Source organism: Callorhinus ursinus, unplaced genomic scaffold (genome assembly GCF_003265705.2).
Source record: "Callorhinus ursinus isolate GAN/ISIS: 27379988/994484 unplaced genomic scaffold, GSC_fseal_2.0 scaffold1, whole genome shotgun sequence".
Classification (NCBI taxonomy): Eukaryota; Metazoa; Chordata; class Mammalia; order Carnivora; family Otariidae; genus Callorhinus; species Callorhinus ursinus.
This window is the reverse complement of record NW_027397063.1, coordinates 2949111-3093289: the sequence shown is the minus strand read 5'-3', so window position 1 is coordinate 3093289 and position 144179 is coordinate 2949111. Positions and strand designations below refer to the sequence as shown.

General features: G+C 46.3%; 1 protein-coding gene across 2 annotated transcripts; it reads right to left on the bottom strand.

Annotated features, from left to right (window-relative positions):
- Positions 1-26903: 26903 nt before the first annotated feature.
- On the bottom strand, positions 26904-124708 carry RCAN1 (regulator of calcineurin 1). 2 transcript variants are annotated; one of them, XM_025871802.2, is made up of 4 exons: positions 124311-124708; positions 34770-34943; positions 31564-31723; positions 26904-28680 (listed from the first exon to the last, which is right to left on the bottom strand). In XM_025871802.2, exons 1-4 carry the CDS (start codon positions 124551-124553, stop codon positions 28508-28510), a joined length of 750 nt encoding a protein of 249 aa, XP_025727587.1. In that variant the 5' UTR covers positions 124554-124708; the 3' UTR covers positions 26904-28507. The 2 variants fall into 2 exon arrangements, with proteins under 2 accessions (XP_025727587.1, XP_025727595.1); XM_025871810.2 differs by lacking the exon at positions 124311-124708 and adding an exon at positions 37596-37779.
- Positions 124709-144179: the final 19471 nt, after the last annotated feature.

The following is a 144179-nucleotide window of genomic DNA, read 5'->3' as shown; positions in this document are numbered from 1 at the left end:
GTTCCTCTGGGCAAGCCCAACAGGCAAACAACCAAGATGACAGACAGGAACCAAGTTACTTGAAGTCAGGAGCTGAGTGGGAGTCCTGAAAGAAAGAAATCATGGAAAGAAACTATAGCCTGGAGACCACGGTTCTACAACAATGAGGGTCTGGGAATGTGGAGCTGGCGACCCAGCTGCCTACCAAAAACTGAGCCTAGTTACATACTGGCCTCCAGACTGCATGGTTGTCCCCAGGATCACTATGGGACAAAAACCCCACACTACTGTTACCAAAGCTAGGATGCCCCCAAACTGCTGTTATCTAGTCCAGGATGACATTTCGGGGTCCAGGTGGAAGCTGTCACAAAATGTTGGTCAGGCAAGGGCGGGCTGGGTGAGGTGGATCCAGGTGAAAATGAAAATGAGTTATGAAAAGAAGCCAAAAAACAAAACCCACTTGAAATGAGCCTAAGATTAAAATTCTAACACATGTGAAGAAATCTAATATTAAGGACAGTCAAAAGTGCCCAAATCATTTTATGAAGTTAGAACACTCTGATACCAAACTGCATGAAATAGGACATAAAAGGAAAATCACCCGTCCGCATCAACCCTGAAAACTATTGCAGAGACTCTAGGTAAAAATATTAGCAAACCAAATTCAACAACTCTCAAATCAACATTATAGCAGAACAAATACAATAATAAGTTTATCCCAGGAATACCAGGTTGGTTTAACGTGGTGTAATATAAGAAATTCAATGTCTATAAGTAATATAGTAGTAGTAATAATATTAATATTATGATGTAGTGAGTAATTTTATATTACAACTTGACTGGGCCACAGGGTGCCCAGATATTTGGTCAAACATTATTCTGGGTGTTTCTGTGAAGGTGTTTTCAGATGAGATTCACATTGACATCTACAGACTGAGTAGAGCAGATTGCATCGGTGTAAGTGGGCCTTACCCAATCAGGTGAAGACCTGACTAGAACAAAAGTCTGACTCTCTCTCAAGTAAGAGAGAATTTCCCTGCCTGAGAGCCTTTGAAATGGGACATAGGTTCTTCCTCGTTCTCAAGCAGCCTGCCGGCCCTTAGACCAAAACCGGGACGTCAGCTCTGCAGATTTTCTATTTGTCAGTCTCCATAATCAAGTGATCCAATTCCTTAAAATACATATTTTCATAATCTCCTATTTGTCCTGTTTCTCTGGAGAGAAATGCAGTTGGTAGTGTTACCAAATGTACTTAAGTGATTCATTTTAAAGGAGAAAAACCAAATAAGCATTCATTTCTTTATTTAGTCAACATTTACATATTGAACACCTCTTCTGTGTGTGCAGACACTGCTTTAGACACAGTGAGAGAGGGATCAACAAAGCGGACAAAAATCTCTTTTCTGATGGAACTTATGATCAATTTGGTGGGGAGAGGGGGAGGACCCCGTGGTCAACAAAATAAATAACAGTCCTAATATGTTAAAAATATAGAAGTGCTGGGCGCCTGGGTGGCTCAGTTGGTTAAGCGACTGCCTTCGGCTCAGGTCATGATCCTGGAGTCCCGGGATCGAGTCCCACATCGGGCTCCCTGCTCGGCGGGGAGTCTGCTTCTCCCTCTGCCCCTCTTCCCTCTCATGCTCTCTATCTCTCATTCTCTCTCTCTCAAATAAATAAATAAAATCTTTTAAAAAAAAATATAGAAGTGCTATGGCAAAAATCAAGCAGAGAAGGGGGATAGAGAGTGTTGGTCTGGGGTTGGGGGAGGTTGTAATTTTGAATAGGGTGGCAGGGGAAACTCTCACTGAACAAGTGAGATTTCAGTGAAGGTCTTAAGGAAGCGAGGAGCAAGTAATTCAGGCACCTGGGAGGAGGCAGAGGAAGCTACAAATGCCAGGACCCTAGGATGGGAAAGGTCTGGTGGGAGGAGAAAGAAATCAGCTACTCTGGCTGAGAAGAGTGAACAGGAGGTGGAGGGAAGACAAAGGAAGTGCTCAAGAGGTGGGGGAGAGATCTTGTAGGTACTTTCATAAGCCCTCGTAAGGTGGGAAAAAAGTGATGGTGTTAAATAGGAATGACTTACATTTAATGTGCTCATGGTGGCTACCATGTTGAGAACTAGTTGAAGATGCTGAAGAAGGGGGACTAGTCAGAAGGCCAAACAGAAATGGTGTTGGTTCGGACCAAGAGGGTATCACAGGAAATGGTGTGAAGTGGTCGGAGTCTGGTTTACATTCCTGTGTATTTAAAGTCATGTTTATTAAGGTATAATTTATATTTGATAAAATTTATCTCTTTGATGTATAACATTTGAGGAATTTTGACAAATGTACAATCACATAGTCACAATCATAATAAAGATACGGAATCTTTCCTTCACTTCAAAATTTCCAATGTGCTCCTTTGTACTATCTGTCCTCCTAACCTTAGCCCCCAGTAACCACTAATCTGATTTCTGTCCATACAGTTTCACCTTTTCCAGAATGCTGTACAAATGGAATCATATAGTATGTAGCCTTTTACATTTAGCTTCCTTCGCTTGGCTTAAGGATTTGGAGGTTCATATGTGTTGTTTCAGGTACCAGTAGCTTGTTCCTAATATTGCTGGTTAGTATTTCATAATGGATGTGCCATGATATTTATCTGTCACTAGTTGATAGACATTAACATTACTTTAGGTCTTAACTTTACTTTAGGTTACTTTAAGGTTTAACTTAGGTGTTCTTATAAATAAAATTGATAAAAACATCCAATTACACATCTTTGTGTGGACTTATGTTTTCATTTTTTCCAGGTTAATACTTAGGACTAGTTGTAGTTGTATGTTTAAATTTATAAAGGGGCGCCTAGGTGGCTCAGTTGGTTAAGCGTCTGCCTTCAGCTCAGTTCATGATCCCAGGGTCCTGGAATCGAGCCCCACATCAGGCTTCCTGCTCAGCGGGGAGCCCACTTCTCCCCCTCCCTGCCCCCTGCTCGTGTTCTCCCTCTCTCCTTCTCTCTCAAATAAATAAATAAAATCTTAAAAATAATAAAATAAAAACAAAAGGGAATATAAAATGTTTTATCATACTGGTAGAAAACAGAGGGGAAAATTCTTTAAGAAAAAAAAAGCTGTTAAAAGAAAAACAAAGCTGGAGGTATCACAATTCCAGAGTTGAAGTTATATTACAAAACAGTAGTAATTCAAACAGCATGGTACGCATAAAAATAGACACATAGATCAATGGAATATAGTAAAAAAAACAGAAATAAACACACAATTATATGGTCAACTAATCTTTGACAAAGAAGACAAGAATATACAATGGGAAAAAGACAGTCTCTTTAACCAATAGTGTTGGGAAAACGGACAGCAACATGCAAAAGAATGAAACTGGACCACTTTTTTACACCACACACAAAAATAAACTCAAAATGCATCAAAGACATAACTAAATGTGAGACCTGAAAGCATAAAAAATCCTAAAAGAGGGCATAGGTAGTAATTTCTCTGACATCAGCTGTAGCAACCTTTTTCTAGATATGTCTCCTGAGGCAAGGGAAATAAAAGCAAATATAAACTATTGGGACTATATCAAAATAAAAATTTTCTGCACAATAAAAGAAACAATCAATAAAACTCAAAGGCAACCTACTGAATGGGAGAAGATGTTTGCAAATGATATATCTGATAAAGGGTTAGTATCCAAAATATACAAAGAACTGTTACAACCAACACCAAAAAACCGAATAATCTGATTTAAAAATAGGCAGAAGACATGAACAGACATGACATGAACAGACATTTCTCCAAAGAAGGCCTACAGATGTCCAGCAGACACATGCAAAGATGCTCAACATCATTGATCATCAGGGAAATGCAAATCAAAACTACAATGAGATATCACCTCACACTTACCAGAATGGCTAAAATCAACAATACAAAAAACAATAGGTGTAGATGCAGATGTGGAGGAAAAAGAAACCTCATGCCCTATTGGTGGGAATGCAAACTGGTGCAGCCACTGTGGAAAACTGTATGGAGGTTCCTCAAAAAATTAAAAATAGAACTACCCTATGGTCCATTAATCATACTACTGGGTATTTACCCAAAGAATGTGAAAGCACTAAATCAAAGGGATACATGCACCCCGATGATTATTGCAGCATTATCTCCAATAGCCAAACTATGGAAATAGCCCAAGTGTCCATCGATAGATGAATAGATAAAGAAGATATATATACACACACACACACACACACACACACACACACAGTGGACTCTTATTCAGCTATAAAAAAGAATGAAATCTTGACATTTGCAACAATATGGATGGAGTTCGAGTATAATGTTAAGTGAAATAAGTCAGAGAAAGACAAATACCATATAATTTCACTCATATGTGGAATTTAAGAAACAAAACAAATGAGCAAGGGAAAAAAAAAAAGAGAAACAGACTTTTTTTTTTTTTTAAAGATTTTATTTATTTATTTGAGAGACAGAGAGAATGAGAGAGAAAGCACATGAGACAGGGGGAGGGTCAGAGGGAGAAGCAGACTCCCTGCTGAGCAGGGAGCCCGATGCGGGACTCAATCCTGGAACTCCAGGATCATGACCTGAGCCGAAGGCAGTCGCTTAACCAACTGAGCCACTCAGGCGCCCGAGAAACAGACTCTTAACTACAGAGAATAAACTGATGGTCACCAGAGGGGAGGTGGCCGGAAGGATGGGTGAAATAGATGATGGGGATGAAGGAGTACACTTATCACGATGAAAAATAAATTCAATAAATAAATAAGGAAAAAAGAAAAAAGCTGTTAAACAGAAGTGAAAAAAAGAATATAGTAGAAATATATCTAACTATAGCAATAATAATTTCTTAAACAGGATACGTACACACTGAAAGACTAAGATTGTCCCACTGAATAACAAAATTAAATCTAACTCTATGCTGCTTACAAAATACTCATCTAAAATAAAACCAAATGTGGGGCGCCTGGGTGGCTTAGTTGGTTGGCCATCTGCTTTCAGCTCAGGTCATGGTCCTGAGTCCTGGGATTGAGGCCCACATCAGGCTCCCGGCTCAGAGGGGACTCTGCTTCTCCTTCTCCCTTTACCACTCCTACTGCTTGCGCTCTCTCTCTTGTTAAATAAATAAAATCTTTTAAAAAAATAAAATAAAACCAAATCAAAAAGTTGAAAACTAAATAATGAAAAAATATATTCAGTAAATACTAAACCACAGAAATCTAAGGTATCGATATCAACGTACAAAAAAAGTAAAAATTCAGGATATTAGTAGGATATCAAGTTCACATAATTTTTTAAATTTTTTTTAAATTTTATTTATTTATTTGACAGAGACACAGCGAGAGAGGAAACACAAGCAGAGGGTGTGGGAGAGGGAGAAGCAGGCTCCCCGTGGAGCAGGGAGCCTGATGCGGGTCTCGATCCCAGGACCCCGGGACTACGACCTAAGCCTAAGACAGACGCTTAACGACTGAACCACCCAGGCTCCCCGAGGTCACATAATTTAATAAAATGAAGATATTAAAGTTATGGCTTTTTATGTGTGTAAACACACAGACTTAAAAAATACGAGGCAATACTGGTGGATTCACAAGAAATTGGGAGATCCATATGAAGAGGAATTGGGTTGTGGGAGAGGTTTAAAAACCTTCTCTCAGAAACTGGTGTATATTTTCCTCTCCAAAAACATGCTAAGGTTACTTTTAAACATGAAGGCATGAATTCCTTGAGGAAGGTCATGCTCTGCATATTTCAGGAATCTCTCCTGGGCTGCGAACTGGAAGGAGATTTTCATTTAAGCTACATTTCTTTTGCTTTTGTTTTCCTCATCAAAAAGATCACAGGAGGGGCACCTGGGTGGATCAGTTAAGCGTCTGCCTTCGGCTCAGGTCATGATCCCAGGGTCCTGGGATCGAGCCCCGCATCGAGCTCCCTGCTCCACGGGAAGCCTGCTTCTCCCTCTCCCACTCCCCCTGCTTGTTTTCCTGCTCTCACTCTCTCTCTCTCTCTCTCTCTGTCAAATAAATAAATAAAATCTTAAAAAAAAGAAAGAAAGAAAGAAAGAAAGAAGACCACAGGAGCCAACAGAGGATTCCCAGTGGTCAACACTGGAACTTCTGAGCTGCAAAATAAAGTAATATTGGATTATAACCCAAAGTATCAAGTAAATATCCACAAGTCCATATGGATATAAGTAAATGATGGGATAAATTTATAAATGAGGAAGAAGAGATTAAATCTCCCATGCAGAAATATTCCAAAGGATTGATGCAGCTACCGTACCTCTAAGGAGAGAGAGTCCAACTCCCCATTTTGGGAGTGACTTCCTTCTAAACTGTACAGTGTAGAAAGGGAGGGGAAAAGACTAACTTTGCATGGGAGAAACCTGACCAACTCCGCCTCCGGCGGCTGACCAAGGCCACCCAGTCATCAATCATGTTGACAGAATATACACATGCCACAATGTGCTGAAAATAGCACTTGACCTCTGTGCCTTCCTCCCAGTAACTTATAACGCGGTCTTTTATTTAATTAAAGATTTTATTTACTTATTTGAGAGAGAGAGAGCACAAGCAGGAAGAGGGGCAGAGGGAGAGGGAGAAGCAGGCTCCCCGCTGAGCAGCGAACCCTACATGGGACGCCATCCCAGGACCCCAGGATCATGACCTGAGCCCAAGGCAGACACTTCACCGACTGAGCCACCCAGGGGTGCCAAAAAGGAAAAAAAATTTAAATGAACCTACTACTGGCACACACGGAAAGACAGATGAATCTCTTTAATAGGGAGTTGAAAAAAAGAAGCCGGACAAGCTTATACTGTATGATTTCTCGCATATAGGATTCTTAAGCTGGCGACTTTGGCTTTAGAAGTTAAGAAAGTGTTTCTTTTGGGGAAAGAGCAGCAACCGATGATGTCATGGCAGGCGAGCCGATGACGTCACGTGAGGGGCTTTGGGAATGTAATTTCCGTTTTCTTTCTTGCGCCAGTCGGTGGTTCCAAGGACCTGTTCGCTTCCTGGCCGTTGGTTGAGCCGACACTCATCACCTGTGCGCTACATTGTGCAATCGGACAAAACTGAACGGTGGGAAGAAAGCAAAAACTCACGAGGAATGAATCAGAATGTGTGTCCGCATGGAGGAATACTAAAAAATGTTGATTTTTTAAAAGGTAACTTGCCAAGTCATACCTAAAATACACCAGTTTTTTTAAAAATTTACCGTTGGTAGAACAAACTAGGTCTCTGTTCCGTGAAAAGAGAGTTTTATTTAAAAAGACCTCCGAAGGCCAAAGGAGCCTTAAGGCAAAAGAAAAAGGCCACCAAATCCGGCTTGACGGGAAATGGTTTCTTAAGAGGATTTATGGACAGAAGCGTGTCTTGTACGTGGCCACAAGTCAAGGAGAGCTCCCCAGTCCCATAGGACCAGCTTTTATAACCCTAGGGGCTGGGAGTACAGCTGAGGGACCACCTTAGAGGGGAATGTTGGAAAATAGGTGTGTCATTGTCCTGTCCCCAGGGCAGATCAAGGATGTTATGCCCTGAAAGTGTACTTACAGATGTGGTTAAACAAAAGGAAAGAAGGTGGGGGGGAGGGGGGGGGGGGGGGGGGGGGGGGGGGGCTTGGGGGGTGCTGTGCGCCAGAATGTTTCAGATCACAGGCCAGTCAGCCGGCATGGCGGGTTTGTCCAAGATGACATTAGTCTGGTTCACACAATCTCACTTGCAGACTGAGAAAATTTAGTCTAACTATATAGAAACACACATGAGATTATAAACACCAAATTCATGATAGCAGTTACCTCTGCAGAGGGAGGAAGGGAAATAGAATCAAGGAAGAGGGGATAGAGGGTCTCGCTTCTACCTACAATATTTTATATATATATAAAAAATCTGAAGCACAAATTGCAAAATATTGTTATGATACAGCTGGGTTCAGCTACATGGGTAATCATATTATTCTCTATTTTTTTATAGTTTTGAAATATATACATATGTGCGTGTATGTATATATCTGTAAGAACATGTAATAGCCTAGGGGCGCCTGGGTGGCTCAGTCGGTCAAGCGTCTGCCTTCGGCTCAGGTCATGATCCCAGGGTCCTGGGATTGAGCCCCCCATCAGGCTCCCTGCTAAGTGGGGAGTCTGCTTCTCCCTCTCCTTCTGCTACTCCCCTGAACTTGTACATGCACACTCTCTCTCTCCCTCTGAAATAAATAAAAACCTTTTTTTATTTATTATAACAGCCTAGGAGAATTAACAACACTTATGATCAACACTTGGCCTCCATGTTGCTGAGGATGAATGGATCCATAGATTCTTGGCAATACAGAAACTGTTAGCTTATTTTTTAATAAGAGGAGTTCTAACTCAAAGACTAATGACCTTTGCATTTCACCAGCCCCTTGTTAGCATCATATCTTTCATGAAATGTAATTTCGAAGTTTTCTGGAAGACAAATTACATCTGCTGATAAGGCTCTTTAGAACCACTGAGAACAGTCAGATGCTGGAGGTCAATGAGCAATGAGAAACCAACCCAGTGGCTCATTCATTCACTCTGAAGCATGAACCGAGCACCCACATGGTCCATGTGAGACATGACAGAGCTTGAACGAGGCTGGCTGCAGAGGAGAGATAGAAGTAAATATCTCTGAGAAACATTTTGAGGCAGAGCTGTCCCAAGTCCCTGAACAGCGCTAAGTGATGTGGCTGAGCCCAAGCAGTGAGAAGAGGGATCAAGGAGGACAGCAAGAATTGACTTGAGTGACCATGTGGAGGCTGGGTCATTAACTGAGATGGGGACCAGGGGGAAATTTTTAAGAAATTTGTCTTTCAAAGGTGTGAAGTTGGGGATGCGGGCAACTGTATGTTGAATCTGAAGCCTGGAGAGGAGTCAGGCTAGAGACATAGACTTGGGTGTCATCAGCGTATTGATGGTACTTCGTGGCATGGGACTTGCTGAGACCTCCCCCCTCGGAGAAGAGAGGTCTGACGATCAAGTCTTGAGATGCTCCAGTGATTAGTTTAAAAGAGGAGCCAAATGAGATAAGCAAACGCTTTTTTTTTTTTTTCAATTTATTTGACAGAGAGAGAGAGAACAAGCATGGAGAGCCGTAGAGGGAGAAGGAGAAGCAGGCTCCCCACCGAGTAGGGAGGCTGACATGGGACTTGATCCCAGGACTCTGGGATCATGGCCGGAGCCAAAGGCAGACACCTAACCAACTGAATCACCCAGGTGCCCCAAGCAAAAGCTTTAGATTCAGAACTTGCGGTAGCAAGGGAGTTGGCCACCATCACTTGCATTTGGGCAGAGACTCAAAAGCAGGCAGAGAAGTGGGAAAACTTCGTAGCAGACCAAAGAGAAGACTTTAGGCGTGCCCTGATTGGACGTTGTTGGCTTAGGGAAATGGTAGGTGGGCTAGCTAGAAGTAGGGTGTCCTATGTGATTGGTTAGGGATGAACATTGGGTTTTCTCTTGTTGGTCCTAAAGTGGAAGCAGGTGCACAAATTCTGGAAGCTATCAGTTATTAGTCAAGTCCTGGCCGTTTGGGGCCAGGTGTTGCAGAAGTTACTGATTAATTTTCTGTACTGTGATCAGAGATCAGTCTGGCTTCCAGCAGGCTGGCTTCCTGGGAAGGCTGCTGCAGGCTGTGGGTCAGGGCTCTATCTCTAGAGATGATCTGGCCATTGTCCATTTGCATATTCAGTCTCCAGGAGAATAAAGCAGGAATGGAGACTAAGAAGGAACAGCTGGAGAGGTGGCAGGAAAGGCAAAAAAGAGTCTCGTCCTGGAAGTCAGGAAAATAACGTGTCTCAAACAGGAGGGGTTGGTTAACTCTGGCAAATGTCACTGTCATGTCTGATAAGCTGAGGGCCCAAATCAGGTCCAGTTTTCCCAGATGAGAAAGATACATGACCATCCTTCTTGCTGAATCCTCCAATGTGAGAAACGTTTTCTGGTGGCAGCAGTGGAAATGGGAACAAACAGGGTGAGCTAGCAAGAGCAGAGGGCACATTGCATCCCATCTGAGGCCTGCACAGCAAACACTGTCCCCTGCTGGGAAGGAGGGTTTCCAGCCCAGTGCTGGGTTCCATGATTGGTAGGATGACCACATCCCAGATTGCGATTAACCTGAAACCCATGCCCGGGCCTTGAACCACATACTAAAGGCCCAGATGTTCCATTTTAGGGAATTCTGTTATCAGGATGATTGGGAAATGGGTCATTTTCCTTCATAGACTGTTGAGAACAGGGGACAGAAAACTGAAGATGGCAAGCCCATCCCAGGAACTTTGAATCAGCCACAAGAACGTTAACCACGAGCAGAAATTGTTTGATACTTTTTATTATCATGAATTTGGTTTTTCTTGACTTAAGCAATAAAACCGTTATGAGAATTTGTAAAATCGACAGTAGATAAAAGGTGTCAGAGCCTTTCGCCCCGACCACAGCCTGGCTAGAGTGACCTTACGCTTGAATTCATCTTTGATGAGTGTTAGAAGCAGGTGCTTCTGCCCCTTCATGAGGGGACATTTGCTTCACTTCTGGGTGCGAACACTAACTCCCATTCTTCTGGAAACTGACTTCTTCAAGACTGCAGGAACCTGAGATCAGGGAAAAGTGGAAAAGGATGACCATGAGTGACAGTGAGCAAGGTCAAAGCTTTAATCCTTCTCAGGATCTGTAGCCCCTGCCTTGGCCTGGCCCAGATGGCCCACACCTGCGTCACCTGATGAGCTCCCTCTGCAGGCCTTGCCCCTTTCCTGTCCACAGGCTGCCACTGGAGGATCTTTCAAAAATCCCAAATCTCACTACCCCTTTCCCCTACAAGATCTCAAAGGCCTCTCCTTGCTCAAAGGCTCTGGTCTGGGCTCCCGAGTAATGCGCAAAATATCCCTCGGCATTCTTCCCCCTGCCAGTGGTTTTCACCCTTAGCTACCCTTCAGAATCTAGGGGAACTTTACCAACAGCCCAGTGGTTCTGGTTTGATCAGATGATGGGGGTGGGAGGAGTCCCAGGTACCTAGATTTTTAGTTCAGTGTCTCAGGACCTGGGGACACCTCCTTGAACCATTTGCAGATTCCGATTCCAGTGGCTTCGATAGAAGCAGGCTTTTTGTGGGTTCCAAGAGCACTCCACTGCAGCACACAGTAGATTTCAGACAGAGAGACGGGGGTGAGGGGTGGGAATGAGGGAAGGAAATGTGGGAGCTGCATCCCAGAGGGGCTTGTGAGAGCTCAGGAGGCCAGGTGCCAGGAATGGCCAAGGGTAGGGCTGTGGGCAGGGAAAGGAGGATGGGTCCCCTAGCAGTGGGCCTAGGACCACTCTCCCAGGCAGTGTCAGGGTAAATACAAGTCCAAAGAAAGAGGATTGTCCCTGGGGTCAAAGGGAAACAGAAGCCCCTCCCTCCCTTTACTTCGAGTATTTCCTTTAGCATTGTTTCTGTCTCTGAGATGCGGGCAAATCGTTCAAAAAAAAGAAAAAAAAAAGAATTAAGCCCCTTACCAGTTTTGCTTTTCAGGAATATCTTTCTCGGGGGGCTTTGGAGCCCCCTCTTTGAACCATGAATGTGGAGGTGAAAGGTACCCTGTCTGCCTGTTTCTCTGGGAGGTTAGCCTAGGTACCTGCTTCCGGTTGTAACTTCCTGCTTCTCGAAAAGGCCGGAGAGGACTAGTGTCCCTTAAAGTTAGGTGATTTGACTGCCTGCCAACTTCTGCTCTGGGCTGGATGAGCGAGGTGAGGTTTGGGGGGACGTGCCTCCAGAGTCAGCCATCCTGGTCCGGAGACTGGATTTCTGGCTGGCCACCGCCGGTTCCTGCTTTAGCAAAGGTGGGATCAAGCCTGTATAAATGCTGGGGAGGAGCTTCGCTGCTACGGAAGTTTGGCTGCCCAAGAAACACAAAGGGGCTGATCTGAGGAAGGTTCTGGAATCCCCAGTCGCATGGAAGGGGAGGTGAGGGACAAGTCACAGCAGGGAGTCGGACTGGGCAAGTCAAGGCCATCCGCTAGGATAAGTTACTGCCCAGAGAAAAACTGGGAAAAGGGGCCCTCACATTCTTCACCACTGAATCAGTCTGTTCCAGGCAGAAGATGAGGGCAACTCCCCAGGTAGAGCTTGTCCTGGAGGGAGATACTCAATTGTCTGAGAAAGAAAATGACTTCATCCTGTTGGTTTCAGGGTCTGCAAAATGCATCTCAGGCTCCTGAGGGCAGAGTGGGGGTAGATGCGAAGGTTTACAGTTTCTGGGTCTAACAGGCATGGTTGGTGAGCTGATGGGAATAGCACAGAACCAGCAGAGCTTAGGGGTGTAAGGTTTGGTAGACAGAGGAAAGCTCTAAGAACCCATGCCAGTGCCAGTGTCCCAGGAATAAACCCAAACCAAGAACCCACCCTGAGCCATGATCTCATCCCCGGCAGGCCCCCCACTCTGCAGCTGGGGTGTCTGTAGCTTCTGCAGGCTAAAGACAGTATCTGCTAACCCCTGGTCCAGGCACACCTCTCCAGAAACAATGAGCCCCATAATATCCCCAGGCCTCTGTAAGCCCTGAGGATCACTGGATCTCAAGGTAGGTAGCCTTTGAATGGGGTGTCCTCGCTAACCAGTGGTTGTGGACTGGGAACTCTCCAGCCTCGGGAAGGATAGGAATGTTGATGCCCTGGGAATTGGGGATATAGGCGCTGAACTCTATTTCTACAGGTATTGGCTGTTGTGCCAACCGTCTCAAATGCCTTTCCTTTTTTGAACCTTGTGCCAGAGTCCTTCCCGTCTGTCCAGAATCAACAGCAGCATCACCTTGTCGAAGGAACCTCTCTTGGGCCCCCTCAGGTGGAGGGCGCCTGGGTGGCTCAGTCGTTGAGCGTCTGCCTTCGGCTCAGGTCACGATCCCAGGGTCGTGGGAGGGAGCCCCGCATCAGACTCCCTGCATCAGGCTCCCCGCTCTGCGAGAAGCCTGCTTCTCCTTCCCCCACTCCTCCTCCTTCTCCCACAATCCCTCTCTCACTGTCTCTCTCTCTCTCTCTCTCTCTCTGGTCAAATAAATAAATAAAATCTTTAAAAAAAATAAAAAAAATTTAAAAGACTTTATTTATTTGAAAGCAAGAACACGAGCGGGGGGAGGGGTAGAAGGAGAAGCAGGCTCCCCACTGAGTAGGGAGCCTGACTGGGGGCTCAATCCTGGGGCTCCAGGATCATGACCTGAGCTGAAGGCAGATGCTTAACCAACTGAGCCACCCAGGCGCCCCAAGAGGAAAACCCTTACAAGGATTTTACACCACCCTGGAAGGAGCCCTGAACCCTTTCCCGCATGATTGGTAGATCACCTGATTGGGTGACAGGCACATGGAGGGTTAATGCAATTAAAACAGCCCATAAAACCCCCGAGATCTAAACACCAAATTGGCAACCCTCTCAGGTCCCCTCCCTCTCTGGGAGTTTTGAACTATCGCTCAATAAAATTGCTTTGCTGCCCACCACTCTTCGTCTGGTCTACCTCTTCATTCTTCCAAGCGTGGGCGCTAAGAGGAAAAGAAATCCTGTAACAAGAGCAGCCGGTCACAAAAGATCCCATAGTATATGATCCCCTTCACATGAGAGCCCAGGAAGGGGGAATCTAGAGAAGCAAAGTAGATTCCTGGTTGCTGAGGGCTGGGCTGGGGGGTGGGGAGGGATGGGGAACATGACACATAATAGCGAATGGGTTTGGGGTTTCTTGGTGAGGTGGGGAAAATGCCCCAAAATGGACGGTGGTACTGGTTTGCACACAGCTGTGAATACACCCAAACCGCTGAGTTGCACCCGCATCAAATGGGCGAATTGTATGTGATTGTATGTCAACAAGGCTGTCTAAGAAGAAACAAGCAAAATGAAACCAAAGGTCTTCTTTCCGTCTTTTTGACTTCTTGTGGAATCAGTGACGGAGGCACACTCTGTGGCCTGGGCGGTGTGGGGAAAGAGTGGCAGAGGTCGGTGGGGGAAAGTGTAAGCAGGCATCGCAGGAGGGAGGCTTGGGCTTCCAGAGTGATCAGGCTTCCCCAGGGCGGAGAGACCCCGCAGAACCCCTTGACATTAGGGTTGCACACAAATTTCTCCAAGCCTTAGCACAGTCCCTGGGAGCTGGGAGTGTGCCTGTCTCCCTGTTCTTGCTCTGACCATGTGTCCTGAGCGTCACCGAGTTATCACCATGCAGGTTTCTCCACCCCCCACTTCGCCACAAAAAGCACAGCCTAGTGAGCGCCAACATTCTCCCTGGCTACTCCAGCTCCAGGGAACTCAGACTAGGTCCCCGGAAAGGACCTGGCCTGGGGTGTCTGCCAATGTCACTGTCGCTTCTCAGGACCCACAGTTGCCACCTCGAAGTTGCTGGAAATTGCCATGGATGGAGCTGCTTTGTGAGACAGGACAGAGGATTCTGAAAAGGAAAATAGGGCGCCTGGGTGGCTCAGTTGGTTAAGCGTCTGCCTTCGGCTCAGGTCATGACCCCAGGGTCCTGGGATCGAGCCCCGCATCAGACTCCGGGCTCAGCAGAGAGTCTGCTTCTCCCTCTGCCCCTCATCCCGCTCATGCTTGATCTCTCTCTCAAATAAATAAATAAATAAATAAATAAATAAATAAATAAATACTCTTTTTAAAAAAAGAAAAAAGTTCTTAACTATAGCATTTTTTTTTAAAGAAGACATTGTTTAGCAGTGATTTCAACATATAATCTTTGTTAGTTGAGTTGTGCAAGCACTCGGATGTCAAAGGCCTTACATTAGGGGATTGTTTTGTTCTCGGGCCTGATAAGAAATTTCTCAGGAATGAGTTGTTACTGTGCATTCAGAACCAAGCAGCTGTACTGCTCCATGCTGTAGGTCAAGGTCAGTGACTCAGGAACGTCCTCTCTGCCTCAACTCTTTAAGCTGGACCCTAAAGATCCCAAAGGGACAATCTTTCAGGAAACTGTGAGGGGTCCAGACAATCATGTTTGAAATTCCCATCACTCAGTAGTTTCTTGCTTCCGCTAACTCCACTGGCCAGAAAGACGGGGCAGATATGGACACAGCCGGCACGGGGCGGGGGTGGGGAGCAGGAGAGCATGGAGATGAGAACCAGCTCCCCCTGGAAGCACCTGGGGAAAAGTCAGGCCTGAGTTTCCACGTCGGACATGTTGTCCCAGCTAAGAAAACACCCCCTGTGAAGTATTTTTGTCTCCCGCTTTCCCCGAGGTTCTACCACCCAACCTGCTCAGTAGTGTTGGGGGAGGATCCTTATCTTTATTGAGTTGAAGACAAAGGAGTCAAGTAGGGTTGGAGGCAATTCATCCAGCAAATATGACTATTTCATTCTAAGCATTCTGCAGGGTGCTGAGAAATCAGAGACACATAAACTGAAATAATTGGCAAGCTGGTCAGGGGATAGAAGGGAAGCCAACCCTGAGGTCTAGTCCAAGGTGGTCGGACCTGTGCTGGGGACACACAGCTCTGTTTCGGGGGACTCGCGGGCCTCAGACAAGTCTTCCCAAAGGGCATGATGCTTGAGAAGGGTCCCGGAGAATGACGAGAAGCTGGGAAGTCAGAGGAAATCGTTACGGGTGAAGACACGGAGGGGAGGCATGGTCTGAGCGGCGCAGATGCCCCACTGTGTCTTCAGTCTCTGTGGAGGCGAGAAAGAATTCCCAGGGTGGACGGATGTGCGTCAGGAGACTGAGTTTGGACTGACTATGAAGGTGAGGGGAAGTATGAAGATCAGATGTCCGCGTTAGAAAGTTCTCTCTGGCAGTAATGTGAGAGTAGATGGGGAGGCTTTGCTAATAATGAAGGGAGACCTGAGGAAGGCCTGGGTGAGTGAAGGGGGGAACAAGGAGACAGGACGCCTCCCACCGCACCCCCTTCAATCTCCAGGGGCAGGGCTCCCCATCGTTGAGTCGTGGAAACATGGAGGATGCCCAGTTGTGGAGCCCCTGGGAGTGGGCTGAGCAGCAGTGTTGTGATGAACAAGGGTCTGGGCTCCCAGGAGTGTTTCAAGACTTCCTACTGACGGCAGAGAAGCTCATCTCTAATGGCGACGGAAACGAACACACATCTGCGCGTCAGCCTTGAATATCCTTTTTGGGGATTAAAGGAGGGCCGAGGGGTGGAGTATCCCAGGACCTGCCTTGCCCCAGAGAAGACCTAAGTCAGTGACGATGAGGAAGCTTTGAGCAGGGCTTAATCCCCCTAATGCAAGGCCTTCCTCAAAACTCCACCACATCATGAGCCCTGTGAGAGGCGTGAGGGCCACCAGTGTCTCAGCAGCCTAAGCATGCAGCTGAAAAATTGTAAAGACACCCACTCTGGCTTTTAGAGTATCTGTCACCACTACCTGGAGTTACACTCCATCCTTCCTTGGAGTCATACAAACAGCCCAAGACGTTACCTCACGTCAAAGTTAGCTGATCTGTGTAACTCGTGTTCTCAGTGTTTCTGGAAGAACATCTGTGGAGGAACTCTCTCGAAAGCCTTCAGAATGCCCAAGCGTTGTGACAGAATATGTTTTTTAAGACAAGGAAATTGGCAAAGAGTGAGGAAGCAGCCATTAGACAGCGTTATAAAAAAATCCATGGAAGGGACTAAAAATGATAAAAAATGCAATACAACTAGAGGTCTTTCTTCATCCCTTTTTATTAATCTGTAAGTATATTCACCCAAGCGTTCTTCTCACACATAGAGAGAGTTGGATCATTTTCTTTTTTAAAGATTTTTTTCATTTATTTGAGAGAGAGAGAGAGAGAGCGAGCGCACAAGCAGGGGGAGTGGGAGAGGGAGAGAAGCAGGCTTCCTGCTGAGCAGGGAGCCCGGTGCGGAACTGGATCCCAAGACCCTGAGAGCATGACCTGAGCTGAAGGCAGATGCTCAACTGGCGCTCCAGTAGGAAAAGATTTAAGCCAGAGTTGTGATTATCTGTTGGAGTAACACATCACCCCAAAGGGGTGGCTGTCAACAACCACGACTGTATTTTCTCACAGTATGCTGTGGATCCACTGGCTTCAGCTGCTATTTCTCTGCTCCATGAGGTGGGCTGGGGCTGCAGCCCCTGGGGGCTCTGCTTTGCTAGAACATTCCACGGTGGCTTCTTTGCCGATATGTGGCCGATAACTTGGTGCTCCTTCCTGTGGCCTTTCCTTCCGTGGAGGCGTCTCATGCCCTGGCGCCTCTCCCTGTGGCCTCTCTCAACGGGAAGTAGTTGGACTCCTTCTGTGGCAGCTGGTTGCCCAGGCGACAGAAGCAGAAGCTGCCAGGGCTTCTTAGGCCCCAGAACAAGTATGGTGTCCCTCTGGCCATGTTCTATTGGTTAAATTGAGTCTCAGGGCCAACCCAGACTCACTGTGGGAGGACATGTCATCAGGACACACTCATGGGCAGATGTAGCTCCTTGGGGGCCGTCTTGGAACACTGGCGTGTGGTGTGGCAGTTAGGGCAATAGCTCTGGAGTCAGACAAATAGGGGCTGAAATTGTGTCTCGTCCACTTCCTGCTGTAGTAGGAAATACGACAATGTGGTGCCAGTCATAAAACCAGACTTAATATTATCTGCTGTCTTGATATCTGGAGGAATCGGAGGGCTGTGAATGGTCTAACGGCAGCTTCCCCTCCCCCACGCTGCTCCTGTGGAGAAGGTCCCCCAGCCAAACACCCCTTCTTGTCACCCAGAAGCTCAGTGCCCGCGGACCCCTGAGTAGTGGGTTCTAGTTCCCTCCCAGCTCGTGGAATTATTCAGACAAGCCCATCACACCCTCCCATGGGAACCGGGCCACCTCACCCTCTTGGTACTATGAAGCCTGCCTCTTTCACAACCCTGCCTGTTCACTCTGTTCCTGAGCATGACCCCAGTACCCCCTCCGGCTGTGAGTGTGTGAAACTAAAAACCTGCCGTTGGCCTCATTGGCCTGTGTTGGGTGTGGCGTGTTCACCATCCCCGTCACCGCTGGAGTGAAGAGGAGGTGATGACGAGAGATGACAGAAGCCAGGGTTGGAGTGCTTCCAGGAAGGGGAGCTAAGGAACGCAGGCAGCGTCTGGAAGCAGAAACATGCAAGGATATGGGTTCTCCCCAGAGCCTCCAGAAGGAACATGGACACCTTGATTTTAGGCTTCTGACGTCCAGAACTGGGAGAGATTCAATCTGCGTTGTTTCGAGGCACTAAGTTTGTGGTAAATGGTTAACCAGCAGCAACAGAAAACGAATACATCTTGTTGATCTTTTTCACAGCATGGCTCTCCTGAAATTATTTGTTTATATTTTGCCGTCTAGTTCCTCTGACTGAGCTCTGTGAGGCTGGGCGCCATGTTTGTCCTGCTCATCCCCTCTTCAGGGCCCGGCACATCTGGATGCTCAGTCGATACCTTCTGAATGAGCCCGGAATGCAATGTTGCAATATCGCAACAGCCCATGCATGGTGCCATTGTTCAAATAATCGCTGGAAGCCTGGTTTCTTACATCATAGTCTCTTTAATTTTGCGTATCTTACAAAAATGCTTTATACCGAGAGTATCGTACCTTTTCAATAAAAACAAAAATGAAACCCACCCAAATTCATAGCTATATCTTTTTGCAAAGTGTAAGAAAGAGTTTGCTAAAATATTTGTGTAAATATATTCATCAAAAAGGAGGCAGGAGGGTGCCTGGGTGGCTCAGTCAGTTGAGCGACTGCCCTCGGCTCCGGTCATGATCCTGGAGTCCCGGGATCGAGTCCCGCATCGGGCTCCCTGCTCAGCGGGGGGTCTGCTTCTCCCTCTGACCTCCCCTCTTTCATGCTCTCTCTCTCAAATAAATAAAAATAAAATCTTTAAAAAAAAAAGGAGGCAAGAGATCAGTGCTTAGATGGACATGGCCTGTGGCATGTCTTACAGGGATGGTTTGAGGACAGCTCGGGTCCATTTGGGGTTGATGGCTCCAGGGCACATAGCCTGCCCCCGAGGTGCTGGCCTTGGGCTGGCCTCATGGCCATGAGCAGTGCCCTGATGAAGAGGTCACATGCTCCCTCTGAGGTGACACCTTGTACCTCTATTGCTGCACAACTACCAATAACACACACACATTTACCCCCTCACAGTTTCTGCGGGTCACAAGTCCAGGTAGGGGTTGGCTGGGTCCTCTGCTTAGGGTCTCTCCTCAGGTGAGACCACCTTGCAATCAAGCTGTAGGCAGAGCTGGGGTCTTTCCTGAGCTCAGGGTCCTCTTCCAAACTCATTCAGTCGTTAGCAGAAGTCATTTCCGTGCAGGTTTTGGACCACGCTCCCCTTTTTCTTACTGGCTGCTGGCCAGGGACTGCTCTCAGCTTCGAGAAGCTGCCGCAGGTCCTTGTCACACGGCTCTCCTCTCATCACCTGGCAGCTCACCCCCTCCTGCAGCAGGAGAGCCTTGCTGAGGCTTCTTGTCCACTTTAAGGGCTCCCCTGATTAGGTCAGGCCCACCCAGGATAAATTTCCTTTTGATTAACTCAAAGTCCAGGAGTAGGGCACTGAGTTCTACCTGCAAAATCCCTTTTGCCACCTAAAGTAATATAACAATGGGGGATGATATCCCATCATAGCCACAGGACCTGTTCACCCGGAGCGGGGCTGGGAATCTTGGGGCCATCTTGACCATGCTGCCTACCACCACCCTTCCACCCAAACACCCCTTCATTCTCACAAAGCCCATCCTCTCCAACCCTGGGACACAGCCTCAGGGACTCTCTGGTGACTCTCTTCGGACCAGGGACACCCGTCTGCTGAGCCCTCTTACATTCTCCACCCAGCCCTGCAGGACCTTCCCAGGTCACCTCTCTCTGCCTCCCCTTCCAGCGCCCCCCCTCAGAACTTCTGTCCCCTCCTCCCACTTAGTTCTCCCCCCAGTCCTGAGTGTGTGCAGCTCAGTTCAGGCAGCAGGGGGCGCTGCTGGCTTGACTGGTCTGCAGGCGCAGGAGGCTGAAGCTCAGCCACAGATCCCAGGCCCATCCAAGCTCAGCTTCCTACATCCCCAGCGGTTCTCTCCTGTTGTCAGGACCCTGGCACTGGGAGGGGACGGGCCGTGCTTATGTCTGAGGCCTCCTCTCTCCCAGTCTGTGCCTCTACCAGGAATCTGTCCCTATGGCCTTGTACAGCTCCCCACCCCACCCACCCAAACCCTTGCTCCGAGCGACTTGGCTTCTATGCTGCAATTACCCAAGACTGAGCCCTGGGAGTGGGAATGTCCCCCAAACCTGAGCCCTGATGATGTAGGAAAGAATGTTAAGGGTCAAAGCCGACGGCCAAGAAAGAATTCTTGAGACGTCTTTGGTGCAAAAAGGTGGTTTTATTAAAGCCTGGGGACACGACCCACGGGCAGAAAGAGCTGCACCGGGGTCCTGAGGAGGGGCCCATTACATACTTCCAAGTTGGGAGGGGCTTAGGGAGAGCATAAGTCTCTAAGGAATTTTGGAAGCAAGGTTTCCGGGACCTTGAGGGGGCTAGCTATTGTTGGGAAAAGGTCATTTATTACCATCTAATAAAACCTGAGGCATGAGATCCTGCAGATGTATATCAGTGGGCTGTATGCTTGGGGGATGATGGCCAACATGTATCTTGGGGGTTTAGAGATAAAGGAAACTTCTAAAGGAATGTTTATATGATAAAGTAGACTTACAGGATCCTGGATTGGGGTGGGGAGTGGCTAGGAGTGGCTTTTGCCCTTAGCGAAGTATTAATATTGAGGCAGCTGAGTGTCCCTCTGCCTGTTTCGAGGACTTACCAATGTCCTCTTGCCTTTGTTTTCCACATCATTTAGGGCCCTCTGTGGGGCACTTGCTTCTGCTTCCCAGAGAACCACTGTCCTTGGAGCATCCCTGGAGTGTATCCCAGGCAAGATTCAGATGCCTTGCTCCCTGGGGAGGAAAGTTGCTTTCCAGAAAGTACTCTGAATTTTTTTTGGGGGGGGGGCGTAATTCATGATTTCCAAAGCTGGCTCAGTGGCCCGCCTGCTGCCTCGCTCATGGGGCATAACCAGGCTGGGGCAATAGGGGGTCATCTCATGCCCTGGATGGCTGGCACCACCGTCTAGGGTGTAATTTCCTCCCCGCGAAGAAATTCAGTCCTTTCCAGTATTTGAGGCCTCAGGCAAAGGCCTGGAATCAGCACCCATGCCTCTGTAGTATTTTCCTGGGAATGGCACAGAGGGCATTACCTTTGGCAAATGTGAGTCCAAGGGAGTGTGCTTGGCACAGTGGTGTCACTGGGCAGGGCCGAGCCAGGGAGAGTGTGTACATGAGGAGGTCGGTGACGAAGGACAAAGGGCAGGACAAAGGGCAGGACAGAGGGGGCCTCAGCACCCAGTAAGGATTCTAAATTCCATTCTAGATTGAAGGGTGTATGAGCTTCCTGCTGCTGCAGTAACAGAGCATCACACACTTGGGGGTTTAATACACGTTCATTCTCCTTCACTTCCAGAGGCCAGAGGGAGATGAGTTTCACAGGGCTGAAGTCAAGGTGTCTGCAAAGCCGTCCTCCCTCTGGAGGCTCAAGGGGACACTCTTTTTCCTTGCCTGTTCCAGCTTCACGAGCAGTGTTCCTTGCATCTCTGGGCTCAGGGCCCCTCCCTCCATCTTCAAAGCCAGGAGTGTAGCATCTCAGTCTTTTCTGTAGTCAAATCTCTCTGCTTCCTTCTTATAAGGACCCTTGTGTTGCACGTAGGGCCCGCCCGGATAACCCAGGAGACTCTCATCGCAAAGTGGGGAGTGAGAAAGAGGACATTCGGGGTGACCTCAGGGTTTCTAAGTTGAGCTGGGTGAATGCTGTCACCAGTCACGCGGGCAAGGGACACTGGAGGAGGGACCCAGGCCTAAGGGTGTTGTGTAGAAATAAAGATATTAAAAAAAAGAGAGAGAGAGAGTTTGGCTTTGGGCACATTTTGCCTGAATGAATGAAAAAGAACAAACCAAACCAACAAGCACAGGATAAAGTGAAGTCTGGCTCAGGAACCCACCTTCGGAGATGGGCAGGCAGCTCAGTCCACTTTGACTCCTCCCAGGTGATCTCCTATTTTCCCGAAGGTAAATGGCCCCTTGAGCTTCCTAGAAAATCAGCTTCCTTAGTTCCCAATGCCAGCAAAGGAGCCTGCAGCAAACCCAGGTTGGGGGTGAAGGTTATGAGCACGTTTTCCCAGATCACATCTGCTTCCTTGGTAGCATATCCCATTGATGCATTTGAGGATGTGCAATATGTTTATAAAAACAAGGTAATTGTGCCATATACAATTTAATCTACGTGATGTCCTCCATTGTGGATTATTTGGTCTGAGTGTAGTTTTTTGTTTGTTTTTAAAGTTATTTATTTATTTGAGAGAGGGAGAGCAAGAGCGTGTGTGCAAGAGGGGCAGGGTGGAGGGGCAGAAAGAATATCCCAAGCAGACTCCCTGCCGAGCATGGAGCCCAATTTAGGGCTCAATCTCACAACCCTGAGATCATGAACTGAGCTGAAATCAAGAGACGGAGACTTAACCGACTGAGCCACCCAGGTGCCCTATGATATGAGTGTGTTTTAAGAAAATTATCCATGCTCACTTACTAGTACCACCACAAAGTGAATTTTTTGCTCTTTCACAAAAGACTTGTTAAAAAGAACAAAAACTGGAACTATTTTTACTGTATAAAAATTGTGAATTTAACTCAATTAAAAGAGGATATTTGGCAACTGAGCCTGTAATAAAACCACAGGAAAAATACTAGAATTCAGAAGGCATAAATATGTGTATGTGATACAAGCCATTATTTGTAATGGTTATTGATGATCTTATGTGGCTTTTAAAAATTATTTCTCCAACATTCGTGGTGCTTAAATTTTTTTATTTCTAGGAGAAAAAGAATGATGCACATTTTGCATAATTTGCAAGAAAAGTGTTTTAGAAGCTTCAAAAATGAAACTGACCTTGCAGAAAAGTGGAGTTTTTCTTTCTTTTTCCAAGTTCCAAATGCATCACTGAAAATGCATTTCCTAGTCTGATATGTCGCTGCTGCCCAAGGTCTCATGAGAGTATGGGTTGACATTAAAGACACACTAAAGTCAATGCCATTTACCACTGATTAGATGTGGGTGTGTTTTATTCCTGATTTAGCAATGTGTTGGTTCTGAACATATAAAAACATTAATCCTATACATTAAACTTTAAGGAAGTAAGTAGGACCCAAGTTTATTTCTCAAATTAACAAATTGCCATGGACACACTGAGTTCTTCTAGAATTAGAATGTTCACACTCTAATTTGGGATGCTGTTTTGCCTTGCTGTATAATATTGTTTTAAGAATGTTATTAAATCAGGGGCACTTGGGTGGCTCAGTCGTTAATCGTCTGCCTTCGGCTCAGGTCATGGTCCCAGGGTCCTGGGATTGAGCCCTGCATCGGGCTCCCTGCTTGGCGGGAAGCCTGCTTCTCCCTCTCCCACTCCCCCTGCTTGTGTTCCTGCTCTCACTGTCTCTCTCTCTCTGTCAAATAAATAACATCTTAAAAAAAAAAAGAATATTTTTATATCATTATCACTCGGAAAAGATTTTTGCTAGGGATATGGAGAATGGGGCCTTCCCCCAACTGTTGTCCATTGAACGAGATTTGAACATTTTTTTTCCTTTATCCTGATTTTTTAAAAATTAAGTCAACTTTATTGAGGTGCACTTTACATATAACAAAATGCACCCACTGTAAGTGTGCAGTTGGATGAGTTTTCGGCAAATGCACGCTTGCCACCGCTACCGTGTTGCTCAGTCAAGGCACAGAGCATTTCCATCATCTGGAAAGTTCTTTCCTGCCCTTCCCACTCACCCTTTAGCTGAACACTCTGAGAAATGTAAAAGCAAAATTGTTCTTTTTCTCATCTTTTGCCCTACCCCAACAAAATTATGTCTCCTTTTCTCCCTCTTTTGTTCTTGTTGTTCCAGAAACCTGGCAATTCGTTGGATTAAAGCACTGAGCTGATTATTGGTTCTATTGACTAGGAGAGAATATGCCTCATTATTTTCCTATTCTTTCTCAATGACCTCTCACTCCTCCGCGTCTGAAATCCCCATCCATCCATCCACCCACCCATCCATCTGCCCACCCACCCATCCATCCATCCATCCATCCATCCATCCATCCATCCATCCACCCATCCATCCATCCACCCATCTATCCATCTACCCACTCATCCATCCACCCACCCATCCATCTAGTCATCCATCCATCCATCCATCCATCCACTCATCCAACTTGTGTTGAATATCTATTCTGAGGCACAGGTTCCCAGATATCCTGCCTCTACTTGACTTAGGTTCTAACAGGGAAGACAAACAATTTAACAGTTATGCTAAAAAGTCAATGCATATTCTAAAGGGAAAGTATGGCACACAATGGGAGACTCAGCAGGAGTGGCTGGGAATGATTCTCGGGGAAAGAGACATCAGTGATGCAGAACTGTAGGATAAGTATCAGTGAGTCAGTTAATTATGTCAGCAGTATTTATCGGTTGCCGCGGGCTGGGCCCAGTGGTAGCTGCCAGGGATTCAGAGGACAGACATGGGCCCTGCTCTCACGGGGTTCCTAGCATTATGGCGTTAGCCCAGGCCAGGCTGGGGCACTGTGATAGTGGTCTAGGCACAGAGGGCAGGTGTGATGGTGCACAGCAAAGAGACAATACAGTGAGTGAGTTAGAAACCCTGGAAATCCCACGTGACCAGAGCTTGAATGTCAGCCAGGAGGGAGTTCCCCCCAATGGTACTCTAGGCCAGAGCTGTGGCAGTGGTTAGAGCAATGGGTTGCCTCTCATTGGCCTTGGAGAACGGTCACTGAATCCCTAACTGGAGTCTTGAAAGACAAAGGAACGTTGAATGTAGACACCACAGTTCAATCACTTTCAAATCATTTCCTCCTGCCTTTCAGAACCACAGCCATGTTACCTTTCCTGAGCAGCAGAGAGGCAGTGCTGAAGAAAAGAAGGTATGGGAGGATACAATCCATCTACCTGATTGCCATGTAACTCCCCTGAGTCACAAGAATGGGAATTTCAGATGTGAATTAAAGATGGCCAAGTGTGGTGGCATCCTTGAAAAAAAAAAATCCCTATGTGTCTTTAGAATCAGAAGACCAGAGAATTTAGGGAAGAAAGAATACATTTCTTCTGTATGTTCTAACTTCTTCCTAAATAATTTTTAGATTATGTATCGTCTCCATCTGACTTGTTGACCTTTAGATGACTATTGCATGATAGGCATTTAATAGATTGAGGCAAATATTCCACAGGGTTCTGCAACCCTATGACATACATTTTAGAGTACGACATACCCTAGCTCGGATTCATTTTTGGGCCATAAACATGTCTGTACAGTACATTGAATCTGTTGCAATTTAACATTTGAGAAAATCTGTCTGTTTACTTTGTAGTGAATTCTGTACATTTCACTGAAAACTGAGGCTCTCTGAAAACCCACGTCTCCCATGGGCACTAATTCACACTGCATTCGCATTCTGGAAATATAAAATCCTAAATGCTTGCTGACTGCAAATCAGTCTTCCTAACCCAAGTATTAATAGCCGCATGAAATCTTAATACTTCTCCATCGATTACCACCCTTCACTTGGGTTTAGCATCCATTTCAGGGGGGGCCGGGATTCTTTTCTTGGATGACTCTATGCTGGTTCCCACCAGATCAGAAGTGTATTTATCAAAATCTATTTAAGGAATGCATTCAATCAATGGCAAAAGGGTATGTTTTGCTTGGTGCTGGCTGTTTTGTGTCTGTTGCTTCACATTTTAAAGAGCCCTTTGATGAGCAGGGCGGGACCAACAGACGCATGAGTCCTGAGCATGCTCATGATCTGGGGCCCTTGGTATCCACCAGCCTGGGAAGCAGCAAGTGCACGGTTTCGGGATTCCAGCTGAGGCTGCCACGGAACAACTCATCAGCCATTGTCCTCACGAGTGCAGATGTTCAGTGACTTGTGATTTCTACTCTAGGCTTTGTCATCTTCATGGGCAGTGGGACCATATCTGCATCTGCTTATAGTTTCCCAGGTGTACGAGGGGACCATCTGGAATTCTGAGTGAACTGACACCACGTTCTGATTTTATCCCAGGGTTATTGATGAGAAAGGATCCTGGGCCGGCACGCTGTGTCATCCACCCGTGCTCACCCGGTGGGCTCCTTGCTACTCAACGTGATGATAAAGGACAGCTTCCTCCCTTGCTAGGTGGGCAATTAGTGAATCTGCCCGATAATCCAATTTGCCCACCAGACTGAAAAGTGGATTTTCTGACAATGTTTAAACCTCAAACGTATATGGGTTTAAGATATGGAAATTCTCCTGGACGTGATGGGATGAGGCTCTTCACAGGAGAAAAAAAAGAAGAGCATGTGAATTTTCACGGAGGAATGCCTCATGTTAATCTTGATCGAGATTAATGTCATTTTCTCGAGTTCGGCGAAGAAACCCTGGCTTGTTTTGGCTTTTGTGGGCTGGCCGGGGCAGGAAGTTCACCACCTCGTGTCATCAGGGCTCCAGGGAAAAGGCTGCTTGAGATTCAAACAGAAGGTTCAGAGACAGACTTTTCTGAACATAACTGGCCTTTGTAATTCAGTATCTTTCGTGGACATCTTTTCTAACAGGAAAGACGACTCTTCAAATTAACAATCAAAAACATTGCTGTTTAGTGGAGCTGCTGGTTTTGTTGGTGAGTAGGCTTCTCGTCAGAGTATCATCTCCCTACACAAAGCAAATACTCAGACCCCCGATTTCAGTTTTATCTATTTTCCCCTTTGCTAAGTGGTGTCTGGTTAGTGTGGTTATCCCTCCGTGAACCAGAGCAAAGAATCAGGAGTTTCTAAACAGAAACTGGTGAAGCAATGTGTCCTTTTGAGACTGCTGCAGGATTCAAAGAGTTCACAGACCGGTCCATCAAAAATAAAAGGGCACAAAGATTAACCTTTCCGTAAAGAGCATATTGTGTTGATTTATTATAGACTGCAGTTAAAAAAAATATTTTGAGGTTAGCCTCTCCAGTTTAAAAGCACTTAACCAGGAACATTTGAACAGCTATGCAATGGTCTCTCCCTCACCTGCCCCCCACCTCACCAAGTACTGTAAACAGGGGTTTGAGAACATTCAATTTCTTGACATGAACAATCAAATGTATTTGCTTCTTAAAAGGAAACCACCTTCCAAACTTCCAAAGCATGCACTGTTACTTGTCATTAGGTATTTCAAAACGACCAATTTTGCTATGGTATTGTAAGGCCAAAATAGAATACCTCTTTACCAGACATACGCATTACAACTAGAAAAAAAAATTACAGACTAACCGAGTGTAACGATTCCATCAGGAATTAATGGGGAAGGCACTGCATCTCTTTCATTCCACCACACATGTACTATCCACTTCACATGCTTTGAGTTCAAGTCCTGTCCAACATTTAACAGCATTTTCTACAACATACAAGTCACAGGTAGGGGAATATTCAGACACTATTCTTCCACCGCCGTATTTTTCACCCAAGTGTACAATGGGTATGAATATATGCTATCAGCTTTATTTACAAGTTTATCGTGACGTTTTAGTGGGGTAAGAAAAAAAAAAATCAACTCTCTCAACCAACAGCTCCCCCAAAAGTTTTTTTGGGGGGGGCTATGATTCATGTGTATAAACCACCACGTAAAAGAAGGAAATGGAAACAATGTCTGACCCAAAAGACCCAAACTATAATTTCTCACCCACTAAAAGTTGGCAGTGAAACTGCTATTCTCTGAATTTTATAAAGCGAAACGCGACATAGGAATTTCAGATCGACTTCTTTTGCCAAAGCACAAGGTAGATGCGGCATCGGACAGGAGGCGGGCTGGACGTATTCCAGCCGGGATGCCCCGTGCGAGTGCTGTTGCAAAGACAGTCATGAATCTGCAAAGGTGACAGATGTTCCAAATGCTTTCCCGTCTTCCCAAAAGATGCAAAACAACAATGGCGTAACTCTATACACGAACAAAGGTTAGTTTGGAAATCAGTAATATACATGCACAAACATTAGAACATGAGGGGGAAAAAGAATGAGACACTACAAATCCCACATCTGCGTTGTTCTCGTTTTCACGTTTCTGCACCACTTTGTGGCTTCGCGGTGCCTCTTCCTCCCAGTAGAGAGAGCCTACCCCGCAGGCTGGTCAGCAACAGAAGGCTCTCCCCACACCCGGGGATGAAGCTGCCCTTGACAAACACAGAACCTACCAGAGAAGGACAATTAGGAAACACTATCGTGATCAGTTTGCATCGAGCTGGGCCCAAATGTCCTCGTGCGATCACCCGGAGCTCAGGGATTGGCCCAGGACATTCCCGGAAGCCAGGAACGCTGGCGGAGGCGGAGCATCAGAACTAGGGGGCGGAGCCCGGATTCCCTTCTGAGCAGGCGCGCTGGAATGTCTGCCCCGCCCATCACGGCTGCCACCTCCCAGGTCGTGAGCGGCCACTTCCCCAGTACAAGATGCCTCCCCGCGAGTGTGATTCGGAATTCTTCTGCCCCCCGGGGGCGCCAGTTCAGCTTAAGTGCAGGGGCGTGTACTCCGGCCTTCGGGTCTGGATGATTTTTGGTTTGGGTCTCTTCATTCGTTCCATCTCGTCGTCGTCTTCGTTCTCCTGGTCGCTCTCACACACGTGGACCACCACGCTGGGAGTGGTGTCAGTCGCGGCGTGCAATTCATACTTTTCCCCTAGAGAAGGAAGAGAAATGCAGGGTCACTCAGGCAAGAAGCATGGAGGGGTCTGCGCGGCCAAGCTTCTCTGGACGGTCAGCAGGGACAGAGGCACGCGGCCAGATACGCTCTGGATGGGTATTCTTTGATATACCTCTTTTTTGCTCTAGCAGAAAAACATTTATATATAAAAGTATATATATAAACACAAGAATAATATAAAAACATACACACACACATATATAATCACCATTATATATTATTCTGCTTTCAAACACTGAATCGGGGTGTATGGAAGGAGTTTATCGTATTTACTTATTTATTTATATGGGGGAGGGGCAGAGGGAGAGAGAGAATCCCAAGCAGGCTCTACACCCAGTGCGGAGCCCAACGCGGGGCTCAACCTCATGATCCTGAGATCATGACCTGGGCCAGAGTCAGACACCTACCAGACTGAGCCAGTCAGGTGTGTCCCAAGGAGTGCATTTTTAATTACACTTAACATGCTCACCAGGCCTCCTAAAATTCCCAGATGACTCCCGAGCACAGTGTGAGGAGTGTGCACTCAGAAGACGGTGCATGAATAAAACATGGTAGGAAGGGACATCGCCAGCCTCCCTCTCAAGGCTCTTGTGTGGAGGCAGCACACACCGGGGGCCCCACGAGAGGACTCAATTATGGCTGGTTTGAACCAGGGGCTCTCAAAACATGTTTGACCACAGCATCCCTTTGCTTTGGACAACTTGCACCCCCGGGAGCCAGGAGTGTCCTGCATTTCTAGGTCAGCCTGAGTCTGACCAGGTTCAGTCCAGTTCAGTTCAAGGCCCTCTGGTGCGGCAAGGGTGGGATGGATGAGTCTTCTAGAAGTAACTGAGAAGCAATCTGTGGCGCTGCTCTGGCTGCCTCTTCAGGGCTGAGGGAGGCGGTAGCCAAACGTGGGCTAGGAGCCCCACCATTCAGTACCCGGAGCCCGTGGGCGCATTCCTTCGCATCCCTGTGAACCTCCATCTCCTCTCCTCTGTAAAATGGGATCATGATGACCCTGACTTCACTGAGCCGATTACGTAAGTGCAAGCCAAGCTCTTAGGTCCTGGTGCCCGGGTCGCAGGCCCAGTAAGTGTCACCTAGTTTTACTAATGTTTACAAATAGAGCATGGACCATTACTGGTGGGAAGCTGGGTGCAGTAGAAAGCTAGGATTTAAACAGGTGGGGGGAGGGTTTGCGTCAGCTCGCTCCTCCCCTCCCCTCCAGGGGTACAGGGGTGGGTTTTCCTCCAAGTTCTGTGTGCTCTTCCTCAGCCCGGATTCCAGACCTTCCTGCCTCACACTACTCTGGGGACTCCTCGGAATCTGGAAGGCACTTTTCCTCATGAAAAAAGGTAGTTGTTGTTTCTCAATGTGGAATGTCGGGGAGGGAATGAAGGTGGAGGGTCACAAGATCACGCTGGTCAGGATCCTTATCTACCTACCAACTGGCCACAATGCAGCAAGCTTCCGCATAGGACCGTATTTGCAAAATCTTTGCAATCTTGTTGGCTGCAAAGCACAGCCAAATATGAATGTTGTTCCAGCTCACTGTGAGATAAACTAAGGGTGAATGGATTTTATTATGTCTAGTTTCTGAAAAGGCTTCTCAGATCAGCCTTCTGTAAAGGCGTGGTAGATTCTGGAGTGTGATGACCTGTCTTTAGCTGAACTTCTTGCCTCTAGAGCGGTTTGTCACCTCTCCCTGATGGAGGTCCCATTTCTTCTCTAGCATCCCCACAGACTCCACTCCTCAGCTCTGCTGATGCACCTGAGCCAGGAGCTGCGGGGAGGGGCGCCTGCTTCCTCAGACTGGCCATCCTGACCTTCACGCCACCATTACCAGTAAGTAATGTGATTCTTGCTCTCTCCCTCAGAGGGAATTTCCACTGGGGCGGTATGTTCAGAAATATAATCTTTTCAACATGAAACTGCTGAGGGTCCAAGAAATAAAACACTCCAGCCAAAGGAACATCATCAGATTGCTGGGCAAGGAGAAATGAGGAGCTGATAGTCTCAGCATTTATTATGGTTGCTCTATAGATAGAGCAGGAGGGTGGGCTCAAACCACTTCATGCCCCTCACTCAAACCCTAGCAGGTAGGACAGGAACCACCAACATTTTATTGTTTCCAGAAATCTTGTACTGGGCAATGCTTGTGGGCCAGGCACTTCTGAGGTGCTTTCTACACAATCCCCTCTACTGCTCATTAACTCCACTGGGTAATACCCATTGTATAGGGAAGAAGACTGAGGCCATAGTATCTGTTATCTCTCTCTGCATACTCACACGTTCCTCGCATCAGAGGACCGGAACCTCGTCTTTCTCTGCATTTTGAAAAGGTGTGAGCACCCCAATGGGGCCAAGAGGGGGCATGCATGACAGGGGCTCTTTCTTCACTATACTCTGTGGTTCTCTTCAACATTCAAAAGGGCAGGTGAGAATCGGATCAATGGGCGAAACCACCTTGACTAAAAATGAAGTTTCTCAAGTGTGGGATGGTCTGTTTTCCCTTTCCAAGTCCAATCGCTCATCCTGGGGTGACAGGCCTGGGGCCTGGGTCTGGAGCTGCCCACACAGGCTGTGCTTGGTGGCAGGAAGGATTTGCAAGATGCCGGCCGTGAGGGGTCATGGTGCTTGGTCCCCATGACTGGCTAAGGACAGAGGCAGGTGTGTACACTCCCAACAACTTGAGTTACAGACACAGATGAACGGAGATAGGAACAATTCACAGAACCCGCTCGCATCCACTGAAGGACAGCCGAAAGGGGCCACAAGGCTCTGGCCACTCCGAGGCAGGTGTGCATCTCGGTCTTGGCCCCCGAGTACAATTTCTCCCCATCTCTTTCCCTGCTCCCACCCCAGAGCACAGCTTACCTGGCCCCAGCTTGGAGATAGCATATAACAGATCGTAATTTATTACGGGAGTAGCATCTTCCACTTGTTTCCAACCAACTGGAGGCGAGGCGGGAGGAGAGATCAGAAACTGCTTGTCTGGATTTGGGGGAGCCAGGTGGGAACTTCCTATGTGTAAAGTCTGAGGAGAGAGAGAAAACACAGGTGATGTTTCTGGAGGAGAGAAGCCACGCGATCCAACGGCACTTAGTGAGCTCGCGGAGGACAGAGGACAAAGGACGAGCCCACGTCTGGGCAGCGGAACGCATGCTGTTCAAGGACAGCTCGCCATGCGGTCTGTTTGGAGAATGCGACAGGGTTATGGGGGACCCACAGGCGCAGGGACGGCAAGTAATTAATACTGACCCAGACTGATGGAAAATTAGTACCGTTCTAGTAGAAATGGGAAAAATAAAGCCCCTGTTGCTTGAGGCTAGAGGGATCTCAGCAACCATTTCTTCTGGGTCCTCATATCATAGAGGCATAGCAGAAGCTCCAAAAGGCCAAGCTACAGCTCTAAGATGACAGAGTTTCTCAGGGGCCAAAGCAGGGACGGGGCCCAGGACTCCTGCCTACCCAGTGGTACCCCGCAATTCCCTCACTCTGGGCTTCCAAATCACATGACAAAAGTGATGAAGGGAAAAAGGGTCCACCTTCAAGGAAGTTTAAAAAATAATATGAAACAATAACCCATGACGCTAGCGTGGGCTTAGAAGTCCTATCAGTGGCTACAGGGCCATCCAGAAAGGTGTTACGTCAATGTCTAACCAGTTTGGGTTTTCTTTGTATTTTAATTTTCACAATGAGTGCACATTCACTTTTGTAATCAGAAGAAAGCTGTGGGGGGCGCCCAGGTGGCTCAGTCATTAGGCATCCGCCTTCAGCTCAGGTCATGATCCCAGGGTCCTGGAATCGAGCCCTGCATCAGGCTCCCTGGCTCCCCGGGAAGCCTGCTTCTCCCTCTCCCACTCCCCCTGCTTGTGTTCCCTCTCCCGCTGTGTCTCTCTCTGTCAAAGAAATCAATAAAATCTTAAAAAAATAAATAAAAGAAAAGTAAATAAATAAAATCATCAGCTTAGAAAAAGAGAGAGAGAGAGAGAGAGAGAGAGAAGAAAGCTGTGGAAGGACTAAGTAATGATCCAGAACGTGATCAAACTCAGAAAGGAGTGTGCTCACAACTAAGGATCCAAGGTCAAAACCCGTGCCTCCCACAGGCCACGAGGGGGCGGGGCATCCCAGCTCTAATTTATGCTTGAGGGGCCAGTGAGCCCTTCTGCCCAGGTCAGGAAGCCTCTCTAATGTCTGCTCCTATACCGCTCTGGGGAGCTCAGAGCCCCAGTGTGGGCCAGCTAGAACCAGAAAGCAGCATCCAAGAAGTTCCTTCTCCTTCCCCTGCTAACCTGTTGGATCCCTGTTACATCATCATATAGAACTTTGTGAGCTGCCTTGAAAATGGGTCACCGATCATTGAAGGTTGGAGCGGGGGGGAGTGGGGAGAACTGGAAGGATGGTGAGCCAGGGAAAAAGCAAACCCATGCACAGCCCTTTGTGAGTGTCCTGGGGCCGGGACTCCTGCTACCAGGAGGATTTCTTAGTGTTTGCTACCAGTTTCCTTTCAAGCCGGGCCTGGCAGCCCCTGTGCCCATGTGCATGCCTGCATTTGCAGTCTGCAGGCGCTCCATCGCATGGAGCTCGGTGCTGCTAAGAAACTGCAGAGAGTGGGGACCCACTCAGGTCTGCTCTCCGCCTGGAGCACGTCATTAGCCCTAACCCCGAAGCAAATTCCTGGAAACCCTCTGCACAAACCTTCGAGTGCCAGAGTAGCCATGGCCACAACGTCGCACTCTACGGACCGCCTTCCTAAAGGAGCAGGAAAGGTTCTCCCAGAGTTCCTCAAACCAAGGTCAGGGGCCATTTCTGAGATCACTTGCTTTCAAATATATGCTGATGTTTTCTTAAAGGCGAGGCACGGAAAATTTAGAGTATGAACTTCGCCTTTCTCAAAACTTAAGAGTTTTAAATTTCTTTTTTTTTTTTTTAAGATTTTATTTATTTATTTGACAGAGAGCGAGAGCAGGAACACAAGCAGGGGGAGTGGGAGAGGGAGAAGCCGGCCTCCCGCCGAGCAGGGAGCCCCACGTGGGGCTCGATCCCAGGATGCTGGGATCATGACCTGAGCCGAAGGCAGACGCTTAACGACTGAGCCACCCAGGTGCCTCAGAGTTTTAAATCAACACATAAGGTACATATTGACTGGGAAGGTTGTCCATCATACCCTTGCTAAGTAAAAGAGAAGGCGAGAGTGACTCCATTGTTTTGTGCAAGAAAATGGACTCCTACTCTGTGTTTGTGTCTTTGTATATGTGAAGGGGAGAATGTGTAAGGATTCACACTAGATTTTCAAAGGTGGTTACATTAGGGGGAAGGCTTTGGAAAGAGAGTGGAGAAACCTATCTAATTAACTTTAGGGACTTTTGTGTTGTACTTGGATTGTTTCAGTTAACTTGTGTTGCTTTTGTCATTCAAATGACAAAATAAACATGCTTTAAAAAAGGGTGCAGATGCAGGAATGTTCCCGGAAGCATCATCTATGATAGTGAAAAATTGGAAAACAAGATAAATGTCTGAGAGTAAAGACTGGTTAAATATGTTTGAAATATCTATATGGCACAGTATTATGTGCCTGTTATAATGATATTTCTTTTTAATTTAAATTCAATTAGCCAACACATAGTACATTAATTTTGGCATTATTGAACACTAATTCATCAGTTGCGTATAACACCCAAACCATATAATTGTTTTTCTCTGATTGACTGATTTCACTCAGCATAATCCCCTCCAGTTCCAACCATGTTGATGAAAATGGTAAGTATTCATCCTTTCTGATGAATGAGTAATATTCATCCTTTCTGATAGCTAAGTAATATATATAATGATTTTTTTTAAAGATTTATTTATTTGACAGAGACACAGCGAGAGAGGGAACACAGGCAGAGGGACAGGGAGAGAGGCAGAGGGGGAAGCAGGCTCCCTGCTGAGCAGGGAGCCCGATGTGGGACTCGATCCCGGGACTCCAGGATCATGACCTGAGCGAAGGCAGTTGCTTAACCAACTGAGCCACCCCTATAAGCTACTTTTAAAAGGGGGGAGAGGGAGAAGCATGCGTATCAATGGATTCAACTCACCTGGGCAAAATATAATTTCATTTCCTTTCCGAGAAATTCAGTCTTATGCAGTTGGAGCCTGGCATCTGCCGCAGATAAGGGGTTGCTGAAGTTTATTCGGACTCGTTTGAAGCTCTTAAAATACTGAAAGGTGATATCCTTGTCATATGACCTAAAGAGGGATTCAAATTTGGCCTGAAAAGTAACAACAAAAATAAAAGGAGTTAGAACATATCTGCGTAGGAGTCTTGACAACTCCAATGCGTTTCTTCTTGAGGAAGTGAACTAGTATCATTTCGAGAACACCCAACTCCTTTCTTAGAGGGGACAGACAGCCACCCTCTGAAGATTTGCTCTTTCTGCCCTTTTAAGTCTAAGACAGGTGATTTTATTAAATTCACTGAATGAGCAGAACAAGTACCAATACTTAACCACCTCTTATAGTCACAGAAACAGTCTTTTTAAAGTGGAAAGGACAGTTCCTAACGTCCAACAACCTTCCCCAGCCCCGTGAACTCTGATCCTACTGCTCAGTTTTGGGTGTTGCTGTGTGCAGCAGATATTTCTTTAGGGCTTAACACCACTGGAGCTCATTTGGAAAAAAAATTTTTTTTATTGCACTGGGAAACAATGAAGTTAAAAGAAACCTTGCATTTCTTAGTGTAAAGGAAGAGGTTTAAGAAGAAATCCCCCTATTGTTTTCCCGCTTGGTCTGTTACTTTTTAACTCTTTGAAAAGAATACTGGTTTAAAAATTAATGTAGTGCAAATGGACCCATTTCTGCATGCTGGCTTTAATATATGTACATTTCTAGCTCTAGTGTTATAAATGCTAGTGAAAATTATGAAACAGCATGAGCTCTTAGAATGGAAATGCTTAAGTTCAAGGGTGTTATTAGGCTTCCAATCAGGAGGGAGCCTTTTGGGAAAAGCTCTTTGGAGAGCGCCCCCTGCTGGGCTGGGTCCAGGAGGGGGAGGGGCGTCAGCGAGAGGGTGTGGGGGGAACTGGGAAGCTACTGCAAGGCCTCAGGGTTCCAACCAGAGAGGGAGCTGACAGCCGAAACTTCCAGAAAGATTGTATGGACTTTGAGTAGTCGTGCTTTCCGAGTCTTTTTTTCCAGACTGAACACTGAGGACAGGTTGGGGAATTCTGTGTAAGGCAGAAAAGGGCTGGCTGAAGGTCCGGTGGGGGCGGCGTGCCTTCTATAAAGGGGATCCATGCAGAAGGGGAGGTGGGCGGGGCCCACCGAGCACCTCGGAAACCTATGGAAAGCACGGTTTCTGCAGAGGGGCGGCGAGAGGATGGTGTATAGGAGGGGAGAGCGTTTTCAAGACTCTTCGGCGCTAGACAGAGGAGAGGGAATGGGATGTCCGGGGCCAAGGCGCTCCACAGGCAGGACAGGACCTGTGTTCCAGCTCGTGGGGCCAGCGGTCAGCCTGCCACCACTGGGCAGGTTGTTAGGGGGGTAGGGGGGAGTGGGAACACTTCCTCTCTTTGAATTCCGTGGCTTTTCTTTAGTTTATGAACAGTTCTGAGGGGTTTTGCAGAGGCAAAGAATGAGAACAACGCACAGCAGATGCTTCGCGGAGGATTTTATCTGGCTGCGTGTGGTTTTTTTCCTCCACCTCTCTGGAGCATGAGGACGGGCAAGTTTCTGGCACAGCGTATGGGCATAAATTTGGAATTTTGCATGACCTCATCAATAGGCATTGTGACCAACTGCTTAGTTTTGACGTTATGATTCAGAATTTAGGGGGAGAGGACTTTGAGGAATATTTTTAGAATACAAGTCAGGGCTCAGGACCAGAACACAAGAGAAGGCACAATATCTGTTAAATCCATATGACTGTGATACCATTCTCCAATAAAATAAATAATCTTATTGGTTCTAATCATTGTTATCTGGTTATTACAGTTGTTGGATGGCATCTCTAATTAATTAAATACTGATTTTGATTCATATAAGACTAATACGAAATACATAGATTTTGTAGTACTTTCATACGTAAAATGTGCTGATACCTAGTTCAAAAAAAGACTAGTCCTGGCTCACAAGTATAATACGCAATTATGGAGTTACATTTGATTTAAAAAAAACAAAACAACAGTTTTTTCACAGGCTCCAATATGGCATTGAGTATAAAGCATATCACACGAATACCATCCCCAAAACAGAACACACAGAATTCATTCATATACAGTACTGTTCAAGATCAATTAGACAGCTGGGTAGCCAGTGATGGAAATCTTACATCTTAATCAAATGAAGAAAAGCACAGTAATTAAAATTACTAATTATACTAATTACCATCAATGAGAGCTGCTTCCCAGGAGGTACACTTATCCCCCACTTAAGTTATTTATCCAGTTTTATTACTTGCTATGGCCTCATTTTCCCTAGCTAAAGAAATCTGAAAACTTGAGGACGGGCCCTTGTAATTACTACAAACATACACACATCTTTACGATATTTATTTCCTAAGATAAAATTATTCTGGTCTCTAGATGTCCAAGTGAAAAGCTCCATTCACTGTCAGAAAAAGCTTCCCTCTAAAAGTTTACTACAACCTACACAGAACGAAAAATACCCTGTTAAAACCAGTTGCGTTTCCAGTTGATCAAGGGACCTGGATGTTTTCAAATATTGAAAGCTTCAAAAATTCCTTCACGGTTAAGTCCTCAGGCAATGGCTTTTGACTGATAAAGCTCCAAGTATTTTGGATTTATTCCAAAACCCCCAAGCCCACAAGACAGCCACATAACACCCTGCAAATATTTCAGTTCATAGTCCCAATTAACATAATGCTCTGAAAACTCTCAAAAATCACATTACATTAGAAGCCTTACCCTGGTTTCACTTTCGCTGAAGAGATCACTGTTTGCCACACAGGCAATCAGGGAGCTAAAACTGTAGTTAAAGTTTCTAAAGTGCATCTTGCTTTCTCACAGTGAGAGGACTAGCAGCTCAGGCAGTCAGAACCCAAGCGAGATTCCTTTGCAAGAGGCTGTAGGTCCTGTCTCCGGCCAGCCCTTTATAAAGCACTGAAGTCCAGCCCCCTGGGAAAAAAAAAAGCACAGCTTCCAGAGCATCCTGTTTGGACAGCAAATTCCTGAGTCAAGTCCTGCATGCTTTTAGACCGACGGAGACAGAGTGTAAGTTTCTACTGGAAAGAGGTGACGTCAACACCTTAGTCATTTTCCCTATGCTAATTAACTTTGCTTGGGGAGGATGGAAAAAACAGCCAAGGTTTGCCTTGCAGCTGCTTTATCAACGCCTCTTGCAGCATACTTTCCATTGGTAGCAATTCCATTCAGCCACTCAGACACCATGCTCCTAGGCTGAATGGGACGACCCTTCTTGAGCTGGAAAATGTTACCGAAGAAAAATGAGGAAGGTCTCTGCAGTAAACAGCAATTAGCCTCTAGGGGAGTTTCGAGCCTTTGGGAAACCTGGAAACCCAAGTCTTGACTCGTTGTTTGATCCCTGTAATTCCCTGAAAACCTCAAAGTTTCGTGTTGGGGTATTAGAGAAAACATTTTGAAATCTTTCTTGGTCAGTGAACTCTGTTTTTAAAGAAAAAAGTGGAATTCATTTTGAAATATGGCTTTTCCCCCCCCAATTGAACTTTACTGGATGAATGTCCCAATTCCCGCTTGTATTCCACAGTGGGAACGTGGGAAGAGATCCTCAAGCAATCCTGGGATTTTTCATTGGAAAACTTTATTAGTAGTAATTTCGGAACTAGGAATATGCAACCCTTTGATCATTTTCTAACGGCTACTGGATTCCGAAAAAGATACAAAAACATTTTAGAGAATCTCAGCTCTGAAGTTGAGAAAGGAAACATTGCGGGCAGTTGTCTTGCTTTGAGACACGTAGACAAAGTTTGTTGTTGTTGTTGTTGTTTTAATAGAAAAGGAAGAAGAAATGGAAAGAACATATGCTACGCTGAAAAGTTAGTTCAGCTGGCCACTTTTCCAGGTGCGATGTCTGGTGTGGAGAAGCTACTGGGATGGCAGGATGCTAGTTCTTTCCAAAGGCTGCAACTCCGAAATTCTAAGCACTTGACCAGCGTTGATCCCTATGGCAGCCTGGGTCCCAGGTCCTTCCCAGTCTCCCCAATTTCAGTGTCACCTAAAAGCACTCCAGTTACTTATAAAAGCATTCTCTAGTCTAGAGGCATACTGAGACACCTCCTCCGGAAGCTTCCAAAACTTAAACAGAACCCTGCCATTCACACGTAAAGATTAACTTCAAAGAATCATTAAAGCCAGCCAATAATAAAATGAATATATGCCACGGAGAAAAAACAAACCAGAGCATTTATCCCTCCAAAAAAGGAAAAGCAAAGCCTTCTTGGATGAATGAGCGTTGCTTCATTTCAATGCACGCTGCCTCGCTGCCAACTGTAGGGTTATATAAGAAACCAGTTATGGTGTTTGCTTTGCCAAACTACCCATCACCCCCAACCTGAAAAGATCTAAATGCATATATTCTACAAAAGTTTGGAACACTATGAATAGTACGGGTTTGCATCGAACACCACGGGCAGTGAGCCAGTGCTTGGTGTTGGGGAGTGTGCTTGGGTGTGCTGCATTTTCAGTGTGGTCAGCAGTGGGTCCGTGACACATGGCTTTTTAGTTTCTGGTGGCGGCAGTGTGGCCAGGGGAGGTGTTGCTGGAGGAAAGAAGGGGAGGGGGAGGGAGGAGACACAGAACAGCCTCCCCTCCTCTAGAGAGTCTGGGGACAGATCTGAGGTGCCCACCCCCGCAAGTTCCAACCCCTTTTCTTTTTCTCCTGGAGTCCACCTTAGCAAATAGAGTTAAAAGGTGATCGGAGGGGGAAGAAGAGGCTGATTTCACTGTCGTCTTCTTTTTTTAAAACTGTATTTATTTATTTTTTAAGATTTTATTTAATTATTTGACGGAGAGCACAGCAGGGGGAGCTGCAGAGGGAGAGGGAGAAGCAGGTTCCCCCCCTGAGCAGGAAGCCTGAGTCAGGACTCAATCCCAGGACCCTGGGATCATGACCTGAGCCAAAGGCAGACGCTTAACCGACTGAGCCACCCAGGCGGCCCCCCCCCCTCTCTTTTTTTAAATCATGACATAAAAGTTCCAGATCAGTTGTGTGGGCAGATCTGAAATATTTTTGTTCATCTGAGACAAGAGTACTGCTGCTCAACCAAATCTGCAGTTTTTGTTTCATTATATGGATGAAAACAACAACAAAAAAGGAATAGTGAGGTATCGGAGGATTGTTCATCTATCTGTCTTTGCTCATGGAAATAGATGACAAATAATTGATCTTTCACCAGGCTGCCCAAAATGCCTAATAAAAATGTGTAATCCTGTACCTGCCTTTGAATTGATTTCAAGCTCATTTGAATCCAGTTTTTTTTTTTTTTAAAGATTTTATTTATTTATTTGACAGAGAGAGACACAGCGAGAGAGGGAACACGAGCAGGGGGAGTGGGAGAGGGAGAAGCAGGGTCCCCGCCGAGCTGGGAGCCCGATGCGGGGCTGGTCCTGGGATCATGACCTGAGCTGAAGGCAGACGCTTAACAAGTGAGCCACCCAGGCGCCCCATATGAATCCAATTTTGAAACTGAGTGCTCCCATTGTTACATCAGGAAGAGGAGCTCAAAATGGTGGCCAACTGTAGGGAGGTTGAAAAGATAGCTCTGTGGCAAAACTCAACTGGGTCACAGAGTGACCGGGGCCTTGGACCAGGAGAAGGGCGCCCAGGGGCCACCAGCACAGGCTTCCTCAGCTTCTGGGTGAGTGGTGCTCCAGACTTGGCTGGCCAAGGGGACAGACAGCTGTCCCCGTACCCAGAGGTGACACTGCTACAAACTCATCTCAGGTTCCCTTCCTCTGCTAATATGACAGTTCTCCTTAGGAATGCCTGTTTTTCGACTGCACGTCTATTATACATGAACTTGGATTTCTAAACATCCTGTGCAAAAGACTTACGTTGTAAATAGCGATTTTCCCCCATAGAGGATAAAAATTGTTCCAAAACAAGTATTAAGAGAGTGGACTTTCCTACACGTATATCCCTCGTCATTTGGGAGACAAGTACATTTTTGATTCTTGTTTGCTAGTTGGATATAAGTGATTTGAAGACAGCAGTGCCTAATGTCTCATTAGAGCTCTTGAAAAGCATACTAAAACTCACACTTAAAATAGTAACACTGACACCAGAAGTTAAAGAAGAAATGAAATGCTTTAGTCAACTGAAAGCTTTAGATGTTTTGCATTTCCTCCATTCATACCATAAAAATCCTAAATGAATCTCTTTAACTTGCATTTGGTTCCTCTGGCTCCATGCAGTTAGAGCATATTTTCACCAAGAAATTTTCTATTTTCAGTGAGGAAAAACTGAGGTTTATGTTGAACGCCACCATTCCCATTACAGCATTCCTCAGGCGAAGTAAGGATGACCTCAGCTCGTCCTTATAAACCCCAAGGAGTTTACAACTATGCCAAGAATGTGCCACTGGGGAAACTTGCTACAAAGGATCAGAGAAGGAAACTGAGTTTGGGCTTTGATGTGCAAACCAAAGCAGAGCAAAGAATGAGGCAATCTGCAAAAGGCTGACCGGGGTGGGGGGGGGGGAATGACACACCTGATTCGATAAAAGGTGTCATTTAATATTTTTTTAAGATTTTTTACTTATTTGTCAGAGAGAGAGAGAGAGAGAGAGAAAGAGCGAGAGAGAACAAGCACAAGCAGGGGGAGCGGCAGGCAGAGGGAGAAGCGGGCTTCCCGCCGAGCAGGGAGCCCGACGACGACGCTGGACTCGATCCCAGGACCCCGGGATCATGACCTGAGCTGAAGGCAGACGCTTAACCGACTGAGCCACCCAGGCGCCCCTAAAAGGTGTCATTTTAAAAAAGCATTTATCTTGAATGCTAATGGAACTTGTGGTTGAGTCGAGTTTTTAGCTTCTGAGGTAATGGAATTGTTTTATTGTTACTTTATATTTGTAACCTTTTTCTCCATAATGTGGCGCTTTATTCTTCCAACCTGAGTTACTATGCAGTAGAACACAGGGGCTCACTCTCTTCATTATCATTTCCCAGTCTAAAAGATGTTATTAACTAAGGGACGTGTCCTTGTCCTCAGCTTGTAAACCGGGTTAATATCAAATTCAGATCCAACGATGTGATGTTGGCAGAGTGCCTAGCACAGCGCCTGAAATACAACTGGTGGTTGTTGTGTCTTAGCAGCATTTCAATTTCCTATTTCCCCTCTAAAGATGCTGAGGTTCAGAAGGGCACACTTTCTTAAGGAGAGCCAGGATTCACCCTGGTCTTTCGATTGCAGATTCCAGGCTTGTTCCATGGAACCACAGAACCATGCCCACCTAGCAGCAGTGCCTTATGGTATCCTAGCTCATTTCCCCATCTCTCTCAGTCCCTCTGACTGGGCCGTCCAGGGCATCTTGGATGTCTTCCTCTTCTAAGTGCCACACCTGCAGGTCCATGGAGAGTTCTGTGGATTCTCTGTACCACCCTCCACTTTGCACTCCCAGCGCACCACTTCAGGCAGCTTCTGCAATTGCAATACCTATTAACTGGCCTCGCTGTGGCCAATTTCTCATTGCTCCAATATGTACATAATTCCCACAACATAAAACTTCCCGAAGCTGGGCTTGATCACATTCCTCTCCCACTGGGAAAACTTCAGTGACTTCCCCTTGTTCCTTAGGTTGAAGATGAAGACTTTCACTTAGTATTCATCCCTGTACCCATCCAGGCATGCATGCATCCATCTACCCATTCATCCATCTACCTATCCATCCATGCATCCATGCATCCATCTGCCCATCCAGTTATGCATCCATGAATCCATCTGTCCGTCCATCCATCCATCCATCCATCCATCCATCCGCCCATCCATCCATCCATCCATCCATCCATCCATCCATCCATCCATCCTTTCACCCAAGGAGTTTTAGGTGTTGGGGATTCAAGGGTGAACAGACAAAACTCTCTGCCTTCATGGAACTTACATTCTAGACAGGAAGAAAAGAAAAAGAAGAGAAACAAAATAAATGGGTAAAATACCCAGTCTGTTTAGACAGTGCTATTTGCTGGGGAAAAGGCACAGAGCAGGGATAGGAAGACCTGGGAAAAGGAGATGTTGAGTGAGAGACTAGCCAGAGAAGGCATTCCTGAGAAGATGGCATGTGAATGCATCAGATTGGAAGGAAGTAGGGGAGTGAACTGTGGGATGTTGGGGAACAGCATTCCACTTTGGGAACAGAATACACAAAGGCACCAAAGCAGGAGATGCCCCTCCCAACTAAATGTCCTCTCCCTCCTTTAGCCCCGGAGACCCCCCCCGGGGTTCTCACCATGGTCTGCCTGGCCTCCTACTTCTGTTCTTATCTGGCACTCTCCGGACTGCAGTGAAAGCCACGTGGGGGCAACACCACTCACTCTTCCTGGAGATGCGGTTAAATGTTTGTGTCATTCAGAGACTGCCCCAGGGAGGGCCCATCTGAGGCAGGTTAAGAGCCAGAATTCACCAGGCATCCAAGGGCCATGGCCCTTGGTGTTCCTGACTGAAGGGTGCCCCGTGTCTTTGGTCTGAGCAAAGGCCATGCCCTTCCTTTTCATCCCAGGAGGTGGTGTAACATCGTTAAAGGCGCATGTGTGTGTTCGAAGCGTGCCAGTCTCATTCCCGGGCGTACCTTCTCTATTCTTGCTGTGTGGGAGCCCACGGGTCTCCCGGGCATGGGGGACTGAGTCATCAACTCCAGACTCAGAGGCCACACCCATGGGACACTACCAGAGGCCGCGGCAGCCATCTTGACAACCCTCTGCATGTGGGAAGAACATATTCAACTCAATATATTTTCACCTCTTTCAGTGCCTTTTTATGTCCTTTTTAAATGCCTACTTTTAGGGTATGTTTTATAAAGTGCCCAATGTAGAGTTGAAGTTGTGTCGAATTTACGAATAAAAATGCTTTTGCGGGCAGATGTACTCAAAACTCTTTTACCAATGAGATTCATGCTCAAAACCCATGGAGACCATTTGTCCAACAGGAATTGTGATTGAAGTCCCAATTTTCTTTGAGCTTTGTCCTAATGATCAAGTTAAGAAAGAGAGCAGGAAAAATGTTCTTCTTTTTGATCTCCAAAGGAATTTCCATTCTTGTTCTCTTTTAGGAATAATCAGGGAACTGGGCTCTGAGAGGCCAGATTTGGGCGCAGGAATTTATTGCTTTTAGCATTGCTTTATTACTGGTAAAATCTGCTCAGTCACAGGGAGGGGCCTCCATTTCAAAGAAAATGTAAAACAAAGCAGGTAACCTTTCTGCTGATGGGCTTCAAGGTCCTAACCAGAACCCCCCAGAACAAACAGGCAAGTGGTGGTTCTCTCAGGATGGGAGACGATGCCTAAAATAAGAATTCCAAATCTGAAATAAGAAAACCATCTTTTTTTTTTTTTTAAAGATTTTATTTATTTGACAGAGAGAGACACAGCAAGAGAGGGAACACAAGCAGGGGGAGTGGGAGAGGGAGAAGCAGGCTTCCCCCTGAGCAGGGAGCCCGATGCGGGGCTCGATCCCAGGACCCTGGGATCATGACCTGAGCCGAAGGCAGACACTTAGCGACTGAGCCACCCAGGCGCCCCAAGAAAACCATCTTAAATGAAGATCACCTTTATGTTTAATAAACATTAATCTTCTGGATCTGTAGGGTAACACAGAAGAAATGCTATTAATACTAACCTTCAGCCTGGCACACTTCTGATAATTTGAAAAATAGAAGAGCCTGATTCATACAAGACAGTGTACACATAATTTGTATTTCTGGGATAATCCAGAACTTTCAAGGACTTAAATAAATAATATGGGTGGGCTTATTAATGCCAGCGCCAAAAAGGATCGATACAGTCAGTGGTGAAGCTGCTAGGGACGCCTGGGTGGCTCAGTGGGTTAAGTGGCTGCCTTTGGCTCAGGTCATGATCTCAGGGTCCTGGGATCGAGCTCCCTCTCCCTCTGCCCCTCCCCCTGCTCACATTCTCTCTCTCTCTCTCTCTCAAATAAATAAATAAATAAAATCTTAAAACAAATGGTGAAGCTGCTAACCATGTATTTTAGCAGAAGGGCACGCATGCTCTGTTAAAGCTTATGGTGGAGATTTAAAAAAAAATTGGTATCATCAAAAAAAAGGAAAAGCAAAAAAAAAGAAAAGAGAAGAGAAGAAATAAAATGAAACAATCAGTTGATTAAGAAAAAGCAGGGAGGAAGAGCATGTTCAAATTTATACCTTAAAAAAGAGGTCAGGGTTCATACAGGATTTCATCTCGCTTGTTAAATTCCACAGGCACTCAAAATCCCATTAACTTTTGTTTCCTTATTACCTCACTCTTTCCTTAGTACATGAAGGTTAACCACCCCTCCGTAATTTCTTGGAAATGCACTGCTTACAGGGCTTAAAATGGAGAAACAGCCATAGGCAAATCAGAACTATCCTTAATGAATGACCTGCAGACCAGCAGACAGGGATTAAGGGAGGTAACGCTCATTTAGAGATGACTGGGGCCGAAGCCACCCTAATTAATCATCCCTCATTTGCTCTCTTTAGTCTGTTCCTTTCTAGACCCACCTTAGTTTAACCACTGATTTTAACTTCTGCCCAGGGGCCTTCCTCAGCAGGGGCGTGATCCTGAGGTGACAAATCCCCGGGGCAGGAAATGTACTGGGAGCGGGTTAGCCACAGTCCGCCCCTATGCTCCTCACTCCCCGGACCTGGTTCTCTCTCATTCCCGTGCGCAGCCTGCACTCATTCGTTCCCATCAAGTAAATCCCTTTCCCTCCAAAGCATGAGCTCCCCTTTCTTGTGTGAACACTGACCGAAGAGCCCTCATCCTTTCCGTGCCATGTTCCACGCTCATCTGGGAAGAACTGACGCGGCTGAACCCTGGCCAGGATGTGTGCTGCCGGGAGGTGGAGGCCAGGTGTCTTTCTAGTAGGTTCTCCCGGGGAACCTGGCCCTGGGCTGGGGCCCTGCAACAGCCTATGGATCCCTGGGGGAGGCGTCCAGCTATGTAAGGTCGGGGGAGGAGCGTGGAGCAAAATTGAAACCTCTGAGTCTGTAAAACCAAATAGAAAACACAGTTTTCGAGAACTTTCCTATGCAGTTTGTATCCACACCCACTTTAAAAACTCAGGAATCTGCTCGGAAATTGTTTTCTGCCAAATGCAGGAGAAAAAAGTGTGCCGTGCGTGTTTTCCTGCTCTTTGCATCTCCACCCCCAGGCCCTGTTTCCCCGTCTGTAGCTTTGAGAAGTTACCAACGGGGCCAGAGCACATGCTGTCCTTTTATACTTAACGCGGCCTTCTTCGCTGATTATTTACAAGTCTGATAATAAGTTGCAGGAGGAAGCATATCCTGTCTTCATGAGGATGACACAATGACTTCAAATATACTTAGGAAAAAAATAAACTATCCACACAGAGCAAACAACTTGGGATATTAACACTCGCCCTCAGAAAAGAGAACAACTGTGCCAACTTTGTTCGTTGGGGAGGTTTGGGTGTTGCTGCCAAGTGACGAGAACTTGGCCACACACCTCTGCACCATGGGCGTCTGGGAGGGAAGGGCTGTCTGTCCTCTTGGGTCTAGAACCAGTTTACTGGTTGTGAGTTGTCAGCTCCCCAACATTTAAGAAAGTTAGCTGTCAATATTGAAAAACTGGGAGGTTTCACATAGAAATAGAGTATCTGGCTTCTTGGGGGGTAAAGAAAGGAAGATGTAGCCATTCAGGGCCCAGAGGCCCACACGGCTATGGCTGACCTGGGAGGCTAAACCCTGTGCTCTCTAGACATAATTGTCCCCATCGCTCCGGACCCCAGACCCCAAAGGCATTCCAGCTCTCGGCCTCTGGCTTAATTTAGTAGTCAGCAAAAATAGATTATTAGTCCCTTGCTGTGAGCCAGACCCAGAGGGGTAGGGGGACGCGAGAAGCTGCTCACCACCCCCCGCCCCAGGGCTCACAATGTTCTCTGTCACATAATCCACTTCGAGTAATACACACAGAGAGCACGTCGTCACTCCTCACTTGGCGATTCTTTATTTTTTTCTGGCCCCTTCACTGGCACAACACATTTCCGTAAGTGACTCTTTGGACATTTGCCGAATGTTCTCTTCCACCCCTGAAATTATATGGTAATGCAAGCGAATGGTGGAGACATTAGGTTAGGGGTGACACAGATTCTGCTCAAACGTCTACAAACCACAGTTGGTTTCTTTGGAAATTGTTCGTAAGACGTGACTGGGTCATACCAGGGCGGCAGACAGCCCAGCTAAGAATTAGAACCTTAACGCACTTATAACACACTTACAGACGTCTACACAATGAGCTTGTGATTGACGGAGGCAGAAAGGTTTGGTCATGGGTGGCCTTAGCAGACGGGGTTAGAGATGACTGCAAAGTAGCCAGAGATGCACGTATTTTCAGAATGAGGCTTTTAAGATCATTCTTTAAAAGACCATTTAAGGGGCACCTGGGTGGCTCAGTTGACTAAGCGTCTACATTTGGCTCAGCTCATGATCTCAGGTTCCTGGGATGGAGCCCCGCCTCTGGGTCCCTGCACAGCAGGGAGTCTGCTTCTCCCTCTCCCTCTGCCCCCCCCCCCCCCCCCCCGCCTGGGTGCCGAATCTTAAAAAAAAAAAAAAGACCATTTAAGCTGCCTTTGTAAAAATCTAGGCTACAGTTTGATCAATCTTCTTATGTTGAAATAACTCTTAGGGAGATTGTGCCTGACTTCATCCTTTAAAGAAACCCTCCCCAAGAGTCTAAGCTGGCCTGGCTTTTCTATCCTGAAGGAGGTCACAGTGGTATTACTACCCTCTGTAGAGGTGAATTAGGTGGCATATACAGTAATCAACCACGGGTCTTCTGAGCCCCCACCCCCTGCAGCCCCTCAACCAATGAATAAATTCAATAGACACTGGCTGCTTCCGGACCCTGAGACAGATGTTCTGTGCAAGAGATTTATTTGGGGGGTGCTCCTGGGCTCAATACCCAAGAAAAAGAGGGTGGGGGTGGTAAGAGGAGAAAAGGAGACTGGGCAGAGGAAGACCAAGACTACAATGTTCCAGCGGAAGCTTTGCTGGTCCTGTGGGGTGTTCTGAAGATGGCCCGATCCTCACTGGAGCAGAAGGGCTGGGTGTTGATACCCCCACATTGGTCAGCTCTGGGACAGCAGCTACCTGGAGAAGAGGTGGGGAACTTAGGGAGGTGGCTCTCCTCAGCTGAAGTGATCTCCAAAGTGGGCAATCGCCAAGGGCAGCTGGGGGGCAAATCCTTTATTACTGAAGGGTCCTGGAGTGTGTTACTGTGTCCACCAACCAACCAACCAGCCAACCAACCAACCAACCACCCATCACTCCCAAGATCAAGGAACCAATAAGTTCTGAGGTCAAAGATTTGGACACTCAGTTAATCATCTGAAATAGCTCACAAATAGGACAGACTTTAAATTGGACACCATGAGAATACTACTGATTCCACTCCAGATCATTAGCTCACCTATCCACATTAAGGAACTTCAAAAAAAATATATGGTTAAAAAAAAGGCAGTAAGCTCAACAGTTTTATTTTTATTTTTTTTTTAAAGATTTTATTTATTTATTTGACAGAGAGAGAGACAGCGAGAGAGGGAACACAAACAGGGGGAGTGGGAGAGGGAGAAGCAGGCCTCCCGCGGAGCAGGGAGCCTGATGTGGGGCTCGATCCCAGGACCCTGGGACCATGACCTGAGCCGAAGGCAGATGCTTAACGACTAAGCCACCCAGGCGCCCCAACTCAACAGTTTTAGACTCTCAGCATTAATCATGTCAATTGAAAACTCAACAATTTTACTCCTAGGCATTTATTCTAAGGAAATCCACATAGGTGTGCGCAAAGATATGGATGCAAATGTATTCCCCCACAATGCTGCTTATGCAAATCACATACCAAAAGCAACCTCAACATCCAACCAGTGACCAGCTAATTAATATGCTGAATCCACTCCACTGACTATAGAGCCTCTCACAAGAAGGAGGTGAAAACTATCTCATGACACAATAAAGATGTTCACAACTTGCTGTTAAGAGAAAAAAGCAGGTTACAAAACAATGTTTATTGCTGTGATCCATTTTGGTGAAAAGAAAAAGTGTGCATGTTAGTATGAGGTGGCAATGTTTTCCTTTTTTGCCTATTTGGACTTAACTAGTATTTCCGTGGTGAACACTTATGACATTTGTAATAACCAAAGACTCCTCTTTCCCCTCCCCCCACTATCTCTTGTATATCAATGGTCACAGAAACCTTGGTTAACAGATAAGCTATTCAAGGTTAAACTTAGGGAGAGGAAATCTACCTTCTTTTTTTGCATAATGGTGTGGTATGTGGCTTTAATTTCTTTGCCCTGCGAGTATTTGATACACACAATTCCCAAACCTGGTGTTTATAACCCATGAATATTCTGGGGTGCCAACTGTTGAAAGAATCCCATCTCTTACCTACATATTTAAAAAAAAAACGGATTTCACTGGAAAATATTTTTTCTTTTCTTTAATTTTATTATGTTAATGTTAGTCACCACACAATACATCATTCATTTTTGATGCGGTGATCCACGATTCATTGTTTTCGTATAACACCCAGTGCTCCATGCAGTACGTGCCCTCCTTAACACCCATCACCAGGCTAACCCATCCCCCCACCCCCCTCCCCTCTAACATCCTCAGTTTGTTTCTCAGAGTTTCTACTCTCTCATGGTTCCTCTCCCCCTCCAATCCCCCGCCTTCATTTTTCGCTTCCTTCTCCTAATGTCCTCCCTGCTATTCCTTATGTTCCACAAATAAGTGAAACCATATGGTAATTGACTTTCTCTGCTTGACTTATTGCACTTAGCATCATCTCCTCCAGTGCCATCCATGTTGATGTAAAAGTTGGGTATTCATCCTTTCCGATGGCTGAATAATATTCCATTGTGTATATGGACCACATCTTCTTTATCTTTTGTTTTTCTTTGATAACCTCTTTCGCCAACCATTTTTATCTGGTGAAGTGGCCAGATATCAGCTGTGTTGACTGGGCCATTCTCGCTAGAGTCAAGGCCACGGACTGCCCGGGGACCGTCACGAGGCTGTCCTGCTCCACAGTGCTGAGCTCTGCACAAGCAGGAACAAGTCTCATGAGGTACATTCTGCAGGCTCCAGGGTGTGGCTGGCAGAACATATCTGATTCCGGAAAATCTCCTACCCAGGACTTGCAGACGACCCCCAGCACGCTGCCTGCTCTGAGCAGAACTCTCAAATTCTTTTTTGTCACTGCCATTCCTCACCTCTTCTCCTTCCTCATTTCTCTACTCTTCTTGCTGTCCCAGAGTCGCATTCCAGATCTCCGCCTTTCTCCTTGGGATGGCCCTGCCCTCCGCATCTCCCTTCTAGCAAGACTGGAATGTTACCTAATGAACTTGTTTGCCCATTACAGCATTAATGGTGAGGATAAGGCCTCCCAGAGCAGATGTATTTAAGCCGCAAATTATGAAGAGCAAAGTCTCATCCCCGAAGGAGCGAATGCACGGCTGAGAGGAAAGTTCCAGGCAGCAAATCAGTTACAGGGAAAACTGCCCTAGACAGGTGGGTTTTTCTGGGTCTGGGTTCTACCTACCTGGAGATGAAACGTGTATGTTTTGAGCACCTTTACTGAGCGGATTCTTATGTGGGCTGTCTGGGATTAAGAACAGACGTTCAAGTGTAAAGAAAAGCCATCCATTTGTGCATTTCATTCAACTATCATCTATGAATCCCCAGCCTCGTAGGACTTTGACCAGAGAACCCAGGCACACCATGCCCGGGCTTCTGACGACAGACCTGTCAGCTAATATAGCTGGGTGTTGTGTGAAGCCACGAAACTTGTGATAACTGATCAGGCAGTTACAGAATATATTTCCCGAATCAGAAGCTCTGTGTTTTTTTAAATTTTTTTTTTTAAGATTTTTATTTATTTGACAGAGAGAGTGAGAGAGGACAAGCAGGGCAAGTGGCAGGCAGAGGGAGAGGGAGAAGCAGGCTCCCCTGCTGAGCAGGGAGCCTGATGCGGGACTCGATCCCGGGACTCCAGGATCATGACCTGAGCCGAAGGCAGTCGCTTAACCAACTGAGCCACCCAGGCGCCCAAGGGAAAAAAAAATCTTTTGACCTGCCCTTCAGGTGTGAGATCAGACTGACCGGGACATTCGGCAAATGCCAGACAAGGGGGCCATGCAAAATTCCCCTTTCCCCCCTCAGCCTAAGGCTCAAGGGCAGCCCAGGCTAATTCTGATAAAGTAGCTGCAGAAGAAAAGTTCTAAGAGAAGCGGGGCGGGGAAGGTGGACCGCATGCCCTATTCCGAGAGGCTGTACCAGGGGGAGGTGGACCTGAGTCTCCAAAACCGTAAAGGTAGGACCTACTTCTTAGGGCATGGTGAGCCGTCAGAGAACCCACCTCGGGCTCAGCACAGGGCCTGGTCAGTAGTGGACACGCAGTTGGAGTGAACCGTGACCGTACTCCCTTTCCTCTCCCGCCCTCCATCCCACGCTTCAGCATTCCACTCACTTCTTCCAGCTTTTTCTGACTAGTGTTAGCATGGTCTATCCTTCTCTGCCCACTTACTTTTAATCTACATGTGTCCTTGTATTTATAGTCAATTTCTTGTTGATGACATTGTGGGAGAGCATTTTTTGATCGCCTATGACAATCGCAGTCTTTAATTGGTGCATTTAGATCACCGAACACTCAAAGTGATCTCATGTAGTTTGATTCATGGCTACCATGTTGGTTATAGTTTCTGACTGTTTTTTAAATCCCTGCCTGTTTCTTCTCCCCCTCCTTCTTTCCATCTCTCTGGTTCGTTCCTCCACTGCCCTTTCCCCTTCTAGGAGGGCACCTTCACTGGGGGGCTGCCATGGGGGTGACAGGGAGGATACCACCTTGTGGGTGGTCATGGGTGTCTACGTAGGCTCAGGGCAGGCCTGTTTATAGGAATGGATGTCTGGAAGCCTTACCCAGTTCTCTGCAGGCTACTTGACAGCAAGAGGACCTGGCACACAGGGAGGAAGACGGGTCTTGGGAACATTCTAGAAGGTGAGCCTTGGAAAACACACTAGCACGGCCCCTTGGTTGAGATATTACTAACTTGGGCGTCAGGAAACAGCCTGTCCCTCTCTTCCTGTCAGCCCCGCTTTGGCCCCCGTTGGCTCTCAGGAGAAAATCCAGCATCTAAAGCACGAGAGGCTCCTGTGACCTCCACACAGGTCCCGCCACACTGTCTTGGCGCATCAGTGGCTCCCCAGGCTTGGGGTTCAGGGCTCAGGGGCTTTCATCCAAGCTGCTTCCTCTGCCGGGAGCACCGCCTGCATCTTCTCCTGGCCGAGTTCCACTTGAATAATAATTTGAATATCATGTCTGGGGGCACAGAAATTGCCCCAGGGCCCACGGCTGTGGTTAACTTTTCTGTTAGGCACTCCTATTCCTTCCTAGCACCTATGATGCCTGCAACTGCTTCTGGGTTGATCTCTTTAACATCCATTTTCCCTGCTGTGCCCTCCTCAGAAGTTGGAAAAACAACGGTCTAACCATGTTTTCAATTATTTGAAAACATGACATAGAGCATCGAGTTAGCAATTTACATGTGATGTCTGGTGTACCAGAATATGACACACTGGGCTTAATTCTGCAGTAGATTTATTCTGATAATCTGCACCACAGTTTTTCCTCTTGCTGTAACAACTTATACAGAGGGTGTGATCTACGTATAGTGTGTCAAAGCCAAGGTTTAGAATTTGCTACAGGAGCAGAATACGTACTGAATTTTGTATGAAGAGCTATTTGTTTAAATTACACAGCTAGGCTATCTTGCCACTTTTAAAATGAATTCAGAAGAGGTCCTAAAAAATTAAAATCAAGACTACAGGTGGATATATGTTTAGATGTTTAAGGTGCATTTGCATGGTGTGATGAGAATATAAATAAAAGGCACAAGGGTTGCTATAGGATTAAAGTACAGGGCTGACCCCCAATAGCCAAAGCAATCTTGGGAAAGAAGAACAAAGCTGGAGGTACCTGCTCTCTGATTTCAAACTCTATTACAAAACATAGTATTCAAAACAGTATGGCGCTGGCACAGAAACAGGCACACAGATCCATGGAATAGAATAGAAAAGGAACCCAGAAATAAAGCCGCGCTATATAGTCAATTAATCTACGACAAAGGAGGCAAGGATGTCCAATGGGGAAAAGACAGTCTCTTCAATAAATGGTGCTGGGAAAACTGGACAGCTACCTGCAAAAGAATGAAACTGGGGGCACTGGCTCAGTTAACTAGCATCTGCCTTCAGCTCAGGTCATGATCCGGGGTCCTGGGACCTTTGGCTTAGGTCATGATCCCAGGGTCCTGGGACCTTCGGCTCAGGTCATGATCTCAGGGTCCTTAGATCAATAGCCCCACGTTGGGCTCCCTGCTCAGTGGGGCGTCTGCTTGAGATTCTCCCTCTCCCTTTGCCCCTCCCCCCACTCATGCTCCCTCTCTCTCAAATAAATAAATAAAATCTTTTTTTTTTTTAAAGAATGAAACTGGATCACTTTCTTATGTAAAAACATAATTCAAAATGGATTAAAGACTTCCATGTAAGACCTGAAACCATAAAACTTCTAGAAGGAAACAAAGGCAGTAAGCTCCTGGACATCAACCTTAGCAATATTTTTTGGAGCCAGTCTCCTCAGGCAAGGGTGACAGAAGCTAAAATAAACAAATGGAACTACATCAAATGAAAAAGCTTCTACCCAGCGAAGGAAACCAATAACCAAATGAAAAGACAACCTACTGACCGGGGATATTTGCAAATCATGTAACCAATAAGGGGCCAGTATCCAAAATATATAAAAAACTTATGCAATATAATATTTAAAAAAAACCTGATTAAAAAAATGGGACAGAGGAGTTGAATGGACATTTTTCCAAAGGAGAAATACAGATGGCCAACAGGCCCATGAAGAGATGCTCCACATCACTCGTCATTGGGGAAAATAACAAATCAAAACCACAAGGAGATACCACTTTACACCTGTGAGATTGGCTAGCATCAAAAACACAAAAAATAACAAGTGTTGGTAAGAATATGGAGAAAAGAAAAGCTTTGTCCCCTGTGGTGGGGATGTAATTGGTACAGCGACAGGGGAAAACCAGTAAGGAGGTTCCTCAAAAAATCAAAAATAGAACTACCATAAAATCCAATAATTTCACTTCTGGGTATTTATCCAAAGAAAATGAAAACACCAATTCAAAGAAATATATGTACCCTTATGTTCATTGCAGCCTTATTTACAGTAGCCAAGATATGGAAGCAGCCTAAGTGTCCATCAGTGGATGACTGGGTAAGGAAAACATGTGGTGTGTACCTATATCTCTGTGTCTACAGTGGAATATTACCAGCTGTAAAAAAGAATGAAATCTTTCCATCTGGGGCAACATGGATGGATCTAGAGGGTATAATGCTAAGTGAAATAAATCTGAGAGAAAGACAAACGCTGTATGATTTCACTTATGTATGGAACCTAAAAAACAAAACAAACGAACAAAACCAAATAAAGCAAAATCAAACCCAGACTCATAGATACAGGAAACAAACTGCTGGTTCCAGAGCAGAAAGGGGCTGGGGAGCAGGCAAAATAGTGAAGGGGATAAAGAGCTACACTTCCAGTTTTAAAATAAAGGCGTCATGGGGATGTAACGTACAGTGGCACAGTGGATACAGTCAATAGTACTGTAATAACTTTGTATGGGGACAGGTGGTAACTAGACTTGCCTTGGGGATCATTTCATAATGTATAAAAATATCGAATCACTATGATTTATACCTGAAACTCGTAAGATATTATATGTCAATTATGCTTCAATAAAAAAAATGTAGGTCTAACATATGCCAATCACACTTTAACTTTGTTTTTGTAGTTGAAGAATATATGTAGCACTGAAACCTTGACTTGGTGTAACCATGTTACAGGAAAGTAGTGGTTGCATTCTTTATTGTCCATCTTCCTTTTGTTATCCTACAAAGTTGGTGCTTGAGCATCAAGCTGATTTCACTGGCACATGGGAAAAAGCAGATGTGGTCTGCAAGGAATGATTCCCTCTGTGAAGCATTTTCAGATGGCATTCAGTGCCCAGGTAAGCAGTAAGCCCTGTAATCCTTTGGGGACAAATGTGTGGATTTTTTTTTTTTTTTTTTTTTTGAGGTGGGATGGGGCAGAGAGAGTATCTTAAGCAGGCTCCACAGTCAGTGTGGAGCCCGACGTGGGGCTCGATCTCACAACCCTGAAATCATGCCCTGAGCCAAAATCCAGAGTTGGACACTCAACCGACTGAGCCACCCAGGTGCCCCAATGTATGGATATTTTGAAATGTTTTCCCATAATTGCATAGCTTGGGCGCATTTTTACCTGATGGCATTGTTTCTTATAATAAAACCCACTGTGTTTCCACAGCTGGCCCAGTTCTGGGCACCCAGGAGGTGGCTCAGTCACTATCTGTTGGCCAAGTGACTGAATGAATTAATGATCATGCACTCTGTAAACTCCAAAATATTGACCCAAACAGAGGAATTTAGGGAAAAAAAAGTAATTGGCACCTTTTAAAACTTATAAATGAGAGGCACCTGGGTGGCTTAGTCAGTTAAGCGTCTGACTCTTGATTTCAGCTCAGGTCATGATCTCAGGGTCCTGAGATCGAGCCCCATTTTGGGCTCCACACTCACTGTGGAGTCTGCTTGAGATTCTCTCCCTCTCCCTCTGCCCCTCGCCCTGGCCCCCCACCCTGGCTCATGCTCTTGTGTACTCTCTCTCTCTCTCTTTAAATAAATAAATAAAATCTTTTTAAAAAAAACCTTGTAAATGAGTGGGGGTTGATATTTCAGTCATCTAGCACTCCTTTCCCTACTCACTCCACAAGCATTATCTGAGCATCTTCAGTGTCTGAGGGGCCACACTGGCCCCCATGAGATCCGGGGATTGAGACACGGCCCTGCTCTTGGGAAGCACCCACCCAGGTCGGAGTAAAAGGCCCAGACACAGACCTAACCCTCCAGTGTTCGCAAGCACTGATATGAGCCATGCGTGTCATAGAACAGGGAGCAGCAAGTCCTCCAAGGTCGGGAAGCAGATAGATGGAGGTAATTTATATGTGACTTTATGTTGATAAAGCTGAATGGAATTCACTGGCCCACTGTCACTGGTGTCACAGCCACTGGGAGGGCCCCTCCTAAGCCCTGTGCCTGCAGTCTGGGGCAGGGGGCAGGCTGGACTGGCCTTCTGGGTTCAGCAGCCCCGTATACTTCTCAGTGGGATGTGATCCCTCAGAGAAACCAAATCAGAACACTAAAGCAAAGCAAAGTCACAAAAGCAGCAAACCCCCCACCCCCCAGCCTTGTTTCAAGGTCATCACCTCAAGTTTGCCCCTTGCTCACGTGGGAGATAAGAGCATTGCACCTGCCGGTCAGCACCTGTTAGCCACGCTTCCAGAACCCAGCCAGAGTTCCATCTCGATCCCGCCTGGCATTTCTGCACAGAAGCCTGCATTGGTGGAGTCCTAGTGCTGGTTGCCCACGGAAAACCAATGTGAGCCGTGACCAAGAAAGTCGTTTTAGAAATGAGGAAGTGGATCTCGGGCTCCTTGTGGTTTCTGATGCAAACTGCAGCAATGTGGGGCAGGGGTAAAAGGAAACCCTGAGGAAAGCAGATGTGTGCTCTCCCTTTGCTCTTGTGGAGAATGAGGGAGACGAGCCCGTGTCCCATTCTACACTGTTCATCACCGCGCGGGTCCTCCACCCCCCCCCCCAAGTACCGGCAGCTCTCCCCACCATTGCTGTGACCCTGACATCTCCCCTGGCTTTTCAAGCGCCCCCAAGGGGACAACTCTGGGATCTAAGATGAAGCAGGCTTGTTCTAACATGCTAAGAACAGCCCCGGCATGCCAACACGTTCGTACGTTCATCTACTTTCTTGGTCAAAAGCAAAGGAGAGCCTCTTTTCATACAGGGCGCCTTTAAAACGTATCATTTCAAAGGGGTCCAAAGAATCATCTGATTTTCAACTGCTCGGTTGAAAAACCCAGGCAGAAATGCTGAAGGATTTGGTCGACCCTGAATGAAATGCAATTCCTCAGAGATACAGCATGCTCTTTGGTCATCTGAAGGACCGCAAAAGAAAGTGATTTGCAGAAATATCATGGCTAACAGCAAATGTCTCAGTGACTCAGAAGATGGTTAGCAATCACATGAGGCGAAAGTTCATCTTTTTCCATAAAAAAAACCCACAAAAATAAAAATTCTGCCTATTACCAATCTCCTCCAAACATTTACCAGCAGACTTACTCAACTTTGGCTCTAAGAACTTTTACAATTTACTAAATGTTGGCTCTATGTACTGACTCTATGTACTTGTTTGCTGTTTCTTCCTCATCATTAATTTTTTTAAATGTAGAAACCATTTTCTCCATTTCAAACTAAAGAGCTTTTAACTTAAAGTCACTGACTGGTATAATTGAACATTAAGTTATTTGAAAAACCCCAATAATGCCGCTATTGTTGTCAGCAGGTGTGTTAACTACTAGTTATTCTAGAAGCTGATGCAAAGGTTCCATAAATGTACACATAAAGGCAAAATCATCGTAGCTGAAGAGCAAAACTGTCTTTGTAGTTTGCAGATAAACACAGCATTCTCAAATACTAAGCAAGCAAATAAGTCACGACAGCTCTCCAGATCAGAAAGTAGAAGTCACAAGGCCTGGCAATATCCACTGTTACCAGGAACTGAAGAATAGGAGGAAGCAGGCTGAGAATAGGGATGGGCTTTCCCCCGAGATGTATATTTTACAAGAAATGTTCAATTCCATTCGAGATATGGAAAGACAGTATGTTTTTCCCATAAGAAGGGGAAACAGGAAAGGTATAAGTAGCTTGACCCATTACGATGTCGTATTTGGAAAATGGAAAAGGTTGAGAAAATGATTAGTCATAAGTGCATGACTTATTAAAAATGACCTTCTGATAACAGGGACATAACCTGCATGAATGAACACTTCCCCAAAGCTCTATTTCGGTGTCCACACTTTTCAAAGTTCTACACAGTAAACAAGATAATGGATTCTGGAGGGTGGTGTTTTCTTTGGAACCCAAAGGGTCACAGAAAGATTCTCACCATGCTGCGGCCATGTTGCCCCCAGAATCAAGGGGCAATGGAGTCAGGGAATGGCTTGGGCCCCCAGCGCCCAGGAGTGTCAGGAACCTGAGCCCAGGCACACTCGAGAGAGGGGCATTTCCACTGGAGCCAAGAGGAGAGCTTTCACGGGCAAGCAGGCGGTCACTCAGGCCTACTGCTCCGGACATGCCACGCATCCCCCTCTCAGTTCCCCTCACCTACCCCTGCCATGTAGGCAGAGAGCCCCTAGAAGATAGAGAATTTGGAAAATACAGTCCCAACAGAAAAAATAAAAAGGCCAAGAAAATGAGATAAATTAAGTATCTTGCCCACTGCTATGGATTGAATTGTCCTCCCAAACTCCCAAGTTGAAGCTCTAGCTCCCACTGTGGTGGTCTTAGGAGGTGGGGCCTTTGGGAAGTAGTTAGGTTGAGATGAGGTCATGAGGGTGGGACCCCCATGATGGGATTAGTGTCCTTACAGGGAGAGGAGGACAGGCAGGGATCCCTCTCTCTCTCTCTCTCTCTCTCTCTCTCCCTCTCTCTCTCTCTCTCTCTCTCTCTCTCTCTCTCTCTCTCTCTCCCCCCCACACACACACACACAAAGTGAGTACACAGCAGGAAGGTGGCCATCCTCCAGCTTCACCAGAGGCACAGAGGACCAGAACCAACCAGGCCAGCTCCCTGATCTCCAACTTCCCGGACCCTAGACCTTGAGAAGCCACCGAGTCTATACAGTATTTTGTTCTAGCAACCTGAGCTAACATACCCCCTACCACTCAGCTTTAGACACAGGATTTTGAACCAAAGGCTGTGGATTCTAAGCCCATGTTCTTAACAACTGTGCTTTACCACTTTTGAGAAGCCCTAAATCAAGACATTCAGTGTACTTTTTGCTTTCAAAGTTACAAATGAAATCTGTCTTATATGGTTAGGTGTGTACTGAATGAATAAGAATTTGGAAATTAGCCTGTCAATGTTTAAGGGGTTACGAGGTACAAACTTCCAGTTGTAAAATAAGTAAGTCACAGGGATGAAAAGTACAGCATTGGGAGTATAGTCAGAAAGGTATTAACTTTGTATGGTGATAGATGGTAACTACACTCACTGTGAGCATCTGTGATGTATATAAATGTGGAATCACTCTGTTGTGCACCTGAAACGAATTACGATTGTATGCCAACTATACTTCACTTCAACAAAATCTTAAATAATCAAATTAGTTCTCTTAATAAAATGACATATCTTTGATATCTGCAAAAGCTCCCTGATGACCTCTTAAACCGGAAAAGCTGGGTTTTCAGATTTAAACAGGGAAAGCAGGGGCGCCCGGGTGGCTCAGTCGGTTAAGTGTCTGACTCTTGATTTTGGCTCACGTCATGATCTCAGGGTTGTGAGATCGAGCCCCAAATCGGGCTCTGTGCTGGGCATGGAGCCTGGTTAAGCTTCTCTCTCTCTCCCTCTGCCCCTGCCCCCTGCTTTCTCTCTCTCTAAAAAAAGAATAAAATTAAAAAAAAAAATAGGGAAAGCAGAGTTTTCAAAAGGGTAAAAATGATCAAAAATGTCAAGTCAATACATGCTCAGGATTTAAATTCTCTGCAATATCAACATTTTTCAAATATGAGTACAGTACTTTTTAAACAGCCTTATTTGAGATATAATTTAAATATCATTATAATACTTTGAAAATCTGTCTTTATATCGTGACAAACTGGTAATTTGCTTAACATCATAAGAAATATTGTGATGGCTGAAAAACATTGTTCATGGTAATTTCAAAAGCTATGATTAACCTCTATATCCACCAGTAAATCTACTAACGTCTGGTACAAAATGTGCCGGCAGAAGAATGTTGAATTGTCTTAACGCCATCTAAATAAAATGCTATTTCTTCTACGTTATACTGTAAATCCAAGTGAAGGACTATACCAGAGTATAAAGCAATTACAAAGACATGCATGCTGTTCCTGTCTGCGCTTATTTTGTGTGTTTCTTATTTTGTGCAGTTTGGATGATTTTGCTAAATTGCACTGCCAACACACTGGCCATCAACCACCCAGGAGGAATAGGGAGGTTTGCTGGGTGCTGAGATCTGACCGGTCATGTCTGAAGTTCTCCTTCGTTTGCCTTCTGTTACTCCTGCTCTCTGCTGTCTCAGCCCCTGTGAGGATGGGCCGCTGCCTGTCCCTGGCCGTGAGTGAAGTACTGTGTCAGCCTGCGCTGTCTGGGTCCCAGCATGCCCTGACCCATGCGGGCGGCCGCCCTTGAAGGCACTGGGCCGAAAAAGAGAGTCAGGCAGCCAGGAGACACACTTGTGGCAGCCTGTGTGCAAAAAAGGTGAAATCTGCCATGAAGGCACTTTCTAGGACAGCCTCTGACTTTCTAGAATTATTATTTTCACTTCTTTACAGCAGTGTTCATTTTCTAACCTGGTGGTGGTTTAGGTGATGTTCTCATCTGCTTTTGAGTTTGGAAAGGCATCTTCTAGATGATGCGCTGTGGTCATTCAGAATCGGTATTAGTGGGTGGCTGCCCGAGACACCAGAATGACAATTTCTGGAGGTCAACTTGGAGAATGAATAATCTCTCACAGCCAGGGTGGTGCTGCTGCCCTGTTGAGTCCAGGCTAAAATGCGGCTGCACCAACCTGCTTTATTTCCACTATACATAAAGCAACACAGCTTTAACTCCACCAAGGGCATCGACCCCAGCAGTCCCTCCCTAAAGGACCGCACAGGTAGACAATGATGGGGGACTTGGTGGGAGGGCCACAGCCTCGGTGGCTTAGCCATGTGCAGGTGGGTGTGAACCGGTTTGCTGTTGACATCAATTCATTCATTCGCTCATTCATCCACTCGTTAAGTATCTACGACAGGCCCAGAAAAGACTCCACCAGGGTTCCCTGAAGAGTTGATGGGCCCCCAGGGGACCCCTGGCCACCCAAACTGAACCCAGGAGCTCCTGAACCCAGAATCCAGGTGTAATCCTGAGGCCCCTCCCCCAGGGGCACCTGGAGCTTAAGGAGGAGCAAGTCAGAATAGGAGAAGCATAACCGAGACTCCTAGGGGTGCCTGGGTGGCTCAGTTGCTAAGTGTCTGCCTTCGGCTCAGGTCATGATCTCAGGGTCCTGGGATGGAGCCCCGCATCGGGCTCCCTGCTCAGCGGGAAGCCTGCTTCTCCCGCTCCCCCTGCTTGTGTTCCCTCTCTTGCTGTGTCTCTCTCTGTCACATAAATAAATAAAATCTTAACAAAACAAAACAAAACAAAACTGAGACCCCTAAGTGGCCAAGGTCCACCCTGTTCTCCGCAAAACTCCCCCACCGCCTCCCGGTCCATGCTGTACTTGTCCAGAAATCTTCTCACAGAGTAAAACCATCTCTGGTGGCCGAAAGTATCATTTAGAAATTTCTGTGACTGTTGTTGCAATTCTTAACTTCCTTTTCTAAGTAGGCTCCATGCCCAGCGCGGAGCCCAATGTGGGGCTCGAACTCACGACCCTGAGATCAAGACCTGCGCTGAGATCAAGAGTCTGATGCTTAACCCACTGAGCCCCCAGGCGCCCCGCAGTTCTTATTTCTGTGCTCTAATTCCAGACCTGCACACACAGAGAAAAGACCATACAAGGACACAGCGAGAAAGCAAAGAAAGCAGCCATCTCCAAGCCAGGGAGAGAGGGGCTGCAGAAGAAACCAAGCCTGCCCACACCTTGATCTGCGGCTTCCAGCCTCTGTACTATGAGAGGAAAAAATATCTGCTGTTTCAACCCCCCATGGGAAACGAGTACAACCAGCATTTTAAGAGTATGTGACAATAGAAGATGCACCCATCTCGAACTACCACTCTTCCGTCAACATCCTTATTTATTTAAGGACTCTGCAGAGCAGCAGTTCCTGCCTGCAGATTGCCTTCATGTTTTCAAGGAAAACTCTCTGGAAGAAAATGATTAGTAAGGAGGGCTCCAGGCCACCGATGGAACGCACAGGCGGCTGCCTCATCAGGTTTGGTGTTGTGTGCAGAGCTTTATCACGCATCTGATGGGATTTGCATCCTGCATCCTCCCATGGGATACCCAGCTGTAAGTCAGTCCTTCATATACGCAAAACCACAACGGGGAAGTTGATAAAAGTTGACAAGCCACTCTACGACAATGATTAAACTCACCTTTTCAAATGCCACATTCTTGGCAATCATTTGGAAGGGGATCATTTTTTCTTTTCTCCTAAACAAAACAGTGGAAAGGCTTTCTGAGGCACCCATTACACTCTGGGAAACTATCAAGGATATATGCATGCCAGCGGTAACTATTTTTACTCCTACATTCTGAACACTGTTTCTTTTCAACTAGAGTTTATGAAAGGTCGGCTGGCTGGCTTCTAACTGGAAAAGTCACAGAAATTTACCCTCGCAGAAAATATCTATACCAGTTTCTTCCTCGGAAAAATGAATGACGAATCCTGAATCATATTTCCTAGGATCTTAAAATAATGATGTCAATTTGCTGGTTTATTTGAAAATTCCATGGTAATAAAATAACCAGTTAAAGATTTAACCTACTTCCATTGGGGCAGTTGGGGAAAAAAGGCGGCGGAAATCAGTTCTGTCACTTTGGCTTCCCGATTATTCAGCGAGTCCAAACCCATGTTCTGACCATGGGTGGCTCTGAAATCCAGCATCGGCTCAAATGTCTGGGCTGGGAGACTACCCTCGTGAACATTCTTTCTTGACTCTTTCTTTATATCAGCCTTAAGGAATTCGTAAATCTCTGAGACCTCCTTCACAGGATGTCTAGCATTGCCCCCTTGGTCAGTGAAGGTGAAATCCCTTATTGTCTTTCTGAACTTTCTGGTCCCGTTTCCCTCAATGTCAGAGGATAAAGGCAAGAGGGGTGTGTAAAATATTTTTAGAATAAATGCTTAAGGGTAGGTCTCGTGGGTCCCACGGGAGACTTGAATGACCGAGAGTCGTAGAAATCGTCCTCATACTAAGAAAAGTCTAGCCAATGGAGAAAGGGAGGGAATCACCAGAACTTTCCAAGGCTTTGGCAGAGTTAGGGGCACATGGCCATGTACTCAGAGGATGAAATGAGGTTTGAGATGCTGGGTGGGAAGGCCAGCAGGGGACCCATGCTCCAGCCTGGAGAGATTCCTGCTGGGGGGTGGCTTGAATGCGATGTAAAGAGACTTTGGGTCCTGGACACCCAAGGGCTCTGTACGTATGAGCCTCAGGCAGCAAGCGACACCCCTCAGAGTTTGGCTTCTTGCTGACTCTGCAGATAGAGCTCATTTATACACCCCTGGCCGGGGACAGCCTGGATTTTCACAGGGTGGCCCTGAGCCAGCAGCACTGTGAGCTTGTGAGAAAGGATGAACGGTGGCCCCACCTGAGATCTACTGAAGTACAGTCAGCATTTGAACAATATTCCCGGGTCACCTATGCAGACTCTCTGGCAGCTTATAAACAACAGGCATTTATTTTGCACAGCTCTGGAGGCTGGGACGCCCCGGATCGAGGGGCTAGCAGATCTGGTGTCTGGTGGGGTGCACTTCCTGGTTCACAGACAGCTGGCTTCTCACTGTGTCATCACACTCGTGAAGGGGAGAGGGAACTCTCTGGGGTCTCTTATATAGGTCACTAATTTCAGTCATGAGGTCTCTGCCCTCATAACTTAATCACCTCCCAAAGGCCCCAACCTCCTAGTACCATCACATTGGGGGCTGGGATTTCAGGGGGACACAAACATTCTATCCAGGGCACACGGTAAGGTTTGAGAAGGTTTCTCTTCTCAAACTTTCTCTCCCCTTCTACCCTAGACTAGGTAGGGGAGAGAATTGTGCTGACTACCATCTGATTACTAAGTGATACCATGGGACAAGAACATCAGACCATCCTCGGGCAACTTGTAGACCAACAATCCTCCAAAGGAATCTTGCCAGAGTGTGCCACAAATGGCAAACAAGGCAAACCTGGTTTACAGGATTCTTCCAGAGAGAATGTTTACCGGGTTGCCAAGGACATCAGAGTCACCTAGAATGTCATCGATGCTGAATGGGGAATGTGAATGCTCACAGGGAGGCTCCACTCTTTTTTTTTTTTTTTTAAGATTTTATTTATTTATTTGAGAGAGAGAGTGTGCACAAGCCGGGGGTAGGAGCAAAGGGAGAGGAAGAAGAAGACTCCCCACTGAGCAGGGAGCTGGATGTGGGGCTCAATCCCAGGTCCCTGGGATCATGACCTGAGCCAAAGGCAGACGCTTAACCAACTGAGCCACGAGGCACCCAGCTCTACTTTTTTTTTTTTATTATATTATGTTAATCACCATACATTACATCATTAGTTTTTGATGTAGTGTTTCATGATTCATTGTTTGCATATAACACCCAGTGCTCCATGCAGAGCGTGCCCTCCTTAATACCGCTCAGCCACCATCACCGGGCTAACCCATCCTCCCTCCCCCCTCCCCTCTAGAACCCTCAGTTTGTTTTTCAGAGTCCATCGTCTCTCATGGTTCGTCTCCCCCTCCGATGGAAGGCTCCACTCTTAATTGAATTATCCCATTAGATATGCTGGTTAAAAATACACACATATATATATTCTTCCAAGCTATCATGATCGAATGCTCTATGTCCCTATCCAGCAATCAAGCATAGAGACGGGGCAGAGATGACTTGATTACTTGACTTGTGTGGCCAAGAAAACAACACACTTCCCTCCGTGTGCAGTTTTAACGGGTAACTATATACTTTCAGCATTTTCCTCTAGCGATGTATTTTCACAGACCTTACGGGACTCAGGCTTTTAAGCCACTGCATGTCCACAGGTGTTTCTTTTCTCTTTAATAGGACGATGGGGCACTGGGTTATTCTGAATTTCAGAGTGCCTTTTCTGAAGGCTCGCACACCACAGGGTGAAGCAACCCTGCTGCAGATCATAAATGGCATGGCTGGATAAGGCGCAAGACCTGTGGTTTGTGAGAAAGTATTAGAAACAAAAGAGACAGATTCCTCCCTTTGTAATGGGGCTCTGTCAAGGCCAATCGCCTTTTGGACTTGCAACGCCAAAGGGCCGTGGGGTGAATGTCCTTGTCCCCACTGGAGTGGGAATAGCCGGAAATCCATTCGAGCTGACAGCAGGGACAGCCAACTCCTGAAAGGAATGGAGTACTCCCTAATACTTTCCAATTTTATCTAAAAAATTATGATTGAGAAAAAAAAAAAGACTCCAGGTGTCTGAAGCATTATGCCACATGATTTACAGTATATAAAATCATGGAAAGTCACGCCACTTCCTGAGAGCACATAGCTCACGCTGGCCACCGAGACCCTTCTTCTGACTAATTCATTCCATGCTGTCGCTTTCCAGGTCTGACTCATGACTATAGCCTACTTTTCTCATTTCCTGAAATGATTCCGATGAAGGTTCTTCCACATAAAAAGTGGAATGATATGTAAAACCCAGAAACCTAGGTATAATTTTAAAGTCTTGACTGTAGGTCCCAAATAAACTTTTGGCCATAAGTTCATAAGATGGACCTATGTTTCTGGATTCTGAAGGACATCATATATTCCAGTAGATGAGCCTGGAGCGCAGTGCTGGGCTCAGGATCAAAACTTAGTAAATTCAGCTCCAGAATCAGATCTACATGTAACGCAATAAATGAGCTATAAAGCAAAAATCTTTTCAGACCAAAGGGAAGTCTGAAATCAGGAAGTATCATTAGGATACAAAGGGGATTAGAAGCAGTATAGATGCACCTGCTCTGTGAGATGGTGAACCATTATGCTTTACTTAAAGGGGCATTTCACTATTTAATCACTGACTTTCTTTCTTTCTTTCTTTTTTTTTACATTATTACCAAAAGGAATGTGGAGCACTTTAAATTGCCTCTGAGTTGCTTGTGTTTTATGAGAGATAAATACTTTAAAATCACTGTGTTCTCTTAAAAAAGTTCTTGGAAACAATGCACATTTCCAGTTGGGATTTATAAGAAGAGAGTAAATAAGCCAACCCTTGACTAATCATTTCTCATACTTATCTTCTTTCTTTGAGAGTTATAATTATTTTTACTTTTCTAGTTAGAATCCGGAAAAGTACATGTTTCTATATAAAAATGTGAAAACACTTTGTATCATGCTATCGCCTGAATGAATGAATTGACTGAATATTCATCTGGAATTCGTTATTTTATTAGAAATCACTGAGTATTTCTAAGACCCTCTCAGGAATTTTGGAAAAATCTTTCAAAATGAGTTATGCACTGGATGCTGAAACCATCAGATGAAAAGCTGATGGGGAATTTTACAAACTGGGTTATACACTGTAATCCACGGAAGGATCAACCTGACACAGAAAACAAGAGACAGCCAATCATTATGCACCCCTCCATGTACAGCAGTATCAATAACAGGACATCTCGTGTAAGTAAAAATGAAATAAACAAAACACTCTGATTCTGACCAAGTTCCCAAACCTATGAATTTCTAGCAAACACAGGGCTAAAGAGATGTGCTAAACAATGCTAAGGGGAGGCAGTCGCTGCTCCTGGATTGTGGGACATTCTACCAGACAAATCACCCCATATCTTCAAATACAAAAGACTATGGTTGGGAAACCGGATATTAAGAGACATAAGAAATAGATCAACCAAATGTGACAGATGCATCATACTTGGATTCTGGTTCAAACACGCCAATTATAAAAACAGATTCGTGAGGCAATTGGGGAATTTGAACACAGAATGAATAGTTGATGTTAAGAAAGTACTTTCATCTTTTTTTTTTTTTTTAAAGAAAAGAGTCCTTATCTCTTTGAGATGCATACAATTGAAATGATATGATACCTGGGAGTATGTTTCAAATTACCCCATGGTGTGAGGATGGGAGGGGGGATTCCATGTGTTGATCATTGTGGAAACTGGGTGATGAGTTGAGTATGGGGTTCATTAGATCATTTCTCTGCCTTTATACCTCTTTGGAAAACTCCATAAATAAAAAGGTTTTTTTTTTAAGAGTTAGAAGGCAAAAAAAAAAAAAAAAAAGTGGTAAAGAATTGGAAAGGCATTTAAAATAAAGTCACCACTCTCTATAAATTCTAAACAGACAAGATGGTCTTCATAATAAAATGTATACTTTACGTAAGGTGAAAATACACAATTTAATTTTTAACAATTTTTCAAGAGAGTGAGGTCTCTGATAAAAAGTTTCATACTGACACTACAAGTATACAACCAAATTCTCTTGGACTTGGATTCTTTTCGCCATTATTGGCAATATGATCAGAAGGGAAAATACAGAGAACGCTTTTCAAAGTGCTGGAAAACGTGGGCGCCTGGGTGGCTCAGTTGGTTAAGCGACTGCCTTCGGCTCAGGTCATGATCCTGGAGTCCCAGGATGGAGTCCCGCATCGGGCTCCCTGCTTGGCGGGGAGTCTGCTTCTCCCTCTGACCCTATCCCCTCTGATGTGCTCTCTCTCTCTCTCAAATAAATAAATAAAATCTTTAAAAAAAAAAAAGTGCTGGAAAACGTAAGCAGGGAAACATCTCAGCACACCTTCAGCGGAGGGCCAAGTAGTATGGAGGTCTTTGTTTCCTGATGGGACGGACCTGCAGCAGGTCAATCGCATGCGCCGAGCGGTCTCAGGGCCCGGCTCACAAGGATGCTTTTACCGCGCTGTTAATGAAACACTGGGATACTTCATGTGACTTGTTCGCTCCGTGCGCATGGGGCTCGTTCTCGCCACCTGTTGCAGAAGCAGCAGGTTCCGACCCACAACAACCCACCCAGGGGTGGAGGGGGTGACCTGGGCGTTTTCATTTCAGCCATGAAAAGCCTGGTGCAGGTCTCGTGAAGAAGGTTCAAGGCAGCGAGTGGCTCAAGAGGAAGGCCAGAAATAAAACCCAACCCAACCCAACGAAATTGCGTTGTGCCCTTTCAGCCATCGTGGTGTACTCTTCCCAGGCCGGGGGGAGACGTGAGCCTCAAAGCCATATTCAGGTGCATGCTAGCGAGGACATGTGGTGCGTTTTAAAATTTCTAGATAATTCGAAAAAATAACGAACACTCAAACAACTTTCACATTTAACCACACTTAAAAGATGAGAAGGGTGGTACCCATTTTTTCAGGGAAGGGGACGCTCAAAGACAGAGCAGCAAATCACGATGCTGACAATGATGCAGATGGTCCACGTAGCAGCTATCATGTGACAGTTCCCGGTCCCCCAGGTTCTACGGCCGCCACTCTGCATACACCCCCTCTCTTCATCCTCAACCTCTCGGTGAGATGGGCACTCTTTCTCTTCTACAGATGAGGAACTAAGGATCCCCCTCATGCTGAATTCTCTCGGATGTTTGACTCAGCATCAGAATCTGAAGCAAGGCGACAATGAAACTGTACCCAGCCTAACACAAATTCTTAAAATAGTGAAGAATGATCCATCATACCCAGTGGCAAACTATGCTGACAAGTTCAAGCTGTCAAGGAGGTGCCTGTGGTCCCACGTAGGACCGATGGAAAAAGCACACAGTTCTCTTAATGCTGCTGACAATTTGCGAAACATTTGGCCACTCTATGGAAGATGTCGCCAAACTAACAAAGTCACACAGTGGAGAAAGGCGAAGAATGAAAGGTTTGCAAGGCCAGCTGCCTTTTCGCCCTATACACCAACAGCACCGCCTCCGGCAAAACACAGTGACTGAGGTTCAGGATGACTGAGGACCCGGAATGATCTAGAAAGTCACTCTCAAAAATTACCAAGAAAGGAGGTTATCAAGAAAAAGCCTTTCACCCCTATCTAAGAAGGCAGGTTTCAACTGTCCATTTTAGACACTGATCTCAAAATGGTGAGATATTAAGCTTCTAACAATCAAACTGTTATATAGCCAAAACAAGCCGAGCTGTGCTGGGCTTTCTGCCTCCCTGGATCGCGCGGTCTCATCTGTTGCAAGGTCAATGGTAAAGGATCCTTCAGCTCCAAAGCTCTGAATCCAGAGCCTCAAAAAGGCCAACAGCAGAGATAGGAAAGATTATAATCCCAAATAATATGATTGATTCAGTTTATATAACAGAACCAAGTGCAAAGTGCAAAGACACTCAAGTGTCTTACTATCTATGCTAATGGAGCACTATAAAAACATTTCACCTGAATACTAAAAACAGGCTTCCAAGTAATCATAATAATAAAATAAAAACATAAATTGCTGTCAACCCAGGGGGGGTGGGATTTCAGGGGGGACACAAACATTCCATCCAGGGCACACGGTAAGGTTTGAGAAACCTGCCTGAAACTCCCACCCGAGTCACTGGAAATTTTAAGAAGGCTAAGATGGATGAACGTACCCTACTTATTCCAGGAATCGCTGGAAAATTCAGAACAAGGCCAGGACTGGGAAAAAAATAAAAGAAACTTGTCTGACAAATTAAGTAGTGTCAGGAAGTTTAATACTGTGTTTGATTCACGGCACAGGATTCTTTCTGTAAGAACTTTCATTAAATCCTGTTTGTTCTGGATAAAGACCGATATGCTCATAAATGAGTTCAGACAAGCACAAGCTCCATGATGAATCCTATTATGTAGGTGTTTCTGTAAGTTTCACAGGCAAGCAAGAAGATAAAGGACTTGTTTGTAAGGTACCCAAATGTCCTGCTGGTAATGGTCTCATCAGCCTACTGCTTTAAATGCCACGAGCTATCAAATATCCCCTTGTTCCAGTGGATTAAGTCCTTTGAAATATACGGAACTGGGTCCCACAGAAGGTCCTGATGTTCTGAGACTGTGGCTCACGTTTTCCAGTTTATTATGCAGGCTCTGACTTAGGATTCTAAGTTACATTCAACCTATGCCTTGCAATCTACATGGTCTTTGCAAATGTATTAACTCACTGAAGTTTCCTGAAACCCTTGAGAGGACAAAGGGAAGGCATTCTTATCTTTACCTTAGCAGAAATGAGGTTTAGCAAGCTCAGATTACTTGCCCAAGGTCATGTAGCTCATAACCGGCGGCATCTACAAGCACATGGGTGCCTTCTCATTGTGACCCAGGATGGCTGTACCCAAATATGCCTTCCTGTAAATCCCTGAGATAGTACTGAAAAAGAGACAGTTTGGGTACATGGACATGCCCTCAAGATTATGGTGGTGAGTCAGTAAACACTACTTAAAGGGAATATTGGTGAGCTCATTCAGGTCTTGGGCTCTGAACTGAGATGGGGTTAGATCACTGAAAAAAACTTTTCCCCCAGATTTATCTTTTAATATAAGAAGTCAGATTCTAGGTATTCTTAAAATTTTTTTATTTAAATTCAATTTAGCTAACATATAGTGTACTATTAGCTTCAGGGGTGGAATTTAGTGATTCATCAGTTGCATATAACACCCAGTGCTCATTACATCACGTGCCCTCCTTGATGCCCATCACCCAGTTACCCCATCCCCCCACCCACCACCCTCCAACAGCCCTCAGTTTGTTTCCTATAGTTAAGTCTCTTATGGTTTGCCTCCCTCTCTGTTTATATTTTATTTTTCCTTCCCTTCCCCTATGTTCATCTGTTTTGTTTCTTAAATTCCACATATGATTAAAATCATATGGCATTTGTCTTTCTGTGACTTATTTTGCTTGGCATAATACCCTCTAGTTCCATCCATGTCATTGAAATGGCAAGATTTCATTCTTTTTGATGGCCGAGTAATATTCCATTGTGTGTGTATATACACATCACATCTTCTTTATCCATTCATCTGTTGGTGGACAGATGGGCTCTTTCCATAGTTTGCTGTTGTGGACATTGCTGCTATGAACATTGGGGTTCAGGTGCCCCTTCAAATCACTATGTTTGTATCGTTTGGATAAATACCTAGTAGTATGATTGCTGGGTCATAGGGTAGCTCTATTTTTAACTTCCTGAGGAACCTCCATATTGTTTTCCAGAGTGGCTGCCCCAGCTTGCATTCCCACCAACAGTGTAGGAGGGTCCCCCTTTCTCCACATCCTCACCAACATCTGTCGTTTCCTGACTTATTAATTTTAGCCATTCTGACTGGTGTGAGGTGGTATCTCATTGTGGTTTTGATCTGGATTTCCCTGATGCCAAGTGATGTGGAGCATTTTCTCATGTGTCTGTTGGCCATTTGGATGTCTTCTTTGGAAAAATGTCTGTTCACGTCTTCTGCCCATTTCTTGACTGGATTATTTGGTTTTGGGGCGTTGAGTTTGATAAGTTCTTTATAGATTTTGGATACTAGCCCTTTATTTGATATGTCATTTGTGAATATCTTCTCCATTCCATAGGTTACCTTTTAGTTTTGTTGAATGTTTCCTTTGCTGTGCAAAAAGCTTTTTATCTTGATGAAGTCCCAACAGTTCGTTTTTGCTTTTGTTTCCCTTGCCTTTGGATGGGTGTCTAGCCAGAAGCTGCTGCCGAGGTCACAGAGGTTGCTGCCTATGTTCTCTTTTAGGATTTTGAGGGATTCCTGTCTCACATTTAGGTCTTTGATCTATTTTGAGTTTATTTTTGTGTACAGTGTAAGAAAGTGGTCCGGTTTCATTCTTCTGCATGTGGCTGTCCAATTTTCCCAACACCATTTATCGAAGAGACTGTCTTTTTTTCCATTGGATATTGTTTCCTGCTTTGCTGAGCACTCTGATACAAACCTAGAATCTGTTTGAGTGAGTAATAGAGGTTGCACGGATTTATGCCTCTAACAAGCTTGCTCTAGTCTATGTTGGCACAGATGCAGGCACCACATGAAGGTGCTAGTGAGGAAGAACCCACACTGGAAAGGGCTGCAAGTTTCTGTGAGTAGGCAAATTTTGAAACTCCTCCTGTGAACTGCTCCACCTAAGGACACCAACCTCAACTTCTGTAAGAATTTAAAAGCAGGTTCTTCCTGTGATCATTTCTCCATATTCTACACTTAGAACAAACAGGTAATAGAGAATAAAAATGAGAACTGAAGAAAAAGAACAGAAGCAAATGAAGAATATCCGGACTGATATTCATCTTAAGGCTGTTGATTTCTGTGGGACATCCAGTTACTGGAAAACATCGTTACGAGAGGATTGTTGTAAAGTTTTAAATGATGAAAATAGGGCTTTATAATGGAAACTGTTTTGCAATTCTTTAATAATTTTAATACTTAATATAGTAATTTGAAGTGTACCAGAAGTACATTGGGTTGAAATGGCAACAAAAAGAAAATGTGTTAAAAATCGGAAATATTAACATGATTTCACAAAGACATCAGAAGAATGATCCATCTGTTTGGGAATTGCAGTGAGAGCCTGGGGGAAGCTAAACGGAAAATGAGTGGTGAAATAAAGAAATGGAGAGTAATGTCGGGCAGAGAGGTTCTGACGACACAGGTATACCCCACTTCTCCAAAGTTCTCATTATGGCCCTTGGCTTTTATCAGAGGCGTGTTTTAGTAGCCGTCTTCTCTTAACTGAAAGAAATCTGAAGAGGGCTTTTGCTTCTATGAAAAAAAAGGGCAAAAAGCGAAAACAGTATTCAGTGTTGGTTTTGCAGTGAGCCATAGGGTGGGAGTGCGCCGCCAGCGGCAAGGGTGGCGCCCCCCAGCGCCTTCCCCAGGAACTACACCCAGCATCTCTGCCATCAGCCCTGCCTTGAACTGTGTCTGGGAGCACCTGGGCTCCATCTTGGATTGATCGTGTGCATCTTTCGCAAGATGCATTCTAAGATTTTTGGGGTCTGGAAACACTCAGAAAACGTTTCCATATAAATTAATGATAACTGCTTCTTTACACCATTTCGTCTGACAAAAGTTTCCGTGGAAACACTACTTTCAGATAGTGGGGGAAACCCTGTCTTTACAAACTAAGGCTATGTCCAAATCATGATCCATGTAAATACAGAAGAAAAGCTCCCAATCTATGCCCCTTTCTCCAGCACCAAGAAGCTCTTTTTGGCAAGTGGCTATTTTAAAACTTTTATTTTTAGTACAAAGAAAAATAATCCCCAGAGTATATTTGTAAGCCTAGTTGGACTCTTTGCAATGCCAGAAATAGTGATCTGCCTGCCCACCCTGTTTATTTTAAATACTGTCCTAATGCTCTGTATGTGAACAAAAATACATTTGAATAGTTTTATCTTCCTCCAAGAGTTAAAAATATTGTTGTTAGTTTTACTTGGCTGTTTGAATACTTGAAAGCAGAACTTCAAGAACTAGCACTTTCTGGAAAATATTTACCTCTTTCTGGATTATTTTACATAGAAGGTCTTACCTGAGTAATCTGTTTATGAAAGGAAGAGAAGCTAATACACGGTGTCAAGGCCAATAAAATCTGAATCTTAACACAGAAATATTGTCACTATTGGCTCCATGTCAGGGGCCACAATAGTTCTACTGTTCAGAAGAGCTGAAGCATACAGTCAGCTCTTGCTTGACTGCATTTTCCAAGGGCACAGAGGATTCAGGGATTTGACTCCTTAAAAGGTCCAAGATCCTATCTCTTCCAATTCAGGAATCCTCCCAGAAAATTCCAGGTTGTTTATCACTCCAGTGCATTAGTGCTGCACTCAATTACATTTTCTTTAATGCGAGTGCCTTCACTGAGGTGGGGCACTCCCAGCTCAGCCTCATATTTTCTGTGAGGTCATGCAGAACAAGCACTTCAAGGAAATCTGACCAAACGCTTTGTGAATTCCATTATGAAAGCACATAAAACAATCATCTTGCTCCATGTCCCTCAGGGGTAATCTCTTAAGGTCATGTTTTGGTGAAAAATCAATAAGGACATTATGGAGCACTGATTAACTCTGCAGTGACATTAGTTGGAGCACATTCTTATGCTCCTGGAAAATCAAATTCCTCTATATTCCCTAATTTCCCCCAAGTATTCTGCTTCACTCAGTCATCATGGATTGCATACCTACTATGTGCCAGACATTCCTAAGAAAGTGTCTTTCGTGGGGGGGGGTGCAGACCCATGTTGCACATGAAGCCACGTGACAAATGCCCTGGGGAGGCACCTGCAGAGGGCCCACGAGGTTACACCAGGGGGAGGGCAGGAGGGAAGGATGGTGGCACCAGCTGAGCCCCCCACACTGTTCTCGCCTACCTGAAGTGTCTAAGACACTCACCAAAGAACACTCTTGTACAACAACTTAACACCACTGACCTGTCTATTTGAAGATGGCTAAGATGGTAAATTTTATGTCATAGGCATTTTGCCACAATTAAAAAAAAAGATGCACAATCTCAATCTAATCATGGGTAAATGTCAGACAAACCCAGAGGGAAGGACATTCTACCAAGTGATGGGCCTGTAGCCCTCACAAGTGTCCAGGTCAGGAGAATGCAGGAAAGACCGGTGTTGTTCTAGCCTGAAGGACACTCAGGAGATAAGACACCCATTGCCACCTGCCAACCTCAAGTGGATCCTTTCACTACACAGGGCATGCCTGAGACAAATGGGGAACTGTAAATGGAGGCTCAGGGTTGCATGGCAGCGATGTACACATGTTAACGTCGGGGTCCTCACAGTTTTATTGTGATCATCTAGAAGCATGTCCTTGTTTAGAGGAGATACTCTACTGTATTCGGGCATCAGGTTGGTAACTATTTTCAAGTGGTATGGAAAAAAGTTTCTTATACTGAACTTGCAATTTCTCTATAGTAATAATAAGCATCCCAATCACAATTGCAAAAAGAAGTATTCCATCAAGCTAGGCCAAGTGCAGAGGCGAAACCTGGCACTGTCACTGGGTGTGAGGCTCTCGGCTGCCTAGGATCGCATCCTGGCCTCAACCTGTGCGCTGAGCACTTAACCACCTTGGGCGAGGGAGCGAATGCCTATTGCTGTAGTTTTTCATCTGTAAAGAGGGGTGAGAGCACCCTGCTCCTGGCTCATACAGCTGTGAGGACTCAAAGGGATTAAGTGTGCGGTTCTTGGGATGTTGGCACTTATAATAAGCACCCAAATTCACTAGGCTATTCTTACTGCATACAAAGACCCTGCTGATGGTGTATGGGTGTCAGCCCCCTGAAACCAACATGCCTAGATGTATCCTATACTGTGAGCTGGCTATCTGTGCTACTCTTCGTCTCCCCCTTTGCTGGACACACAAGGAGGGACAGCTTCCAAAGACAAACTTTTATCTTCATTTCTCCTCGCCTCACATCAGACTTGGCATCATCAACATCACTGTCATCATGTATCGATTATGTGTCCATTGGTTTCAGGGTAAAAGAATGTTGGAAGACAGGCCTTTGCCTTTGCAGAACTAACATACAGCTGGAAGCCAAACGGTTGGACATTAGCCATTACAAACATAAGAACACACTGTACACTCTAGCTTAAACCTTATCTTGGGGCCAATGTTGGCACAATATATCTGAGTTAAAATTCAGGATTTCCTAATGTTGACACTGAAAAGTGGTTCAACCTTTCTAGAAGACAAAGCGGCAGTATGCGACAATGTTTATAATGGGTCCATAATCTTGGACTCTCTAATTGCATTTGGGGGAATCAATTCCTAGGTTAAAAAAAGGTTGTATAGGGGCGCCTGGGTGGCTCAGTTGTTGAGCGTCTACCTTCGGCTCAGGTCATGATCCCAGGGTCCTGGGATCAAGCCCCGCATTGGGCTCCTTGCTCTGCGGTAAGTCTGCTTCTCCCTCTCCCACTCCCCCCTGCTTGTGTTCCTGCTCTCGCTCTCTCTCTGTCAAATAAATAAAATCTTAAGATTTTATTTATTTATTCATGAGAGACAGAGAGAGAGAGAGGCAGAGGGAGAAGCAGGCTCCCCGCCGAGCAGGGAGCCTGATGCGGGACTCGATCCCAGGACCCTGGGATCATGACCTGAGCCGAAGGCAGACGCTTAACCATCTGAGCCACCCAGGTGCCCTCAAATAAATAAAATCTTAAAAAAAAAAAAAAAAAGGTTGTATAAAAGTGTTTAAAGTGGGCGCTGTTTGTGATAGAAAACTATCTGGAGAAATGCAGCAAAATGTGGAGTTCTCCATAAGAACAAACAGCTTCTGTGTGGTGAGTGTGGATGGAAAAGGGTGGTTTATCATTGCCCCAGGCAGGGAGGCATGGAAGGGCAGGAACCTTCCAGAATGGCATGGAACTCAGGGGCTGATGCACATGGGGTGGATTGGGAAGGGTCACAGCAGAGGAAAATCAGAAATGAAGCCGGAGAGGCAAGTGGGGGCCAGATCAGGCCGTGGAGGAACAGAGATACTGTCCTGTAAGGTGTGGGATACTGGTAAGAAGGACTCTGGAAGACACTCGGGCACCTTGGAGGGCTTGCCTTGAACGGGAACAGAGGTGAGAGAACAGTGTGCAAGCTGGGACACCCGCCAGGTGGCAGGTGAGGAGGCTCGGACCCAGGAAGGGGCTCTAGGGATGTATGCGTGAGAAAAGAGCCAGTGAGGAAAAGCAGAATAGAAAGACGGTCAAGGACTATAGCCATGTAAAATGTGTGCTTGTTCACCAAAAAAGATTTTAAAATAGATGAAAAGTAATGCAAATTGAATACAATGTGCATTGATTTTTTTTCCTGAAAATTTTATCAAAATCTCATCATCATAAATATACACATTTATAATTTTAAATCCAGGCTTTGACCTCTACTTGTCATTTAGGGTAGTGCTGCCCAAGTACGGTCTGTGACGGGGGCCAGTCCGCAATGAGGTCAGAAGAGAAACAGGGAGGAAGGCATTTAGAAACTTTTAAAGCAATTTATCAGAAAAATTGCATGTCTGTTGCATCTAATAAGAAGAAGTTAGGGCTTGTGTATTGCAGGTCTTTCTGTTCCACTGCATTCTTCTCGTAATTTATTTTTATTATGTTGAATTTATTCGTTGGCGAGAGGTTGGAAATTGAAACAAAGCAGGTCATCCTCACAGACAGTTTGGGCGGCAGTGATTGAGAAGCCCGCAGAGCTGCCAGGCTCTGGCTGGCGCGGTCCACGCAGAAGCACCTGCTCCCAGAGGCTGAGCAGCAGGGCCGCCCAGCCCATCCCCTGCCCCCAAGTCTGGCTGTGGTTCCATTTACCTGGTGGATGCATGCATGCTCAGCACCAAGCAGAGACCCAGAAGGAGCGCCACCGCCCCAGGTGTGACTGTTTAAGGCCATTTCCCGCCTGTTGTCTGCGGGAGCCACACCCTGTCTCCTGCCCCAAAGGCGGGTTGCTGTGCTCCCTCAGGAACACTTTGGACTCCCTGCCTAAATTGCGGCCTTTCTGGATTGTACTAGATGATGCCCGGTGGGATGGGCTGGAATGGATGACTAGTGGAAATGGGGGTATTTTGGGCTGCAGAGAAGAAGGAAATATTTCAGAGCCATGGAAGGATGGAACGGGCTGCCTGGGCACAGGGGAAGGTGCCCTTTCCCGAGGCTGAGGCCGGGCAAGCCTGTGGCATGGGCATGGATGCGCATGGTGTGGCCAGGCAGCCCCACACAGCTGGCTTCTGGACGTGGTCCTTTCCCAGCCCCGGGTCTCCAAGTCCTGTGTGGAGAACTCCACACCTGCTCAATATCCCAGCACCGGCCTTTCCTGAACAAATGCAGGCCCGCACACCATGTACCTCAATGGTTAAAGGTATACATCAATAATAAGTTTTAAATAAGATATGTTCTATCTTCCTACCTTGAAAAAAACCAGATAGTTCCTGTAATGGACTGAATGTGTTCCCCCCCCACCCCCAAATTCCTACGTGGAAGCCCTAATGCCAATGTGATGGTACCTGATGGTGGGGCCCTTAGGAGGTAACTGGGTCATGAGGGTGGAGCCTTCATGAATGGGTTGCTGTTTTACAAGAAGAGGGCCTAGAACTAGCTCACTCTTTCTGCCTTGTGAGGAGACAAGGAGAGGTGAGCCGTGTGCAGGCCAGAGGAAGGCCGGCTCCAAACACCAAGCACGCTAGCACCCCAATCTCAGACTTCCAGCCTCCACAACTGGGAGAAATACATTTCTGTTGTTTAGAAGCTACCCAGTCCGTAGTACTTTGTTAAAGCAGCTCAAACTGACAGATGGTCATAGTGACCTGCAAGGCCAGGCACAAATTTAGGATTCTCAGACTCCCTGGGGTCCCTCACTGGAATGTGACTATTTAGAGAACTAACCCCTTCTCTTCCTACCACTGCCTGCACCCCATACCCCGAGGTCACACTCCAAGGGGCCTGGCCCACTTCAGGTGGGCACCCAAGTTGACACATTAAAGCTCTGTCCAGGGGGCACCTGGGTAGCTCAGTTGGTTAAGTGACAGACTCTTGGTTTGGCTCAAGTCATGATCTCAGAGAGTCATGAGATCGAGCCCTGCACTGGGCTCCATGCTCAGCAGGGAGTCAGCTTGGTACTCTGTCTCCCTCTCCCTCTGCCACCCTCCCCCCCCCCCAGCTCTCTCTTTCTCAAATACATAAATCTTTAAAAAAAAAAAAACCCTAAAGCTCTGTCCATAACCCCAGGAGACAGCTGCTCCTCAGCCACCCTGTGGCCTAGAAAGGGCTGGTCCACGGACCTGGGGAAGAGATCCATACAGACCTGGGAAGAGGATTTGGATCATCCCGGGAAGGAGCTGCAGGGTCCTGGGTACCCGGAGTGTGGCATAAATGGAGGTGTGTAGGGTTAGGGTGGTGGGTCTCTTTGGGAACTGGGGGTGTGACCAGAGGAGGGCTGCAGTGGGGAAACCCAGTGCCCGGGTCCCCAGGAGATCCTGATAACAAGACAAGCACCGCTAGGCTCCCCACTCCACCCCTCAAAAAACCTGGCTCCCTTGTCCTCTGGCTTCTCAGTGGCAACAACTAAAGTCTCCTTGCTTTTTGTTCCCCGCTCCTTTTCCTTTCTCCCTTCTCAGTGCACGCACACACGCACCGGCAAACACCTGCACAGGTGCATACCCGGGCACGCACGCACAGGAGCCCACGCAGGTACGTACAGAACGTAGGTGCGGCCCAATCACTCCCTCCCCGGGTCAGACAGAGAGTGGCTGACCCCGAAGACACATGGGACCAGTAAGACTCAAACCTCACCTGCAGAGGGGGCCAAGAGGAGATGAGAATCATGCTTAGCACTCTCCCTTCAGTGTTGTTTGACCCGACTGCTCTAAACTAAATATCTGATAAATGGTACTGCTTTGCCTTCCACCCATCCCCACACCCCAAACCCATTGGGGTTCTGAGTGTTTCTGCAGTTCGAGGCCGCGTGGGCACAACCCCAATGCTTTCAAATAAGACAGGTACAGATCATTTCCACTAAAAAGAAACTTGGATACTTAAAAGATTGAGAACACAAGCTCTAAGAGGCATCCCTCTGTTAGCAAGAGGTAACTAACCATTCAGAATCTCAAATCAACTTCGAAATGGAAAACTTCAGCCTTGTTCCTGACAGGAAAAATGCTTGGGGAAGTCTTTGTAAGGTTTGACCTACAACCAAGGAAGTCTCTAGCAAGTCGGGGCTTCATGAGAATTTCCTACTTGTGGTTGCTGGTGTAATGAAATAGTAGCCTAAGAGGAAGAAGTGGGGAGGGACCATGTGCCTCTCTTTTTCCATTTATACTTCAGAGTTCCGTCTGTTTGGTGGACAGAAGATAATCAGAGTGAAAGAGATATTGTCCTATGTCTCTCATGCATTTGGTTGGTTGTTTTCACTGTCAGGACCAAATTCCACTTGCATAGAAGGGCTTAGCTCTGAGAACGGGGGTAGGTGTTGGCAGATCCGTGGGGCAGTGCACTTAAAGCAGCTTCCGGGGGGGGGGATCTGAGCCTTCCACTCAGGACCTGAGCTCCAGCTTTGAAAGCCCACCATGGTCCCATTAAGAGGAAATTCAACACACCCACTGAAAGCTGACCTCCTGCTTCAGCACTGCAGCTGGCGACTCAATAGTGTGGCTAATGCCTCATCAGCTCCTTCAAGTCAGATTCCACCTGCAAGTCTTACACACTTTTTTGCACTCATGCTGGGCAGGAGAAAGGGCAAACTGAAGATACTCTTTATTTGATGCAATTCTTCCCCCACCAAACCCATCAAAAGACCTTGCTAATATAATTAGATTGGCTGTTAAGATGACCTCAAATATGTGGTTTTTTTTTTTTTTTTAAGATTTTTATTTATTTGAGGGAGAGAAAGAGAGAGCGTGATCAGGGGAGAGAGGCAGAGGGAGAAGCAGACTCCCCACTGAGCAGGGAGCCTGACACAGGACTTGATCCCAGGACCCCGGGATCATGACCTAAGCTAAAGGCAGACGCTTATCGGAATGAGCCACCCGGGCACCTGTCAAAGGTGTTTTCACTTTTTGGTTAACTTTGAGAATTCAGGCTTCCAGCTTTGCAATAATGTGAAGCTGTAACTGAGTCTAAAAAGTGTGTTTGCTGATGAGACATGGCAGTGGTGCCTGGGAGGCAAAGGTGTGTTGGGGCCACCTTGGTTCCTTGGCATTTACAGGAGACCGACTCCTTAGAAGGGTCTCCTTACATCAATGGGGGCGTCCCCTGTGGATTCTACGTTAAGGGCCAGGGGCTCTAAGTGGAAGAGAGCTTTGTTCCCCTAAGTTTCTGTGCTCAGGGACGACTGGAGCAGAACCAGCTGAACAGGATGCACTCAGACCTACCTTTTCACTGGCAGGTGGGAAAGTGCCTCTCAGAGTATTCATTGGTAGCTCACTAGATCAATAATTAGAAAAAAATCTTATTTTTTTTTTAAAGATTTTTATTTATTTATTGAGAGAGAGAATGGTAGAGAGAGAGCATGAGATGGAGGAAGGTCAGAGGGAGAAGCAGACTCCCTGCCGAGCAGGGACCCCGATGCGGGACTCGATCCCGGGACCCCAGGATCATGACCTGAGCCGAAAGCAGTCGCTTAACCAACTGAGCCACCCAGGCGCCCATAAATAAATCTTATTTTTGAAGTTGGGGGGAAACTGCTGTGTAGGAATCACCATAAATCCTAAAAGACTGAGCCATTTCCTTTCAGGTATTTAAAATAATTGAATACAAATACTAATGAATGAATGTTACCTTTATTCTGTGGTGATTCTTTACAAATTAGCATGTCTTAGAAAAGAGACCCACTTTTGATTGTTATTCAAGGGGAAACACTATCCCGAGCTGCAGAGAGAAGGCAGGAGTCTCCCTCTTGGAAAGCTACATGGCGCATGCGCAGCTGCAGGTGGAAAAGCCGGGGCAGAGTTTCAAGAATGGGGCATTTGAGGGGTGGGGATGGAGGGATTACTGGACAGAAAAGGAGAAGAAAGGAAAGCGAAAGCAGTGAACAATTTCAGCATACCCTATGTGCCAGCAACTGTGTGTAGGTGTTCATGTATATTAGCCTTTAAAATTTGTCCTCTTTGAGAAATGTATAAAAAACTGTTGAATTATTATAATGTACACCTGAAACTAATAGAACACTGTATGTTAATGATACTTGAATTAAAAATAGTATTAAAAAAAGCTCTCCTCTTGGTGAGGAAAGGTATACATTATTTCTATTTACAGAGGGAAAACAGTCTCAAAGAGGTTCAAGACCTTGCCTGAGGTCACCTGTTAATTCCCTTCTGGAGCCAAAGACCACTGACTGGGCTCAGGGCAGGATTTAAGGAGCCTCCGGTGGAGGCCCTCGGGGTGGGAGGAGGCAGGAAGCAGTGGGGGTGAACACGGAGGCATTCCCATTGCTTCTCCTGGAAGCCCGCAGCATTGTCCAACCACGGACTGAAGTTGACGGACGGGGGACAGGGAAGGGGAGGACCGAAGCCCATGGCTGCCAGGACGCTGTATGAGGACCCCAGGCTCCTGAGTTGAGTTTTCAACAGTGTGGTGCCTGTAGAGATTTTAAAGAAAACCCATCAATCCAGAAGATCCCAAACAATGAAAAGGACCCTTTCTAAAACTTCAGAGTTAAAAAAAAAAAAAAAAATTGTTTCAGTTAAAATATGCTCTGGAGTAAATAAAAGAGAACAAATCAAGTAAGGAAATAATAATTTTACAAAGAAAAAAAGATGAGGGGCACCTGGGTGGCTCAGTCGGTTTAGCGACCAACTCTTGATTTTGGCTCAGGTCACGATCTCAGGGTCGTGAGATCCAGCCCCCAAGTAGGGCTCCGTGCTGGGTTTGGAGCCTGCTTGAGAGTCTCTCTCTCCCTCTTCCTCTGCCCCTCCCCCTGCTCACCAGCATGCTCTCTCTCTCTCTCTCTCTCTCTCAAAATAAATAAATAATTAATTAGTAAAATGTTTACTTCTCAGAAAGACATATTCTGTCAAAACATGAATGTACTTTTAAGTAATGAAATCTGATTTCCCTAATAATGCCAGTTAATTCATTTAAACTTAAAATGACACAGACAGTACAGATAAAAAATTTAAATGACTTCACGATTAGTCATTAAGACTAATTTGGTAAATTGCAACAAACTGCTTTTAGTTGCTTGCCTATCAGAGACATAATTTAATTATCACTAACATAATAGGTAACCAAGAAAAGGCGGAGAATGGTCATCCCGGGGCAAGAAGAGCCCTGTTTATTGCTTGGGAGACACAGTGCCCAGCGATTCCAAGGATGTAGGTTGGGAAATCTGCAGAATTCACCTGCACACTGTCTAGTCCCACAGATGCTCACGTGCATCTGTTGGGTGAGAACACAAGCAGTTTGCTCCCTTTTGTGATCCTGAGGGATTTCGTAAGAGTTAAGGAAAAAAAAAAAAAAGCCTTGGATTAAAACTCTCCTGAGACAGCTCCTTTCATCCCCATGCTAGAATGTCAAAATCTGGCTTCATAAAAAGCCCTTTCCTGTCCAGGATCTGCTGCCTCGTGGTGGCAGCAAGAAGAGTGCAGGGAACAGAACACAGAAGCGGGAATACAGTTCTGACCCCGCCTGGCCTCCCCTGGACTCCATCCATGTCATCGATTATGAAGCAAGGGGAAATCCTAGGAGTCCATGGATGTGAAGGGGAACTTGGTGTGGGCCCCCAGGGCAGACTGCTACTCCATGGCGGGTGTTGGGTTCAGTGGAAGAGTTCATTTTAGAACAATATTTATTTCATTAAAAACAACAACAAAACGCCAAAATGAGACCATTTCAAAACCACTTGGCTTGACCTCTGAGGTTCCTTCCAGTTGCAACATTCTAAAGTCAATGAAAGTGAGTAAATCTGGCTTATCTGGTCTCTGCTCCTAGATCCAAGCCAATGTCAGCTGGAAATTCTGATACAAGATGAAATTACTCGCCTGGGTGAGACTTTGCTTTTATGACGGCGATCCAAGGATAATGTCTGAAAAAGACTTGATGTATATGGAAAGACTTTAGCAGAGACCCTCGAATTTGGGAGACCAAAAGCTTCCAACTTTCTGTCTAAGTTCTTCCTTGGGACAAAAGTTGGCACAGTGATGGTGACTAAGGGAGCAGGGAGGGACCCAGAGAGAACATCATGTCACGGACTTGGATAAAGTCAAGATTATGTAGCTAATCTCTCATATGAACATCACTGATGAAAATACTTTGTCTTGGTTGAGTTCCCTCATCAATGTCCCATTACCATGCTTGCCTTGCTCAATTTCCAACCCACTCCTGCTCACAGGTTCCAATGATTGGACATAGAGCCAGGCCAACTGGTCCCCCTACAAATACATCCTACATAACTTCAGATGTATCTTCATGGGGGCCAGGTCAAACTTCCATTCACCACTTGCTGTTTCTGCAGGGGTTTCATACCTTCTTATACCCCTGAGTCTTTGGCCTGACTCAACGATCTCAACTTCTTTTTTAAGACTACCAAAGCCAAGAAACTTGAATTAACGTCTCCCTTTGTACTACATCATTTTTCTGTATTTTGACTCATTCTTGGCTCCTTCTCTATCTTGTCAATAAGAACCAACCCTCTCGCCTCCTCCAAGACCCTCCTGTATCTCATAATCACTCCTACTTATAATGTCTGTTATTGGTATTACAACACATTGCCTCTCTAGTTAGCAGAACATTGCCAAAATGACCCGTGTCACCCAAACACATAAAGATAGAAAATATAAGAAGAGATAGAGAGTACCAGTTTAGGAGGCCCAACATTCAAGGGTTCCAGAAAGAAGAGGAATAAATGAAGGTGAAGAGATTAGGAATGCAAAAAAAAAAAAAAAAAAAAAAACCCCGGGGTTAAAAGGAAGAGGGGCCTTTTTTTTTTTTTTTTTAAAGATTTTATTTATTTCAGAGACAGAGACAGCACAAGAGGGGGTAGGGTCAGAGGGAGAATCAGACTCCCTGCTGAGCAGGAAGCCCGATGTGGGACTCAATCCTAGGACCCGGGGATCATGACCTGAGCTGAAGGCAGACCCTTAACTGACTGAGCCACTCAGGTGCCCAAAGGAGATGAGTCTTAAGATGGAAATAACTCACCAAAGACTATAATGAATAAAGACTCACACATTAACATACCTGCAAAGCATTTCAAAATTAAAAGATGAATAAAAATGTTCTAAGAGAAAAAAAACCCCACAAGTTACCTACAAAAGTGTGCGAGTCAGACTACCATCAGCCTTCACATCAGCCAAACTGGACCCTAGGAGACAATGAGGCTTCCCTAAAAGTTCTGGGAGAGAACAGTATTCACTAGAGAGCTCTACATGCAGAGAAAAACCAGCAATCAAGTGGAAAGGTGAATACATATATTTTAAGATATTTCAAGAAATCAGATAATTTATTTTTCTTTTTTTTTTTCAGATAATTTATTTTTCATTCTCTCTTGGAGATGAGGAGGGAGTTAAAGTGAATGTAGTCCAGCAAGATGAAGGCATGAACCACAACAGACAAAGACATGGGATCTTGGAGACACTGGATCCAGCTCAGGGGAGGAGTGAAGAGAAGTGCCCATGTGCCTGGGAAGCCTCAGATCTTGAGAACAGTCAGTCCAGAATGCAAAAATGTGAATAATAGAAAGTTTCCCATCATTGAGAAGATGCAAAAACATCAGTCTATGATAAAGCACATCACACACACACACACACACACACACACACACAGACACACACACACAAATAGAAACTCTAAGCAAAATAAAAATGCTATTCAGTTAAGTCAGGTTCAAATATGAAGTAATGCGTAACATGACATGATTTTCAAACTGGCAGATTTTTGAGGGTATAAAAGGAGTATCCATCCATTTGCCTTTGATTTTAATACATTCTCTTCCAGTGCCTCCTGGGTCTTGAAGTTGGACCTACTTAGAAGGGAATGTAATCCTAACCAACTGGTTGGCCCAGGGCTGAAGAATATTTTTACAGCTCTAACAGTGTAAACCCTTCTTACTTATGTTCAGGTTTTAGAATCAGCTTATGAATAAAACATGGATAACGGTCACAGCATAGTATGTAAATATTAACCACCTGAACGCCAAAACGTGGCCGCTAGAAGGTGAAACTGGACAGATGTAAGGGAATCAAGAAATGAGTGGCAAAGAATGGTGGGCACTCGGGGCCCCTGGGTGGCTCAGTTGGTTAAGCGTCTGCCTTCGGCTCAGGTCATGATCCCAGGGTCCTGGGATTGAGCCCCACATTGGGGCTCCCGGCTCAGCAGGGAGCCTGCTTCTCCCTCTCACTCTGCTGCTCCCCCTGCTTGTGCTTGCTCTCTGTCTCTCTCTCTTTGACTGTCAAATAAATCAATTAAAGAAAAAAAAAAGAAACGTGGGCGTTCTCAACTGCAAAATTTGAGGGCATCTGCTAAAACCAGTCCCTTGCGATCAAGTGAGTTTTTGAGCAGCATCATGGGTCCCCCTACCAAAACTGGTCCTGCGGCTTTGCGGAGATCTGGTCAGGATGAGCCTCTCCCAGCAACGGCTACCTGGCCCCTCACTGCTATCCATGCCTGGGAGGTCCCACGTGGCCCAGGCCCACCCTCAGGAGGGGCAGCAACACGCCACAGGAAAACACACAGTTCTTCATCCTGACCCATCTGGAATGACCACACTCAACTTGCTAATGATATCATTTCCTTCTTCCAGCCATTCCTTCCACTCTTGCTCCCCCTCCCTCTCCTCTCCTGACCATGGAGCTTCTCGTGTATGCCCAGCATGATGGTTGAGGTGGTCCTGCTCTCGGGGTGAGCCCGTCTTAAAGGAAGTGAAGCCTAGAGCCTGGGGAATCTCTGCCTGGAGGTGACAAAGCAGAAGGTGTAGAGTAAAAGTGTTTCCTCAAAGGCATTTCACTCGGAAAGATCGGTGGTTAGGACTTCCAAAGCAGGATCCCACAAACTGGAAGGACGCATGCAAAAAATCTGCTTACTGAAGCAAAGGAGAGCAGATGAGGCAGCAGTTTGCTAAGGGACCTGTGTGTGACCCTCAAAACACATGATTTCACTCCATCCCCAGGCCAGCTCTTGGGAGGTAGGGTATCGTTTTACTGATGAGGAAACAAACTCAACCAAGGCCTATGTGGATCCAGAGCTCGGGTTCCTTCCACATCAGCCTGTCCAGGACGGTTAACTCTCGGTCACTCTAGTGACTGAGCCACTCAGGGTCCAAAGAAGTCTCCAGAATGCTGCACCCCAGTTGTGATGGCTGGAGAAGTACAGCATGAAGGGAAGCTTGAGGAAGATTCTGATCTGGATCCAAGAGCTCAACAATGTCGCTTACCGGAGATGATTCCTAGCTCTCACCCAATGGTAAAATTCCGTGATTCCATAATTGGCCTCTTAGTTCTTCCTTCTGTCTCCCAACACAAGGACGGGGGTTTGCGCTTTGTCGGATCAGTGCAAATACCCGAGGCCGCGAGCTGGGCAGGCTCACACACCTGCACCACCCCAGCCAGGGGGCCACACCCTCTCCCTGACCCATTCTTTCCCGCAGGGAGAACTGAGGCCTCTCCCAGGACAGGGCTCTGGACGGCTTCCAGAGGAGCCTGCGACAAGGAGGAGAGCCCCCAGGACACCATCCAACTCAGACACAACGGGCTGCACGGTGGGCGGCTGTTAGGAGCTCCAGGCCTGGCGGAGTTCTCCTCCTACTTGAATAAAGCAACCTATGAGTGCCTTGAATGCTTTCAAGCTCTACATTTCTTTTTAAGGAAGGATGATGAATTTGATTAAAAATAAAACCAAAACCAGCCAGGAAGTACAGTCTTTAGAAGAAAGAAGTTATAGCAGGTTGAGAATAAGGTACTGCAGAAGTCCGCACATTTTGGTAAACAGATACGATGTTTTAAACTTGAAACTGGGCAGATTTCCAGGGGGTCTAATTGCTGCTTGACAGGAAATCTTTTGCAGTCAAATGAACTTTATAATACACATGAACAGCTGGGAGAAGACCCAAAGATACCTAATGAATCATGCTTTCCCCTTTGGTTTCATTATGACTTGGTTTCTAAATGTATGGCCAACTCATTCATTCATTCATTTATTCATTCATTCTCTCATTCATCGCCCTTATTAACAACATATTACATGGCAAGCACGTAGCACATGCTAGGAACCAGCAGAGCAAGACCAAGACAGTTTCTTCATTGGAAAAGAGCAGAGGTTAGCTGGGAAGAGTCAGCCTCTACTGAGAAAAGATGATCTGGAATCAACAGGCAGTGCTCAGAGGATTTTGAAAGCAGTGAAAATACTCCATCTGATACTGTAATGGTGGATACATGTCATTATACATTTGTCCAGACCCCCAGGCTGCACAACACAGCGCCAGGAGAGAGCCCTCATGTACACTGTGGACTCTGGGTGATGGTGATGATGATGCATCCACGCAGGATCATCAATGGTAGCAAATGTACCCTCTGGTGCGGGATGTGGATAATGATGGGGGGCTGTGCATGTGGGGGGGAGGGGGGCAGGCCCATATGGAAAATCTCTGCATCATCCCACAGTTTTGCTGTGAACATAAAACTACACTAAAACATGAAGTCTCTTTATTTTTTTATTTTTTAAAGATTTTATTTATTTATTTGACAGAGAGAGAGCACAAGTAGGGGGAACGGCAGGCAGAGGGAGAGGGAGAAGCAGGCTCCCCGCCGAGTGGGGAGCCCGATATGGGGCTTGATCCCAGGACCCTGGAATCATGACCTAAGCTGAAGGCAGACGCCCAACGACTGAGCCACCCAGGCGCCCCAGGAAGTCTCTTTAAAGAGCAATTTTAAGGGGCGCCTGGGTGGCTCAGTCAGTAAGCGTCTGCCTTTGGCTGAGATCATGATCCCATGGTCCTGGGATCGAGTCCTGCATCAGGCTCTCTGTTCCTCGGGAAGCCTGCTTCTCCCTCTCCCACTCCCCCTGCTTGTGTTCCCTCTCTCGCTATGTCTCTCTCTCTGTCAAATTAATAAATAAAATAAATCTTAAAAAAAATTAAAAGCAATTTTAAGAGTAAGGGCACCTGGGTGGCTCAGTCGGTTAAGCGTCTGCCTTCGGCTCAGGGCATGATCTCAGGGTCCTGGGAGAAAACCCCATGTCAGGCTCCCAGCCCAGCGGGGAGTCTGCTTCTCCCTCTGTCCCTCCCCCCACTTGTTCTCTCTCTCAAATAAATACAAATTTTAAAACAAAACAAAACATAAAACATCCCAAAAACAATTTTAAGAGGCTACCAGAAGGACCAGTGGGGTCCAACTGGATGCAGGAGTGGGGTGAGGCATCCCAGGCAGAGCCACGACCAGCTTTATCACCCAGCAGCCGGCATCCTGGGGACCCCAGTGGTTCCCCAGCCCTGCATTAATGAGCCATGCTAGAGAAAGGCAGGGGAGAAGCAGAGACATGAGCAGGAGCCAAACAAAAGGCCTTATTTGCCAAGTAAGGATTTTGAACTTTATCTTATAGACAGTGAATAAGAGTGAAAGAGCTGTTCAAAGCAGGGCAGGGAGATGATTGAATAGATCTTAGAAAGACCCCTCAGGGAGCAGGCTAGAGGTGGATCAGAGGTTGCCGGGGTGGACAGCAAAGTTAAGTACGAGGCTGCTGCAGTCACTAGCAGTTACTAGGCAAGGGATGGTCTCAGAGACTGCACTGAGGCAGGTCTAATGAGGACAGGAAAATTTGAAACAGAGGGAAACCATGGTTGGATGTGAAATCTACAAAACTTTTGGCTGAATCAATGAGGATGAGACAAGAAGGTGTTAGCAACATCTCTCCTGTTTCTGGCCCCAAACAACTCAGTGGATGGGAGAGAATCAGAGAGGGGTGGCAAGTTCAGGGGCAGAGATGATGGCCTAGGTTTGGACACACACAGCCTGGGAGGCCTGTGAGCGTTAGAGCAGGAGTCCCGCTGGGAAGGCACTAGCCAAGTCTGGAGCCTGCACAGAGGTCTGGATGTCAGTCCGCAGACTACTGAAGGGGTTGAAGTGGACGAGGGCCAGCTAAGGTCAGAGCCCAGGGGGCCACCAACCTGGAGGGGATAATTCAGAAACGTGAAAGGGTCAGCTGTGTGATGCAGAAACAGAAGATTCTGTATTGTCCTAGACCCTTGTATTTCTCTGACAACTTTCCTCATGATTTTTACCCCCATAATATATAATTTGGGTAAGCAAATGAGGCCATCCTGTTGGATTCCATGCTATATGAGTACCAAGGATGGGCAGTCTGGAAAATAAATTTCTACTTATTCGATCTGGAAAGAAGTTAGACTATGACACTGAAAAACTCCAGGAAGGGGTGGTGTGGAAAAAAGACATCAGAATCAACTTGCAGGAGGAAATTAAGGAAAGTATTATATCAAAGCTTCGTAGGTCTCCTGCTGGGAGTACCAATTAGCCAGAACCCCTAGAAATCGGGAGACAGACCAAACTACATATTCTTATCATTTTTCTGAGCCAAGTAAGTAATAAGATAACCAGTGTGCACCCAAAGCCCTATTGGACATTCATTTTTAAACTGGCCATTTGGCTGAAGCCCCTGACAGTGGACGTTCGTTGTCTCAGATGAAGAGTTGTCTAAGTTAGGCAGGATTCCAATGCAAGTTGCTGTCACAAGGAGCCCGTGATTGGACAGACCAGCTCTATTCTAGGGCCAAGCCTGGCATCTGCTTTGGTCTTGCTGGGCCCCCTCTGGGCCCTAGGGAGATGGACCTGCCCAGACAGGGAGAGAAGACTTTGTAGACAGACCTACAAACAACCTTCCTAAGGGCTAGAGAAGAATCTTCTGAACTTAGTGGGTCCTCTGAGAGGTTCATCTTGGCCAGAGTGACTTCGCAGGGGTCTTGGGCACACTACAGGATATTACCACGAGGGGTCTATGTGGTTCTGCATGCGGTGCCTTGGCCCCTGGCCTCTGCTGGCCATCCTGTTGGGTTCCATTCACACTGATGCCTTGGGAAGAGCAGGGCTGGGTGACCAGTCCCAACTCGACACCCGTCAGTCCTATGACCCCTGGCAAGGTCACCCAGCATTTGGGCCACTCATTTGAAGAACAACAAAAACAAGCAGCAGGCAAACAAAAAAAAACCAAGGAAATGAAGAAAGAAGGATTTGTTCTTAGTGATTTCCTAATGTGGGTCCTTTAGAGATGTTTAGGCTGGCTGTTTAGGGACCACCTAGGGAACTTGCTAAAATCGCAGTGCTGAAGACAGAGTCCAGATCATTGACCCTGGGCCTGGGGTGACCGGGGCATCTGAATTTTTAATATGCCCTCTAGGTGATTCTGATAAACAGCCAGATTTGGGAGCCACTGGAGAAAATAATTACCAAAGCCCCTCCCAGCTTTAATAATATATGAGTCAATGCATATATTATTATGCTCAGGACCGATTCAATAATCATGACCCCAAACCTAACAGTGGAGTTGCATTACTTAGACCTTACATATACTTGCTGATGAATAACGCTCTTTGCTTTACAGAAAACAGAATAAAATGAATTAGTCAAGGGTCCCAAAATAGACCCATCTCTCATTTCCCTGGAATGAGTTTTCTAAAACTGAAACAGAGTGTCAGCAACGTCCCTGGGCTCAGGGGAGGTGGGGGGTTGGCAGGTTCAGGGTCACGAGCTCCAACTCCATCTGGGCCACTGTTTTCTCTACTGTCAAACAGAAACAACAGCCACCAACCTCTCCCCAGGGAAGAATTCATACGGGATTTGCTATCAATCTGACTCTTCACAGCTAATAGCAGGCATCAGGGAAGGGGGGGATGCTACATGGCAGGACTCTCAGACCCAACGGGTCGGCACTGCATTTACTTCAAGGGCTCAGAATCAAAGCGAATCCAGCCACAGATTCCCGAGGAGAGAGGAGGAGGCCCTGTTTATGCTGCTCTCGCAGGTAAGCTGAGTCCAGCTTTAGCCCGCCAAGAGCCATCTTATCTACCCTCACGTGCGCTGGAAACGGAAGCCGGTGTGCACAGCCGGCTCCGCGCTCGCAGCTTCCTTGAGCTAAACGTGCTGGCACTCAGGCCTGATAGCGAGCAGGGTCGGCACGAATGGAAAGAATGACAGTGTGTCCTTCCCTCTTCCTGAGGCTCCGGCTGATATGGAAACCGGCTGGCGCAGGCAGCAGTGGAAAGTATGAATCCATTCTTGCCTGGGGTTGAATGACGGAGGAATAATCAGATCAGGGCTCATGTTCAACTATCACTGTGGCTCACTTGACGGGCCATCATGCAGTCACGTCCTTTGTCCTTTGCACGGCAGGGAATGTGTGCGGCTACCCTGAGCAGCTGAAAAGACTGGGCTTGGACTCCTGCGAACGGAGGGGTGGGGGAGTGGGGGGGAGGGGAGGATGAGATGGGTGTGGTGATTGCCCTGGGGGCCCTGGATGCTTTTCTTAGGCCCCTCACCTCCAGGCGACCTTGTGGTCCTAAGAGGCACGCGGTATTCATCCCACTTTTTTTTTTTTAAGATTTTATTTATTTATTCATGAGAGACAGAGAGAGAGAGAGAGAGTGAGAGGCAGAGGGAGAAGCAGGCTCCCAAGGAGCAGGGAGCCTGATGCCGGACTCGATCCCAGGACTCTGGGATCATGACCTGAGCCGAAGGCAGATGCTTAACCATCTGAGCCACCCAGGCGCCCTCATCCCACTTTTTTATGGATGATGGAATCCAACCCCAGAGATTGCCGGACTTGCCTGGCTTGCCTGACGTTGCACAGAGTGGGCATCCAAAACCCAGGTGCTGTGAGTCTAAGACCCGAGATCCGCATGCCTTCCTGGGCTTGCGTCCCTTGATAGACGCACAAAAGCTGGCCCCAAGTCAAGAAAAAGCATAGGAAGGCAAGCCCCGTGGAGAATGTTTGTGAACGGGACTGGTGTGGAGGAGGGAGGGGAAAGTTTTAGGCCAAAGAACTTCAAAAATATCTTTTGACAAGCACTAGAAACAACACCCCTCCCCCCAAAAAAACCCAGGGGCGCCTGGGTGGCTCAGTTGGTTAAGCGATTGCTTTCGGCTCAGGTCATGATCCCAGGGTCCTGGGATCGAACCCCCCATCGGGCTCCCTGCTCAGCAGGGAGCCTGCTTCTCCCTCTCCCATTCCCCCTGCTTGTGTTCCCTCTCTCGCTGTCTCTCTCTCTGTCAAATAAATAAAATCTTTAAAAAAAAAATAGTAACTTGATGAATAATTAAAAAAAAAAAACAAACCCAAACCAAAAACACTGAGCAGTGAGTCGGAGTTCTAGGTCCTTCTAGAGATGGTCCCAGTTGCCTCAGAGAAGTCTTAGGCTCTGGTGGGAAAGATCCATTGGAATTGCCTTCAAGCTGGGAAGTTTAAATAACAGCGTGTCCCATGATTTTTTTTTCAAAGACTGTCTTATGGTTCAAAAAAAACCCAATTCTAACATCTCAACCAAATGAAGATCTGGTCTAGGATGCAGACTGCTCTGCTCGGAAAGCTCCAGAACTGGGTACAGTAAGGAAGGCTAGGAGTAAAGTATTTTATGAAAACACAGAATAAAACAGGGACGCCTGACTGTTTCAGTCAGAGGAGCATGCGACCCTTGATCTTGGGGTCGTGAGTTCGAGCCCCATGTCAGGGGCAGATATTGCTAAAATAAATAAATAAATAAACAAATAAGTAAATAAACTAAAAACAAACAAAAAGCCCTCCAAAACACCAGAACAAAACAAAGATGAACATCCCCGAGAGTCAGAAAATGAGTTGACAGTGCCCCTTGATGATCCTTTCAATCTGAGAAAGTATTACTCACACCCTCTCTTTCCTCTTATTTGACAAGTCCCCTCAAAAGCAAGAAGAGGAGGAAGGGAAGAGGAAGTTGCCACCCTTCCCAACCCTGGCCTATCCTCTCTCCATTTGCTAAATTCTGATCATGGAGGATGAAGAAGCCCAAAGAGAAAGGAGCAGTCATTCCCAGGCGTCGGTGCCATAAACTAATGAAAAGAGAAATCCCGAAGAACGAAAAGCCTCTACTGTTTACAGCTCTAAAAAGTATTAAACACCATCGGAGTACCCAGCATGACAGTTTCAACAGAGCATTAACGAGAAGAAAAAAAATCGAAAAAAGTTAGGAAGATTAGGAAGTGGCCTGATGCCCGGGGGAGAGTGCACAGCAAGGGCGCCTCCCAGGGGATCTGCAGCATTCCTGCAAAGCAGGTGTCTTTCTATTTAGGGCGCAGAATTAGCCTGGCCTCCTCAGTGACCTCCCGGCTCTGATTTTGTTATCAAAAGGCCAACAGGGTGGCTCTCTTTCAAGCCAGATGAGGCATTTACTCTAGCACCTGGGCTGGATGTGGCTGCCAGATGGAAGTCGGTGCCACCTTAAAGAGTATCTGCAAGACTGTGATTTATAAGAAATAGATACATATATTGCCTTTGTCCGTTTCTGGCACAGAACTCCTAAAACTCTTGGGATTTCCAAAGTGGTGAGGGCATAAAAGTGTCTTTGTTATGTGAATGAGGCGAATTTTGGACCGCCCCAAGAATGGGGGCTGGTTGTTGGGGCGCCAATGTTGTGATTAGAGGGCTGGACCTCTAGGGAGGGGAGGGGGCCTGGAGGCCAAGGATTTAATCAACCATGCCTAGGTAATGAAGCCTCCATAAAAACACAGAAAGCCTTCAGAGAGCTTCTGGGTTAGTGGACAGATTTGGAAAGGGGTATGGAAGCTCCGTGCCCCTTCCCCATACTTTGCCCTATGCCTCCCTTCCATCTGGCTGTTCCTGAGTGATAGCCTCTTCTAATAAACCAGTAGTCTACTAAATAAAATGTTCCTCCGAGTTCTGGGAGCCGCTCTAGCGAATTAATCAAACCCAAGGAGGGGGCTGTGAGAACCTTGGATTTATCGCTGATTGGTCAGCACAGGGGACAACGTGGATTTGTGACGAGCATCTGAAGTGCATGGGTGTGGGGACAAGGCTATCTGGTAGGACTGAGCCCTTACCCTGTGCGATCTGATGTGACTTCAGGTAGTGTCCGAATTGAGTTGGACTGTCTGACACCCAGTTGGTGTCTGACAATTGGTGCTGTGGGGAAGTCCTCCACATACACATGTTGGAACGGGGTCTAAAGTCATTCATTTCAAACAGAAAACAACATGATACTTGTTTTTTTTTTTTAATTTTATTTATTTAACACAGAGAGAGATAGCAAGACAGGAACACAAGCAGGGTGAGTGGGAGAGGGAGAAGCAGGCTTCCCGCGGAGCCGGGAACCCGATGTGGGGCTCGATCCCAGGACCCTGGGATCATGCCCTGAGCAGACGCTTAATGACTAAGCCACCCAGGCGTCCCAACCTGATACTTGTTTTAGGAACAAGAGTGCTAATAAGTTCCTATAGATACTCCTCCCCACAAGTTTTATTGATTGATAAAAATCTTATATATTTAGGGTGTACAATATGATGGCCAAATAACATACATGGTGAAATGATTCTTACAATCAAGATTATTAACATAACTATCATTACCCTCTTTTTTGTGTATGTGATGAGAATACTTAAGATCTACTCTCTTAGCAAATTTCAAGTCTACAATACAGTATTATTAACTATAGTTACCCTGCTGTATATTAGTCCCCAGAACTTACTCCTTTTATAACCAAAGCATGTACCCTTGACCAACATCTCCCCATTTCGCCCATAACCCGCAGCCCTATAACCAACAGATTACTCTAACAGTGTTATGGGTTAAATTGCGCCCAGCCTCCCTAAATTCACAGGTTGAAGTTCTAACCCTCAGTACCTCAGAATGTGACTATATTTGGAGATAGGGCCTTTATAAAAGTAATTAAGTTAAAAAAAGGCTCTTAGGGTGAGTTCTAATCCAGTCTGACTGGTGTGCTCTTACAAAGAAGGTAGGAGGGCTCTGTGGATGGCTCACATGGTAGAGCTTGTGACTCTTGATTTTGGGATCCTGAGTTCAGGCCCCACGTTGGGCGCAGAGCTTACTTAAAAAAAAAAAAAAAAAAAAAAAGATGGGAGCCTGGGTGGCTCAGTCGGTTAAGCGTCTGCCCTTGGCTCAGGTCATGATCCCTGGGTCCTGGGATGGAGTCCTGCATCGGGCTCCCTGCTCAGCAGGGGCCTGCTTCTCCCTCTCCTTCTGCCTGCCGCTCTGCCTACTTGTGCTCTCTCTCTCTCTCTCTCTCTCTCTGTCAAGGGCAGCTTGCAAGAGTCACCTGGGATGTTGTCATGCAACAATTTGTTGACTTTACCTTTTACCTGTATCCTAGAGACAGAAACATCTCACACCTTATTTCCAATAATCGCTGTTAATATCCCTCCCTTGCCTTCAGACGATATTAAGAATCCAAAGGGAAATCGGAAACTCAGGGAGCTAGAAATATCCAAAAGGTCTCATTCACAGTGAATTCAAGCAAACAACTTCAAAGCAAAAATAATAATGAAAAATAGGCCTTCCAACATGAGAGTATCTCTCTTTCCAAATGCTTCTACCAAATCTAAGAAAATAGACATTACCACGGTTAAAAAAAATGTCCTTTGTAAAAATAAAGCTTCATAATTATAGTTTGTTCTCGTGAATAACTCCTCAAATATATTCTTCTCGCAAAAGGGTTTCTTTTACCATCTACTCATCTCCTATTGCTGACTGCAGTGGAAAATTACATTCCCCTATGAAATGTAATCTTGTTGATATTAACACCTATTGAGGTTTGCATCAAATTGCTAGGTGAGATGGTGTAATTAGGGAGAGGTCAGGGGAAAATTACAAAGGATGCAGAGGACACCAGTCCCAAGGAAGTAAATAATGAAAAGATCCTAAATTGCTTTTAACTCTGGGTCAGGTGCTTACAAATTAGAAAGGGCTCACAGGCAAGGTTTCTTCAAACCTTGCAGAGAAGCATGTACCTGCTCGCCTGGTGCCAGTCTTTTTGAAAATAAGCCTGTACATTTTTCTGCCTGACTTTTGCCAGAGGATTCACAAGAGCATCTTGAATCCAAATGACAAAATTAAATGCACACTAACCACTGGTCCCCACAGCTTCATGCAAATGTGTGGCATTAGGAAATACAAACAACAATTATCTGTTACCCGAGGGTCATGCTTTGATATGCACTTAACAGACACCAGTTCTGTTCTGCTCAAAGGGCAATGTTCTAAAATTTTACATAAATTGTATACTTGGGGATTACTATAAAAATAATTTATAAATCATTCTTCTTTAAAAATGAATTTTATCTTTTTCTAGAAAAATTAGAATTTCAAGAGTTGAATAATTTCTAAAGATTATGTAAGATTTCAACTTCACTCTTTTAATTCACTTTGGTGATTATTACAACATTAAGAGCTGTAAGAGGTTGTTAAGAACCTTACTGATATGCACAAAAAAGAAGCAAATTTACACGCATCTCCATAATAATACGTTAGCTACAGAAGTAGCACATGCTAAGATATTTCCAATTTCTAATTCATATCAGACCTTAATAAGTCAAGGATGCATACTGTAATCTCTAAAACCACCACCATGAGAACACTAAAAGAATAGTAAAGGAATGTATAATAGACAAATTAGGGGAGGGAAGGAAATAATGAAACAATGAAATAATTTTAAAAATAACTCAATATTTTGAGGAGAGTGAGCATGCAAGAGTGGAAAGAAAGGAGGAAAACATCCCAATCATAGTTGGAAATTTTAATACACTTCTCTCAGCATCATGAATCCAAAACTCAGTAAGGCAATAGATGATTTGAACAACGCAAATGACAAATTTAACCCAATTGACTATAAGTTGTTATTTAGTGCACCTAACAAGCTACAAAATATACATTCTTTTCCCGGCACCTTGCTAGCTCAGTTGGTAGAGTGTGTTACTCTTTTTTTTTTTTTTAATTTTTTTAAATTTTTTATTGTTATGTTAATCACCATATATTACATCATTAGTTTTTGGTGCAGTGTTCCATGATTCATTGTTGGTTCATAACACCCAGTGCTCCATGCAGAACGTGCCCTCCTCAATACCCATCACCAGGCTAACCCATCCCCCCACCCCCCTACCCTCTAGAACCCTCAGTTTGTTTTTCAGAGTCCATCATCTCTCATGGTTCGTCTCCCCCTCTGACATACTCCCCTTTTCTTCCTCTCCTGTTATCTTCTTCTTTTCTTTTTTCTTAAAATATGTTGCGTTATTTGTTTCAGAAGTACAGATCTGTGATTCAACAGTCTTGCACAATTCACAGCGCTCACCGTAGCACATACCCTCCCCAATGTCTATCACCCAGCCATCCCATCCCTCCCACCCCCAACCACTCCAGCAACACTCAGTTTGTTTCCTGAGATTAAGAATTCCTCATATCAGTGAGGTCATGTGATACATGTCTTTCTCTGATTGACTTATTTCACTCAGCATAACACCTAGAGTGTGTTACTCTTGATCTCAGGGTTATGAGTTGAAGCCCCACGTGGGGTGCTGAGGTTACTTAAAAATAAAATAATAAAAAACAAAACAAAACAAAACCCAAACATTCTTTTCCAGTATACATGAAACTGGCCCTCTGTGGAGCCATGAAGCAAATCTGAAAAAAAATGTCAAGGGACTGAGACAGAGTGTTTTCTGAACGCACAGAGGAACTATGCTGGCAATCAATGATATAAAAGATAACTAGAATATCCCCGAGTATTTGTAAACAAAACAATGCACTTATAAATAATCCATAGGTCAAAGAAGAAATTACGATGGACATCAGAATATATCTGGAAGTGAAAGGTAATAAAGATATGATATACCAAAACTTGTAAGATGCAACGAAAGCCAAAAGCCATACATAGAGGGGAATTTATAGCCTTATAGGCACATATTGGAAAAAAACTAAAAATCAATGATTTCATATTAATCTCAAAAAGCAAGGAAACAGAACACAAATATAAGCCAAAGAAAGAAGGGAGGGGAAGAGTAGAAAATATTGAAATAGAAAATAAATATATACTAGAAAAAAATTAACAGTTAAGTGTTGGTTCTTTAAAAACATTAATAAATTCAATACACCTGATGGGACAGATGAAAAAAAGGGAAAGAAAGCACACGTTGTCGTTGTCAGAGTTGAAAAAGGAGACATCACCATAGGTCCTACAGATATTTAAAAGCCTATAAAAATGCAATAAAAATTTTTATGACAATATATTTGACATTTCAAATAAAATGGAAACATCCTAGAAAACTGCAACTTCACAAAACTGACAAGAGGAAATCAATTGAGTCTATATCTATTAAAGAAATTGAATCTCTAACCTAAAAACCCTCTCAGAATAAGACTCCAGGCCGTTGGGGTGCCTGGGTGGGTCAGTCCTTAAGCGTCTGCCTTCTGCTCTGGTCATGATCTCAGGGTCCTGAGATCCAGCCCTGCATTGGGCTCCCTGTTCCGTGGGAAGCCTGCTTCTCCTTCTCCCACTCCCCGCGCTGTGTTCCCTCTCTCTCTGTGTCTCTGTCAAATCAATCAATCAATCAATCAATCAATCTTTAAAATAAAAAAAGACTCCAGGCCCTCACAGATCAGTGAAATCTTCCAAACATTTAAGAAATAACATCAATTTTACATAAACTCAATAGACACATAAAAGGGCAACTCCTCCCATGTGTTTTACGATTTTAGCATAACTTTGATCCTAAAAACTGACAAGGATATTACAAGAAAGAAAAATTACTGACCTATGTCTCTCACAAACGTAGACAAAAATAATGTAAAGCAAAGCTGGAGTTACAAAAAAAGAACACTACAATCAAAGAGATGTGAATGTGTATATATTGAAAGACAAGTAGGAGAATGTTTTAGAGGCATCATTACAATATCCCCAAGGGGAAAATATTCAACTGGCATCAACAACAGAAAAATAAATAAATTGTGATATATTCATATCATAGGATAAAACAACAATGAACTATTATTATGGGTGTGGTGGTTAATTTTATGTGTCCACTCGGCTGGGTCATGGTGCCCAGATGTGTGGTCAAACATTATTCTGAATGCTTCTGTGAGGGTGTTTTTGGATGAGATGAACATTTAAATTGGTGAACTTTGAATAAGCAAATTGCTCGTCCTAATGTGGTGAGATTCATCCGATTAGCTGACGGCCTGAGTAGAACAAAAAGACCGACCTACTCCAAGCAAGAGTAAATTCTGCAACACAAGGCTTTCAGACTTGAACTGCAACACTGGGTCTCTCTTGAGGCTTCAGCCTGATTGTCTTTGGACCTGAACTATGACATCGGCTCCTCCTTAGGTCTGCAGCCTGCCGGCCCACCCTGAAGAGTTTGTATTTGCCAGCCTCCATAATCGTGTGAGCCAATTCCTTAAAGTAAATCTCTCTCTATGAATATACACGTCCTGTTGGTTCTGTTTCTCTGGAAGATTCCGATACCAACATGCAGCATGGATGAACTTCACAAGCAGAATGTTGAACAAAAGAAACCAGATACAAATAATGAAAAACATGGTTCCATGTATTTAAGTTACAAGCAAGCAAAACCAATCTCTAAGATAGCCTATGTATTTATATATACCATACGTATATTATATACTTACATATTCGCATGTAATATATTACATATATAATATATATAGGAAAGGGGATTCGTTTTGTATATCTATATATCTATGTTCCTATGTATCTATCTGTATCTTTTTTTTTTAAACATTTTATTTATTTATTTGACAGAGAGAGAGCACAGTAGGCAGGCAGGCAGAGGCAGAAGCAGAGGGAGAAGCAGGCTCCCCGCTGAGCAGGGAGCCCGATGCAGGGATCGATCCCAGGACCCTGGGATCATGACCTGAGCTGAAGGCAGATGCTTAACCGACTGAGTCACCCAGACACCCCTACCTATCTATATCTCTTACTTAGTTCTGTTTCTTTGGAAAACCCTGACTCATACAGATGTCCAGTAAAGACTTTTCAATACTTACCCATTTCCCATTTGCTCACTATTATCTATTCACGCTGCCTTCCTGGTTGAACACTCTTTGCACCAGCCCCCATACCTGCCTGGACCTTACGTGGCTCTTTGCAGCCCTCAGACCTCAGTTTAAAAGTCACCTCCTCAGAGAGACCCTCTGGAGCCCCACTGGGTGCTTCCTGTTATTGTTTATCAGGCTCCTGTTTGGTTTATTCATGGGAGGAATCACAATCTGTAACTAATATCTATCTTTCCCAGGAAAGGTACATTTCAGGAGGACAGATTTGATGGATAAACAAGTGACTGAATAAAGAAAAGAATGTCTAATGAGCACACCTCACAGGGTATGAACTTCAGCACTCTTATCGGGACGGGAAGAACTAGAAACCTAAGAAAAAATGTTCTCAATCCCCTTTCTAAATCACATCTCTTCAACTGATATTTTCTCCATGTTCTCCTGACCCATTGCCCCACGTTCACGAGGCTCCTCCATCCCAGCAATGGCCAGCACCCAGGAACCTATGGGGTTCCACCAGTCCAGGATGCTGTGTTTTAGCCAACATCCTGTCCTAAGGTGGAGCCAGGTCTAAGGGCTGATGTGTCACAAGCGTGACGGTCCCTGAGTGCAAGGCCACACAAGGAAGGTCAGAAAAAGACAAGAAGACATGCTTCCTATACTTGAGAAGCCGGGAACCTCAAACCTCACGGAGAAGTGAAACTCTGCCCTCGTTGAAAGATAAAGTGTATCCAGCCAATCAAAGCATCAGAATGACTGGCTGTGGATGGCCTAGAAAATTCTGGGCACAATAACTGGGGGGCAATGATAAGGACTTTTTATTTAGTCATAACTCATCAAGCTGTACTTTTATAATCTGTGTCCACGCGATGCCTGTACAGTGTTCAGAAAAGAAACCTGCTAGAAAAAAGCTATTTCCTGGTGAAAAGCGTGGAATCAAGTGAGAACGTGGGTCCAGTCCTCACTTCCAGAACGCTCCCCAGCCGCCGCCAGTGTGAATCTTTGTCAGGAAGGATTCGTTCCCTCATTAGATAAATGTTTCTCTGGGCACCTCCTGTGTACCAGGCACAGCTCTGGGAACAAAAATGAAACCAACCACTGCCGGCGTGCAGGTCGCAGTCTGGAAGGAAGAGAGGGAAGATAATTAATGAATAAAAGTACACAGTGTGTCCTGTGGTGAGAAGTGCCCCGAGGGAGGACAGCGTAGCACGTGGGACAGAAAGTGCAGAGGAGGGGGTACACGCAAACTAAGATGGCCAGGGACCGTCTCCCTGGGAAAGTGACATCTGAGCCACGACCCAAAGGAGGCTATTATAGCCTTCTGGGCAAAATCTAGGCCAGGAGGAGGGAAGAGCAAGCAGAAAGGCCTGGGGTGGGACCTCATGGAACACGCAGGCAGCGGACGGGAGCTGGCCAGCGACTGCAGGGACCCCGCAAACTCCAGGGCCGCGTGAAACCCTGGAGGGTGTGAAGAGAGGGGATGCAAATCAAAGCTGAGCTTCAAACACGACTATTCCAAGACTAAACAGAGCTTGGGTCTTTGAAACTGCCACTGAAGGCCAATTTGATTAACTGATCTCAAGGATTCAAGAGCCCCACAAGCCGAATCCTATGATTGTCAGGCCGATACCAAAACGGCCATTATTTTACACGTGTGCACAGAACGAGCCGTCATGGAATCCCTCCCACGCCCCCCCCATTACAGTATTCGTGGTCACACAGCAAACTGCAGCAGGACCCGGGTTCCAGCCGCCAAGTGCCATCAGGAGTCATAAAAAAGCACCCACCCCCACACCCTGCCAGAGTTTCAGAACCCACCGTCTTTGCCAAATCTTACTCCGGGTTATACAGACAAAAGACAAATGACAGGGCGCCAGAAAACCTGAGAAACTACCCCAGTTCACCACGCACGACCGACCTTCCGCAGTCAGTCAGCCCCGCTTCCTGATTTCAGGATGGCGGCGCCCGAAACCACGCCCACATGCTGTCGACACTGTCCTCTGATTGGCTAAGAAAAGATTTGCTAAATCCTTGCCGGAATCAAACACTGGTCAGGAGGTGATTAAGTTCAAGGAGAGGCGGGAAGTCCCGCTTTCCCAACACTAGGATTAGGCAGCAAGGCAGTAAAATGGGGCAACTGTCCCCTCACACACCCACACAAATCCCGGACCCCCTTTCCCACCCAAGCCACCCTTCTGGGGCCATCCAGGTGCCTGTCACTGTTCCACACCAGGATTCAAAGTCTCTGAGAATAGAACGATTTATCAAGGGCCCACGTGGATTTACGCAGCCTTAAAAAGAGAACAGAAGCCAATCATCTGTTACTTGTGTTTTCTGATTCCATGAAAAAATCAAAACAAAACAAAACACTTCGTGGCTGAGGCCATCTGTCCATGACCAGATTTTCCTATATAACTTATATATACTCTAGTGATTAATAACGAGATGTCAATCTACAATTACAGGAAAGCCTCAATGGCTTGACTTCACTGGAGCTCCAGGAGAACGTGGGAATGGATCGTAGTGCCGTTTCTCTTAAGTGTGTATGGAAACATGGAGACACAGAGGATGGGGCCCCCGGGGCTGAGCAGTCATGAGGGCTTCAGGGCACAGAAGACCCATGCGCATGGCTACTCGCCGACACTGGGCGGTGTCACAAAGAAACGTTGGTGGCCTTCACTTGGAAAAAAGCCAAATCTTCCCTCACCCAGATTACACTAACACTGGACCCCAGTTTGTATACACTAGGACCTCATAGGATGCTCTCAATCTTGCTTTCATTATGGAGATGGTCTTAAATGGAAAACACCGTCACGGACAGAGGCATAACAGTGAAGCACCAACATCTTTAGGTGAAAAATGCTCAGATACTGGCAATTTCATGTGTTTTGACATGATACTAATTAGCTCTCAACCCATCAACCACAAGCTTGCAAAGTGCCTATGACTGCCAGCCAAGGCACAACCTAGTTTTAGCATATGTGAAGCTCACCGTCCCTGGGCTGACCCTCTTAAGTGCCTCCTCACAAATAAAAAAATAATTGAATAGTTACGAAGATTTGGCTTATGACGTGGGCTGAGGTTCACCCTGAATCACGAGCTTCCCTTAGAGATGTTTCAAAGGGACACTAACCAAGCGAGTATGACCGCTATCTTTTGCGTGTACTAAGAACGTGAAGTGTCCCTGGATGATGGGCCCACTCAGGCTCTCTCAGGCTGGGGAGGGAGCCTGGGGCAGCCTGAAATGCAACAACCATGCTGGCTTTCTAGGTTAGGACACCGAGCCTCCAAGAGATGGCGGCAGGGGGCCCTATGGGTTATGCGGTGGGGCTGAGGAGCCCTCTGGCTGCTGAGCCAAGCATGGACAAAGGATATGCACAGTTTCCAGAACAGCAAATAGGTTTAGTAGAAGGTCTAGAAAACAGAAGAAAACTATTGTGGGCATTCTCTTCATGAAAGTTCTGGGCTACATAGGTTCTGGCTTCCTGGGTCTCCCTTCCCACCAAATATACGTGAGCTGCCCACTGTCATTCCTTGGGAAGACATCGATAGAGGGTTCCTACACACCAGGTCTCAGGTCGAGGTACAGGGCAAACCAGGGACAGTCCTGCCTTCAAGGAGCAGGTGCACAGATTACAAGAGTGGCTTATGCCCCAGGTGACCACTGCCCCAGGCAGACTTATAATGTTATAACATGTATAGGAAAGAACCGCTTGTTGACACTTGTTTTTTGTTCTGAGGCTGGAGGGCTGGGTGATGGGTGCCATCTGTATTCTTATGCTCTTATTGAGCATAATGAGCAAGTGATTATTTTCAGAATTACTGCAATACCGAAAAGGTACCAAAATGTTACATATCGATTGATAAGATTAGAGGAATTTCTGCCCTGAGCCTTCAGTAGGAAACCAGACCTACCTAAAATCAACAGTCCACTCACGGAATCTGGCAAAGGATACGAACTGTCCAGAGGAAAAAGGACCAGCAAACAAGCATGTGGGAAGATAGAAGGATGTTGCAGTCAGAGACACAGCTATAAAAGAAGAGAATGTTTCCTGAAGAGGAGCCGAGAAATGCCCCTTTGGGGGAGCCTCGAGCCCCCTAGAGTCTGTCAGTCGCATTTGACGTGATGGGTGTCATCTGGGGCCGAGGCAGCGTCCAGGGGCTCCGATGGCAATGAGGGATGGGCAGCCGGGTGCACGGGGAACAGCAGTGTTTAGAGCCAAGCCCCTGGGGCCTGCTTCTGAATCCCAGGCCAGCTACCAGCCCCCGCACAGGACCTCTCCAGGCCTCACGGAATGACAGTGCGACAGTGTGCACCTCACAGGGATGCTGGCATCAAATGAAACGAGGGACCAAAGTGCAGAGGCAGCAGCGGGTAGTGGTTAAGGACTCCGGCTCTGGGATAGAACAGCCAGGGCTCAAGTCCCGCCCCTCCCCCAACTTAGCTCTGAGCTGAGCTGGTGCCTTCACCACCGACTGCCTCCGTTATTCCATCCATAAAATGGAAACGAGGACAGCTTCACTCTCACAGGGCCTGCGTGAGGATTAAACGCATCCACGTTTCTAAGCACGTACAACAGCGTCTGGCACAGACCAAACACTAGAAGCATTTACTTAAGCACACACAGATGAGCCATGTGCTGTGGGGACTGGCGCATAGTAGGTGCTGAGTGAAAGGCTGGGGAAGGTCCCCACAGCCATGTCCCTTCCTCTGGATGTGCTGGGAGGCAGGAAAAGAGGTTTATCAGAGTGGGAGGAGACTTAGCTAGTTTCTAAGCTCTAAGAAAGTACTCCAAGGCTCTTGCTTGACCGTGGGGAAAAAAGAAAAAGGCGCAACTGGGGCAGAAAGAATAGAATCCTAGTAATTCTGTGTTCTGATCAAGCTGAGTTTGACCTTTTAGCAAATTACTGACTCCGCTAAGAGTGAACACAACCCATCTATTCATCACAAACGCCAGAGTCTGGGGAATGGGTCCCAAAGGCCAGACTCCGCAGGTGGGCCCAGGAAACTCATGCGGAGAAACAGATTTCTTTCGCTGGGGTTTGCTCACTCCCGGGAGGCGGGTCCTCTTCCTACCTGAGAGCTGACTTCCCAACTGGCAAACAGGCTCAGACAGGCATGCTCCTCCCCAGGCTACTGGGATGGCATCACTCCCAAAAGCAACCCGTTGCCTGGACCAGATGGGCCTGTGGGCCGGCGTCCGGACAGCTCCAGCGGGATCACGGGCGTTGGGCAAGCCTCCCCAAGGGCCCTGGGACCCGGCTGGCAGAAACCAGCTACCACTCTGCGAAGCCGAGAGACGCGTGATCCAGCCAGGAAAGGGGACTCCCTGGGGACACTGGTGCAGCCACCTGCACATACCCATGCTCCGCACCCAAATACGGCTGCATGGAGAGCTCTCACTGAGGGGCAGAGGTGGACTGAGCCTGAGGTCACCTGCCCTTGGAGCAGGGACAGTGCTCACCTGTGTGAAGAGCTAACACCTGTGGAGGGCATAGCAGGGAGCCTGGCCCTCGGAGCACTTTCCAGCCACAGACTCATGTCATCTTCAAGGCAGCCCTCCCCACAAGGTGGCCATTTCTGTCTTCTGGGCCAGCAAGCCAAGACCCAGAGAGGGTGAGCACAGAGAGGGTCAGCGAGTTGCCCAAAGTCACGCCGCAAGTGAGCAGCAGAGCTTGCAGTCGGCCCTCTCACCACTAAGCTCTGACCAGTGACCTCCAGATGTGAGCGCAGGTCTTCCGCCTGGCTGGAAAAAGCAAAGCGTTCTTTGTGGGGTCAGTCACTCCTGCTTCATGGGATTGACTGGCTGATGGTAAGGGAAAGTCAAGGAGAATGCCAGCAGTGGCCCCAAGGGACTGCCCAGGAAATCCCTCGGGTACGAGGGACAGGGTTGGCTGGAGTCGGAAAGGTCCAAGTGACTTGCGAGCATGTCCAGGGCCCATGCCTGGCCTCAGGGTCAACCCACCTGGTGACGAAGTCGGTGGGGCTAAGGCATGTTTAGTGACTGCTCGTTGGTCTGCACACACCCGGACGTGATTGTCACTTCAAGGAGGGAAACAGGAAGTGAGGCGGAAGGGGAGGATCAGGCATAGTGGAACAAGTTGCAGATGAGAACAAGGAGCCTGGCTGGGCATCTCAGTACCGGTTAGTCGTGAACTTGCTGTGTGATCTGGGACCGATCCCAACCTCTCCGAGCACACCAAGGGGCCACCAGGGGGTTTCTAGAGCTCGTGTCCTATCCTGGCATGATAGGAAGGCCGAACCACGCTGCCCGATTCTGCAGCCACTAGCCACATGTGGCTATTTCAATTAAAGTTACTTCAACTTAAAATAAGAAATCCAGTTCCTCGGTAGCACCAGCCACATTTTAAGCCTCCACAGCATGTGATGATTTACAGTAATTAAAGTGAGATGAAATTAAACATTCAGCTCCTTGTTCATATCCACCATATTTCAAATGCTCAGTGGCTCAGTGGCTGTTGTACTGAGCAGGAGAGATAAAGAACCTTTCCATCAACACAGAGTTCCACTGGGCAGTGTCAAGACGGGGGAGGCGGAGACATACGGTTCATAGAACATCCTTCAGGTCACTTCTTGAAAAGGAGAATCGAGTGTGAGGTTAGAGTCTACTTAAAAGCAACAAGAGTGCTGGATGTGTTTTCTGTGTGCAACCATTTGTTAGATACCTGGAGGTAAGTTAAAATGCCACATACCGCCACACCAAGGTGACGGCCGATGGTAAAAACAAGAGCATGCTCCCCTTGGAAGCTGGATACAAGATAAGGATGCCATCTGGCATCATATAATTATTGTTCAAGTGCCATGTGGCTAAGAGAATAAAACACAAGTGTTGCAAAGAAGATGGCAAATCATCACTATTTGCAGATGATATGATTTTATACTTGGCAAATGCAAAAGAATCAATTGAACCCCTCTTAGAAACTGTAAGAGGCTTTAGTACGGTGGGTTGTTGCAAAGTTAATACATAGAAACAAGAATTTTCTTTATATGAAAGGAAAAGTATAATAGAAAAAGCAAGCTCATATTATAACACATTTCTTAAGTTTACATAAAAATATGTATACCCAAGAATCTAAAACATGAATACAAACTAAAGACAATAAACAGGATCTATACAAAGACACTGGCATATACTGGTGGCATAAAGATGGCCCAAATAAGTAGAACATTATTGAAACATAATATTCAAAGATGCCAATATTCCCTAAGTAACTATAAACCCAAAGCAATCTCACAAAATACCAACAGGTTTGGTTGTTGCATTTCTTATGTCGTTATTCGTAGGGGGTGGAGGATAGTTTGAACGTGACAGAGTGAACGCTTCTAAAGTTCATGGAGAAGAATAAGCAGATGAAACCGACCAGGAAAATAAATACTGGAAGAGAAGAACAGGGGCACATAGACGCATGGATTGTTACATAAGGCTACCCTGCAAGGCCATAGTCAGCACAGGAGCACGAAACTGGTTCCGAAATGGACAGGAAGATTCACAGCAGAGCCCTGATTCCAGTATATTTGGCCACCTGGGTATATTGCAAATCTATACGATTTGGAACTCACAGGTAACATGCAAAAAAGAAAAGCAGAAGCCTATCTTACTCCTTATACCAAAATGGCCAATGAATTAAAGGCAAAAAAAAAAAAGAATTAAAGGCAAACATCAAAAATAAAACATTAAAGTACTAGAAAAAAACATACTCCTATATATCTTGGCCCAGGAAAGGACTCTGTAGGCATGAAACAAACCCAGAAGACCAAAAGACAAAATTCCTACGTCTCTACTACAAATAAAAAGAGTAAAAATTACTGTGGGATAAAAACCACATAAAGTCAAATGGCAAACTGGGGGAAACGTCTGCAATATATGTGATAAAATATCAGTTCCTTTAATATACAGGAAATTCTTCCAGGTGCATAAGTACAGTCCAGAAATGTACCAGAAAAGTAGTAAAGATATAAACAATCAATTTACAGGAACAACCACAACAAAACAAAAACAAAAAAACCAACAAATGATCAATAAGCATAAAAGATGGTCAACCTTGTTCCAAATTAAGGAAAAACAAATTCAAACAAAAAGATACTATTTTTTTCACCTCTGAATGATCTTGGCAATGATCCAAAAGGATTTATAATCCCCTTTGTTGGCAAGAATGTGGGGAAAGAGGAAGTTTTATGCAGAGGGTAATATATATTCGTATAAACATTTTGGAGAGCAAATTGGCAGTATCTATCAATATGTAAAATCCCTATACCCTCTGATTCAGAAATTCTACTTCTAGAAATGTAACTCACATACGTATTTACAGAAGCAAACAAAGATATGTATACATAAGGAGCTGCTTGCAATAATGTTTATGATGGGGGGAAAAAACACAGAAAACAACCTAAATGTCTATCAGTAGAAATTGCTGGTTAAATGTTACATTCTTATAATGAAATGCCATGTAGTCATCAAAAGAAATGCACGGAATTACTGGAAAGATGTCCAAAATATTTTAAAAAGATAAGTGGCAAGAGAGCATATATAATACGATACTATATAAATATATATACATGTTATATATTTAGTTGCATTTATCTCTTTATATATACCACATACATGTTTATACATGCATGAAACGCTACACATAAAGCTCAACAGAGGCTATTTCTAAGAAACAGGTTGAGAGAAGAGGATGGGGAATTTTTAGTAAATGCTTTTATTCATTTTTACAACCAAATATTACATTTATTTATTTTAAAAGATTTTATTTATTTATGAGAGAGAAAGAGATCATGAGCAGGGGGAGAGGTGGAGGGAGAAGGAGAAGCAGACTCCCTGCTGAGCAGGGATCCCAACACAGGGCTTGATCCCAGGACCCTGAGATCATGACCCGAGCCAAAAGCAAACGCCCAACTGACTGAGTCACCCAGGTGCCCCCAAATATTACTTTTAGAATGAATTACTCTTCAAATCAAACAGCAATCTAGGCAAATGTACTTATTATGAGTTGTGCTCTTCAGAAGGTTCTCCCTAATGCCATTAAATACCGTTCCACCAGCACACCGTGGACCTAACACAATGGTATGTAAACTCTCTGGTAAAGCCAGCTTATAATAGCAGTGCTCTCTGGCTAGAAGGACAGGGGTGAGTTATTCTAGACCAGAAGCACAGAGAACTGGCTCTAAGAAGTAATGAGCCCAGATCCCACACTGCTAAAGCCCAACCTTGGGTCCCCACTGCTGCTGCCCTATGATGGAATCATCTGGAATTACTGGAACTGGAGACAGACTGGTGGGTGACATGCTGCTATGGGGATAACAATAAAGTTTTTAAAGATTGGTTCATTTAATTAAAAGCACAGCAGGCCACTGAGTACTAAGCAGACAGCATGCATTTCATTACAGAAGGTCATCTTTCCTGGCACCATCTAATGGAAACCAGGGCAGCCTTCAGAGATAAGATCACAAGCTGATTTTGCCTTCTTAGGGACAAGAGCTGGCAAGGAATGACCAGCCACCTTCTATCAAGGATGCTAGAGGCTGGCTGGTGCAGTAAATGGAGATCTAGCAGATGTCAGTGAATTTCTGAAAAGATGTGTGTGTCTCCTCAAGGGCATTCTAAGAACAATGAAAGAGAAGGGAGAGAGAAGAAAAGGGAAAGAAGGAAGAAGAGATAGATGGCAAGACTGAGAGAAAGCCCCCCCAGCAAACATGCGATTTTTCAATTACAGATTTTTTTTTAATTGTGCCAGGAAGCCTAGGATTTATCATCAGCATTAATGATTTTATGCTTTAGCGTTAATGGTTTTTACAACCATTGTCTTATTTGAGATTTATTTTTACAAAGTGTTTAGTTTCTTAGGTTTGTTTTCAACTTTGTACCAGAGCTCATTTCATGTGAAAACATGCTTTATCTAAGCATTTACAAGTTCTGACAAGTCATTTTTAATATTCTGGTATGACACCTCTTGCTACATTCAGCCGCACCTCAGCCTGTTAATCTCATACGGGTGCTCACGTGTGTGGGAAACTCCTGGGAAAATAAGGCTTAATATTTAATGGACTTAAAACACATTTGTATGTGTTCTACTTCTACTGCTGCACTTAATATTTATTGAGTGCCTACTATGTGGCAGGCTCTGTCGTAGGCACAGGATAAACAGCAGTGAGCAACAGACACTTTTTAACATTTGCATTTTAATAATTTTAATGAGATTGCTAACAAGTACTAAACACTTGTTTGGAGACTGGTATTATTGTTAGCGCCTTATTTTGTGAAAATTAATAAAGGAAAACCTCACTAAGATGGGAAGCCAGAAGCACGGGGAGCTAACACCCTGCCTCTTGTCAATTGCAGGGTGCAAGGTACCTTGCACAAGGATACTACTTTATCACCCCATAGGAGGAGGAAGGGTTTTCTCCTCTCCCCGCAACAGCTCAGCCAATGAGAGACAGTCACAGCCTGGCCAATGAGAGACAGTCACAGCCCAGCCAATGAGGGACAGTCACAGCTCAGCCAATGAGAGACAGTCAGAGCCCAGCCAATGAGAAGCCACTACACTTGAACTCCCAGTTCAGGCCAATGGATTTTTTTGTTTACACGGCCCTCCCAAACTCCCCCTTTCTTCTATGAAAGAGTATTCCTCTGCTTTGTTCATCAGACTTGCCTGTAGTTTTGCCATAGCTTGTCTGGGATTGCAATTCTGTTATTCCTGTATAAACCCATTTTTGCTGGTAAAATAACTAATAGCTTTATTTTGCTTTATTTATTTTTAGTTACCTAGAGACTACTGTTTATTTTTTAAATTGAAGTACAGTTGACATATAATACTGACAGTTTTATTTTGAGGTTAACAATTTATATGCTCTTCTCTCATCCGTACTTAGGGAAGGAAAAACTCTTCCTCTACCTTTTAAGGTCTTCCAGCTGGACTAAAAATTAAGCTGACATGAGATAGATTAACAGGAGAAAAAATTTAAAAAACCATGAAGTTTTATTATGTGTGCATGGAGGCCCAATAATGAAACTGACCAAAGAAATGACCAAGGAAAAAGACAGTTTTTATACTTTTTAGACAAAGAGACAATAAATCCATAAGGAATTCACAGGACAAAGAAGACTTCACTTTGGGGGCTTCAATTAGTAAGGAGTTCTAATCAGAATTTGGGCTGGGGTAGTAAGCTAGTAAAAAGCAACAGGATTATTTATATAGCTTTCTTGGCCCTGAATTTATTTCTGGTGATAAGGCTGTCTCTTTACCTCCTGGTGCAGGGAGGGTACCTTCTGCAGGGAGGCTTACTTCCTGCTTTCAGGGGGACAGAGGAGGGTAGGAGTATCCTTCCTGCACAGGTTGGCTCTTACGTAACTTCCGTTTAAAATAACCCACAGGCCAAAGTGGCACATTTTGGGGTGGCCTGCCCTTGTTCCCTATGTTCACAACCCCGTGAGGTGGGTAATGGCAAAGAGACTAAAGCACAGAAAAGTTACTTGCCCAAGGTCACACAGCGGTTGCCGATAGAGCTGGGATTTGAATTCAGGCTGACTTGGCTTTGGGGCTCACCCTCCTAACCTCACCATCGTATCACCTTTTACCATGTACAGCACCAAAGCAAGGTATGTATTTGTCCATAAAAGAGGGTGGGCCCTTATGGGGATGAGCCATACAAGTAAGATGAATGATAAGCAGCAGGAGAACCTACAAGTAGGTGATCCTGCCAAGTTGGACCCCGTGCTATCCCGCAGAGAAAAGGAAGGAGGGAAAAGGTAAGAAACGAACAAACAAAAACTAAATGACAACCCAATATACAACATCATCTAATGATATATTCATTGCTGTTAAAACGGGGTCCTTGATAAAGACTACGCACATATTTTGGAGTATTTCCTGCCATCAGATGCCACCCCAGACACTGCCTTGCTGGGTTTAATCCTCACAGCATCCAGGGAAAGTGATCACACCACCTCATCCTCCGTTCACAGATTGAAGAGGAAGTTTAGAATCTCAGCCACAGCCTGGGGGGTGGCCCACTGTACGGCTTCATTCCAGCACGGGATGCTCCATTCTGTCCTCTGCACAAAAACCCTCTCCAGCAAGGGCAGGGAGTCATCCCCCAGCATACAACCTCCCTACCTGCCACCCCACTTCGCTCACGCCACAGGCTAGGGCCGACTCGCTGTGCTGAGAACCAGGTCATTTTCCCCAGCTTGCTCTACGGAACTGAAATACTCAAAATGTGGAGGTTACAATGCATCTTGTTGAGTAACAGTCTTTCCCAATATACACCAAGAATAAATATTTGACAAAACAGAGCAAATTAGGGTCAAAGTGTTAGTCCTGCAAATTTATTGACCACTTCAAAGAAATATACAGATTCAGAATTGATTTTAAAAATAAAAATGTTCTGCAAATATTGTGTTGGGATAAACAGGTGGTTGAGCTGGAAGGCTACCTCTTAGATTCAGCTCTGCTAGAAAGAGAGATACAGATACAAACCAACCCTGATGTTGCCAGACATCTGCAACTGTCTTTCAGACCATTCAACTGTAGATAACCTAGCAGATTTTTCTGATGGGTGGTCTGTTTTTAGGGGCTGCAAAAGAGTTTACAGAGTACTGACCCAGACCTGAGGTGGTCTCCATCCCTGTCCAAGATCTGCAGCAGGACACAGAGGTGGGTGTGCAGGCACAGCCAAGATCTGCCCGAGTTCCTGAGAGTCCCCACTCCGGCCCAGAACACTGTCACCACATGGCCTGAGCAGTGGGTAATTCTGGAATCATCCCGGGACAGGGTCTCCGATGTGAGAGCACACTTCCCACCATGCAGGTCTGGGGACCTATCTGCTTTGCTTTTTACAAGTAATCTATGTAGGGGCACCTGGGTGGCTCAGTCAGTTAAATGTCCAACTCTTGATTTAAACTCAGTCATGATCTCTGGGTTATGAGATCGAGCCCCGCGTCGGGCTCCGTGCTGGCATGGAGCCTGCTTAAGATTTTCTCTCCCGCTCTCTCTCTCTCTCTCAAAAAAAAAAAAAAAATAATAATAATAATAACAATAAAATTAAATTAAAAAATAGTCTATGTAGTAACCAGCTCAGAAAACTCCCACTATCGGGCGCCTGGGTGGCTCAGTTGGTTAAGCGACTGCCTTCAGCTCAGGTCATGATCCTGGAGTCCCCGGATCGAGTCCCGCATCGGGCTCCCTACCTAGCAGGGAGTCTGCTTCTCCCTCTGACCCTGCCCCCTCTTGTGCTCTCTCATTCTCTCTCAAATAAATAAATAAAATCTTTAAAAAAAAAAGAAAACTCCCACTATCTCTGAAATAGTGTTTGTTTCATCTGAGTGAGTTCCCTTTGTATTTCTTTATGCTGATAATTGGAGTCACAGTCCCAACACACTGCAAAGCGGAGCATGGGACAGAGGAAGTCACAAACGGGGGCCAGGCGTGGCTGGAGGAGGAAGACCATTGCTGTAGGTGAACACAGGCCCCCGTGTTTCCTGTTCCAAAGGCGGCGGTGTCGCCCAGCAGCAAGGAAGGGGCTCCTCCGGAGGTGGCTCTCCCACAACCTTGGTCTTCCATGGGAAGCGGAGGAGGTGTGTTTCCACTTGAAAGTTTCAACTACAAACTTATCTTCAAATAGCTTCTTTGGCAGCACAGGCGTGACTTCTTCCTGCTGAAAACGCACTTTCTGCGGATGCCTGAATTAAAAGTCTAAGGCAGAGTCCGGCTCCACCACACAACACACGCGAGGTTATTGCCCCCTGGTGGCCAATGCTGGTATTTTGCATCGGCTCTGGGGCCAAGCTCACTCTGCCTCTCTCTGTGCAGCCCCCTAACAGTGGCAAGGGGACAATTTTGCCTGTCCTGGCTGACTTGACTCTAGCTGTCCTCCTCATTATTTGCATGCTCTGGGTTTTTCTAGGTGGGGCGGGAGTGGGAGTGCGGAAGACATCATTTCGCAGAGAATTAAATGAGCAGCATAAAAACCAGGGGGCAGGGGGCAGGGAGACCTGTTCTAGTGCTGGCCAATATCCAGGGAGCACCGCTGAGGACACACCACCCCCTCTCTGAGCCTTGATTCCTCCTTGGAGAAATGTAAGGTGTGTGCCTCAGGGCCCTTCGTGCCCTGGTTCTGTGCCCATAGAGGCCCCGTTGCAATGGATTCTATGTGATGAGTAGTTTTGCAAAGGGGGAAGAAGCCGCCTTCTTCTATAAAATAGGCAAATATGGTATTTATCTTAGAAGGTTGTAAGAAGGATTAAATGATGTACATAAAATATTTGGCACTAATGGTGCCAAATAAGTTGGGGGCTAATCATTAATTATATAAATTACTGCATTATATAATTTATCATCCAAACTTAAGGGTCAAAGGGGGTACTACTAATAACTTTCCTGGGATGACAGGCACAGATCGGATATGCAAATGGGATATACTGTCACCTTATCAATAAGTAATAGCCATCAGGGGATTTGGAAAAGTCCCCAGTAAACAAGAGACTTTTTAAAAACACATTTCATATGAGTGTTCTGGCTTTGGGAGGCTATCTTCAGCAAACCCTCAAATGCTAACGGGACAGAATTGGTGCCGGAGTCAGTAAAATGCTCTCTGACACAGGTTTCTTTTCAGGTTGGTTCTACAGAAATTTCCAAGAGGCTGAAATATATTTTCTCTTCAGCTACAAACTAGCCTACAGGCCTCCTGCTGACCAGTGCAGGACAGGAGCAGGAGTATGGGTGTGAAGGAACCAGAATATGCCACCCCAAAATACCCCTCTTTGACATAAAAGTTATTTGGAGCTGAAGGCAATTAAGAGCACAGGTAGAAAAAAAAAACAAAAAGCAAAACTATCTCTTCTCCCCCTTTTTCTGCCTAAAGGCAGGACATAAATTCTCCTTTTACTGTAGAGGACCCTAGACACCTATCAGCCCAGAGAAGGCACCAGAGGAACCTGCAACCAATCTTACTCCATTAGCTTCCTCCCACATATTTACCTTCCTGCACTTCGCTGCCCTTGGAAGCCAGAGATGGCTTTTCTCTGCCCTGTTGTTCCTCTACAAATGTGCTGTTTGTTCTTTGTTCAAGAGGATTTATAAGCTGAGTTACATCTCCCTGAGGTTTCTCCCTTGTGATGTGCACTGCACACTTTGATAACTGTCCGTTTTTCTCTTGTTAATCTTTTTGTTAGGGAGCTGCAGCTGAAAACCGAGGACGAGCATAGGTCAAGTTCTGTCTCCCCTACAGATGGAAGGCTGGGAAGTCGGGCAGAAGAAAACTGGATTCATGCTAGAGAAATTCTCTTCTGGAGCAACTTCCTCCTTGAAAAGTCTGATTTAACATGTGGGGGTGCCCAGGAGCAAGGGGCAAACGGGCCACGTTCCACTGATGGAACGGTGCAGAGCCCATGGTTGTGAGAGCCAGAAATGACCTCACAGGGATGAGCCCACTCAACCTGCTCACTTTAGAGACGAAGCAAGGGAGATGGGGCTAAGTAACCGGCCCAAGGACGCATGGTTTTTTTATGGATCTCCCAAGCTCCTTGGTTATAGGTACCATAACACACACAACTTAAAAATGTAATTTCGTGTCTTTGCTGCTAGCTTGTGAGCCCCACGAAGGAAGGGATGGTGTCTGTCACACACCATGTGCCCCCTTGTGCTGACTTCACGGTGACTGTGAGGTAGGGGTCACTGTCTTCCTTCTGCAGCTGGGAAGGCTGGGCCTGGGGAGGATGACAGACTCACCCAGGATCCCGTGGCTGGTCCTGCAGCCAGCACAGTGCTCAGAGAAGGCACCCAGTAAATATTGGTTGAATGAATGAATGAACGAATGAGTGAATGAATGAGTGAATGAGTGAAGCGATGGAGCCAGGATTCCAATCCAGGTCTACCCGGCTCCAGCGCCCCGGCCCTGCCTTCTGCTAGAGCACAAAAGATGGCCAGGGCTGTCACTGATGTACCGCAAGCACTCAGCTACATCCGCTAAGTATAAATAAATGGCTGAAAGAAGAATAGAGCTGTAACTCATCTGAACCTCAGTTTCCTGTGGATAAAAATACTTTCTTCACAGAGCTGCCCTGGGGTTTCAAAAAGATGTGAAAGATATGAAAAATTCATGTGCATTACTGCACACTGCAAGATGGTTACTGCGCAGGCTCTGGAGTCGGCTAAAACGAGGTCTGGATCCCAGGGCCGGCACTTCCTGGCTCTGCGGCCCGGGACAGCTGCTCGGCCTCTGCTGGCCTCCTTCCCACATCTGTGGGACGGCAGGAGTACCTATTGCAGAGTCCTCGTAAGAAGATGAAAAGAGAAGGGTTACACATGCGGCCTGCACATCAATGGGCGGGAACTACTTTATCATCTTTAAAATAAAGCAGAAGGTTGAACAAGAAATATCAAGGGGGGGAAGGAAAACAAGCTACTGTTAGGTTGAGTGAAAAAAGAATCCAGACTCGGCTCTCTGAATTAAGCAACATTTTCGTCTCTTAAATCTGAATTCAGGCCAACCTCAAATACTCGTTCTGTGGCGTTGATCAGGACCCCACCTGGGAGTTTCATCCTGCACCTGCTGAAATTAGTACCGAAAGGAAAAATACAGGCTTTTCCCAAAGTACATGGATCTCGTCTGCCAAGCTCTTCCTTCACAAATGCAGTGGCTGACAGCTTTTGCTACTTTAGAAACTTAATAACCTAATAATCCTATCAATGAGGAATTGTAGGTTCAGTGGTGGGGTCTAAAACTGTGGGGAATAAAACTTTTCTGGGGCTGAAGCTAAAAAAAATCAGATCACAAAATACCTTAACGAACAGTTCTGAATGTTAGCTGCCCCAGGAAGTCAAAAACATTTATAAAGAAAAAAGTGGACTCATGAATAGCTCCTGCAGCCGGCAGCCTGAGATGGCCCCGGGGACCATCCCGGGGTCGTGTCCTGCTGAACGCCCCCCGCCCCTTGCGTGTGATCAGCCTCGCTGCCTCACTTCTCGTGAACGCAGCCCACGGGGCAGGATCTCCCTCTGAGATCGGGGTACAAAAAGACTGTGAATCCCATGCCCCTCACATGTCCTTCCTCACTCACTCTGAGGGAAGCCAGCAGCCAGGTCAGGAACTGCCCTACAGAGAGGTCCCTGTGGCAGGGAAACAAGGGAGGCCTCGAGGCTCAGCCACCCCTGCATTCCTGATCCTCAGATGCTGGGAGGTCCTAACATTTCCTGTTTTAAACTACTAAGTTTTGAGTTAGTTTGGGGCACAGTAGTAGATAACTAGTACACTAACGTATATCGTACATTTACTCTGTCCCAGTCAGTGAGAAGCGTTTTATGTACATCATAATATGTACGCTCTATTACCACCCCCCACACGTGACAGGCAGGGAAACTAAGGCACAGGGGGACAAATGGCTTCCTCAGCCTCACAGTGTATACGTGCATGGGACAGGTATGCTTAAGATCTACTACACCTTAGCTATTACACTGCACTGCCTCTTCATGGACACACTTGGACAGAGAATGCAAGCACATCAACCCCAATTAAATCTCCTGAGGTTAAAAATAAATTAATTAAAACACTCTGTGCCAACTAAATCAAATACAGCAAAGGGTTTCAACAATGACTGACATCCATACGCAAAGCCAACCCTTCCCCCAACATCAAACTTTGAGTCAAGGTAATTAATATTTTCCTAACGTTATGTTTTAAAAGCATATCTGTTTTGCCCCACAAGGGCAGAAGAGCTCTTTTTACATCCTCTTGCCAGGTTATAGCCTGTCCAGGCTCAGAGAACACAGCACCGTCACTGCTGTCGGCATCCCCACATTTTGGGTGGTAATTAGTATTTACAAAAGAAAAAAATTCTCTCTCCCCACTGAATTGTATTTCAAAGGACTGGCACTCCCCCACCACCCTTGGCGTGTGTCCTGACAATGGGGTGTAGAACATGCATGCCAAGGGGGTCTCTCTCTGCCACCCCCCTCCCCCCACTGCTGGATTCCTGCAGTCACAGACCAGGGCCAATGGGCCCCCCCCAAGTGACACAGACGCAAAGTGGGGACTCGACCATCTGTTTACATTTTTTAAAAGGGAAGAAGAGAGGAAGACTACAGCCTGAAATATCAACACAGGAATCGGAACCTAACAGCCTCTGCTTGAGCTATTCTGTTCTATCACAAAGCCAATTTGTTTTTTGTTCCCTGATGTAATGTCTTGGGGCTCAGAAAGCCTGCAGCTATGGGCAATGACATTTGAAGCTTCTGCTGCTGAGGACAAATGCTCTGAGCGATGCGTGGTGGCGGTGGCTGGAGCTGAAAGGGAACCACACACTTGCTCATGTGGGGAGTGATGGGGAGGGATCAAAGGGAGCTCACGGATATGAAGAATCATGACTTATATAAGCGTCAGAAATTCTAAAATTAGGGAAATAGTGGATAAACTCTCAAATAAACTTTGCACGTATATAACACATAGGTTTTGGGTTTATTTTTTTTGTCTTTTTAACATACGACATTCTGGACACTTCCAAGTAAATCAAACCATACCATGCCGGTTTACTGCCTCTCTACTCTTCGGGGGGCTTCAGGGGCAACTTTAGGCATAGTTTCGGCTGGAGAAACCACACGCCCATGACACTAGGGCGAAAGGTAAAAAGGCCTGAAAGCGCCTGGAGTTTATACCGCCTTAGACCCCGCCTGCTACCCATCTGCTGGAATATCCCATCTCCCAACACGCGGCCACAGACTGACTTGGAACAGGGACAGGCAGAAACACCGCCAAGTACCTACAATCTTATGAGCAGAAATGATGCATACCAGCCCTGCTACCCTGGACCTCAAAAACATCCACGTCATCAATTACTGCTGGATGGTGTCCTGTCTACCAAAGCAGGAGTTTGGGGAGGACCAGCCTGGGATCTGCCATTTGGCTGGAGACTGAACAGCAGCGGGAGGGGATGCGTATGAAGGCCCCGGGAGGCAACCCCTTGTTAAAGTACAGGCTCTTACCTCATGTGTCACACCTCTCAAAGGCAAGGGCTCCAGGGCTAACAGCCAATCATCCAGCTTTCCAGCTACAAGGTCAAACACCACTCAGAGGAGGGAGGCACCAGACCAAGAGCCTGACTCTATTTTAGACTCGGAGGAAATCAAGGCACAGATCTGGCTCAAAATGGAACCCAATGACCAATTATTCAATGATATTTTCATGGCACAACAAGGCCTCTGGTCAGGCAAAACCCCTTCCAGGTAAAACAATGGTCCTCATCCTTGACTCACAATTAGAATTGCCTGGGGGAGCTTTTTCGGCAACTCTTTCCAGGTGGTTGCCAGCCCCTGAGACTGCAGCTGGTCAGGGTGGCCTGGAGCCTGGACGATTTTTAAATCTCCCCAGGGACTCTCATGTGCCGCTAAGGTGCACAAGCTAAGGTGCTTGGGGTCTTCCCTGATACAAAGAATTCAAAGCCACCACTCAAACTCCTTTTATGACAGAATATTTCCCGCTACTAAAAGAAAAGCATGTCAGTATCACAAATCTTAAGTGGACATTTGTCTTAGGGAAAGTGAGTTTATTCACAGAGAAGAGTAAATGTTCTGATGATTAATATTTTCTGACTTAGCCTTTGGGCAAAGCTCTATCAGTCAAATATGCATTCATGTTTCAGACGATAGGAAAAGTGGTGTTTGTTTCTATTACCCTACAGAACTATGCTCGCTGTCTGGAAACTCACAGAATATTACTTGAGAACTCCTAAGTTTCTGGTGAGCTTGATGAGGACTGAATAAATGTGCTTATTCTAGGGAACCAACGGACCACCGCCAATGAGCTAAAGTGCATGCAATTACTGGTTCAAAGCACTGTTTTGCTTTCTCAGGGAAAAAAAAAAAGGTTCACAAAAACAGAACAGTAATGGGATATGCTAAGCTAATATTTGTACAAGAGAAAATAATCTTTTTCTTTCTTTTTTTTTTTTTAGGGAGGGAGAGAGAGGGGTGGGGAGCGGCAGAAGGAGAGGGAGAATCTGAAGCAGGTTCCAGGCCCCGCGCAGAGCCCGACATGGGGCTTGATCTCAGGACCCTGAGATCACGGTCTGAGCTGAAATCAAGAGTCAAACACTTAACCTACTGAGCTGCCCAGACGCCCCGAAAATGATCTTCTTTTAATAAAAGTTGTCACTCATTTGTAATAGCGTAAATCTCTCTAGTAATACTACTTGAAGTTAATGATGATACAGTTTCAGTTGTTTTTTAGATAAGCATTTAACGAACACATTTATTGTAAATTATTGCAGCACTGATGATGACCTGGCTGACAAACTACCTATCACACCTAACTGTTATGGTTAGAAAATGGCTTCTGACATAAATTCCCAAATGAATTGGTGGTTCAGATCGATTTCTTTCTATCAGGACTATGGTTAGAGAATAACAGGAACGTGGGGAAAGAAGTTTGGCACAGTCTTTTTCCTTCACATTGTCTGCCGTGGTCCGGATGTTTATATCCCCCCCCCCCGCCAAATTCACACGTTGACATCCTAACCCCTGAAGGTAATGGTATGAGGAGGTGGGGCCTTTAGGGGTGTTCGGGTCACAAGGGTGGAGCCCTCTGGATGGAACCAGTGTCCTGATGAAAAAGCTCCCCCCGCCCCCAGCCCCCTCCTCCCTTCCACTGCAGCAGGATGGAGTGAGAAATCTGCAAGCCGGGAAGAGGACCATCACCGACCACGCTGGCCTCCAGAACAGTGAGAAATTAACGTCTGTTGTTTATAAGCCACCCAGGCTGTGGTATGTGATTCCAGTGGCCCTAACAGGCTAACCATCGCTCATCCAGGTGACCCTCCAAGGGACTGGTTCAGGAGGGGGGACGGCCAGCCCCCCAGTACAGGGAACTCCATCAGCAACACAGTGAGCAGTCTGCCCACTCGGGTCAGACGACACCGACCTGAAGCAGGACATTTTCACTACACCACCCAAAGGTGGGATCAGGCTGGCCTTGAGGGAGAACAGCCTTGAAAATAATAAGGCTGCCGGAAGCCATACCTTCCCACCTAGAGGGATGGTTTCAGCGGAAGGAAACATTCTTTTTACTGGAAGGCTCACCAAAGGCTCCCTCCTCACCGCCCAACACCCCCCCTCCCCCGCACCAGTGATTTCTGCTCTCACTGCCCCCGTATAGCAGAGCTCTTTGCCTGTGGGGCCTGTGACTCCCTCAGCCCAGTGAATGTTGTGTCTTCACTGATTGTTTGACATCTTATGGGAGCTCAGGGTTGTGCAAGAAATGTTGCACAAAGCTCCCCGCCCCCTTCTGACGCTCTGGACCCTCCAGACAGAGAAGACAGGCTCCAACTCCAACACCCCCACCCAAATCCAAACACCCTCACAGCTCCCCTAGACAAGGAAAGGCGAGAGCTGCCTAAGGGGTCTCCTTGCCTCCTCTCTTGACCACCCACCCTCCTTCCCCAAGAGACAATTCTCCACTCCGCTCTCCTGTTAGAATAACATCCCAACCCCTCCGAGGGCCACCAAGGCCCCCCATGGAACCATTCCCTGGCTGTGTCCAACCTTAGCCACCCCCTACCATCTCTCACTCGGCCAGGGCCATGAGGCGCCCTTCACGCCCTCAGTCAGTTCGCCACTAGCCGAGAACTTCTGGCTTTGCTGTTCCCTCCTGTTCCCTCTGCCTGGACGCTGGCCACACAAAATCTACGCAAGGAGCTTCCTCCTGCCAGCCAAGTCCAAGCTGTGCCGGGAGATCTTCTGGGGCCACTCACTCTACAGTGGTCCCACGCTGACCCCTCTCTGCATGTCCTCATTGCCTGCACTGACCCCAGGGCCATGCACTGCCCTCTCTACCCTTCTCTGGGCTCTGGAAGGCTGACCCCACCTATGGACTGCGCTGCCTGGGCTCCCTGGCCTCCTGGCTACCAGCTGGGTTCCACTAAGGAGACCAGAAAGCCAGGGCCAGTGGGGGGTGTCCCCTCCCTGCCACTCCCTGCACCCCAATCCCACCCCTTCACTTCTGCAGCTCCAGCCCGCCAGCCTAGGACTCCAGCAGTACCGCCTCCTCCCCTTGATCCAACACCCCTGGCTGACTCCCTCAGTCCTGCCCCGATTCACCTGCTCTTTACTAACTCGAACAACCACAGTGTCCCCCTTAGGATTGGTAGGACTCTGCCCCTGTCCTCTCCTTGGTCACCCTCTAGCATATTCATCCTATGTTACTTTCTCCACTGTACTTGTTCACTTATTTTTCTGTTATCGGACCCCTCCTCAACCACTAGAGCATAAGCAGAAAGCTCATCGTGTTCACTGCTCTACCCCGTGGGCCTAAGCCAGTGCCTGGGACATAAGAAGCATTCCACACACAGCAAAAGAATAATAAAGGACTGAATGCTAAGCCCCTGGTCTCTGCTCAAAATATCACCTTGTCAGTAAGCTCTTCCCTGATCATCTAATATAGAACAGAAAGAGCAATCTCCCTCCCCTCCCAGACCCCCACTCCCTCCTCCCCTATCTTCTCGGTCTTACTTTTTCCTATAGCAAGATCACCTCCTGACACATTTAATATTTGTTGACAGTCTGTTGCCCCAACAGAAAGGTCAGCCCCTCAGGCAGGGTTGTGATGTCACTCACTGCCACCCCCTCAGAGCCTAGAATGGTGCCTGGCCCAGGCAGAGTCTCAAACATTTGTTAAAATGAACAGCTAGCAAAGTGGACAAAATTGCACACAAAGCAATTTCAGGAATGTCCCCAGCACTTACTGGGAAGATGTAGAACTATGAATTGCTAGACACCCCAGTAAATAAGCACAGCCTTACACGACCTGACCCTGCTGCATTAGAAAGACCGCCTCAGACCCCTAGGAAAGAGACTGGATGCGCTGGCTAGACCGTGGCCTCAGGAAGAGAAAAGGTTTTAGAATACAATGAGCGAGACCCTGCATTTATAACAATTGTTGCTTTAGAAAGCATGCACAGTTTACCTAAGCACACAGCCATTGTAAATCCTTTCTGAAAGCGGATGCGCACATAAATTACAAATAAATGGGACGAAAGCACACCATTCTCTGTTCCACAGTGGTGTTCCTCTTGGCAGCAACCTTCAACTACAAGTTCCTTGACAGTATACGCAGACCCAGAGCCAGGCATGGAAAGCATCAGCTGCTCTCCTCATGAGGCCTGTCTCCCAAAGACAGGCTTTGTTCTGCAATGCCTACGTTGTCCAAATTTTATTCTGCACACTAATTGCAGATTTGAAATAAACTCCTCCTCCCCTCCACCACCATTGATTACTCATATCTGCCCCCTCAGCCTCCTAAGTTTCTAAACTGGGTAGATTAAAAAAAAAAAAAAAAAAATCAGCTCCTCATGTACTGAGTGTCCCGATGGTGGCATGCCAACCCTTCAGGGAGCAAAATTCCTGACTATTCTGAAGGCCTAGAGAATGGGTCCCTTCCCCCCAACACCATTCGACCAAAACTGGCCAGCCACAGGATAATGAGCAACCACAGATCCTCACCCAAACATTGGCTTTTCTTCCAACAGTGCAGATTGAGAATGCAGAGACGTTGTCCTATTTATGAATAGTGAGTCACGTCGCCGTTCCACGTCTGTTTCCTGCTCCCTATGAATGAGAGGAGCCCCTTCCCCAAAGGAGTAGTGCAGAGCGACGGTACACGCTCCAGGGGCGGCAGTGTGAGCTCCCGGCCACTCCGGTTGCGAATTCATCCCTTGACTGTCCCTTACTTCATTTCCCCCACCCCTACTCCCCCCACCCGAGTAGACACCCAGGGGTCGGAGCGTCCCTGGGAGGCGGTGACCAGCCACCGTCAAAGGCGAGGCGCTAAGAGCTCCTGCGCCCGGTGCGTGCGCGGCCCGGCAGGTGCTCAGGGACCCGGGAGCCTCAGGGAGCGCGCCCACGCCCCCGCCGGGCCAGGAGTGGACCGCTGCAGGGCGGCCGGGGGCGTCGCCGCGTCCCTGAGGGTCGCCTCCCGGCCCCGCCGGCGGCCCGGGCTGGAAAGGCTGCCGCGGGCCGGCCGGGACCTGGGCGCCGCGACCCGCGCCGCCTCCTCCGGGCAACAAGTGTCCGCCCGCCGCCCGACGGCCCGCCCGGCCCGGTCCTCACCCGGCACAGGCCGTCCACGAACACGCGCGGGTCCAGGTGGCAGGCGATGGTGGCGCTGGGCAGGTCCTGCAGGTCCACCTCCTCCATCTCGCAGTCGATGAAGCTCCAGTCGCCGCCGCCCTCGTCGGCCTCGGCCGCCCCCGAGAACGGCGCGAAGGGCCGCAGCGTCACCCCGGGCTGCGCCCGCGACTCGGCCGCCTCGGCCGCCGCCCGGAGCCGGGGCCCGGCCACCGCGTCCTCCATCCCGGCGCCGGAGCCCGCGCGCCCCCGTGCGCCCCCGTCGGCTGAGCCGGCCTCGAGCGCGCGCTCTTCGCGCTCTCCCGCCTGCCGACTCGGCGGTTAACCCCCTCCGGCTCCCGTCGCAGCCGGCGGCGGTCACCACGGCTCCCCCCGGACGCGGCCTCCGCGCGCCGGCCCCGCCCAGCCCCGGGGGCGGAGCTCGGGCCGACTTAGCGGCGGGCCCTTTAAGGCCGGCCCCCGCTGGGTTATTGTATCCCGCCCTTCCAGGAGAGAAAGCCAATAAAAGAACGGAATTCTCCTCACGTGATCCCCATTCTGCCGCCCTCAGTCCGAAGCCTCAGGGTGGCCATGCTGGTTAGGGGCAAAGGCCTCTTCAGCCAGTTCCGCTTTTCCGACAGCTGGTGTCAGCTCAATGGCACCAGTCAGTGTCTTGGGCGCCCGAATGATAGCTGCAGAGGCAGAGCTTCTCTGGTTCCCAGGCGGTGACGCTTTGAGGCACAAAGGCCAACTTTGGGGGATTTAAGCCAGATCCAGTTTTGGCTAAGGCTCCGTGGCCGTTGGGGGGGACCGTATTAGAGGTTAGAGGCTTACCGTATATCATCACATATAGTCGCAATAAGGATTGAACTAGACCTTGACGACAATACCTTACTTTTATATTTCAGCGTATTAGTCATTATATCATTGTTCAAAATTTATATAATCAAAAGTAAATTGAGTTGCCGCTACGCTATGTGCAAATGGAGTTAACGAAAGGAGCAAAACACTTGTCCCTACCTTTGGGAAATTTATAGAGGGAAAGCACAAGTTCTCAAATAAGCCTCTCTCTCCCTGCGTAATAGATAGAATTGCTTCACCGTGAAAGACAACGCGATGCAGTGACAACTTGGGTCGGAATTTCAGCTTTGCTGTTAATTATTTGGATGAGTAACCTGAATCTTAGTTTCCTTACCTGAAAAATGAGGTCGTATATGGTTGAGTCCAGTAAGGGCCCAATACATGGTAACTCTGTTTCTGTGTAGGGTTCTTTGGAAGGTGTGAAATCAGACCTGTGTTTTCTCCTAAAGTGGGCTTACCCAATTTAGCTAAGAACTGTAACTGAATATAATAAAAAGTATATCCAACTAATAGCTGAGATTTATTCAGAACATATCCATGTGCTGTGGTTCCCATTGCGACAATCTCCCAGGGGTTTGTGGCCACTAGGAGCTTAAATCCAAGTGCAGTAGTAATATGCATGCAGAGATAAATCAAGAAATGTAGGAACCATCATGGCTGGTGGGGATGTAAAATGGTGCAGCCACTTTGGAAAAACAGTCTGGCAGCTCCTCAAAAAGTTAAACATAGAGTTACCCCAGGACTCAGCAATTCCTCTCTAGGTATGAACCCAAGAGAAATGAAAACATATGTCCACACAAAACCAATATTCAAATGTTCATAGCTTTGCTATTAAAAATAGCCCCACCGTCCTGAGTGTGGAAGCTGCTTAGGATTCTTTCTCTCTCTCTCTCCCTTTGCGCCTACCCCCTGCCCTCCTGCTGGTGCTCTCTCTCCTCTCTCTCTCTCTCCCTAAAAATAAATAAATAAAACAAAATAAAATAAAAATAGCCCCAAAGTGGAAATAACCCAAATGTTCATGAACAGATGAATGGGTGAGCCAGATGTACATCCATACAATGGAATATTATTCATTCATAAAAGGGAATGATGTTCTGATACACACTACCACATCATGAACCTTGAAAACATCAAGCTAAGTGATAGAAGCCAGTCACAAAACACCACATCCTATATGATCCCATTTATATGAAATGTCCAAGATAGGCAAATCCACAGGGACAGAAAGTAGATTAGTGGCTGTCAGGGACTGGGAGAGGAGAGAAGATGCAGTAAGAGCTAAAGGGTTTGTTTTTGTTTTTGTTTTTGTTTTGGAGGAGGGTAAAGAAAACGTTCTAATATTGGAATGTGGTGATGTTTACACAACTCGGTAAATATACTAAAAGTCACTGGACTGTACTTTCAAGAGCGCATTTTATGGTTTGTAAATTATATCTCAATGAAGCTAGTCTTTACGAAACAGAGAATGTGCTAAAGGCCACAAGGGGTTAGATGAATTGTGGCAGAGGAGGTGACACTGCAGAGTCGAAAACTCTCTGTAAACTTGGCCAGACATTCTGAAAAGGGTAACAAAGGGGATGAGGCACGAGTTTTGGAAAAACAATACCCAGGCAACCCGTTGCTGGGTGGGTCCCTGTTATCATCACCCTTAGGACAGGACGCTCTTTCAATCCAGGCTTAGCCTAAGCTGCTTAGAGCAAGCAGGGAGGGCCAGGGGACAATGCATGTGAGTGGGAAACGCACCAGGAAAAAGAAACCTAAGATGCACACAAAGCAGGCCATCACAGCTGGCCAGCTGCTGAGGTAAGAAGAGAAAGGCACAAGTTCACCCTCAGGCAAGTGGTAAAGACAGAGTTACCTTTCACTGGCTTAGTCATTACTAAGACGCACAGTCACACATTCCCTCAGTGACTTTGGATTCCCACCACCGTCTCTCTCCTCTCCCTCTCTGGGCAGCAAAGTAAAGACGGTGACATCTTTTCCTAGTTGTCTGTGTGATCCCAATAATAATACCGATATCATTTGGATAGCTTTTAATTTAAGGGTGTACACATAAACCAGCTCACATAATCCCCACAAACAGGTATTATCAATCCCAGTTGTTAGAACTGAGGCTCAGAGATCGAATGACCCTCCCACAAGGAAAGAGGTAGCAAATGGCAAAGCAGAGCACCAACTCTGCTCTCATCCTGAGCTGTCTCTGCCCCGGGGGACGCTAGGACACAGAACAATGGGAAGAAACCAAAGAAAAACAGTGCGGAAAAGGAGGGGAGAGGGAAAAACAAAGGAGAAGAAAAGAAATGGAGGGATGGGAGAGGTAGGAATTTGAGAGCAAAGGAAAGAGGTGCTTGAGGTTCAAAATGGGGGGCAGGGTGATGATCCTAAGAAAGGGCTCACTCTCAGGTACTCAGGACTAGCACTGGGTGTGATGTTTGAGAGAGAGCTCTCAAAATATCAGAGCGAAATGACGGAATCTCTCAATGATTAGGATTAACATCACCCCCTCCTCATCTAGGGGCATGCCTGGGGGTTCTTGCCCTATTGCCGACAGAATACTTAGTCATAAAATGTCCGATTCTTCCTTCCACTTCGAAAATAAACTTGTATAGTAACTGCCATCTTTGTCATGCCTTATAAATTTAAGAAAGGCAGACCCCTGTGTCTTATGCTTTCACTGACGCTAACGCTAACGATCAGTGGCCTTTCCCAAAGAGGGGAAAAAAACAGAAAACGTGCTGTCAACAGCACAGGTGGAAACCAAGCCCAAGATGCCGCTTAACTTTGATTGCAGACCTTGTTAAGGGTGAAATCCATTAAACTTGGGGGCAATTTTTTAAGAGCTGTTCTACCATCAAACAGGTACAAAATTCCTAACATGTCCTTTGGGAACTGTTAGCTGTTCCTTTTTCCAACTGTGGCGATGGAATCCAAGACCGACTCCTGCTTCCTGGTTGGGCATCTAGGAGAGAGCCTTCCCTTTCCCTTGGCTTGCAGGAAGAGATTTGATCTAGATGTTCAGATTCCCTGAAGGGAAAGGAACCAACGTGGGTAAAGAACTACTCTCAGAGACTCTTTTTTTTTTTTTTTTTTTAAATGAGGGGAGGGACACAAATTTTAATTAATATATCCTACCGTTTCCCATTCATTTTCCTCCCCTAACTCCTTCCTCAACGTCGGCCATTGTAATTACCGAATATGAGAGACGAGATGCCCAGAAAGCCACATTTGGTTATTTTTGTTCTTAGCATCTGTCTCTTATATTTAATGCAGCCCAGTTATGCAAACATGCCTCTGCCCGGAAAAGCCAGCCTATTCATTTGCCAGGTGGGAAAGTTTCATTGGATGACACTTTCGATTGCTTTCTATTTTGTTCTGGAAATTGAAGGGGGCTGCGTGCAGTAGGCACTCGCTGAATGCTTATTAAATGAGCCAACGGCATTTCTGCACACTCGAGAAATTATAGACATTTAAACATTTTATTTAAGATAAAAGGCAAATAGCTGACTTTATGAGTGTTTGCCATTACAAAGGATTAACTGTTCCAAAGGCTGCTCAAATGAGTAAACCGCTCAAATATGTCATTTGAAAATTTCTATTTTGTTACCTTCCATAAAACAAATAAAAATATGTGCTGTTTTGTTGTTGTTGGTTGCTGTTTTGGCTTTCTTTTTTCTTTTTTTAGGGAAAGGAACTTTTCCCCCTGATCAAGCCTAATCAAGTTTCATTCTTAAAATCCACTTTTAGGGGCACCTGGGTGGCTCAGTGGGTTAGGCGTCTGCCTTCGGCTCAGGTCATGATCCCAGCGTCCAGGGACCGAGCCCCTCGTTGGGCTCCCTGCTCAGCGGGGAGTCTGTGTCTCTCTCACCTTACTCTCACTCACTCTCTCTCTCTCTCCCTCTCAAATAAATAACAAAATAAAAATCTTTTAAAAAATTAAATTCCACTTTTAAAATCCCTGTTATTTTCTATGGTCTTCTGATGCTTCTTAAGTCAGAAAGCTTGAGTTATAAACTGGGTTTTGAGAGAAATATTGGAATTTGGTTCTTTTGCCTTTCCAAGTTTAGAAAGTTCACCAGCTTCTCTATCATCCTAAGTTGTCTTTCAAGGTAGCTGACACCTGTGTGGTTTTTAGGTGAGTTGGGATTCTTCTGGTTGCAAGTAACCAAAACCTCTGGAAGCCAGTTTAAACAGGAGAGAATTTAAATTAATGTAGGGTGCCTTATGGTAGCCAAGGGCAGCCATGTAGCCGGGGCCTCAGGAAAGTCCTAGAAAGTGTACCTCAGCGGTTATCCAGAAGCCAGCTTGTCACTTGGGCCATCTTGAGGCCATCGGAGGTCGAGGATGGGTGCATAAGAAAAGAGGTATCTACTTCTGGAAATTCATAGCCATGCGTTTTCAGTGTGCTCTCCTTGTTCAAAATATCTTCCTTTGTATTGAGCTAAAATCAGGAATCCTGTCAGAGTATCACGCAATCTCCTGTGTGGATTCACAAGCCAGGGACATGTGGTCTAAGTTTCAGTTCTGTCTGTTATATCTCCGTGGCCTTGGGGGGAGTCACTCACCCTCTCTGACTCTCCAAATCCTCTTGTATAGAAAGGTGATGGAAATAGCTTCCTGTCAGAAGTGTTGAAGGGCTAGAAACAGTGCCCGACCTCTGCCTGGCACAGAGGAGAGGCTCAGAATGGAAGATTATACTTCTATTCCTGGTACTGTGTCTCCCACTTGGAAACCCCCTTCTCTCTTCTGTGTTAAAGTCCTTTAACAGTGAGAATACAGGTAAATGGATCTTCCCCTCTGGCCAGCTTCTAGGCGAATGAATACTCGGGCAGGGTCTGGACCTGTTGGGTAAGGTCATTGAAAAGACATGACTGCCAACTGACCTGTAAGCTGGACCTGGGCACTTGGAGGCTTCTCCCCACCTTCCTTGTCCTTGGAATGTGGATTCCACTGGTCTTTCCTGCTCCCAGAGACTGGGAGACACAACCTGGAGATGGGAATGTGGTGTTGAGAACACCTGTATGGTACAGGTGACTGAACCTGGTTAGGGCCTCTTTATCCACTTTTAAGATTTGGTGTTAGGGCCCGTGCAGGGGTCCATTCATCTCGCTGCTGCCCGAGACGAGCCTCGTATGCAAGGTCCCTTGCTTATTAAACCTGGCACCCACCAGCCCTGAGTGGCTGGCCTCTCTCTTTTGTCTCTCCTGGCCCTCTGCGAATGTGAACCAACAGGGTCTAGGGACCAATGAGCTCTTACGCTAATGAGCTCTTCTCTTCAGATTGCAAGATGGATGAGATATAAGGACAAGTCCCACCTCATACCCAGCCTATTCACAGCCTATCTTTGGAAGGCACCTGTGTGTGCTGAGCTAGACCATCCTGAGGTCAGGCTGACGTCACTGTCATCATTCCAACAGGAGAGAGTTCCTTTTAGGAAGTGGGGGAGGATATCACTGGACCTTTCCCAGCGCCCTTCCTCAGGAACGGTTTTTAACCGATGTGATGAGTTCCTTCTTTGATTTTACTCTATCGCATAGGAACCACATCTCATTTGCCGGTGATACCTAGCAGTGCCTGGTGTATTAAATAATGACGACCTCGTGCTCACAAACGCACAAGGAGCAGGGCCTATAAGAGAGCATATTCACAGGTTCCGGAGTTTAGCAGGTTGAAATCTTCGGGGGGACCATTATTGTATCTACCATACTTAAAGGAAGAGAGGGGTCAAGGCTGACTCAGAGGCTTAGGTCCGCATAGCTTTAGGGAAGGAGCCACCTCTAACCTAGATAAAGACTCTGAGAGGAGCAGGTTGGGGAGGGGACATTATCAGGAGCTCACTTTGGGGCAGTTTAGGCTCCAGAGACCACTCAGGGCTGCATGTGGAGCCGCACAGGAGACAGTTGGGTAAAGAATCTGGAGTTTACCGGGAGAAGGTTGGAGGCATGCTGTGGGAGATGCAGCTCTAGATAGAATATAAAGGCATGAGGCCATCAAGATCCCCTTCAGAGTGAGGAGAGGGGTATGAACTCAGACATTAGTCAGCAGTGGTGCTTTGGGAAGGTGGGCTGAGAGGCCAGGGAGCTACCGGGCAGGTGCGGTGCCCTGGAAACCAGAGACAGAGTGCTTCATGGAGGACAGAGGGGTTTTCCATGTCCAATGCTGCCAAAAGGTTGGCTTTGAGGAGGATGGGGAACTGAGTTTTGGATTTCATTACTGCTCTTGGCAAGAGAAATTTTGGAGAAATGGTGGGAGATAAATGCCCAACTGCGGGAAGAAGAATTGAATTCAATGAGTCTAAGCAACTCTTTCAAGAGGCTGTGCTACGGAGGTGGACAGAGGAATGGGAAGAAATCAGAGTGAGGGAAGGGCTTTGTTTGTATTTACAGATGGGAGGAGAAATACCAGGTTTGTGTGCAAAGGAAGATGACTCAGTAGACAAAGAAAGCTTGATGACTGGGTGGGGCAAGGGAGATTTCTGGAGCCATCTCTGTGCCAATGGGAGGGAGGGCACCTGGTATCAGTGTGGAGAGGCAGGTCCCGAGGGAAGAATGGAATCTGTTTATCACCACCGAGAGCAGGGAGCAAGCTCAGCACAAGTGCTGGTGGTGATGGTGAAATTTCCCTGGGGTTGCTCTGGTCTTCTCAGTGAAATAAGAAGTGATACCATTACCTGAGGGTGGGGATGAGGAATGTGGCATGGAGAGTTTAAGGCAAGAGGAGAAGATGTGAAGTAGTCTTCCAGGAATGTAGGGGAGTGAATACACTAGGGAAAGTTAGGAGGATTACAAATGTAGGGGCGCCTGGGTGGCTCAGTTGGTTAAGCGACTGCCTTCGGCTCAGGTCATGATCCTGGAGTCCCTGGATCGAGTCCCACATCGGGCTCCCTGCTCAGCGGGGAGTCTGCTTCTCCCTCTGACCCTCCCCCCTCTCATGTGCTCTCTCTCTCATTCTGTCTCAAGTAAATAAATAAAATCTTTAAAAAAATAAAAAAAAGGAGGATTACAAATGTAGGTATGAGCATAATATATGCATACATTATATAAATATATGTATGTGATTATAATATATACATATACATCAATAGATGTAAGCAAGTATATTTATGTGTAGTATGTATAATATAGTAAAAATAATTATAATCAATAGTATATTAGTATATGTTCATCCATCTATGAATATAGAAATATATGCAGATAATGTATGTAATAACATATTAATAACCTATATTATATATAATTAAAACATTTATTTGTGAATTATGTCTCCTTCACTCTATTCATAATATACGTGATGCTTATTATAAAACATACATAGAAATAAACTTATTAAAAGTATAAAATGGCGCCTGGGTGGCTCAGTCAGTTAAGTGTCTGCCTTCAGCTCAGGTCATGATCCCCGGGTCCTGGGATCGAGTCCCGCATCAGGCTCCCTGCTCCTTGGGAGCCTGCTTCTCCCTCTGCCTCTGCCCCTCCCCCACTTGTGCTCTCTCACTCACTCTCTCTCTCTCAAATAAATAAATAAAATCTTTGAAAAAAGTATAAGAAAGGAGAAATAAATACAAATTTAAGGGTTTATTTTTTTTGAGTAATCTCTACGTCCAACGTGGGGCTTGAACTCACAACGCCAAAATCAATAGTCGAACGCTCACTGACTGAGCCAGCCAGGCACTCCTGAATGCTTATCATGTTTTTACCCTCATCTTTTCTAGCTTGGAAGATCAAAAAGGCAAAGTCTTTATCAACCATCAAAAATACCCTGTTTTCTCAAAAATCTTCTGTAACTCTGTTACTTATTAACGATGTCTTATTGCGAGTGATATGATTAAATGTGCTTCATCCTTTTGGGAAATCATAATGAGTCACATGATAGGTATTATGTACTCTGCTTACTAAATCAGGATATTCATTTTTCAATCCCATCTGCCAAACATGCCAGGGGTTGTTATTATTTATCATTATTATTACATGATGCAGTTAGTAAATTTCCATGCTCCTTGATGTCAGTGAGTTGTTCTTGCAAATTAATTGGAAGTTATTCATTTTTATATGTTTCACAAATGGGTTTTAAAATGCACAGAATCCCTTGGAAGCTTTTTAACAGGTTAGGAAATGGTGTTTCCTAGTTTTCAAGTGTGAGATACAAGAGCTCTGATAGATGTCACACGTCGTTTGTTGGCAGTAAAATCACCAATGATAGAAACCTTTCCAAACTACTGTTTTCAGAATCTTCTCCCCATAGTACATGTTTCCAGCAGAAAGTGGTTATTTTCTCATTCGCTGTTAAATGTCACTTTGACCCCAAAGGGCAGGTTATTTATCTTAAACTACTTCATCAGTTGGCTGGCTGTTGGTCCCTTTCTCTTGGCTCACCCCTGCTTTCTTCTGTGGAAATCTCTTCATACCATTGCCTAGCAGGCATCTTTGTAAGGCACTTGTCCATTTTCACGAGGATGAGTTTAGTTAAAAACCGGATAATGTGATTTGCAATTTCTCTTAATGGGAATTTGGGACCTGCAGTAACAGCAAAATTTGGAAAGCAAAGAAGGTGTGAAGAGCTGTGTCACCCCATGCCACCTGGAGCTCCAGCTGTCCCTTCAGGGTGCCATGAGCATCCTCATGACACCTGCCAGTTTGGCTTCTGCAGGGGGAATGGGTACCAGAGTTAACCCACATGGCAAAGCAGCAGAGCATTCCTTTTTCCCTCCCTCCTTCCCTTTTTCTTTCTCTCTCTCTTTCTTTCTTTCTTTCTTTCTTTCTTTCTTTCTTTCTTTCTTTCTTTCTTTCTTTCTTTCTTTCTTTCTTTCTTTCTTTCTTTCCTTCCTTCCTTCTTTCCTTCCTTCCTTCCTTCCTTCCTTCCTTCCTTCCTTCCTTCCTTCCTTCCTCTTCTTTTTCTTTTCTTTTAAAGATAGAAACCAATATAAACAAAAGTCCTAGTAATTTTCACTCATCCCGGTGAGTGACCTTGACCTAGAAGGGCAAATAAACAGAATGCACAAAACTCCATCGGGGCAGCTTCTTCCACCTGGACTGTCTCACTCTGACCTGGGACTGTGATTTCTGGCTGGGAGTGGAGGGTGTCTGGGGCTTTAGCAAGCTCTGTCACTTCCACCTTCCCAGCCCATTACTGGCCTCTGAAATACAGGCTAATTTCCAGAGAACACTTCAGATCAAAAAGCCAAAATGAAAGTCATCATCTTTCCCATCAAACGTGTTCATCCCACTCTGTTCTGTTTTAATTTGCACTCTGCAATCTGTCCGGTCACCACGGCGAAGGCAGGCACTCTATGGACTCTTCTCTCTTCCTCACGCTCCCCTCCCCCGTTCCCCAGTCCAGGTGACCCTTACTACATCCTGCCCACACTTTCTGTGGAATAATATTGGCTGAGGTTACCGCATTGTCTTCATCTCTATCTCCAGTCTCTTAGTTCAGGACCTCAGCTGGGTCACCTGAGCTGGGTAGCAGAGCCAAGGACTTGGGAGCCTTCTCCATTCATGGTTGAGATAATCACCAGGAACTTCCAAGGATTAGGCATCCAAATAAGGGTCATCAAGTTTCCTCCCTCTTTTCCACCACCCCCTTGGATGAGATCTGGTGTCCCTATGCAGTCCCCTCTATATCGTTGCTCTCTTTATCACCTTCATCAAAAATACTGATCGTGGGGCGCCTGGGTGGCTCAGTCGTTAAGCGTCTGCCTTCGGCTCAGGTCATGATCCCAGGGTCCTGGGATCGAGCCCCGCATCAGGCTCCCTGCTCGCTGGGGAGCCAGCTTCTCCCTCTGCCCCTTCCCCTGCTCATACTCTGTCTCTCTGACAAATAAATAAAATCTTTAGGAAAAAAATACTGATGGTACTGCATTCTAACACTTCATTGTCTTGCTTTTGCCTGGTACTGCGAGCCTCCTGAGAACAGGGAGAGTGGGGTTCTCCTCGTGTGCTGCATGATGCCAGGCACACAGGTATTCAATATTCAATAATTATAGAACCTGCCTGGAAGTGTCTGTGGACCCCAGCCCCAAGCACTGGATAACCGACTGCTGCTGGAATGAATGGATGATTGACAATATCCCTCCGACAATCGGAATAGGACATTTTATCAGACTGCTTCTCTGAGTTTCCATCGAGGCAAGCTGGGGGACATGAACCGAAGCACTGCTGAGTACACGAAAGCCATTCTGTGAGGAAGCCGACACTGCAGCATCCAGTCTGGCTTAATTCGGGAGCACATTTTTTATTCGGGGTAACTACACAGATGTGACGGGGGTCAGTGTGTTCTTCATTCTAATCAGTTTCCTCAGACTTGCATTCATTTTCCACTGCTCCCATGGCTTTTTGGAGGAGCAAGCATTTGTGGTTTTAATAGAAGTATAATTAACATACAGTGTTGTATCAGTTTCAGGTATACAACATAATGATTCAACAGCTCTATACATTACTCAGCGTTCATCCTGGAGCAAGTATATATTTTTTTTTAAAGATTTTTTTTATTTATTTATTTGAGAGAGAGAGAGAGAATGAGAGATAGAAAGCACGAAGGGAAGAGGGTCAGAGGGAGAAGCAGACTCCCTGCTGAGCAGGAAGCCCGATGCGGGACTCGATCCCCGGACTCCAGGATCATGACCTGAGCCGAAGGCAGTCGCTTAACCAACTGAGCCACCCAGGCGCCCTGGAGCAAGTATATTTTTAAAACCACTTTATTGGGGCGCCTGGGTGGTTCCGTTGGTTAGGCGTGTGACTCTTGGTTTCGGCTCAGGTCGTGATCTTTGGGTCCTGGGATCGAGATCCACATTGGGCTCCCTGCACAGAGGGGAGTCTGCTAGGGATTCTTCCCCCCCAACCTCTCTCCCCTTCTGTTCCTCCCTGCGTATACTCTCTCTCTCTAAAATAAATAAATAAAATATTTTTTTTAATAAAAAGTTCCTTCTTTTATTTTTTTTTAAAGATTTATTTATTTTGAGAGAGTGAGAATGAGAGAGAGAGAGAGAGAGCACATGAGAGGGGAGAGGGTCAGAGGGAGAAGCAGGCTCCTCGCTGAGCAGGGAGCCCGATGCGGGACTCGACCCCGGGACTCCAGGATCATGACCTGGGCCGAAGGCAGTCGCTTAACCAACTGAGCCACCCAGGTGCCTAATAAATAAAATCTTAATAAAATAAAACCACTTTATTGAGGTATAACTGGCGTACTCCAAACTAAACATATTTAAACTGTACAACTGATAAGTTTGACGCACACAAAACCATCACCAACCACAATCAAGAGAGTGAACATAGCCATCTGCTGAGTTTCCTCAAGCTTCCTTTCCACGGCACCCCTAAGTCACCCCTGCTCTGCCTCCTGCCACTGTAGATGAGTTGAGCTAGTCCGTATTTAAGCTTTAAGAGCTTCCTTGTTCTGTCTTCTCTTTACCTACCTTCCCTACTCTTAAATTATTGCTTTATTACCTGATGTCTCTCTAGAATTTTAGTTCAATTAAAAACACTCGTCAGTCTGCTGAGTTGCCTCTGTGGACTCCAAAGGAGCTTTACTTTGATGGTTTATCTTGCTTGTTCTCTATGTCTGGTGAGCCTCACTTCCCTGAGAAAGAAGGACCAGGTGGCCAGCATGCGTTTCCTTTGTTGGCGAACGATACATCTCCCGGAGGCCTCTCGTCCGGTGGGTTTGCCGAGTGACAGCTCTGTGCAAGAAGGGACAGGGGTTCTGGGCGAGGTAACTGATGGTCTGTAATGTACCGTCGAGCCAGCTAGCAGCCTGGGGGCCTCCAAATGCCAGAGGGAGAGGCTTCACTTAGGATGTCAATATTAACCAGTATAGATTTAGCTTCCCTCAGTTGGTTCCATTTATTGGAAGAGGTATCTGGATTTTGCTATATTCCATGTGCTGTGTGTGTCCGTGCCTAAGCACATGTGTGTGTGTATGTACATGTGCATATATATGCATGAGTATTTGTGTGCATGTGTACGTGTAACATGTATGTTTATGCATGTCTGTGCATGTGTGCATGTCTATGCGCACGCACACACACACACAGCATGCATGTGTGTTTATGTGGGGAGTGTGCATACACACCTGCTCATATATGCGTACATGCGTGGATATGCGGCCCATGTGTGTGAGTGTGTGCATGCCTCCGTGTGTTGAATGGGATGGATTCCCTATACAGAGGCTTCAAGTAGTCCCTGTTTCCACCCTAATCCTCTGCTAATCTTGGCCCCGGGCTGCTCTCTGTTCTCAGCTACATGGCTCCTTGGAGATTCTCAACTCCCTCCAAGGCTGCATTTGTTGTGTGGGTTTCTTACTTTTACTAAGTTGGGTTTGGGGGGGGGCAGGCTGAGTCCCCCTTGCAGGCATGCCAAGGGGGCCTCCTGTCTTTCACCCCCAACTACTCTTCGGGGCCCATCTGGGTGTTTCCGAGTCACTTGCAAGACCAAGGCCATCTCTCTACAATGCAGAATCCCCATCACCAACTTATTTTACTCAAAAAAGTTTTGCTTCAGGGCGCCTGGGTGGCTCAGTCGTTGAGCATCTGCCTTTGGCTCAGGTCATGATCCCAGAGTCCTGGGATCCCAAGTCCCAAGCCCTTCATTGGGCTCCCTGCTTGGCGGGAAGCCTGCTTCTCCCTCTCCCTCTGCCCCTGCTTGTGTTTCCCCTCTCACTTTGTCTCTCTCTGTCAAATAAATAAATAAAATCTTAAAAAAAAAAAGTTTTTCTTCCATTAAACCCACTTCACCTGAGCATTTGAATTTAGTTTTAGTCAGAAGAGAATCATAGTCTATTTTTATTTGGACTGTAGAACTCTACTTAGTGTGTTAAAGGCAGATCCTTTTCCTCATCAATCAAGTGAGCAGGGATGGGAGGGCGTGTGTGTTGGGGGGTTTGGGTTCCTTTTACACACTGGAAGCTCCCATCCCTGGACCCCTGTGACACTTCATGTCTATTTCAGGAAGGACCAAGATTATCCCTAGAAAACAGCAAAGGCCCCAGTGTTGTAGATGGTGTTGAGATGAAAATGTTCCAACCATTCCTTACCATCAGTCAAACCTCTTGATAAAAATCACCTAATAAAACATAGTCCTACCATACAATCCACCAGTTGTGCTCCCTAATATTACATGAGTTGAAAACTTATGTCCGCAAGGAAACCTGCACACGTGTTTATAGCAGCTTTACTCATAATTACCAAAAACTGGAAGCCAACAAGATGTCCTTGAGCAGGTGAACGGATAAATAAACTGGTACGTTCGGATAATGGAATATTATTCAGGGCTAAAAAGAAATTAACTTTCCAGCCACAAAAAGATAGGGAACAATCTAAAATGCACATTGCTAAAAGAAGGAAGCCAATCTGAAAAGGCTGCATACTGTATGATTCCAACTACATGACATTCTGAAAAAAGAAAAACTATGGACCCGTGGTTCCCGGGGCTTGGATGGGGGGGTCGGGGAGGGATGAATAGGAGTCACAGGGGACTTTTAGGGCAGTGAAAATACTCTGCATGACAGTGTACTGATGTATATGTACCATTATATGTTTGGTCCAAACCTATAGAATATACAACACCAAGAATGAAACCCAAGGTAAGCTACAGACTTCAGTTAATAATAACGTATCAATATTGGCTCCTCAATAACAGAGATGTACCTCGCCAATGCAAGATGTCAGCAACAGGGGAAGCTGTGTGCTGTGTGTGGAGCGAAGTGATAGATGGGAAGTCCCTGTACTTTGCTCAATTTTTTCCCTGTAATCCCCAAACTTCTCTAGAACAGAATCTATTCATTTTTTAAAAATTGTCTAATAATATGGCCACAAAACACCTGATGGAAAGCAAGAGAGTGAAGTCAACTTGCCAGAACAAATTAGTTGCAAATTGTACCTCTCCAGGGTAACATTGGTGAAGACGAATCAGAATAACGGAGAGCATGAAGTCATGCCTCCTTTGGGGCCACTCCTAGCAAATTGCAGGGTAAGGAGGGCAAGCCATGGCAACACTACCACCTAGTGGTCAAAGGCAGACTTGCAAAAGCGTGGCTTGGCACGGTCCATTTTTTTACGATGTTATGGCTATGCCCACATCTCTTTATAAAAGCCGGGAGAAAAAAGGAGTCGGGGTAGGAGGGAGGTAAATGGGAGGCATAAGGAGAGCTTGGCTGTCCAAGGGCCACGTCCCTAACATTTTCCATCCGACAGACCGACCAAAGCAGGAGGGTAGGATGAGGAGAGCCCAGAAGGTTGCTACACAGGTAAGGCACGGAAGGATCTTGAAGGATCTGTTTGCTTAAAAACATCTCTGCCAGGTAATACTGCCCATACGCACTGCTTGATGTTGATTCCCACTGTACACAACCGGCCAAAGCGGAGAGAACCCCTCATTCAATGAGTCTCTAGTGGGGCTTCTTTCTGGACCGGGCACTCTTATACGTGCTTGGGCGGGGGTGGGGGGGAATGTTATGTCTAGAAGTCTGCCCACATCTTCTGGGAAATATGAGCAGCCTTCTAGCCCTCTTTTCTGGGTGCAAAGAGATGGACCCCTTGACTAGGAAAGGGGAGCAAGAATGAACACCTTGGAGGGTGACTCTAGATAGGCTGGAGGAGGGAGAGCTTAGGGCTTCTGGCCGAGAAGGTATGTTTAGTGGGACACCAACTGCCAGGTACGCGGGGGAGCCCCACGGGGCAAGAGGCAGGGAGGCAGTGAGGATGAGGGTGAGCCGCTTTATGGCTCTGCTTCAGGTCTGTGGGGACAAGCAGATTCAGCAGCCTCCGATGGAACACTTAGCTGGTTAATGGGTGACTGACTGTGGCGGCTTTGCTCGACAGGGGAACTTCCCTATTATGAAGGGGCTCCAAGCAGAGTTTCAGCCCCGCAGCTCTTTCCCAGATTAGCCTGTGTATCAGTTTCTGAGGGCTGCTCCTCACTGGGAGGCTTAAAACAATGGAAATGTGGAAACGTGCTTTCTCACGGTCCCGGAGGCCAGAAATCAAGAAGTCAGCAGGGTCGTGCTTGCTCTGAAGCTCCAGGGGATGATCCTTCCTCGCCTCTTTCAGCTTTGGGTGATTCCTGCTCCTCCCTGGCCTGTGGCCACATCGCTCTGGCCTCTGCCTCCATGGTCGCATGGCCTCCCCTCTGGCCTCTCTGACTCTAAATCCCCCTCTCCTATAAGGACACTCATCACTGGATTCCAGGACCCCCCCCCACTCCAAGGTGACCTCCTATTCACTCGATCACATCTGCAAAGATCCTGTTTCCAAATAAGGTCATATTCAGACGTGCTGAGAGTTAAGACCCCCACATACCTTTTCGGGGTCACTTTCAACCCACAACATCCTTCCTGAGTTGCTTTGGAGAATCATCCACCAAGGACTGCGTTCTTTCCCCAGGTGCCAGAGCTGCTTATGGTCTGGCGTGTGGCGTCATGTCAGGAAACACAGTGGTTCCATGTCGGTGTTTCTGGCCCTGTGGTGTGTCTGTGACTTTGGGCTCTTCTGAGTCAAGGGGAATCTCCACTCAGATTGTCTCTGCCCCTGTAAAGGGCCAGCTGTCGGAAGCTGGCTTTTCTGCAGCCTGTAACCAGCTAGCCTGATACATCGTTGATAACCAGAATGATTCTTACAAAATGGGAAACCCGAAAGCGGTGTCATTCTGCTCCCAAATGCTGAATGCATTACCTCAGGAGGAAAGGGACTGCGGTCCCCACCCCACCCCCCCCGAAGCAGTCGGCTGGTAACAAGTTTGAACACGTTCTCCCCACTGGAATGCGAGCAGGTACTTGATGGTGGTCAAATCGCTTCGGGGGCCTCCCACGCTGACAAGTTTTCATCCTACATGATCTTGAAGCAAGCAAACAAAAGATTTCTAGCTAAAACCAGGCCATGTCCATCAGCCCAGCCCACTCTGCTGCTCTGTTTTCTCCATGAGGCTTATCATCATCCTAGGCAGTCGATTTTTATTTCCAGTATTATCCAGATTTTTGATTATTTTGTTTTGCCTATGCTCTGGCATTAGATGCTTATGGCTGCTAAAAAAAAAAAAAATCACCACAAACATAGTGCTTAAACCAGATACAGATTTATTGTCCTATAGTTCTAAGGGTCAACGCCACAGCAGGTGTTACTGGTCTCAATAAAATCAAGGGTGTCTGCAGGGCAGGGCTGTGTTCATTCGTTCCTGGGGCCAGCACCAGCTTTCTTGCCTTCTTGGCTTCTAAAAGCTGCGTGCAGTTTTGGCTTGTGGTCTCTTTCCATCTTCCCAATCCACCCTTGGCTTCTGTCATTCCATCTCTTTCTCTTCTGCTGCCTCCTGTCTTGCATCTTTTTGCGGCACATCGGGTAACACTGACCTACCCGCTTAGTCCAATATCATCTCTTTATTCTAAAGTCAGCTGATTGGTGACTTTGACTTCATCGGCACCCTTAATTCCCCTTTGTCATATAACATATTCACAGATGCCAGGAATTAGGGCATGAACCGCTCTGGGGGGGCATTACTCTGCTCACTGCGGCCTCCTGCCCGCACATGTAGGTTTCATGAAAGCAGGAATTTTTGTCTATATTCTTGTAAAAATACAAATGTGATGACGCCATCTTCTTACTTGTCCTCCTTTACTATTTCCGATGGTCTTCCTATAGGATCCGACAGGGATCTGCCCATGTTCCCCCCAGTCATGGGCCCTGAAGATAAAGATTTGATCGCAAGGGAAGTGATCCCGGGAAACTCTGAGGGAAGTGGGGGAGGGAGGCGGGGAAGGAGCCTACGTTGGATGCATCGGTGGGCAGGTGACCGAGGCCAGCTTGGTGGCTCCTTGTGTGGAAGTGGGGAGCACGCCTCTCAGCTATGCACCCAAAGAGCGTGGAAGCTGGGGTGTGAGTCTTCCGAAAGCCCGCAAGGGTAGTTGCTGGAGGTGTTGCCTCTCCAGCACTTGCGGCTGAGGAGTCTTCAGGGGGTATCTCAGGTGTGTGTGTAAGGATGTGGATGGCTTGTGAGCATGGATGGGACTGGGCGGGGTGCCTGCCTTACGTGCCTCTGGGTGCCGGGCAAGACGCCTACTTCTTGTGTGAGACGGGGCTGTTTTATTGCAAGACAGGGAGAGCTCTGTGTGGATCATAAGTTTCCCGAGGGTGCTTGGATGACCAGCTTGTGCAAGTTTGCCCAGGATTTGCCTGGTTTTTGCACTGAATCTCCCTGTCTCCACCCCGCCCCCGCCCCGAGCACCCAGGCCAGGGAAAACCCAGATAGATGGGACACCCTCTCTGCTTACTCACTCTTGGACAAGGTCATGCTGAGATGAGCTAGTTAGTGATGCAGAAGGTGCTGTTTATGTATGCAGCTCTCCTGGAGGTGCCGGGAGCTAGCTTGTCTATACTGTTTATGGATGTAGAGATCCATGGGGGTACATTGGCTTCACCCAGTTCCACAGCCCCCTTGAAATAGAGATGGTGCACACACATCTTGGTGGTTCAGAATTTGAAGACTGGGGCATCCCGTGCGACTGAGAAAGGGCAGTGGGGGATCTGTGCCTGGAAGTTTTGGGACCTCTCCGTGGTTGTTGCCATATCTCTACCTTTATCAAAGCCGCATGTGAGTAACCTTGTGGTGCACCTGTGAGTGTTTTTCATGGCTGGATCCTGGGTAAAGGATGCAGTGCTCTAGGTTGACCACTCGCCTGTCCCCTCAAACTCCTCAAATCTCTTCGAAATAGGGCATTTCTAGCCCTATTGAACACGCCAGGGTTTTTCTTCCTTCTGGAACTTTCCATGTATTGTTCCCTCAGATTCCCCACTGCCTTTGTTGACCCCGCAAGGCTTATCAAGGTACCGCCTCCTCTGTGCTCTCAGAGTCCTTGGCGCTTGCCCCCTGGTACCCACCACGCCATGTTATACTTGCCTGTTCTCTTGACCAAACCCCTACTGGACTGTTTTAGGTTGCTTGGGGGCGTCTGTAAGGAAATACAATAGACTGAGCTGCTTAAACAGCAGAAATGTATCTTCTCATGGCTCTGGAGGCTGAAAGTCTGAGCTCAAGGTGTCAGCATGGGTTTGGTTCCCAGTGAGGGCTCTTTCCCTGGCTTGCAGATGGCTACCTTCTTGCTGTGTCCCCACATGCCCTTTCCTCTGTGTGTCTCCATGGAGAGAGAGAGAGAGAGAAAGAGAGAGAGAGAGAGAGAGGGGGAGAGAGAGATCTACCTCTTCCTTTTTATAGAAGATCACCAATCCTATCAGGTTAGGACTCTACTCTTATGATCGCTTTTTGCTTTAAATATCTTCTAGAAGCTCTGTCTGCAAACACAGTCACCTTAAAGGGAAAGGCTTCAACATATGAATTTGGGTGGGGGTGGGGGCACAATTTAGTCCGGAGCATAGACTGCAAGCTCTTTGGGGGCAGGGACTGTGTTTCATTCCCCACTGAGCTCCTCGTACAATAAGTGGCAAGAAATCTTTGCTGAGTAAACAAACGCATGAACGAACGATAAGGATAGCGGAGGTGTTGGCTGTATTCCCCCCAACACCTCTGTGAGGGGGCGTGCCAGTTATGATCCATTCTCATTCATTCATTTCAACCTCCTTCTACTGGGTTTTCCTTTTCTGCAGAGGCTGGAGAAGTGGAAAATGCATTTCCTAGCCTGCCTTGCCAGCAGGGCTCCACACAGGATTTGGGAGCTGCAGATTGGATGCGGCCAAGAGAGCACAGAATTTGCAGGATTAAGTGCACAGAGAGGCAGCAGTTGGGGGCATTTTTTTCCCCTCTCATGCAGATTTAGCAGGTTTAAGGAGGCACTAAAGGTGTCCTGTCACCGGAAGCAAAGGCAAAGCTTCTGTCACTGAGACTCCAGGGCTGTGCTGATTCCAGAACATCCCACGGAGTTAGCTAGAAGTGGCAGCTCCCCTGGCGGGTTCGTTCTGCGGTATTGGCCTGTGAGTCATTTCTGGAAGCCTCCTCTGCAGCCTGCCTTTTCAGCCCTTCTGAAGATTTTAGAAGCACATAAATGTTATTAAATGCATTTCTGCTTAAAATAGCTAGACTGGTT

Coding starts and splice junctions, on each gene's coding strand:
- RCAN1 (XM_025871802.2), bottom strand. CDS start 124,553: ATGGAGGACGCGGTGGCCGGGCCCCGGCTCCGGGCGGCGGCCGAGGCG. Junction 34,944..124,310: donor TCGTGGACGGCCTGTGCCGG/GTGAGGACCGGG, acceptor GTTACTTTTCAG/GCCAAATTTGAATCCCTCTT. Junction 28,681..31,563: donor TATCTCCAAGCTGGGGCCAG/GTAAGCTGTGCT, acceptor TTCCTTCTCTAG/GGGAAAAGTATGAATTGCAC.